General features: G+C 31.1%; 30 protein-coding genes across 30 annotated transcripts; 18 read left to right on the top strand and 12 right to left on the bottom strand.

The window, feature by feature from the left end:
* Positions 1–442: 442 nt before the first annotated feature.
* Positions 443–1,610, top strand: OCT59_016232 (uncharacterized protein; the record flags this gene model as incomplete). The annotated part of the gene is made up of 4 exons (XM_066132339.1): positions 443–995; positions 1,063–1,134; positions 1,222–1,380; positions 1,597–1,610. 4 exons carry the CDS (start codon positions 443–445, stop codon positions 1,608–1,610), a joined length of 798 nt encoding a protein of 265 aa, XP_066003334.1.
* Positions 1,611–12,729: 11,119 nt separating this feature from the next.
* On the top strand, positions 12,730–13,957 carry OCT59_016231 (uncharacterized protein; the record flags this gene model as incomplete). Its single annotated transcript, XM_066132338.1, has 4 exons — positions 12,730–12,759; positions 12,837–13,106; positions 13,176–13,406; positions 13,514–13,957. 4 exons carry the CDS (start codon positions 12,730–12,732, stop codon positions 13,955–13,957), a joined length of 975 nt encoding a protein of 324 aa, XP_066003333.1.
* A 1,814-nt stretch (positions 13,958–15,771) lies between these two features.
* On the bottom strand, positions 15,772–17,936 carry OCT59_016230 (uncharacterized protein; the record flags this gene model as incomplete). Its single annotated transcript, XM_066132337.1, has 6 exons — positions 15,772–16,224; positions 16,332–16,562; positions 16,632–16,901; positions 16,979–17,181; positions 17,269–17,340; positions 17,408–17,936. The coding sequence occupies 6 exons, from the start codon at positions 17,934–17,936 to the stop codon at positions 15,772–15,774; spliced, it is 1,758 nt and encodes a 585-aa protein (XP_066003332.1).
* Positions 17,937–20,015: 2,079 nt separating this feature from the next.
* Positions 20,016–20,875, top strand: OCT59_016229 (uncharacterized protein; the record flags this gene model as incomplete). The annotated part of the gene is made up of 2 exons (XM_066132336.1): positions 20,016–20,761; positions 20,824–20,875. 2 exons carry the CDS (start codon positions 20,016–20,018, stop codon positions 20,873–20,875), a joined length of 798 nt encoding a protein of 265 aa, XP_066003331.1.
* A 2,566-nt stretch (positions 20,876–23,441) lies between these two features.
* On the bottom strand, positions 23,442–25,827 carry OCT59_016228 (uncharacterized protein; the record flags this gene model as incomplete). The annotated part of the gene is made up of 9 exons (XM_066132335.1): positions 23,442–23,828; positions 23,891–23,957; positions 24,067–24,161; positions 24,260–24,529; positions 24,602–24,801; positions 24,887–24,934; positions 25,011–25,034; positions 25,115–25,454; positions 25,825–25,827. The coding sequence occupies 9 exons, from the start codon at positions 25,825–25,827 to the stop codon at positions 23,442–23,444; spliced, it is 1,434 nt and encodes a 477-aa protein (XP_066003330.1).
* A 6,548-nt stretch (positions 25,828–32,375) lies between these two features.
* Positions 32,376–32,768, bottom strand: OCT59_016227 (uncharacterized protein; the record flags this gene model as incomplete). Its single annotated transcript, XM_066132334.1, has 1 exon — positions 32,376–32,768. The coding sequence occupies one exon, from the start codon at positions 32,766–32,768 to the stop codon at positions 32,376–32,378; it is 393 nt and encodes a 130-aa protein (XP_066003329.1).
* A 109-nt stretch (positions 32,769–32,877) lies between these two features.
* On the bottom strand, positions 32,878–33,339 carry OCT59_016226 (uncharacterized protein; the record flags this gene model as incomplete). The annotated part of the gene is made up of 1 exon (XM_066132333.1): positions 32,878–33,339. The coding sequence occupies one exon, from the start codon at positions 33,337–33,339 to the stop codon at positions 32,878–32,880; it is 462 nt and encodes a 153-aa protein (XP_066003328.1).
* An 81-nt stretch (positions 33,340–33,420) lies between these two features.
* OCT59_016225 (uncharacterized protein) lies at positions 33,421–33,912 on the bottom strand (the record flags this gene model as incomplete). The annotated part of the gene is made up of 1 exon (XM_066132332.1): positions 33,421–33,912. The coding sequence occupies one exon, from the start codon at positions 33,910–33,912 to the stop codon at positions 33,421–33,423; it is 492 nt and encodes a 163-aa protein (XP_066003327.1).
* Positions 33,913–34,005: 93 nt separating this feature from the next.
* Positions 34,006–35,859, bottom strand: OCT59_016224 (uncharacterized protein; the record flags this gene model as incomplete). The annotated part of the gene is made up of 1 exon (XM_066132331.1): positions 34,006–35,859. One exon carries the CDS (start codon positions 35,857–35,859, stop codon positions 34,006–34,008), a length of 1,854 nt encoding a protein of 617 aa, XP_066003326.1.
* An 83-nt stretch (positions 35,860–35,942) lies between these two features.
* Positions 35,943–37,043, bottom strand: OCT59_016223 (uncharacterized protein; the record flags this gene model as incomplete). The annotated part of the gene is made up of 1 exon (XM_066132330.1): positions 35,943–37,043. The coding sequence occupies one exon, from the start codon at positions 37,041–37,043 to the stop codon at positions 35,943–35,945; it is 1,101 nt and encodes a 366-aa protein (XP_066003325.1).
* Positions 37,044–39,473: 2,430 nt separating this feature from the next.
* Positions 39,474–40,747, bottom strand: OCT59_016222 (uncharacterized protein; the record flags this gene model as incomplete). The annotated part of the gene is made up of 3 exons (XM_025328992.2): positions 39,474–39,765; positions 39,966–40,287; positions 40,462–40,747. The coding sequence occupies 3 exons, from the start codon at positions 40,745–40,747 to the stop codon at positions 39,474–39,476; spliced, it is 900 nt and encodes a 299-aa protein (XP_025164411.2).
* A 52-nt stretch (positions 40,748–40,799) lies between these two features.
* On the bottom strand, positions 40,800–41,399 carry OCT59_016221 (uncharacterized protein; the record flags this gene model as incomplete). The annotated part of the gene is made up of 1 exon (XM_066132329.1): positions 40,800–41,399. The coding sequence occupies one exon, from the start codon at positions 41,397–41,399 to the stop codon at positions 40,800–40,802; it is 600 nt and encodes a 199-aa protein (XP_066003324.1).
* A 4,071-nt stretch (positions 41,400–45,470) lies between these two features.
* On the top strand, positions 45,471–46,154 carry OCT59_016220 (uncharacterized protein; the record flags this gene model as incomplete). Its single annotated transcript, XM_066132328.1, has 1 exon — positions 45,471–46,154. One exon carries the CDS (start codon positions 45,471–45,473, stop codon positions 46,152–46,154), a length of 684 nt encoding a protein of 227 aa, XP_066003323.1.
* Positions 46,155–59,284: 13,130 nt separating this feature from the next.
* On the top strand, positions 59,285–59,807 carry OCT59_016219 (uncharacterized protein; the record flags this gene model as incomplete). Its single annotated transcript, XM_066132327.1, has 2 exons — positions 59,285–59,734; positions 59,799–59,807. 2 exons carry the CDS (start codon positions 59,285–59,287, stop codon positions 59,805–59,807), a joined length of 459 nt encoding a protein of 152 aa, XP_066003322.1.
* A 5,459-nt stretch (positions 59,808–65,266) lies between these two features.
* On the bottom strand, positions 65,267–66,841 carry OCT59_016218 (uncharacterized protein; the record flags this gene model as incomplete). The annotated part of the gene is made up of 6 exons (XM_066132326.1): positions 65,267–65,272; positions 65,341–65,614; positions 65,689–65,819; positions 66,295–66,566; positions 66,655–66,732; positions 66,802–66,841. 6 exons carry the CDS (start codon positions 66,839–66,841, stop codon positions 65,267–65,269), a joined length of 801 nt encoding a protein of 266 aa, XP_066003321.1.
* Positions 66,842–68,615: 1,774 nt separating this feature from the next.
* On the top strand, positions 68,616–68,858 carry OCT59_016217 (uncharacterized protein; the record flags this gene model as incomplete). Its single annotated transcript, XM_066132325.1, has 1 exon — positions 68,616–68,858. The coding sequence occupies one exon, from the start codon at positions 68,616–68,618 to the stop codon at positions 68,856–68,858; it is 243 nt and encodes an 80-aa protein (XP_066003320.1).
* An 888-nt stretch (positions 68,859–69,746) lies between these two features.
* OCT59_016216 (uncharacterized protein) lies at positions 69,747–70,289 on the top strand (the record flags this gene model as incomplete). The annotated part of the gene is made up of 1 exon (XM_066132324.1): positions 69,747–70,289. The coding sequence occupies one exon, from the start codon at positions 69,747–69,749 to the stop codon at positions 70,287–70,289; it is 543 nt and encodes a 180-aa protein (XP_066003319.1).
* Positions 70,290–86,627: 16,338 nt separating this feature from the next.
* OCT59_016215 (uncharacterized protein) lies at positions 86,628–87,988 on the top strand (the record flags this gene model as incomplete). The annotated part of the gene is made up of 4 exons (XM_066132323.1): positions 86,628–86,882; positions 86,959–87,070; positions 87,542–87,841; positions 87,921–87,988. 4 exons carry the CDS (start codon positions 86,628–86,630, stop codon positions 87,986–87,988), a joined length of 735 nt encoding a protein of 244 aa, XP_066003318.1.
* Positions 87,989–90,657: 2,669 nt separating this feature from the next.
* OCT59_016214 (uncharacterized protein) lies at positions 90,658–90,963 on the bottom strand (the record flags this gene model as incomplete). The annotated part of the gene is made up of 1 exon (XM_066132322.1): positions 90,658–90,963. The coding sequence occupies one exon, from the start codon at positions 90,961–90,963 to the stop codon at positions 90,658–90,660; it is 306 nt and encodes a 101-aa protein (XP_066003317.1).
* Positions 90,964–92,103: 1,140 nt separating this feature from the next.
* Positions 92,104–92,586, top strand: OCT59_016213 (uncharacterized protein; the record flags this gene model as incomplete). Its single annotated transcript, XM_025328981.2, has 1 exon — positions 92,104–92,586. The coding sequence occupies one exon, from the start codon at positions 92,104–92,106 to the stop codon at positions 92,584–92,586; it is 483 nt and encodes a 160-aa protein (XP_025164446.2).
* Positions 92,587–95,706: 3,120 nt separating this feature from the next.
* Positions 95,707–98,110, top strand: OCT59_016212 (uncharacterized protein; the record flags this gene model as incomplete). The annotated part of the gene is made up of 5 exons (XM_066132321.1): positions 95,707–95,731; positions 95,793–96,165; positions 96,269–96,731; positions 96,794–97,331; positions 97,413–98,110. 5 exons carry the CDS (start codon positions 95,707–95,709, stop codon positions 98,108–98,110), a joined length of 2,097 nt encoding a protein of 698 aa, XP_066003316.1.
* Positions 98,111–98,223: 113 nt separating this feature from the next.
* Positions 98,224–98,694, top strand: OCT59_016211 (uncharacterized protein; the record flags this gene model as incomplete). Its single annotated transcript, XM_066132320.1, has 1 exon — positions 98,224–98,694. One exon carries the CDS (start codon positions 98,224–98,226, stop codon positions 98,692–98,694), a length of 471 nt encoding a protein of 156 aa, XP_066003315.1.
* Positions 98,695–111,824: 13,130 nt separating this feature from the next.
* Positions 111,825–112,427, top strand: OCT59_016210 (uncharacterized protein; the record flags this gene model as incomplete). The annotated part of the gene is made up of 1 exon (XM_025328471.1): positions 111,825–112,427. One exon carries the CDS (start codon positions 111,825–111,827, stop codon positions 112,425–112,427), a length of 603 nt encoding a protein of 200 aa, XP_025166485.1.
* A 3,587-nt stretch (positions 112,428–116,014) lies between these two features.
* Positions 116,015–116,764, top strand: OCT59_016209 (uncharacterized protein; the record flags this gene model as incomplete). Its single annotated transcript, XM_066132319.1, has 1 exon — positions 116,015–116,764. One exon carries the CDS (start codon positions 116,015–116,017, stop codon positions 116,762–116,764), a length of 750 nt encoding a protein of 249 aa, XP_066003314.1.
* Positions 116,765–120,695: 3,931 nt separating this feature from the next.
* On the top strand, positions 120,696–122,123 carry OCT59_016208 (uncharacterized protein; the record flags this gene model as incomplete). Its single annotated transcript, XM_025328472.1, has 1 exon — positions 120,696–122,123. One exon carries the CDS (start codon positions 120,696–120,698, stop codon positions 122,121–122,123), a length of 1,428 nt encoding a protein of 475 aa, XP_025166486.1.
* Positions 122,124–123,411: 1,288 nt separating this feature from the next.
* OCT59_016207 (uncharacterized protein) lies at positions 123,412–124,007 on the bottom strand (the record flags this gene model as incomplete). Its single annotated transcript, XM_025311973.2, has 2 exons — positions 123,412–123,794; positions 123,887–124,007. The coding sequence occupies 2 exons, from the start codon at positions 124,005–124,007 to the stop codon at positions 123,412–123,414; spliced, it is 504 nt and encodes a 167-aa protein (XP_025166487.2).
* A 2,838-nt stretch (positions 124,008–126,845) lies between these two features.
* OCT59_016206 (uncharacterized protein) lies at positions 126,846–127,241 on the top strand (the record flags this gene model as incomplete). Its single annotated transcript, XM_066132317.1, has 1 exon — positions 126,846–127,241. One exon carries the CDS (start codon positions 126,846–126,848, stop codon positions 127,239–127,241), a length of 396 nt encoding a protein of 131 aa, XP_066003313.1.
* A 5,068-nt stretch (positions 127,242–132,309) lies between these two features.
* Positions 132,310–133,313, top strand: OCT59_016205 (uncharacterized protein; the record flags this gene model as incomplete). Its single annotated transcript, XM_066132316.1, has 5 exons — positions 132,310–132,370; positions 132,447–132,496; positions 132,562–132,599; positions 133,004–133,042; positions 133,106–133,313. The coding sequence occupies 5 exons, from the start codon at positions 132,310–132,312 to the stop codon at positions 133,311–133,313; spliced, it is 396 nt and encodes a 131-aa protein (XP_066003312.1).
* Positions 133,314–134,939: 1,626 nt separating this feature from the next.
* On the top strand, positions 134,940–137,509 carry OCT59_016204 (uncharacterized protein; the record flags this gene model as incomplete). Its single annotated transcript, XM_066132315.1, has 9 exons — positions 134,940–135,110; positions 135,207–135,896; positions 135,979–136,184; positions 136,252–136,325; positions 136,599–136,901; positions 136,981–137,029; positions 137,095–137,181; positions 137,270–137,367; positions 137,475–137,509. The coding sequence occupies 9 exons, from the start codon at positions 134,940–134,942 to the stop codon at positions 137,507–137,509; spliced, it is 1,713 nt and encodes a 570-aa protein (XP_066003311.1).
* Positions 137,510–139,692: 2,183 nt separating this feature from the next.
* OCT59_016203 (uncharacterized protein) lies at positions 139,693–140,187 on the top strand (the record flags this gene model as incomplete). The annotated part of the gene is made up of 3 exons (XM_066132314.1): positions 139,693–139,732; positions 139,813–139,818; positions 139,901–140,187. The coding sequence occupies 3 exons, from the start codon at positions 139,693–139,695 to the stop codon at positions 140,185–140,187; spliced, it is 333 nt and encodes a 110-aa protein (XP_066003310.1).
* Positions 140,188–144,179: the final 3,992 nt, after the last annotated feature.

Genomic DNA, 144,179 nt, shown 5'->3' with positions numbered 1-144,179 from the left:
TTTTGTTCACATCACAGTTCGAAAATATTTCCTCTCTCTTTTCGTTCACATCACAGTTTCGAAAATATTTTCTATCGCTTTTTGCGTTCACATCACGGTTTCAAAAATATTTCCTATTGCTTTTTCGTCACGTATCGCTATTTCGTCGCGTCACAGATTTCCTACCGGAAAAACAAACTTCCGTAAGTAATTAATTTAATTAAGTTTAATGATATTAATTGATTATTAATATATTTAATTGATGGATAGCGATGTAGTATAAATTTATTGATATGTGATAACGAAGTTAATAATTTATTTTATGTTTATTTTGATTAGGCAATTACGCGTTAAATGATAGGATGATTCAAAATATGTATATAAAGTGCCTTTTTATCTCTTGTCCGATCTTTAATAATAAATACCATAATGAAAAGATTTAAATTTTTACAAATTTCTCGGGATGCATAGGAACCTCAATACTAGATCTCAACAAAAAGAATCAGATTCCCGTTCTCACTCACATCGTTCTCATCAACGATCCCATTCACGTTGTTCCCATCGTCGTTCTCACTCACGTTGTTCTCATCAACGATCCCATTCACGTCGTTCCCATCGTCGTTCTCACTCACGTCGTTCTCATCAACGATCCCACTCACGTCGTTCTCACTCACGTCGTTCACATCGTCGTTCTCATTCACGTCGTTCCCATTATCGTTCCCAACCTCGTAGTCGTAGTCATTCCCAATCTCGTAGTCGTAGTTATTCCCAATCTCGTAGTCGTAGTCGTTCCCAATCTCGTAGTCACCGATTACGACAACAACATATCTCTCCATCCCATTCTAGTTCCCCTATCCGTTCACGTCGACATCATCGATCACATAAATCACAATCTAGATCCCACAGTTCTAACCATCATCGATCCTATTATGAAGTATCTGATTCTAATGATCAATTTACCACTCTCTCATCCAAAGATTCATCACCACAAAATAGAGGGAGATCATTAACAAAAAGTAATATTATTTAAATTAGTCTTAATTACATTTCAAAACATATACCGATTTAACATAATTATTATAGGAACACTTACAAATCAATCTTCGATATTGCAAAATCAACCTTCCTCTTCAATTACTCTGGCTCTAAATAGCGGTATTATTTCCCTCACGCTCCTATTCTGACTTACATGTAAAAAAAAAATTTTCAAAATGAATTATATTAAATACTGACTTATAATAGGTGGCGTTGAAAACCAAGAAATTCAAGAATTAAGAAATGTAATCTTAAATCTCACACAACGCTTAAATAACCTAACCGAAAAAAATGCTAGTCATGAAGAACCTTTAGTTAATCGTCCCAATAGAAGCTTATCGCCTATTCTTATTAGAGAACAGAAACGTGAGCTGCCACTGAGATCCCCCTATTCCCTCTGTCATCAATTTACAGAGTTGCCACGTCGAACGGGCATTCCCATGGTTGAACGAACGAATGAACGAACGAACGAACAATTGAACAAACGAACAAATTATCAACAACATAACTAACAATAACATAATCAACGAACAACATACAACAATATATAACGACAACATTCTTGGTTCACGACGTAAATAGCATTAGTAATATAAAACATCAAACGATATAAAATAAAATTAACTTCTCTAAATTTTCCCCAAATTATATCCACTTTACCTTTAATTTCAAACTTCGATAGCTCTCGCTACGAATCATTACTTTTCACAATGTATATTTAATTCTTCTTAAAATTTTCATTTTATTCAATTAAAATTAATTAAGCGAACATTAATTAAAGTTTAGGGCGAACCTATTACCTTTAATTAATATTAAACTTTACTAACGAATAATTAAATGAAACTTATATTTTTATTGAGTTCTGTGGATGAGAACTGTGGAATTACTTTGAATTCCGCTTTCTATATATACAATTTTTATGCTACTTTCTATTCTATCTATATACTATCTTTTATATTCTTTACATATTATCGTTGAACTATCTTTCTAATATACTTCTTTTATGTTCTTTTACATATTATCTTTGAACTATCTTTTTAATATACTATTTATATTCTAAATACGCTATCTTTTAATATGCTATCTTATATATTATTTTATATATTATCTTTTCTATTATTCGAATATTACATCGTAAAGAAATAATTTATAACCCATCTTTTATGGCTGTGCTATCTTTTCTTTAAAATAATCTTTCAAATATTATGTCGTAAAGATATAATCCATCTTTTGTGGCTGTGTTATCTTTTTATATATGTTCTTTTTTAATGTTATCTTTTATATTCCATCTTTATACTATCTCTTCATATTATCTTTTATATTATTTCGTGTTCTTTAATCTTTCCGACATTATTTTATATGTTCTTTTAATCCACTTTATGTGTTTTGCTTATAATTTATCTTCTGTGGCTTATAATTATTCTTTCTTATCGTTCTTATCGTTAAAGATCGCTAAGCCGCAAATGATCGACTCTATTTTTCCTATTGGTTCTTTGTCAATCATTTGATAAATATTACATTATGTAGATCATTACTCTTCCTAAATGTTTATCAACATTATAGATATCGCTTAGTTTATATATTACTAAAATATTGAGTTCATAAAAATTATGGGATTCCCATTACTCCTCCTAAATGTTTATCCTTTTCGGCTAATTATTTATCCATCTACACCAATCCATAATTAATTTGTTCGTTCTTAACATTTGGCAATTACGTTTGGTAGTTGAATTTTATCATCTTTTCATGCTTGATATTTGACCGTTTACATTATCCCCCTCTTCACTATTTGTGACCTCACAAATAATTTTAATAGAATCGAACTCGTGTCTTATCCATAATGGTTTTAATCGAATCGAACTCGGGTCTTATCGAATACCTCTTTTCCTTTAATTACTATTTTTGGTGTAAATCTCTCTCGATTATAAAATTTCTTTAACCATTCTCCATTTTGTGGTGTTTTTAGTATTCTTCCGTCCAATTCTTTGAGTTTATATGCTCCGTTTCCAAATTCTTCGTGAATTAAATATGGTCCTTTCCATTTGTTCTGTAATTTTCCAGACCATTGTTTTTCTCTCCACGCTTCGTATAATAATACTTTTTCTCCTATTTCAAATTTAGGTTTCCTAATTCCTCTTTTGTCATGTTGTTGTTTTTGTTTTTCTTGAGCTTCTTCCACGTTTTCTTTTATTTTCCTTCTTATTACCGGTAGCTCCTCAATTAATATTTTTACTCTATCAGCTAATGTTATTTTATTTTCGTCTTTATCTAATGGTAATTTCGCTCTCCTTCCGTACGTTGCATAAAAAGGTTTAATTCTTGTTGACGATTGCTTCTTTGTTCTGTATGCAAATAATACGGATGGTATATGTTTATCCCAGTTTTCTTCTCCTAATTTGGCTAATCCTTCGCATAAAGTTTTATTGAATCTTTCGACCAAACCATTTGTTTGTGGCCTATATGGTGTACTTAATCTATGATTTATCCCACATCTTTCTACTAATTCTTCCATCATTCTATTGTTAAAGTGAGTCCCTCTATCACTAATTATTTTCTTTGGACACCCATGTCTACAAATTATGTCCCTCCAAACAAATTCTACTACCTCTTTCGCTGTAGCTTCTTTTAGTGGTGCGGCCTCGGGCCATTTTGTAAAATAATCCATTGCTACTACAATATACTTATTTCCCTTTTCTGTCTCTTTTAACGGTCCAACTATATCTATTCCAATCATCTCGAACGGTTCATTTATCTTTATCGGCATTAATTCGTTCTTTCCTCTTGGTTTTCCTCTCATTTGACAATTCCAACACGTTTTTACATATTCTTCTACATCTTCTTTCATATTTTTCCACCAATAATTTTCTTTTATTCTATCTAATGTCGCTTCTACTCCAAAATGTCCTGATAATTCGTTATCATGCATCATGTACATCAATCCTTCGTATTCATAATCCCTGATTACTCTAAATTTGTTTTGTCCTTTCACTCTATATAGAATTCCTTCTTTCAATTCATATTTATTCTCCTTTTCGATATTGTCAATTATTCTCTTGTAATTATTTTCTTCCATAATACCTCTTTAATTGATTTCGCTTCTAAATTTGTTATTTTCGTTATGTGTTCTGTATTTTTAGTTCTGTGCTCTTCTCCATTTCTCCACCTCTTTAAATACTTTTCTCCAACTACTATTGTCATTTTTAACTTTTACTCGACTGTATCTTTTAGTATCTTTGTACACGCCCTGACTTTCTCCAAACATTCTAACCATGTCCAAATATTCATCCTTCTTTAATGTTGGATATGACGATTTTTCCGTTTTCTTTGTTTCTCTTCCAATGTAATTTTTCCAACATACATCACTATCCTTTTCTAAAAATATCACTATTGATTTGTCTATTGTTTCTTTCAGTCTGAATATTTCTTTTTCCATCTCATGATTTCCATGTGGAGTAATTAATCCTCTGTCAAAACTTTTCGTCTTTTGATAATAATATTCACAATATGGTGATTTGTCTAAAATTATTATATCTGTATCTTCGTCATATTCTAGCATTCTTCTGTTTATTTGTTCCACTACTTCTTTTCTGAATTTCCATTCTGTCTCCATCTTTGATTCATAAAATTCATCTTTATCTTTTCTTCTTCTCTTATAAGTGTTGAATCTTACTTTTAATCCTTGCTTTTCCCATTCTTCAATTAAATTTTGTACTATACTTGTCTTTCCTAATCCGTCTACTCCGTCGATTATTACTATTTCTGGTTGATCCTCTACTATCTTTAATAACCTACTTAATGCGTCAGCGTTCGTATTTTCTTTTCCTGATCTATGTATTACTTCAAAATTATATTGCTGTAATTCCATTACCCATCTTGCTCTTTTTCCTTTCGGTATCTTTGCATTCATTAATCCTTTTAATGCACTGTGATCTGTTATTACTTTAAATTTTCTATCGATCAAATATTTATGAAAATGTTGAACTCCCCAAACTATTCCTAAACATTCCAATTCTGTTATTGGATAATTCTCTTCTGCTGGTAATAAACTTCTACTTGCATATGCTATTACTACTTCTTTTCCTTTTTCATCTTTTTGACTTAATACTGCACCTAATCCTTTTCCTGATGCATCTGTTATTAATAAAAATTCTTTCTTCCAATCTGGATGTCGCAATATTGGATATTGTATTAACTTTTCTTTCAATTTTTCAAACGCTTCTTGTTGTTCTCTTCCCCAAATGAAAGGTATTCCCTTCTTTCTCAAATCACTTATTGGTCTTGCTATCTTTGAAAAATTCTTCACAAATTTTCTGTAATATGAACAAAGTCCTAAAAATGATCTTACTTCTTTCACTGTTGTTGGTGCCTTCATTTCTTTTATCTTTTCTATCTTTTTATCGTCTGGCCTTAATCCATCATTTCCTACTATATGTCCTAAAAATTCTATGTTTCTTTCCAAAAATCTGCATTTCTTTAATTTTATTATTAAATTATTCTCCTGTAACTTCTTCAATACTTTTTCCACATGTTCCATATGGTCTTTCAAATTTTCTGAATATATCATAATATCATCGATATATACTACTACAAAATCATTTATGTATTCTTCTAATATTTCATCCATTAATCTTTGAAATGTTGCTGGTGCGTTCGTTAAACCAAACGGCATTACATTATATTCAAACAACCCTTTCGAACATACAAATGCTGTTTTTTCTTTGTCTTCTTCTTTCATTTCTACCTGATTAAATCCTGCCGCTAAATCTATACTTGAAAACCATTTTGCTTTTCTGTATTTGTCTAATAATTCATCCATTCTTGGTAAAGGAAAACTATCCATTATAGTTATCTTATTTAACTTTCTGTAATCAATGCAAAATCTATATTTTCCTGTTTTCTTTCCTGCTAATGTAACAGGTGAACTCCATGGACTTTTTGATTTCCTTATCCTTCCCTGTCTTAACAATTTGTCTACTTCTTCGCTTATAAATTTTGCCTTTTCATCTGTTTCTTTATATCTTCTTTGCTTTATTGGTTCTACCCCATCTTTTATTTTTATCTCATGTTGCGCTGCTTTTGTTCTTCCTTCTATTTCCTCATCGTATTCCAAAATATCTTGATATTCTAATAGTAATTTTACCATATTTTCCCAAATTGGTTCTTCTACTTCCCCTATACTTAGTTTTTGCATAAATTTTTCACTTGGTTCGAGCATCTTTTCCGTCTCTCTCTCTTCAGAGCCAAGACTTTCTATTTAAAATTCTGGTGCATTTTGAATACCTCTCCTTCATCGTTGCTTTCATATTCTTCGTCATCCTCGCTCTCTTCACTTTCATATATTGCTTCCCTTTCATATCCTACTGGAATCGTTATTATTTCTCCTCGTTTTTCTATTCTTAAGGTATGATCTTCAAAATTTATTTTTGCATTATACAGCTTCCATATATCATTTCCCAAAATTAGATCCTCTTCTTCTGAATCGATTACCTCAACTTCTTTTAGTATTTCCAATTCATCTTTGTATCTCAAAGTTATATTTGCCTTTCCTAACGCTGCTATCTTTTGCCCATTTGCTATTGTACATCTAAATTTACTTTTTCCAAATATAGGTATATTCAATCTCCTCCTTAATTTGTCTGTTATCACACTTACTGCTGCTCCAGTATCTATTATTACATTCACTAATTGATCTTCAACTTCTAATTCTGTTCTCATTGCTGTAGTTCTTTTCTCTTCATTTTTCATAGTTCCCACCGAGTGTAGTCAATTTTTCTCATTTATGCTTCTTGGTCTATATGTTCCTTCTCTCAATTGTTTATGATACTTAGTATTCTCATTTATCATTTGTCCAATTGTTATATTCGCTCTACAATTTTTCACGTCTTCCACAATATCGTAAGGTGGTATTCCATCAGTTAATCTCAGTCCATATTCTCTGGGCTTTCCTGTCCCTGATGGCTTTGTTCTAACCCAATTTCCAAATTCATCTTGCCGCATTCCAGGGTAAAATGCTTTGCCTTCTTTTGTGAACATTGGTTTATAAAATCTTCCATCTTTTGTCATGGGTCGCCGACCATAATTATAATCTTCTGGTCCTATTGGATTATCCCAATTTTGACTATCTTTGTATACATTATTTTGTTCTATCCTTTCGGGCGTATATCTTGGTGTTGTTGTTCCACTTGGTATTTCTCTATCATCCATTCTATTTCCCGCTTCTCTTAATTCTTCTTGTAAATTTCCTTCTTCACCATTATTTTTATATCCCACTACTGGATTCGTCCTTCTTGTTTGTCTTCTTGTCTTTACTGCGTTATCTTTTGCGTATAATTCATTATGATAATTTAATTCCCTATCTTCATAATCATCGTAATAACCTTGTGTATAATACATTTCACCGTGTTGTGGTTCCTCATCTTCATATCCATTATAATCATATTCTTCTTGATCATAATACTCGTCCATCATATTCACTCCTACATTCCTTCTTTTCTCTGGACACTCTCCTGAATAATGACCAGCTCTACCACATGTATAGCATGTCGGTACTCTTTTTTGGAATGACTGATTTCTTTGAATTGGTTGATTTCTTTGCATTGGTTGATTTCTTTGTGGCAATCGCCTATAGCTCTGACTCGCTAAATTTCTTAATCTTTCATTCTCATCTTCTAACATCTTAATTTGTAACTTCGCAAAACTGTCTGCTAATTCATCTACACCTACCCCTTTATTATTCCTTACATTCCCTTGAACAATAGGTTCTTGTCTTCTTTGTTCATCATTAATTCCTTTTGGTTGTACTTTATCTGTTAATGCTTCTAAACCTCTTTCTACGTTTTTTGCTATCTGAAATGTTGCGTTTAGATCTGCTGGATTTCCCATTACTACATCTTTAGTAAAGTCCGGTTTTAATCCTCTAATAAAAATTCTCTTTTGCTGATTTGCTGCTACTGCTGCATCACCTCCCGCTCTCTTTAACATATACTTAAATCTCGTAAGGTATTGAGTTACATTCTCGTCTCCCTGTCTAATCTTTTCTAATTGTTCTAGCCATCTATCTTTAATTTCATCACTTGCATACTTTCCAATTATTCTTACTCTTAATCTTAAATTATGATCTCCATTAACATTCCAATCGACGATATTTACTCCTTCAGTCTTTAACCAATCTGCTGCTCCTCCCATTAATTTCGCTTTTGCTAATCTAAATCTCTGTGCATCATCATTCCCTAAACCATTTGCTGTAAATGTCTCCTCAAATTTATCTGCCCATTCTTCTGGATCTTCTCCACTGGTACCATAAAATGCTGGTATTTCTACAATAGCTCCTCTATTTGCGTTTAAATTTCCTATCGCATTGGTATTCGCTTGAACTTCTCCTTGTAATCCTGTCAATGTTATCGGTGGTACTGCTAAATTGTTCCAATCTGCCCCAATATCATGATTATACATAGTATTCATTAATGCTCTTAGATCTGCTCTGAGTTCATCTCTTGATGCTGCCATTGTTATCTTTGGTTTTATTGGTGGTACTGGTGTTATTGGTATTATAGGTACTTCCTTTGATTTTTTATTTTTCTCTTTACTTTTTGGTTTTTTACTTGAGCCAATTTCGGGTCCTTTTATATCCTCTTCCATTTCATCTTCATCATCTGTTGGATTTTCTTTTTCAATATCTTTTTCACATTCTATGCAGGTTTCTTTTCCAATTTCAAATTCTCTCTTTAATCTTTCAATTTCACATCTTCCGCATTCTTTTGTGTTTTCAACTCTCCATTGTAATATTTGTTCATCTAATTTTCCATCTTCAAGATTCCATATTGTTAAATATTTCTTCATAAATTCATATGTTGTTATTATCTTTGCGGTTACTCCAAATTTTCTTATTCTTTCAATTTCCGTTATTTCTACATCATATCCCATTCTTTTCAAATCCATTCTAATTATTTCTTCGAATACCTTTGTTGTTTCTGTTTCTTCAACATTATTAGATTCAATAGATTCGTCAGATTCCTCATCTGGCATTTCTTCATTTTTACTAATTGGTAAATTTTCTTCCTCCCCATCGTCTGTTTCTGTTATAGTATAACTTCTTGGTGTGTCATCACTATCTGTTTCATCTATATTTAATTGCTCAAACCCCCTAATCTTATCATAAACTCTTTCAATTACTACTTTCGAGATTCCTCCACCACGACCTTTTACGTACATTGTATTCAACATTGATCTAATCTTTTGTTTGAACGCTTCTATTTTTTCCGTTGACTCATCTTCTTTTAATTCCGCTTCCTCATACAATATATCTTTGTATTTTCTAATAACGCTATCTTTCCATTCTATAAACTCTGATATAGCCACTTTATGCCATTCATAAAATTCCCTAAATCTTATATTCACATCCCAATCTTCCAAAATATAACCATATCTTATTAATTCTTCATTCCCTATTAATCTGTCCATTGTTTCATCTTCTTTATCATTTTCTATACAATCCCTCACGATCACTATTATTATTATTTTTAATCCTTTCTCTCTTAATACTGGTTGTTTCAAGTATCTTATCGATTCGACTATTACATCTAATGCATCTCTAGTCCTTCCTTTTGTATAATTATTTCTTTCTTCACTATCTATACTTAATAAATTTAGTAACGCTCTTATAGTTTCTGCATTATAATCTTTTATCGTATATTCAAATTTTTGCAATATTTTCCAAAATTTCTTGAAAACTTCTGGTGTATCTCTTGTCGGATAACATATCTCACATGTTATATTTTCTCCCCTTAATTCATCTATATCTATATTTCCGATATTTTCATCATGTCTTAATTTGTGATTTTCGTAATCAACCCTCCAAGTTTCGTACCATTCCATCGTTGTAATCGTTCATCCAGAATCTTAACTAAAATTTCACCTCCTTTTATATATATATTTCACTCTTATCGTTTCTATTTTCAATCTTTTAAACATTCTTTTATCTTTAAATAGATTACTTCTTTCAATCTTTGAGTTCCATCTTTCAATTTTATATATTTACTACTCCATATTCTATTATTAATTTTTTGCTGCGCCTCAAAATTTCAAAAATTATTCTAAGTCCACGATCTCCTCAGACTGCGGAGGTTTTTACTGCGCCACAAAGTTTATCTTTTGTCACCGATATCCATAATTTCACATATCACATCTTTCTTATCATCCACATAAATCCTTCTTGCTCTATATATTCTATATTATATAAATTAATCTATAACGCACAAAATGTCGTTCTTTTCAGATAAATGTCCTTCTTTTCAAATAAATGTTCTTTTTCAAATAAATGTTCTTCTTTTTAATAAATGTCCTTCTTTTCGGATTTTACTCTATTATTAAATACTGCACGTAATGTTCATTATACGGCTCGTTAATGTGTAAATATCCTTCTATTTTATCTTCTTTTAACGGAATATTGTAATGAGAGCGTGAACTAGGACACTACACCAGGAACCTTCATCTGAAATGTAGCCTAGGACCTGTAACAATACAACGTATCCATTTTTCCTCCTTCGTTGGCCGACTTGTCTCTTAACGGGTGAATCTAACCTTCCAAAATCCGGTTTCAAAAGTCATCAGCTATCCATAAAACTCATCTAAACCAACTTATCTTTCCTCAAATTAGTGGACCTATACTGGGCTTATCTCTATCTCTTTCCCATTGGGTAAAAGCATGATAGTTTACAGGTTTGTCCTATTTTATCCATTCAATGTTTCTTGATAGTAGGTGTCTTTACAATTTTCATTCCCCGTCCCCAAAGCAATTTGCGCATTATTGAGCTGGGTATCCAGATTTGACGTAACCCATACGTTATAATCTTTAATGTCGAAGAATAAAAATTTTCCAATCTCGAGCATTTATCCAAAATTCAAGCTCAGAGGTAACCCATACCACACAGATGAACCCCAGATAATGCATTGGTGTTCTCCCATTATTAATCTTTATTCCAAAATTCATCTTTCACTTCCACATCTCCTTATGAAATTTCTCAGGTACTTTATTCCCGAAAGAAATATTCTTGTGCTTTCTATCGATTAAGTGATTACTTGCACAACTTCAAACTTCAATCTTTCACCTTTCCAAGTTTTTAACTCGATTAAATCCTTGTTGATTTATTGGTTCCTTTTGAACTCGTTAAAACCTGAAATCTAAAAATAAATTCTAAAATAAAATATTGATTAATAATACCTATCAGTGACTTACTAACGAAATTAAATTTTCATATTCATTATTGTAATAATAATCATGTGATGATGATCATTTCCTTTCTCGGAGCATGCACCATATGAGATCCCCCTATTCCCTCTGTCATCAATTTACAGAGTTGCCACGTCGAACGGGCATTCCCATGGTTGAACGAACGAATGAACGAACGAACGAACAATTGAACAAACGAACAAATTATCAACAACATAACTAACAATAACATAATCAACGAACAACATACAACAATATATAACGACAACATTCTTGGTTCACGACGTAAATAGCATTAGTAATATAAAACATCAAACGATATAAAATAAAATTAACTTCTCTAAATTTTCCCCAAATTATATCCACTTTACCTTTAATTTCAAACTTCGATAGCTCTCGCTACGAATCATTACTTTTCACAATGTATATTTAATTCTTCTTAAAATTTTCATTTTATTCAATTAAAATTAATTAAGCGAACATTAATTAAAGTTTAGGGCGAACCTATTACCTTTAATTAATATTAAACTTTACTAACGAATAATTAAATGAAACTTATATTTTTATTGAGTTCTGTGGATGAGAACTGTGGAATTACTTTGAATTCCGCTTTCTATATATACAATTTTTATGCTACTTTCTATTCTATCTATATACTATCTTTTATATTCTTTACATATTATCGTTGAACTATCTTTCTAATATACTTCTTTTATGTTCTTTTACATATTATCTTTGAACTATCTTTTTAATATACTATTTATATTCTAAATACGCTATCTTTTAATATGCTATCTTATATATTATTTTATATATTATCTTTTCTATTATTCGAATATTACATCGTAAAGAAATAATTTATAACCCATCTTTTATGGCTGTGCTATCTTTTCTTTAAAATAATCTTTCAAATATTATGTCGTAAAGATATAATCCATCTTTTGTGGCTGTGTTATCTTTTTATATATGTTCTTTTTTAATGTTATCTTTTATATTCCATCTTTATACTATCTCTTCATATTATCTTTTATATTATTTCGTGTTCTTTAATCTTTCCGACATTATTTTATATGTTCTTTTAATCCACTTTATGTGTTTTGCTTATAATTTATCTTCTGTGGCTTATAATTATTCTTTCTTATCGTTCTTATCGTTAAAGATCGCTAAGCCGCAAATGATCGACTCTATTTTTCCTATTGGTTCTTTGTCAATCATTTGATAAATATTACATTATGTAGATCATTACTCTTCCTAAATGTTTATCAACATTATAGATATCGCTTAGTTTATATATTACTAAAATATTGAGTTCATAAAAATTATGGGATTCCCATTACTCCTCCTAAATGTTTATCCTTTTCGGCTAATTATTTATCCATCTACACCAATCCATAATTAATTTGTTCGTTCTTAACATTTGGCAATTACGTTTGGTAGTTGAATTTTATCATCTTTTCATGCTTGATATTTGACCGTTTACACCACTCATGTCAAGTAATTATAAGAAGACACTTCACGTAAATATACATTTTTATTAAAATTTATCTTTATTAAATTAAATATTTGATCATTTAATGACTGTTTTATTAAATAGGATGAAGTAGTCCATATTCTCAATAATCTTAATCAGTCGCTTCAATTCGACCTATCAAAGACGTACAGTGAACAAAAAAAAACAATAGAAAGAAAACTTTTGCCAGCAGTAAAATCGGCCATGAATCCTTCTATTGTAGCATATGATATAGAGATAGTAAGAATCATAAAACAATTGCATAAATCTCGCCGAGAGATTTGGAAACTGCAAAAAGAGGGTAAAATGCCGGAACATACCAAAAGACAACACATGATATCCAGAAGGGATCAGGTATAAAATTCATTATTTAATAATAAAAACATATACAATTAATTAATTTTTTAATTTACTCTTCAATAGAAGATGTCCCGGCGCAGAAGAGGATTGCAGCACATGATATCGACACGAGACAAACTTTTGACTGAATGCCAACCTCGTAACTTAAAATGGGAAGAATTTATCAAAGATTGTATAAAGGCGACTAATACTTCAGACATACACTCGGACGAATGGTCCACAGAAGACGAGGAATTAGCAAACAAAGAACGCAGTAAAAATACAAGATCAGGTCGATTAATTAACAATAATTCAGTAATAAAGATTTACGACAAGAAGTGGCGGTCGTCGGGAGTATGCGAAGTCGTGATGTTATTAATGAATATAACATTTATGCTTAATAAATTATAAATTTTTATTAGATTCAAAAAATTCTACATCGATCGGAAGAAATTGGTATTAGCATCGGATCTGGTTTAAGTCGTCCACGTTACCGCTCAGATGAAAATTTTGACAAAAAAAGCAAACCAAAGGAGAACATTCCCAGTTGGTGGATTTCGTCAAGCTGGGTTGCACAAGAATCCGACGAAGATGGTGATGAAGAGGATAATAGTGACGACGATAACAATGACGATAACAATGACGACAATAACGACAAAGATAAAAACAATGCTAGTAACGATAAAAACGACAATAACGTTAACGATGATAATAACGATAAGAATGATGACGATAAGAAAACCGATAATAATGATTATATTTTTATCGATGACAGCGATGAAAAGGATGATCCATTTCGACTAGTGGTTCCAAAAGAAATTATTAGGAGATCAACTACTAAAAAACGTTCTCTTTTAAAAAAGTGAAAGAAAATAGTAAGATGATTATAGCACATAGTAATAATAAATATAGCAAGAATATAATAATAAATATATCATAAACTGCAAAATAAAAAAACGTATATTACAATGTGTTCATATAAAATAAAATCGGTCAATAATAGAAAAAAACGGGTAATGATGAATTACGAAAAAATCAAAAATAGAAAGATTCTGGCTTACTCGAAATAAAAACAGGCATAGATTATTTTAAGTATTGCTCTTACTGATCTATGAATCGGCATTTCTATTTAAAACTATTTGTGATCGAAATAAAAACAGGCATATGTTATTTTAAGTATTGTTCTTACTGATCTATATATCGGCATTTCTATTTGTGAGAATGGCATGATTATCGCAGTCCGATTTTGGATGATTACTGCATGAATCTGCATGGTAGTATAAGTCTGTTGTGCCAATTTATAAATCGGCACTTATTTTTTGAAAAATTATTATACGAATCGGTACAATAGGCAGTCCGATTTGGGAGATTATTGAAGAATCGGCAGGTAATATAAAATGTTTGTTGTTCTGATTTAAAAATCGGCACTTCTATATGTTATGAATCAGCATGTTTATTTTCATGCCGGCAGTCTGATTGTGATGATATTTTGTAAATTTATTTACAAGTCGGCAGTCCGATTATTGTTTGAATCGGCATGATGGTTTAAAATGCGGCATTCCTATTTTTTGTCATTAAAAAGAGGAATTTCTATTTTTAGCAATTCGCGCCATAAAATCGGCTGAATAAAGCCACGAATCGGACAAATACAGCCAAAAATCGGCAGTCCGATATTTGACTGATTTTTACTTATTTGACGTGTGAAGTGGAGAAACAATAAACAGCCCATTGGGTCGTAAAACGGGCGATGGCATCGGCATGATCATAAACGATGCGGGCTTGTTGCATTTTGGCACCTTTCCGTGAATAGAGATGAAGGGATAGCAAGTTGCCGAATTTCTTGAAATAGGATTCACACGTCAAATAAGTAAAAATCAGTCAAATATCGGACTGCCGATTTTTGGCTGTATTTGTCCGATTCGTGGCTTTATTCAGCCGATTTTATGGCGCGAATTGCTAAAAATAGAAATTCCTCTTTTTAATGACAAAAAATAGGAATGCCGCATTTTAAACCATCATGCCGATTCAAACAATAATCGGACTGCCGACTTGTAAATAAATTTACAAAATATCATCACAATCAGACTGCCGGCATGAAAATAAACATGCTGATTCATAACATATAGAAGTGCCGATTTTTAAATCAGAACAACAAACATTTTATATTACCTGCCGATTCTTCAATAATCTCCCAAATCGGACTGCCTATTGTACCGATTCGTATAATAATTTTTCAAAAAATAAGTGCCGATTTATAAATTGGCACAACAGACTTATACTACCATGCAGATTCATGCAGTAATCATCCAAAATCGGACTGCGATAATCATGCCATTCTCACAAATAGAAATGCCGATATATAGATCAGTAAGAACAATACTTAAAATAACATATGCCTGTTTTTATTTCGATCACAAATAGTTTTAAATAGAAATGCCGATTCATAGATCAGTAAGAGCAATACTTAAAATAATCTATGCCTGTTTTTATTTCGAGTAAGCCAGAATCTTTCTATTTTTGATTTTTTCGTAATTCATTATTACCCGTTTTTTTCTATTATTGACCGATTTTATTTTATATGAACACATTGTAATATACGTTTTTTTATTTTGCAGTTTATGATATATTTATTATTATATTCTTGCTATATTTATTATTACTATGTGCTATAATCATCTTACTATTTTCTTTCACTTTTTAAAAGAGAACGTTTTTTAGTAGTTGATCTCCTAATAATTTCTTTTGGAACCACTAGTCGAAATGGATCATCCTTTTCATCGCTGTCATCGATAAAAATATAATCATTATTATCGGTTTTCTTATCGTCATCATTCTTATCGTTATTATCATCGTTAACGTTATTGTCGTTTTTATCGTTACTAGCATTGTTTTTATCTTTGTCGTTATTGTCGTCATTGTTATCGTCATTGTTATCGTCGTCACTATTATCCTCTTCATCACCATCTTCGTCGGATTCTTGTGCAACCCAGCTTGACGAAATCCACCAACTGGGAATGTTCTCCTTTGGTTTGCTTTTTTTGTCAAAATTTTCATCTGAGCGGTAACGTGGACGACTTAAACCAGATCCGATGCTAATACCAATTTCTTCCGATCGATGTAGAATTTTTTGAATCTAATAAAAATTTATAATTTATTAAGCATAAATGTTATATTCATTAATAACATCACGACTTCGCATACTCCCGACGACCGCCACTTCTTGTCGTAAATCTTTATTACTGAATTATTGTTAATTAATCGACCTGATCTTGTATTTTTACTGCGTTCTTTGTTTGCTAATTCCTCGTCTTCTGTGGACCATTCGTCCGAGTGTATGTCTGAAGTATTAGTCGCCTTTATACAATCTTTGATAAATTCTTCCCATTTTAAGTTACGAGGTTGGCATTCAGTCAAAAGTTTGTCTCGTGTCGATATCATGTGCTGCAATCCTCTTCTGCGCCGGGACATCTTCTATTGAAGAGTAAATTAAAAAATTAATTAATTGTATATGTTTTTATTATTAAATAATGAATTTTATACCTGATCCCTTCTGGATATCATGTGTTGTCTTTTGGTATGTTCCGGCATTTTACCCTCTTTTTGCAGTTTCCAAATCTCTCGGCGAGATTTATGCAATTGTTTTATGATTCTTACTATCTCTATATCATATGCTACAATAGAAGGATTCATGGCCGATTTTACTGCTGGCAAAAGTTTTCTTTCTATTGTTTTTTTTTGTTCACTGTACGTCTTTGATAGGTCGAATTGAAGCGACTGATTAAGATTATTGAGAATATGGACTACTTCATCCTATTTAATAAAACAGTCATTAAATGATCAAATATTTAATTTAATAAAGATAAATTTTAATAAAAATGTATATTTACGTGAAGTGTCTTCTTATAATTACTTGACATGAGTGGCAGCTCACGTTTCTGTTCTCTAATAAGAATAGGCGATAAGCTTCTATTGGGACGATTAACTAAAGGTTCTTCATGACTAGCATTTTTTTCGGTTAGGTTATTTAAGCGTTGTGTGAGATTTAAGATTACATTTCTTAATTCTTGAATTTCTTGGTTTTCAACGCCACCTATTATAAGTCAGTATTTAATATAATTCATTTTGAAAATTTTTTTTTTACATGTAAGTCAGAATAGGAGCGTGAGGGAAATAATACCGCTATTTAGAGCCAGAGTAATTGAAGAGGAAGGTTGATTTTGCAATATCGAAGATTGATTTGTAAGTGTTCCTATAATAATTATGTTAAATCGGTATATGTTTTGAAATGTAATTAAGACTAATTTAAATAATATTACTTTTTGTTAATGATCTCCCTCTATTTTGTGGTGATGAATCTTTGGATGAGAGAGTGGTAAATTGATCATTAGAATCAGATACTTCATAATAGGATCGATGATGGTTAGAACTGTGGGATCTAGATTGTGATTTATGTGATCGATGATGTCGACGTGAACGGATAGGGGAACTAGAATGGGATGGAGAGATATGTTGTTGTCGTAATCGGTGACTACGAGATTGGGAACGACTACGACTACGAGATTGGGAATAACTACGACTACGAGGTTGGGAACGATAATGGGAACGACGTGAATGAGAACGACGATGTGAACGACGTGAGTGAGAACGACGTGAGTGGGATCGTTGATGAGAACGACGTGAGTGAGAACGACGATGGGAACGACGTGAATGGGATCGTTGATGAGAACGACGTGAGTGAGAACGACGATGGGAACAACGTGAATGGGATCGTTGATGAGAACGATGTGAGTGAGAACGGGAATCTGATTCTTTTTGTTGAGATCTAGTATTGAGGTTCCTATGCATCCCGAGAAATTTGTAAAAATTTAAATCTTTTCATTATGGTATTTATTATTAAAGATCGGACAAGAGATAAAAAGGCACTTTATATACATATTTTGAATCATCCTATCATTTAACGCGTAATTGCCTAATCAAAATAAACATAAAATAAATTATTAACTTCGTTATCACATATCAATAAATTTATACTACATCGCTATCCATCAATTAAATATATTAATAATCAATTAATATCATTAAACTTAATTAAATTAATTACTTACGGAAGTTTGTTTTTCCGGTAGGAAATCTGTGACGCGACGAAATAGCGATACGTGACGAAAAAGCAATAGGAAATATTTTTGAAACCGTGATGTGAACGCAAAAAGCGATAGAAAATATTTTCGAAACTGTGATGTGAACGAAAAGAGAGAGGAAATATTTTCGAACTGTGATGTGAACGAAAAGAGAGAGGAAATATTTCGAACTGTGATGTGAACGAAAAAAAGCGATATAAATATCGTCGAAGAAAGCGTGGTAAACATACACAAATATATCATGATCGGCACCTCCGATTTTGTAGGATTTATGCATCTGGCGCGTGACACTTATGCGTCATCCAGTCACGTGTAGTAACAAACTGCGCCCAAGGCAGAAAATTAGTACTTATTGGGCAATAAAAGAATAACTTTTTATACTTTTATACGTGATTTTGATATTTTGATTAAAAATAACTCAATCAATTAATTTTTAATAAAAAATAATATAAAATCTTTCAACTAGATAACATACAAAATCGCCAAAATTTTTTTTTTCATTCTTTATGAAACTTGATTAAAAAAACAGCGCATAAATTTAACCACTAATAACATCGTTGATGTAATAAAGTTCTGAGTTCCATTCTGCCTGCGTACATGAATAACATCTACAGGGAGATGTTCCCCATGTCGATAGGGAGGATGATCCCCATACTAGACTGATTTTTTGTTTAAATTATAGTTCATATGTATTACTACTAAAATGATAGATGCAAGTTTATCACGATCATTCGGCGCTGATGGACAAATCGTTCGTTGAGATACTTGTTACATGCAGTATGATGATTAATTACTATTAGATTTATACAAAATTTATGACATTTTAAATCGATTTTAAAGGTATTAATATTATCTTATCTTATATTATGAAAAAGAAGCTGGTTTAATAGCCAAAAAAAAACATCATATTTACAAAATATAAAGGAATTTTCAAATTAAAAAATGAAAAAATGAAATATAATTGATTAATCATGACTTGTGAAATTTGAAGTATTCTGATAAGCTGCTAAATGTAGGTGATTGCGATTGTTGTTGCGATTGTTGTTGCGATTGTTGTTGCGATTGTTGTTGCGGCTGCGTTTGTTGATGTTGTTGCGAAAAATATAATCGTAAATTTAAATCATAAATTTCTTTTTCATAGTCTTTTATTTTTTCGTCGTATATTTTTAACCACTCCACCAAATTATTGTTTTCACGGGAACTTTTCTCCAACTTATTAAGTAATTTCTCTCCCGAATCGTACACAACTTTTTTAAAGTCCAGCAACTGGACTTGCAAATCGGCAACTTCCTTATCCTACCCCTTTAATTCCTTTAGCATTCGCTCTCTTCTATTTTTTTTTGCGATTTCGCGAGGATTTGCGAGAATTCAACGATGGTTTGCCCATTTTTGCGAAAATAATCTTTCTGGCTAATCTCGGAATTTATAATTCGATGAATAAAGCATGTATTATTGCTAAAAATGGCTAATAACATTCATTATGCTATATTTTAGGGGGTGGGAGAGGCGCAAAAGTGCCTGTCAGGTGGTATTTTCCAATCATATATATATAAATTGGTTAAAATCCCGAAAGATTTTGAGTAAATATTTGTAATATTATAATTAATACAAATTAAAAAAATGTGGCTGATTGTTTCACTTTAATAAGTATCTAGCGGCTTTTTGTGAATCAGAAATTAACCTTTAATATTAATTCAGGATCTCAAAAAATTTCCTAGATAAAAAAATTTTTCAAAAAAATTTCCTATATAAAAAAAAATTTTCAAAAAATTTTCTAGATAAAAAAATGTCTAACCCTCGAGCTGTTGCCAAATCTAATAGAACAAGAATAAGAACTAAAGTATACTGCTTTTGTAAAGAATGTAATGGCAAGTTAGTGGACCCAAGAACGAAAACTAAACATGGGTTAAAATATAATATATCTTATGCGAATAATAATTTTAGTAACAATTATCAAGAAGCTGAGCCTTCTAATGCTAATCCATCTAATAATTTTGGTGATGATTATCAAGAGGCTGGGCCTTCTGATGTTGGACAATATACTGACGATAATAATGCAATGGAATGCGAACCTTTACTCGAGATGATACCTATACATGAATCGGCAAAACATAAATTCACAAAGAAAGGGAAAATATCTGATCACGTTCTTGAAAATTTATTACCGGATAATGGAAGAGATATGAATGATGATCAAGATAGAGATTTTGAAGACTATGACGACGAAAATAGAGATTCTGAAAGTTTTGAAGATGATGACGAAGATGGTGTTTCTAGCGATTTTGAAGATGATGACGAAGACAGTAATTTTGGAGATTTTGAAAGCGATGAAGAATATAGAGACTCTGAAGATTTTGAAGATGATGATGAGGAAGAAGTCAATTTTGCGTCAAAAGATTTTGACGATGGTGAACCAAAACTTCCTAATATCAACAATGATAATTATACCTGGATTATCTTATGGATATTACAATATCAACAAAGATATAAGCTTCCTAATGTTTCAATAGATTCTTTATTTAAATTTCTAAGGTTTTTTCTTTTAACGGTAGATGAAAATAAATTTTCATCTTTTCCTTCCTCCCTGTACGTAGCCAAAAAAATATTGGGAATATCAACGAATATTATCAAATATGCCGCATGTAATAAATGTCACAAATTGTATGACATAAATGAAATATCAAACACAACCGAAGTACCAACATGTAGTTTTATAAACTACCCGAATCATAGCATAGAAAGATTTCGACAAAAATGTAATAACCCTCTAGTCAAAAAAATAGACAGTAATAAAGATGGTGGAAATAATCCAATTATCCGTCCGATAATGACATTTCCATTAGTTAACATTAGGCGCCAACTAACCCTATTTTTCGGTCGCAAAGATTTTGAGGTGACATGTCGAAAGTGGGCAGAAAGGGAAAACGAAACTGAAGCCTTATTTTACATTTATGATGGGAGGATTTGGATGAGTTTTGAAGATGGCAAAGGAGAACCATTCTTCAAAAAAGAATACGCCAAAACTCATATCAGATTAATGCTAAACATGGATTGGTTTCAACCCTATATAAATTCCCAATATTCTGTCGGTGTAATATATGCCGTTATTTGTAACTTACCCCGAAGCGAACGTTTCAAGCCCTACAATATTCTCACACTAGCAGTTATACCCGGTCCTAAAGAGCCAAAGAAACATGAAATCAACAATTACTTATACCCCATCATAAATCAGCTGAATCGGTTATGGGAAGGGTATCATATAAAAACCTACGAATATAACAACGGTCGTTTTATCCGTGGCGCGATAATAGGTTGTGCTAGTGACGTTCCTGCGACTCGAAAATTATGTGGTTTTATATCAGCTCGAATCGCATGTTATCGATGCTATAAATCAGCAAACTTGGTAAATAATCAACCCAATTTTGGTGGGTTTGAAGACATTGACGACTGGTTTGTTGAGAGAGATATTAATTTAATAAGGGAGAAAGCACGTGAATGGAAGAAATGTGCAACCGAAGAATCGCGTAAGGCTCATGTCTCACAGTATCATGTTCGTTGGTCGGAAGTATACCAATTACCTTATTTTAATTCTGTGCGCTTTTGCGTAGTTGATCCCATGCACTGCCTCTTTCTCGGGGTAGCAAAGTGGATTGTAATGAAGCTCTGGATCGACGAAGGTATATTAAATAATGAAAAGCTCAAAATAATGCAAGAGCGAGCCGACTTGATAAAATTTCCAAGTGACCTCGGTCGCCATCCCGTTAGAATAGCCACTGGCGACGGCTTTTCAAATTTTACGGCGGACATGTGGAAGACGTTTGTTCTAATTTTTGCAATACCTATCACATGGAATCTCTTGGGAGAGATCGATCGAAAAATTCTTGCTTATTTCGTACGTTCCTGTAAAATTTTAACAAATCGGGAACTACAAAAAAGTGATCTAAACGAAGCATTTACAAAACTACTCGAAATGAATAAATTAATTGAAAAAAAATACGGACAAAAAAAAATAAGCCCAAATCTTCATTTATGCCTTCACATATGTGAATGCGCTTTAGATTATGGACCTTTATCCTCATTTTGGTGTTTTAGCTTCGAACGAATGAACGGAATTCTAGGTATGATATATTAATTTCGCCGATTTGAAAATCGTATTGTTTTTTTTAATTTATACAGATTGACCAATTTATTTCTTAAGAACATAGGATCGTATAAAAATAGCAAACGTAACATTGAACCAGAGCTATTAAAAATAATGGTTGAAAGTTCCTTTTTAAACTATTACCTCACAAATTGCGATAGCAATATATTAAACACCACTTTGGACATTATAAAGCCTAGAAAATCTGCAGGAAGCTTGGCTGCACTTGACGATTTTACAAGTGATGAGTATCAAAATTTTCTGAGGCTTTCACTTATCGAAAATGAATCGGCTTATGGAACAGAACGTTTTCCCGGGTTGTTAATGAAACCGCGCCAAGAAACATGTCTCCCAAACCGCGTCTTGGACTTACTGGTTGAGTTTTATAATAGTTTGTATGAAGAACATTTCGTCCCCATTTATTCTATAACGGGTCCAAATAACGATATTGTTGTAATTTCCAAAATTATACAATACGGTAGAATAAGAATTGGGCGGATATATTTGGTTCCATTCAGGCAGCTCGTCATGAGAAATCATCATACATATTAGCTCGTTTTGAGCAGGAAGATGGAACTATAGACACATACCCCGGTCAAGTTCAATTTTATTTTGAACATACTATTTATTTAAAAAATTCATCATCATTAACTCATTCGCTAGCACTAGTTAAATGGTACAGGCCGGCCCAAGATCATAGGACAAGATATTTTTGTCAAGTAGACGATGACATAAAATCATGTAATATAGAATTATGGACAAATGGGTTTTATGATATGAGTCGAGATAGTATTATACTGGTACATCATATATTAGGAAAATTTATAAAATGTGATTTTAATATTGGAACGAGAAAGATAAAAGAATATATGGCCGTGATTCCTTTAAATAAAAAAATTTCGTTTTAAAAAACAAATGAATCTTATATAAAATTGTTTATATGTAAATCGGAATGACGAATTTGAATTATATAACATTTGTATTTGATTAAATTATAACTAATTTTTTTTATTAAAGGATATATCATATTTTTATTATATTATTATTATATTATTGTTACATATATTATATTTATAAAACTACTAAAGGGTTATTATCGTTGTTGTTGTTGTTGTTGTCATCGAATTCGTTGTTATTATTATTGCCACTATTGTTATTATTGTCATCCTCATCATTATTGTCATCATTATTATTATTGTCATCATTATTATTATTGTCATCATTATTATTATTGTCATCATTATTATCGCCACCTTCATTATGACTTTCATTGCTGTCTTCGCTGTCTTCGCTGTCTTCGCTAACTGGCGCCCAGGTGGAAGAAATCCACCAGTCTGGCATTATTTCTGTCGGTCTACTTTTATTATCGATGACATTATCTAAACGATGACGCATACGGATTAGACCAGTTCCAATACTCTCCCCGATTTCATCCGCCCTACTTAGAATTCTCCTAATCTAATTAAAAAAAAAAATATTATTTATAAATGTTATATTGATAAAGAAATAACTTTACATACTCTCGTAGATTTCCATTTTTTTTCATGTATTTTGATTACAGAATTCGATTTATCTAAACGTTCTGGTCTTTTCTCTAGATTTTTTTTCATTGTTGGCAAGATTTTCATCTTCCGATGACCACTCATCGGAATGAAGTTCCGAGATCACTACAATTTTTTCACAATCTTTCATGTACTCGTCCCAGGTAATTTCTTGAGGTTTGCAGTCATTTAAAACCTTGTCTTTTGTGTTAATCATGTGTTGTAAACCGCGTTTACGTCGCGTCATTTTCTGTTAAAAAGTTAATTAATAGTTAATTAATAATGTTAATTGATTGCATAGACAATTAGAAATAATTGACAAATTTTGCATTTTATTAAATTTCGTACTTGGTCTCGCCGAGAAGTCATATGTTGACGTCTACTGTGCGTATCTAATTTGCCATCCTGGGTTATTTTCCAGATATCTCGGCGAGACTTATGAAGCTGTTTGATTACATTAACAATCTCGGTATCGTATACTTCAATCGATGGATTCATTGCCGCTTTTACCGCTGGTAAAAGTTTTTTGTTTATTGATTTCTTCTGGTCACTAAACGTTTGCGAAACATCAAACGAAATTCTGGAACCTAAATTATTAATGATTTGAACAACTTCATCCTATTTAAAATAATAATGAATATGATTAAAGATTATAAAAGATAAATATTTTATAATAGAGGTGTAACTTACACGAAGTGTTTTTTTAAAGCCTGGAGTCATTGGTGATAGTTTTTTTCCTTTATTTCTGCTTATTACGGGTGATAGACTTCGATTAACACTTGTTGTTATACTCGCGATCGTCTTATCACTGGAATGGCTGGAGTTACTGCCTGTCAAAGCCTCCAGTCGACTAGACAATTGTGATACCGCGCTTTTTAGTTCTTGAATTTCTTGATTTAATAATTTTATAATAGGAAAAACAGTTATGCAAAGAAGCGCGAAGTTGATGAAGCGATGATATGAATGGGTCCTCACCTAAAGATTGCGAAGATTGCTCTTCTTGATGATGTTGCTGTTGTCCACCTATCAGAAGTTAATAAAATATTATAAATTTATTATATTTTTAATTGATTTGATAATAATATATATATATAACCACCTTCCGATAAATCCGGCAAATTTCCTATTATTTTACAAGTAATTAGTACAGGTCATATTAAATATAATTTCAATAAAAATATAAATAATAATACTTTTTGTTACGATCTCCCCCTAGAGGGGAGAGAGGATTGTTGAGAATGAGAATTGGAAGAATGAGAATGATAATGATGTCGACGTCGACGAGAGTGAGAGGAGGGAGGGAGGAGGAGAGAGAATGATAATGGTGTCGAGAACGAGAATGATGTCGACGTCGACGTCGACGAGAGTGAGAGGAGGGAGAGGAGGAGAGAGAATCATAATGGTGTCGAGAACGAGAATGATGTCGACGTCGACGTCGACGAGAGTGAGAGGAGGGAGAGGGGGAGAGAGAACGAGAATGATGTCGACGTCGACGTCGATGGGAGTGAGAGGAAGGAGATTGATGATATTGCTGAGAGCGACCCTGAGAAGGAGAACGAGGATGTGATTCGCTACGTGAAATAGGAATAAGCGTCAATTTATTTTTTTTTTCATTTTAATAATGTAAAGAAACAAGATTGAAACGAAAAGAAAGGTGAAAAGTCACCTATTTAACCATTACTTATATCATTAAAATAATATCATAATCGTTATCTCTTAATTAAAAATTAATATCATCGATATCACTTAATTAAATTAATATCATCGATATCACTAAATTAATTATCATGTGTATATCACTATTAAAATTAAACTAAAAATTGATACCATCGATATCACTTAATTAATTATCATGTATATATCACTATTAAAAATCGTAAAATGAAATTTACTTAGCAAAACAATCAATCAACCATCGTTCTAAAATTCGATAAAGGGATGGAGAAAGGTTTATATAAATAATTATTGATTTGTTTGTTCACGTGAAATATTAACAAATAATTATACTACGATTATTGCCGTTTTCGACAATTGGAATGTCGAACAATATAAGGCGATTTTATAGTAACCAATCAATTGACAAAAGTATTTTTTTTAATCATGATTGTTGCAATTGGGCGTATGTATCAGTTTGGAAACGGCTAAACTATCACTCGTAAATACTAACCATTGTGGGTCCAGAGTGAAAATTCATGTGATTTGCAAATTTTTAGACATTCCGGACCTATAGACCTTAAGGGACAGGTCTATTTAAATAATTACTTGCACTAGTTAAATGGTATAAACCGATTCATGATTCTCAAGATAAGATTTTATTGTCAAGTATATAACGACATAAAATCATGTAATATAGAATTATGGATAGAGATAGTATAATACCAATATATAATGTATTATTACATGTAATTTAATGTTGAAGTGAGAAAGATAAAAAATTATATGGCAGTTATTCCTTTAAATAAAAAAATAACATTTTAATAAAATGAATTTTCTATAAATTTGAATAACGTTATTAAAAATCGGCTCAAATCTCAAAATAATATATTACTAATTTAAAGTTGCTATTCTCCTTATTCTAAAAATAATTATTCTAAAATTCACGTGTATTTTCATCAGCTTGTTCGCGTTTTTCAGGACGCGTATTTTTATTATATAAAGTCTACCTTTCATCATTCCATGCCCTTTACTTTCGCTCAATAATTTTTGTCTTTTCATCAATTATATTTTATTAACGCCATTATGGGTTCTCGCCGTTCCACAACCTCGCAGAAAAAATCTAAGGAGCGTTTTAAGACGCTCAAAGCGAAGCGTATGACGACCGTAAAATTTTTGAAAAGTGGGTATCGTACGCAAGGTTCATGGTTGTATTTCTCTAATGGAGTCGCCTGTAGACGGAGTTTTATACTCCCAGAGCTGTCCGGTTCTTAGATGGGTCACCTGAAGAGACGAGGTCTTGTACCTCCAGGGCAGTCTCGGTTCTTAAATGGAACAATCCTGAAGAATGCTTCCAAGGACTATCGACTTATTCACTTAGCTTTTGCTAACCACCCATTATTTTTATATATATGTATTTTTTTTTATTGCTCAGTAAATGCTCACCAAAGGACTATTAATGCACTCTGGGACGCAGAAGATAGGGTTGAGGAGCTGGAGAACCATGAAGTAGAATCAATTTCTACTCTTCACCGGCAAATACGCAAATTACGATGTAAGTATCTTCCTTATTACTTAAAAATATCTTTGTCCTATTATTTCATATTATTTCATTAACATATCTTTTGTTAATTTCAGCGGAAAATCAAGCTCTAAAAAATCCGAGAAACTTATTACGTTCGCGCTCCAACTTACCTGATAATAATAATAATAATAAAAAAAAAATCAAAATAATTTTTTTTTAAATAATTATGTTCTCTTTTTCTTATATGGTATAAGTATATTTCCATTTGTTAAGTTAAGAAGCACTTAACTAATTTTCCACCTAAGGTCCTAAGTTTATTATCTTTAAGTATATCGTGAAGGTTTAATTCACTTATTTTCCAATGCTTCCTTTTTTTCTTCTCTATCCGAATTTTCATTGTTATGAAGTCGGTACATTAGTGTATATATATATATATTAAAATTATTAAGTCTGCAGTATTACCGCGACAGTATTATACTTTAAATCGGCAAAGATATGCTGTAATCGGCATGGCTATATTTAAAGGAGCGAATTCCGATTTGTACATCAGACCTGCAATATGAAAAGCGAACAATACTATATAATAATAACAACATCCGAATTTAATATCGGTTTTATTTAACAAAGATCGGTCATTAAAAATTGATATTTCCGACTGAATTATCGGATTTCATCGAAAGCTATACTGAAATTGGCATGGCTATATTTAAAGGAGCGAATTCCGATTTGTACATCAGACCTGCGATATGAAAAGCGAACAATACTATATAATAATAACAACATCCGAATTTAATATCGGTTTTATTTAACAAAGATCGGTCATTAAAAATTGATATTTCCGACTGAATTATCGGATTTCATCGAAAGCTATACTGAAATTGGCATGGCTATATTTAAAGGAGCGAATTCCGATTTGTATATCAAACCTCCGATGTGAAAAGCGGACAATACTATATAATAATAACAACATCCGAATTTAATATTAACAAAGATCGGCCATTAAAAATTGGTATTTCCGACTGATGTATCGGATTTTATTAAAAATCGGCATAAATGGGCAAATCTATACATAAATACGCGAAAATCGGCATGTATATGCTAATATCGGCAAAACTATTTTAAAAGGGTCAAAATCCGATTTTTTTTCATTCGACCTGTGCACTGGAGATAATCTTTAAGGAATCTAATAAAAATTTAAAATCGTCTTGCCTACATGTAGATAAAGAAGCAGGTAAAATAGGGGGAGAAGGAATAACCTTCTTATAAAGATGAAGAATTTTGTGAAGTCGAACGAAATGAGTGGACCAAATAAGTTCACATCTATTATAATATGTAGAAGGATATTTTCGCAATAAGCGTATCGAATGCAAAAGACGGCTAAGGAAATGGTAATGTTGAGTTAAGGCTTCCAAATCTTTAGGCACCGTAGGAGTATATTGATTACCAACCGTAACAAAAGGGAGGGAGGCATTAGCAGCTTTCACTATACGAGAATGTAAATATTCGCATTGTTGGTTGATATGCCATGTTGAGAAGGTTGAAGGAGGAACATCGCATAAAGAATCAGTATGAGTAGAAAAGGATTCCCATTGTTGAACAGTGACTGAATCAAATTTAAATATGCGGCGAGTCCGACGTTGAAGTTGTTTGGCACGAGCAACCTTGATAGATGCTGATAAGAGTGAGTCATCAAAATACGTGATGACAGGATTATGGTCAGAGGAGCAAGTATCTTGAGCATCGAAAATGTAGGAAGTGAGAGCAAAGCTCTTAAGCATTGGGCAAGACCAAACATAGTCTATGCGGGTAATCTGATCATCGCGATGGAAGGTGCCTAGGGAATCAGAAGCATTAACAGGAATGGTTTCTTCATAACCATGAGATAAAAGATGATATAACAAACGATGAGCTCGTTGAGAAGCAACAGAAGGACGGTTGAAATAAATAGGGTAATAAGTATCTAAGTGCATATTAAAATCGCCACAAATGGCGTGATAAAAATTTTGTTGTTTAGTTTGCACCAATAATTGTAAAAGAAGGTCAATAGTTTCAGATCTTAATTTAGAATCCGAAAAAGGAGGGATATATACAACAAGAATACGCAATTTAGTGTTGCCTTTAAAATAGAGGTCAACTGATAAAATGCGTGAGGAATGTGAAACAAAATCTTGTACATGAGAAGCAAGAGATTTTTCAATAAAAAGGAAAACGCCACCAGTAGAATTGACATGTTTAATTTTATCTATGTCAGAGGAAAAGACAGTATAATTAGGGAGGCGTTTAGATAGAAAATGAATCTGTTTAGGGGATAGATGGGTATCTACGATACCACCAAAAGAAATATGTTTGAGATTAAAAAAGTTTGAAATTTGTTCAAATTTAACTTGACTATTATGGCGAAGACCATTAACATTGAAGGATGAAATATTAAAAGAATTGGGGATTGGGGAAGAGTTTAAAGAAGAAAATAAAGATTCATGTTCCGAAAAATTATAATTATCTTCAGGGTTGGGTGGGTTTCGAACAAATGTGTCATAATTAAAGTTGTCTGACATTAGAGCACAATGATAATTAGGGACGGGGAAAGCAGACGAGAAAACAGTTATTGCGAAGGAGCTGAAGCTCTATCAGAGGGAGAACCACCAAGAGAAGCAATAAAACCTTGAATGGAACCAGTGAGCGACTGTAAAGTATCTTTAATCGCTTTTTGATCTTGAATAACCGAGTTCAATTCATCTTGCGGGGAAGGGTTAGAAGTGGATGCAGGAGCAGAGTGCGGAGTGTTGTTGGATGTGGATTTAAGGGAAGAGGAGTGTTTTGCACCTGATGATAAGGGAGCATTAGGATGTGGGATTAAGGTGCCAGTGGTTTCAGGAGGGTCTTCTTCCATCCTATCAGGTTCAGAATTGATAACAGGAGCGGAGGGAGGATTGATGCCTAAATGAGCTTCAATAGCAGATAGCCGTTGGTTGTTAAGTTCAAGATTTGAGATACGGGATTCCACACGAGCAACATCGTGTTGAAGATCTTTTAAGACATTAAGAATTTTAAGGGCAGCCTCTAGAGCATTAGGAGAAGTCGGGTCCGGAAGTGGAGAGCGAGCATTGGATGAAAAAGAAACAGATCTATCTTTGCCTTTCTGATTCTTGGAAGGTGTACGTCCATGAGTAGTGGAGGAGGAGTTGATTGAACCAGAGGAGGAAGGGTTAGTATCGTCATTGTTATTATTATTATTATTAAAGTTATTAGATTTGGGGTTGGAACGTTGTGCAGAGGCAGAGCGATCGCGAGATTTAGATCGAGATCGAGACCTAGAATTATTTCGTGGAGTTCTTTGTTGAGCAGGTCGTTGGCCAATGTTGAAACGGTCTTTGAGAGCAGCAACAGGGTCACGTGTACGTGAACGTCCGCGGCGTTGGTTGAGCGGGCAGGAGGTAGGAGCACAACCGAGTTTACCACATCTGTGGCAGAGGGCTTTTGAATCGTTGGAAGTACCCCACCGAAGAGTACGACCTTGGAATCCAATTGTTTGTTCCATAGCGGCATCCATTGTCGCCTGTGAATTAAAAGTAACATAAGCCCATGGTTTAGGCTTATAGGAGTTCAGAGAAAGAGGAATGTTGATAGCTTTAGCTCCATGTTCTTTAACTAACGGAGCGAGATGGATATCTTTAGTGTTGGCTGGGAGTCCAGAGAGGACGGCAACAAATTCACGATGAGCAGCTTTTTGGTCCACTGAATAGTGACATGGAGTAACGCGTAAACAAGTGGAGAAACAATAAACAGCCCATTGGGTCGTAAAATGGGCGATGGCATCGGCATGATCGTAAACGATGCGGGCTTGTTGCATTTTGGCACCTTTCCGTGAATAGAGATGAAGGGATAACAAGTTGCCGAATTTCTTGAAATAGGATTGTAGTTGGGATTTGGTAATAAAGAAAGGTATGTCCGTGACTTGAATTGCACGGAGGTCTTCATCGGACTGGAGCTGTTTGGGATCGTACAGGTGGAATTGTAGGTCCGGAAAATCGGAATGTGTGGCACCTATACACGAGTCACGAGCCTCCGCAGTATGGAAGTGAATAATGAGACGTTTAGCGTCCCCTGAACCAGTCATACGAGCCCGACCGGTATATGATTCATATGTTTCTAAAAACATATTATTAACGGCATCAATGATTGCCTTATTAGTTTTGAGTTTCTCTAGAGTTTGGGGAGCGGAGTTGGGCGCAGCTGCAGCCAGGAAATCTTGACGATTAATGGTAATGGTGGGGGAGGGATCAACAGCCTGATCGGGCGATGTACCATCATATCCATCCATATTAGGGGACGCGTTAAGGGATGAGTTATTTTCTTTGTTCTGAGGTGCATGAATAGGCGCGTCAGCTCCAGAGGACGCGTCTGGGCCAGGCGCAGTAGGCGCAGCAGAATTATTCGGGGTAGAAGCTTGAGTATTTTCTTGAGAAGTGCTGCGGGAATTATTTTGTTGAGGAATAGCGGTCGAAGTTGAACCAACTAAACCATCGTCAGCCGGCGCGTCGGCAACGAAATCTTCATCCATGGTGTTGTCAGTGATAATGCGGGAACGTTTTTGAGTAGTGCTATCACTATCAGAGCCAGAGTTATCAGAGAGTTGTTTTTTATTATTTTTCTTTTCTTGACGAGCAGCCTTATTACTGTTAGGGTTATAGCTGCCGCCACCTCTTCTAGCAAGGTTTCTAGACATGTTAGAAGGTATGAGTTGGGTAAAATATAAGAGTTGTTAGTACGAAGATATATAAATTTTCTTTCCGAAAATTTTTTGGTCAATAGATCAGCGGTAAGAGATCTATCAGTCCTTGTCATCAGTCCTTGTCAAAAAATACGAGGATGCCTGATGACGAGGTTACATGGTCATCAGTCCTTGTCGCGAAACACGAGGATACCTGATGAATAAGTTATTGGATTATTGGCCTAAAAAGCATTCATGGAAAAACCGTGGAATTTTTTACAGTACAGTGTATAAAAAAAGTGCTAAACTTTGAGATCGGGACACGATGTCTCGATCTAATAATTTCGATGTCATGTGACTTCATGCGGGTACGTAGATCATTTCCTTTTTGGGCGATACCCGTTCCACAAAAAATCGATTTTGGTAAAAATGCGTTTGTAATCTTGTGTAACATAAATTTCCTTTTTCGGTAATTCGGGATTACGCGGTAATGCCGGCCGGATCTAAAAAATATGACTCTGCAGGGTAATTCCTACGAAAGTCAAGTACAAAATGCTTACTTCTGTTGAGTCCATTCATACCACTCCCAGTCCCCAAGGATCGCCTCCCCATCTATGTTCACTTAATGCATGCTCTATGGTTTCCCTCTCTTGGGGGTCCACGACCATCCCATTCCTAAGCATTTTCTCCATAATATAAAGCTGATCCTCGGTGAGGTGGTCTATCCATCTTTTATAGAAGTCGTTTACATCTTCAAATGTTATCCAGTCAACATTCCCTTTTTCGAATGGCTTTCCAAGAGCTCGGACATACCCGATCGTAGTGGCATAATTTTTCCACCTCTTATATGCCTCTTGACGAACTTCCTGCCACCACACTCTATCTACCTTACTCACTGCAATAAGGTCAGTATCCGGGATCTTTGTGACAATGCGTTTGACTATTTCTACTGGTAATCGGTCCAACATGATATTATGTTACTTATACTATAGCTATCTTCAATTACTGTATGCGTATTACACATGGATAAAAAATATAGACTAAATTCGTACAGGATCGTAGGACCACAGGAGCCGCTTATGCAAGAAGTTCTGTTAAAGTTTTCTCAGCCTCGTTTTTAGTAATAGCTCGCTTTGGGGGACCGGTTGATGAGTCCTTAGTCGCATTATAATACAATTCGAAGAGGGCCTCAAGCTTATTTAGGAGAGCTTGTTTATTTTTGTATGATTCGCGGATTTTTGCTATCTTAGCAATATATGCTGCATTATCTGGGAAGAGTTTTCTGGCCACGAACTTCACATATGATACAGGAGAATTTGCCATCTGGATTCGCTTGATATACTTCACGTGGTCCTGGACGAGGTAACTGGTTTTGCTAAACCCAGATACTAATGCGACTACTATAGTATCTTTTAATACGCGGATAATCTTGGGGACAGTTTCGTCAGAGACAATATTAGGCTGAATGCGCGATGCCTCGTAAATAACCTCCTCACTAGTGCTGTTAACAATGCTTGCGAATTCGGTATATGTTGACATGATTCTTTGTACTTTGTAATAAATATGAATCTTCAGTTACCTGTTCATTAAAACGAGAAAAATAAATATGAACCTCGGGGTTTACACTTGGGATACTGCAAGGCGGTAGAAGCGTTGCTCGGCCTTTTGCATCAATGGAGAGCCTGGTCTATACAACCAGGGGATAGCGACTTTCTGGATAATCCTAGCCGCTTTATTGTTCCTTCTTTCTATATATCTCCTAAAGGCATTCTGGATCATTTCAGCATGATGAGTATAATAGTCGAAATTAAAATGCTTTGGGCAACTATATAAATGTAGTCGTACCGCTTGATCCATAGAAGCGTCGGCTCCCCATCCGCGATCAATAAAATATTTACAGTAGGTACAGTACCACCTTTTTGGTAGTCGTGATACTATTCTCCTAATGTGCACAATATAAGCATATACAGCTTGACGAGACCTTGGATAAGGTGGCCGCTTATAACCTATTCTACTACAAGTATCATAATATTGCACAGCATTCTGAATGCGCCTAGCCCACGTGTAGAAACTTTCATCGTCTTGTCTACCTAATCCGTCAGTGTTTTGCATTTGGGTATCTCGTAAGATTACATATCCCATAGGTTTATTCAATTATGCCATCACGGTATGTCAGTAAAAAATACACATACCGGTCCCTAGCAATCATATCCAGATAACCTTGTTCGCATTTTTCACATGGCAGTATCCCGCGATTTCAAACTTGAAAGTCTTTAGAGTCGTATCTGCATTCTCTGAACAAGTGAAAAGCGCGGGGCTATCTGGCTGTTCTTCTAAAATAAATCCGTCTGTATGGATACGTCGTACTTTATCCTTGTATGGTTGAATTGCCTCAGATGTGATTTTGCGTCCACGTGCTAATAAGAATGGGGCGATCCTGGGATACTCACCTTTGAAGGGATTACCCGGGTTTGTAAACTGGAATCGCCACTGGTCGGATCCTACTGGTATGATAGAGTCGAGTGTATGGCCCTCTGGAAATGTAAATGGGTCTGTTTGATCTGTGGTGAGTGTCTTGTAATTACGCTTCCTCTGGCATAATGCTCCCCATAATGTGTTGAGGACTCGCTTTGCCATGCGGCCAGCTACACCACCCTGGTTTTTAATTTTGAAGAGGAAGTGTACATACTCACCGAATATTACAGTTCCAGGAATTCTCGCTTCTCTATCATATATCAATGCATTTGGCTTCCCATCCTGTATTAACTGTATATTGAGACCAAGTTTTTTTGCTTGTTGTAAGTCGATGAATGTATAGATTCCCCTTTTATTCTGTCGGAAGAGAATATTATTCCCACTTACCTTGGCACGGAATAATCCATACAAGGCATAACCCCTGTGGTTAACAAAGTTATTAAGTATCTGGAATTTACCCCGTCTGATTGGAAAGTTCACGTTCGATTGTTGGATACTCGGGTATAAACTTGTTGCGTCGTACTGTCTTCCATAGCCCTTCCACTCGTTATCTGCCCAGATTAATCCTCCCATCATTACATCACTTAACCACTCTGCTTCTATTGGGTCAAGAGGATCATTGGCTGGAATCCCTACACTTAATCGTTCGAATAACCAGAGAGTCGTTCTTTTGTAAGACCAGTTATGGTATGATAAGTCGATTCCTAAACCGAACTTCTTTGTAGTCTGTAAGAAGACATCCCGCTCCTCGTGGATTCTCTGATATGCTTCTTCAAGAGTTTCATATATTCCCGTTTTACGGTTTTTCTCAACAGAGATAAAGGAACTCTTGGAATTCTTAGTTTTTTGAAACTGCGCAATTGTGCAAGACTTAACTGTTTTGCCGTTGTATATTGTGACTACATTGTTTACTCCATCTTCATGATACACAATGGGCAGATTACGCTTCCTATCTAATTTACTGGGTTGGAGTCTTCCGGGATTTAACGCGAGGGAGTAATGACCCTCAGACAGGATGAGAGTCGCACGTCTATCGGACTTACTCTTAGAGATTCGGGTAATGTCTCCCACAATATTAATTGCGAGACTTCCTGCGAGTTGTTCAACCTTGTCCATGTATGAAACTGGGATAGGAGCATCGCGATTGAGACCTAATGCCTTTTTGATATATTCAGGCTTTTCGATTGACTTTGGCATTTTAGAGAATGTGCCATAGATATATTTCAGGCATTCATACAGGCAATCATTTAGCTCTCCGTTGCAACCTCCTGCGGCCGGTGGACTATCTCTCGCATAAATTATGAATTGTTCAAAATAATCGGGGTCTGCGTCATCCGGTAGTTGTGCTTCATCATAATGGTCTAATAGTGAAAAGAGGCTGGCTGGTTGGTTTTCTGATGTCCATCCACCGGGTTTCCAGTTTTCATAGGGAAGTAGGATCTGGAACTTTCTATCTGGAAATCGCGCCTGGAGAGTCTGACCGAGTCTGGTGATAGCTCCTCTGGAAAAGCGGGCACCAGAATATTGAAGTTCCTTGATGTCAGATCGTGTTGGTAAAGTGTGGGCGATTCTTGAGTATTGCATTTTTATGTATATGATTTGTCTTCAAATATAAATAATAACTTTCTATATATACGAAAAAAAAAAGAAATAATCTCAAATAGCGCTTACAATATGTCGTTGATAGCGCCCTCAGTATCCTCTTCGTTCCAGTCATCGATGATTCCATTGGCGGCCTCCCATTCACGTTCCATATCAGTTTTTGGACGTTCCTCGGGGATCTCTCGCGCTTTTCCCTTATCTGCCCTCATAGTTTCATAACCAGAAGGGGTGGGAATAATCTCGGCATCACGATTATCCTTGTATACTCTTATTAAATCCGCGAGTTCTTTACGGCTAGGTGTTTTAGGTAAGTATCCATTATATTCGATCCAGTCCTTGAAGCGGTCTACTACTTCCATAAGGTAATACTGGTACTCGTCCTCAATACGCGTTGTGGGACATTCCTCTATTTCAAACGTGAGTATTTCCCAGTCGTATTCATCTGACGCGTCTTGGTACTTGGCCCATAATTCCTTACCTGTATTGTAGAGATCATTGAAGACCTGGTCCTTTGAATTTTTAACCCACGGTTTGCGATCCCATCGGTGTCTTTCATGCCAAGCCCAGTGCGCTCGAGTGCCTTCTTTTGGTTCAGGATCCCGGTCGACTTCTGGTTCTGTGTCGGGTTCTGGGATAAATTGCTCTTCGGGAGCCGGTTCTGGGTCAGGCTTAGTGACAGATGCAGAATATTCTGCGGGAGACTCGGGTTGTTGTTCAGGAGTTGGGTCCATGGTTGTAGAATTTGAGTCTGATAATAAGTCGTCTAAGATGTCATAGTTATCTGGCTCGGGGGCAGACAGTTTTTCAGGAACTGGGTTTGCGGTTGTAGAATCCGAGTCTGATAACAAGTCGTCTAAGACGTCATAGTCATCTAGCTCGGGGGCAGACAGTTTTTCTTCCCTTAACTCTTGTAGACGTTCTTTTAAGTGGTCAGGCTTAGGTGGAAGCGGTGGAGGAGTCTTGCGAATTATAGGTGCGGGTTTTTCCTCAGCGGGTTTCTCAGCAACTAACTCTACTTCCTCTACTGGTGCTTCCTGTACGTCTTGTACATCTTGGATTACTTTACTAAAATTCTCCGCAATTTTTGCTTTATTTAGCATGTAATAGTTTATTCGGGCATCTGAACATCTTGGGCGGGTTTTAGGAATAAATTGTTTAATCTCCATGCCAAACTTATTATCACTAAGTGTTTTGTTTTCGCCCTTCTCACTGCACCAATTCTGGTAAGTGCTATAGAAATTTGTACACGGGATTTCAAGTGTGTCGCAATTGTCGAGCTACATCATTTCAAAGTAATATTGTATAAAACGCTGGGGATTCGGGATACTTGCTTCGATTAACTCCCGTTTCATTTGAGTATCAGGAATAGATCGGGGATTGAAGCTAGTTAAGTCTTGGCTAAGTAGGTAGGACATGAAGGAACTGGCTGTATCCGGATTTTCTAATACTTTTACGAGAGAACCAAAGTATTCTCTATTGCCCTTATATTTGGCTGAGACGTTGAGAGCTACAAATCTTTCATCTCCCATTTCTATGCGGATTGGCATAGCATGATTACTGAAGATCATGTAGCCAGCAAAGTCATCAATAACCTTCACATCTATCCCCTTTTCCTCAATAGAAATGTAAGGCTCGGTGATTAAACTCTTGAGTCGGTTGTTTGCCCCGTGCCATTCTTTGCCTGACATATCGCATTCATTGAGGATGATAAGTTTTTTGGCACGAACAGCCGCATTGAACCTTCCCATTACATCTTCAAGACGGGTAGTAGAGAGGAAATTTTCACAGCCGAGAATACGTTTTCCGATAAAATCGGTTAAGATATTCTTACCACATCTGGGGGGACTGCGCATGATAATTGCTGTACCGGGTTTTTTGTCTGGATTTTGAATTAGAAATGCGAGCCAGTTGAGGATGTATATGGTTAATTGCTTGTCTTCTGCACACCATACCTCATGAACGTGTCGGATGATTGGATTAACTAGGTTTGGTTTGATGCGCTCAGCGGGTTGGGCCCTGAAACCTAGGAAGAGATTGAAGAATTCAGGATTATACTTTGGCGCATTTGGGGGATAAGGCATGAAGTTTACATCTGTATAACAGATCTTTGCGATTGAGGCTTGGAGAAGAAGATCCTTTAATTTGGTGGATGTGGTCGCATCACTGTCTTCTCCGGTATCTGACCGAATAATTACCTTGTGCTTAGTAGAAATCCCCTTGAGATCTGCGGTGAACTTGAAGTATATGCTTCCATTGTAAGCCTTCTTTTTTCTAATCCACATGCCGGATTTTGTGGTGATGAAAGCCACAGAAGCCAAGATTGCTGAATTGACGCTTTCTTTCGTATGTGTACCTACACATTTTTTAAGAAGGTCATCGTAGAAGAAACGGTTGTTGGGGTTAAAGATCGCTAGAACTTGAGCGGCCATTTTTTGTTCTATCAAATCGAGTACTAATTTATAGTTACCTAATCTTCAATTGCCGAATGTATTTTTTCTGACGGGGGCAAGTGGTCATAGTTCGGTGGTCATAGTTCAGTGGTCATAGTTCGGTGGTCATAGTTCGGGACAAGTGGTCATAGTTCGGTGGTCATAGTTCGGGATAAGTGGTCATAGTTTAGGGCAAGTGGCCATAGTTCAGTGGTCATAGTTCGGTGGCATAGTTCAGTGTCCCAGGTAAGTAGATAAAGGGTAATCATAGCATGAATCAGGTTTTGGAGCCTGAGGAGTTTACTAAGGTGGACATAGTTCGGTGGTCATAGTTCGGCGGTCATAGTTCAGTGGTCATAGTATTATCATATATTTTTCGAACTATGGCCAGTACTATGACCGGATATTCTGTCTGATTTCAGCTTTATTCGTGTTTTTATCCACTTTTTAGTAGTCTGGTCATAGTGGTCATAGTGGTCATAGTAGTTTTAATATATAAGAAAAAATGGATAAAAAAAAGAAGTTGGAAAGTACTGTGACCAGCCATGGCCACTGTGGCCATGGCGTTAGTATATATGGGGAATTCTCTACCCCACGAAGGGGGGATGTAGGTACTGCGAGGCCACGAGGCCGAGGTGGGATGAGCGTAGCGAGGCACACTACCAGCCCGATGACAAGGATCTAATAATTATACATATAAGCACATAGAGCAAAGAAAGTTCAAAGACTTACTAAACCCTATAACTGAGTTTTATCTATCTAAATTCTAATTTAAAATCTAACTAATATATTGTGTATGATTTCAAATTAATATTGTTTTATACTACGTTACTATTTAAATTTTTCTATATTTTTGGATTTTTGATATTTTTTATGTTTTGAGGCTTTACATTTTTCTTAAAAATTTCTAAACTGATTGTGAAGAAAAAAAAAATAATAAAAAAAAACTGTCTACTGTATCTACTGTAGCAAAAAAAAAAAATGTTCTAAATAAAGCAAAAATTTAATAATAAAAATTTTAAAAGGAAACTAAAATACTCTATCGTGGAAAATATCCAAGTAATCGTAACAAAACTCTCCGTTGTTAATAAAGACTTCGATCAAATTCCAGTATCGTCATTTCTGTAAAATTTTTAATTTTGTTAAAAATTTTGGGATATAATTTGTTTATTCGTTATCCGAATTGTCCCTTTCTCCCTGCTTTTGTACTATGCGTTTTTTGTTTATATTAGTTTTTTCTTCAACATCATCATCCAAAGTATCCACAACTTTCTTTTTCCCTTTGGTAATAGACATGCTTGGTTTTTTATCTTTATCCAATTCTTCTAAGCGTTCTTTAAAATTTTCGTTTAAAACATCTAATTCTTCATGCTCGTCTTGAGTTCGTGGAATTGTTGAAATTAAATCAGATTTTGCGTCAACAAATTTATCCTTCTTTGTTTGTTGAGGGACTTTAAATCTGTTAATACCAAAACGTTTTTTATACGTTCCATTCTCACTGATTAATTCATCCTGACTTTTTATTTAAGCCCTTCTCCTATATTATCCTCCATATTTGATTTATATATTGCGTTTAACGCATCATTTTCGTTGTTAAAATATATCAAAATATATTTGATTTTGTTAATTTTAATTATTTTTGAAAAATGACCGCCAAACTTCAAATTGAACGCTTTTGTAACTACAAAATCATTTTTATCTAAATATACTTTTGGAATTCTTTTGTATGCTTGCCATTCGTATCTTTTCTTTATATCGGTGGCACTCATTTTTGCATCGAACATCCTAAAATAATAAAACTGATCGTTATTTTTCTTGATTGCTATATTAGATCCTCCTTTCATGAAAATGTCTTTCATTTCCTTTGTTAATCTAATTCTAGCTCGAACAGTCCTATATTTATAGTTCCATTTGACTTCTAATCTTTCTATGTATCCTACTTGTTTTAAAGATTCATAAATTTCATTATCTTTCCAATAAGCTGGAAAATCGTAAAATTTCAAGTCACGTGATTATTTGGCAAAATGTTTAGTCAGATAATCATTATCGGAGGTTGTTTGAACTGGAATTTCGGTGATCTTCCCCTTTTTGATTTCTTGTATCGATGATTTCTTTTTTTTGGATTTTCTGCGTCGATCGTGACTTTTTGTCTTACTTATCGGCTTACTAGATGTGGAAATCTCACTCATTGGTTTATTCTTCTCTAATTCCTTCAATATTATCACATCATTTTCTAAACTTTTTATTCGTTCTTCTGCCATTTTTTTTTCCTTTTCTAAAATGTCTATCTTTTCTTTATCCTCATTGTATTTGGCTCTCACAGAATTTAATTTGTCCTTTGTCTTTTGTAATTCTTCTAATGTGGCCTTCTTTGCTGTGGAATGTTTCAGAAGTAATGCATGCACTAATTCCAAAATTTTTTTGGTAGTATCGCCAGCCATTTTCATTGTAAAGGCAGCGAAATCCATTAAATTGTCTTTATTGAATGTATCGTCACCCTTTTGTTTTTTTTCCGTCTCTGATGCCTAGTCCCAATTTTCCTGGTAATAATATTAAGTCTCTATCCATATACTTTAATTCGTAATCTGCTAAATTAACTCTTTTTTTTAATCTTATAGCATTTGCAAAATCGTCTACGTGATGTTCTTCAAATCCTATGAAGTCCTTATAAAAAAGTAATAGATAATGTTTTAAAAATTTTCCTAAATCTTCTTGTTCCATCATAACTGCGTCTTCTTTATTTGCTGTTTCTGTGCCTTGCGATGTTGTGCCCGCTTGAGAATTTTCCAGGAGAATTGTTTCAAAGATTCTTTTAACATTTTCGCCGCCCATTTTCATTGTGAAGACTGCGATATCCATTAAAATATTTTTATATATATTACTCTCTTTTGTTGTTCTTGCGTCTCGAACACCTATTTTTATGTCGCCTGGTGGAAATAACATATCTTTATCTAAGTGTGAAATCTCATATTCTGCTAAATTAAAATTTTTGTATTCTTTTAAACATTTTGTAAAGTCTTCTAAATGTTCTATCTCAAAACCTGTAAAGCCTCTATAATACTCGTTCATGTATTGTTTTAGAGTCTCTTCCATTTTTGTTATTTAATATTATATTTTATTAAAAGTTTTGTCAATAAAATAAAAATTTTCTTTCGTAAAATTTTTGGTCTGAAAGATTGTCAGGAAGAGTCCCCTGTGATTGTCGTATTGATGCATCAATATCTTCGTTATCTGATTTCGTTAAATGGTACAAAGTAAATGTTAATATTGTCATCAAATTAATAAATATTAAAAATTTGTGAAATTCAGTCAAAAATAATTATTTAAAAGTAAAAAAATAATGATTTACCTGTTTTCATAAATAAAATTACATCAAATTTTTATATTTTTGTATTTTAGTTAATTATAGATCAACCAAGTTACAATTTATATAATTCAACAACACAGTATGCGTTGTCAATTTTAAATAAGAAATAACGGTTTATTAGATTTTACAAATTATTTTCAATTATGATAAGAATTTGAGTTATATTATATCATTTCAAGTATATTTAGTATATTAAATTCCAATTAAATAACGTTCAAAGATCAAAGATAAATTTATTAGATAAGTTTTCATAAAAACAACCATATACTGTATATGAATTAGAATACTGTAATAGTCTATTAAAATTATATTCTTCTTATTTCTAATTCTATAACTATCAAATGTATAAAATTTAATTATTGTAATGTAACTCAAACATGATATCATATTTACTCATTGTAACAAACTGAAAATTTCTGAATTTATTCTTACAAATACGTACTGTATTATTATTTACGAAAAATGTAACTTATTTATTAATATTTTTTATAATAAACTAGAATTAGAATATTCTCCGATCTAATAGAATGAATCTTTATAATGGAATAAATAATTTATATTAAAATTTTAATTAGTATTACATTAAATTTGCCAATGAAAAATTTCTTGTAAAATAATTCTTGGTAAAATTTTTCGGTAAATAATTTTCAGAAAATCGGTAAAATTTCAGTTAAATTTCGACGAATGTTACACATTACATTCGTAATAGTATACTTTTAATGTGATAGTTATTGTTTTTTTTTTTTTAAATAGTAACGCATTTTATTAATTATTTAAATTTGATACAAATTGTATAATTAATTGGTAAAATACTTAGAGCTTCAATAATTATAAATAATTATTAAATCCCTATAACTAAGTAAAATCTAATCCTAAATCTATATTAAAATACCTATTTAGTCTATATAATTTGCTATTTTAACTGTCATATCCCATATATTATCTATATTGATCCTGTCTACTATTTTACCTTTAAGCTTCGTAAGCGTTGCTAATTTAATATTTTTTTCTAATTTATTTTTATTTGTTTTTTCTATATTATCTTCTGTTTTTGTTTTTTTCAATTTTCTTTTTCCCTTGTTCTTATCCAAATTATCTTTTTGATCGATTTTCCTTTTTCTTAAATCAGTCTTTTTAATATTCTCTTTTTCTTCTAGTCTTTTAATTTCATCGCATCTCGGAATCCATATTTGATTTTTGATTTCGTTGTATGTAAATCTCCATAAACGTTTTATTAAATTTGTTTCTTCTTTTTTCTTGAATAGATTGTTGAATTGATTATTATATATACCTCTAATCAATTTCCAAATTCTGCTTTTGCCTCTTAAGATAACTGAAGGACTTTCTAAGATATTTAAAAATTCGATGTTAAAATTCCTTATGATCTTTATATTTTCTTCTTGATTCAGATTTTTTAATTGTTGCTCGAATAAATTAATCAACTCATATATAATTTCATTTAAATTTGATTCGTTATCTTGGCAGATCCATATATATCTATTTCACCAGTTCTGCACCTAATGCATTTATGTCCTCGATTAGGTTAGTGTTTCATTGATATAATACTTTGTAAGTTAGTTGTTCTTTTAAAAGGTTCTTAATCCTATATGATCTTTCATGTGTATCTTTATCTCCACACTGCCTTTTAGAGAATTCTATTCTGTTACTTATAAATTCCAAGGTAGTTTTCCAGTTGAATTCTTTCTTGAAATTATACATGAATAAATCGTCTAATCTATTACTGTTTAGCATCTCGTTCTTCCATATTGCGTTTGTAACTTTTTTCCTCCAACTTCTGTATCCTCCAGTAATCAATCTTTGATTCCAATATAAATTAAATTCATTGATTAAGAGGGCCTCGTTATTTATCTCAAAGTTATATTCTAACGTATTATTTTCTTCTTTTAGAATTTCTCTTGCTTTGACTCCCAAACTCTTTGTTATTCTGTGATCATAATCATTTATCTTCGCAATTTTTATTTTGTTGTCTTCTAGAAAGTTTTCAATAAATAGTAATTCCAAATAATAATCGCTATCTATTTTCCTTCTGTTACTGATATTATTTGTAAAGTCGAAAATTAATTTTTAGACGTTCTCATTTATTCCTAATACTATCTCACTATTATTTTCTATTATTAAAAGACCCATTACTAAACTTCTTAGAATTATTTTGTATTCATTATCGCTATTACCCTCATGTTTCGCTAATAAGAATGTTTCTGAATTTTCTTCTAATATCCTATTCTTCTCTTTAATAATTTTCCAGATAGTCTTAAAACCATAAATCTTTTTTCCTCTCTCGTCAATTTTTAATTTGGTCTTTATCGTATCTATAATTAAAAAAAACTTAGATTTTTCATTAATTTCTTTTTCATCTTTTTCATAGATATAATGTTAATAAATTCCTTTTCTGATTGAATTATATTATCTATTTTTTCTATTTTTTCGCTGTAATTTTCATCTCTATTTTCTATTTCTATAACTTTTTTGACGCAATTGTTTTTATTGATTATATTGTTTAAGATTTCATACAGTTTTATATAATTATTTTCTTTTCTTTTTTCTATTAATCTGCTAGCTTCTTCTTCTATATATATAAGACATTCTTTGTTTTCTCTATTCTTTTTTCTGATATTTCTAAAGCACCCTTCGCATTTTCGTAGAAAAGGTGAATTATTTATATCTATTTTGTCATTAATAAGTTCTAAGTGCAAACCTATCTTCTTATGTTTTTTACTTTGAGATTTTTTCTTATCCTCACAAAAAATAGGAAAATCTCCTTCTTCATTCCATGTAATAATCTTATTTTTAATTTTTTTCTTGTTCTCATTGAAAAGATTAATATGAATATTACTTTTTACAACTTGTCCTATATATTCTTTTTTAATTTTCCTAATTATTCTATTTTCGTCTTCTAAAATTTTTCCTTCTATATCTATGAACCATTTTGGAGTCTTCTCTTTCGTGTTTAATCCTTTCTCCTTACACAAATGTTTCCATTTTAACATGTTAATACCATCTGCTTCGAGTAGGTCTTCTAAGAACATTACGTCTTTGTTTCTTCTTGAGGTGGCGCTGCTTCTTATGAATTTTTTATCCAAAATTTCTAATATATCTAATCTTCCTCCTTTTATTCTATGATCTTCATTTATGTTTTTAACTTCATGATTATATAAGGTTATATCCTCTTCATTCAGGGCTTTAATTGCAGCTAATATCTAATTATGATGGCATTTATTTTCAATTTTCGTTTCTCCCAGACATTTTGATATCCATAAATTTTTTTGTTCTTGCAAAATTTTGATTAAAAATAATTTTTTTAATTTGTCATTGCCATTTGCTTGATATAATAAGTTTTTACAAAGCATCTCTAATTGTAAAAGTAGTATAGAAATGCCAATTCTGGCTCACCTACTTATCTTATAATCTAAACCGTTTATTAATATTTTCACCTACTTATATGCTACATATTTTATAACCTAAATCACCTTTTTTATATTTTTACCTACTTATATCCTACTTATCTCATAATCTAAACCGTTTATTAATATTTTCACCTACTTATATCCTACTTATTTCATAATCTAAATCATTTATTAATATTTTCACCTACTTACCCCCAACCGAATAAGAAATAGGATTTCAAAGCCAACAGAGCCAAAAAAGGTAAGGAAATATTAACCCATCCAGGAAACCAGCCATGGAGTCAATAGAGTGGAATAGCAAGACAAGCAATTACCCTTATACCGAGAAAAAATGTAATTGAATAAAAGATTCATATATAAAAGGTTTACAAGATGTCACAATACAGACCATCACTAAGACGTATACTAGGCCAGTTTGAACTCAACATAGAAGAATGGGTAAAGGAAATAATGTGGTATTTAGATATAGCATATTTAAAAGCTTTAGATTCTGAATTTAGCAAAGAAAGTATGTTAGTATCTGGATTAGAAGAGCTAGTAGAAATATTTGATGAGATGTTAGAAGGTGATGATATATGGATACATCTATCACTTTTATCACGAATAAGATATTCTATTCTACCAGATGAGATGGCAATATATGAAAGATTTTCAGATATCATTAAGAACTTTTCAGAGGATAAAGAATTAGCATATGCATTATTAGACTTAGTAGAAATATTATCAAAAAAGAAACCTACAACATTCAACATTATAGATTACAATATACAAAGAATATTCACAAATCCTAATGATGAATATAGAAATGAATTCAGCATCTACCATATTAAAGGAGATGAAGATATGGACGAAGACACAGATGAAGACACAGATGAAGACATAGATGAAGTAGAGCAGAATGAATTCAATGAATACTATCAGAATCTTGCACCGACCACCGAGAGTCAGCTGGATAGACTAAAAAATGAGTTGGCTATAACTCTATGTGACGAATGTCTTATGCCAATAAGAAGCCAGGAATGTGATTGCTGGATTTTACAAATAGAGGGTTTCTAGTTCCCAGTGAAACCATTTTTTACCTCTCACAATCTGGAATAGGTACATCACAAATAAAATCCCCAAAATCATTCGGATTAGAAAACAACTTCTGTAAGAACTTATAAATCATATCAGCAGCCAATTCAGTCTTAGTGCCAAATATATTAACCTTACCAGATTTAGGTCAGATATGTACCCGAATTTTTGATGTGAAGACTATAACAATTTTAGAATGAATATCACCTGCATCATTCTTAATATACTTTATCGGAAAGGGAAGAATCTCATGAATACCATCTACAGATTCTAAAGCATATGCTAAGGTAGAAAGATGAATAAACTTATTACTCTCGATATTAATCACAAATTTGTAATTACACAGGAGAGTCTTATTTCCACCCACAAGTTCTACAGAAGAAAACTCAGGTAGGGAACATTCAGAAAGGTAACGTAAGAAGATAGTAACAGGATCAAAAGACCCGAAAACTTGTATACCACCAGATCTAGGAAAATAACGAATGATATGTACAGAATCAGCTAAAATGATAACAAACTCAATGCAAGCATTAAAAGTGCTATCATCCCCAGTACGTCATCGTCTATTTAATGGATTGTCAGGTGTACTTCTTCTGCATCGTCTCTCACCTTTTGGTTTAGACAAGTACTGTTCATAACCCTCAAAAGCTTTATGAATAAAGTTGCTATTAATGGCAATAACATCCTTAGTAGGTTCAAGCTTATGACCAAGCATGGTGTAATCAAGCCCTTCAACATTGATCTTAAATTCAGTAACAGTAAGAGATGGAGTAAGTTCACTAAAAGTAAGCATGTCTGGTTTTTTCTATTGATAGAAAAGAAATGTTCAAATTATTTTATCCTAAGAAAAAATCTAATTAAATAAAACTTCTTCATCAATATCTCATATGAGATACCATGACAAACAATAGCTTACCTTTCGAACTTTTAGAAAAGATATTCAAAACTTTATATGAAGGTACTTACTCTTGTTGGCATTATCTTTGCAATTATGCATTAGTGTGTTGAAAATGGGCTGTAGTAGCAAACTCTCTCCTATGGGGTGAAACAGACCTTTATAACCGCTATAATATTAAGGAGTTCCAAATGTACAAACATCTCACAAAACCAGGGACAGTATGTGGAAAATATATCAGAAAGCTTAATATGGATGGAGTATTCTTATGGCCTATCTGTATTGTAAAAATGCTACAAGCTTGCCCCAATATCCAGGAACTTAGCATAATAGATTATCAATACTATGGTGGAAAAGGTGACGTTAGAGATTTGCTAAGTGAAATTCTGCATATATTACCAAACCTTTGAATGATAGATATCAGATATAGTCGATATTTTAAAAATAGAAATGCCATTGAAAAACTCATAGAAACCCGTAAAGACCTAGAAATCAGAGTAACATGGCAAATGTAATATTTGTAAAGGCTAATCACTGCCAAAAAATTTGGGCACTGCCCTGTTACTGCCCGTCACTTCCAAAAAAATTTGGGCACTGCCCTGTTACTGCTCGTCACTGCTGAAAAAATTTGGGCACTGTCCTGTCACTGCCCGCCACTGCCCATCATTGCTGCAGAAGTTTGGGAAACACATGGATTTTTCCTAGTAAGATGACGCTTTAACTTAGAGGGAAAGTCAAAACTTGCTCCACATAGATGACAGGTTAATCTTTCTCGAGAGTGTGAATTTTTTTTAAGTTGATAGTATCCATCTGCAAGGAAGTCACGTTAGTTTTCCGTTTATGTAGAGAAATTGGAATGGTAATTTTTTTACGTGATGATAGAGGAATGTTCAGTTGCTGATTTTGGAAATCTAGAATGACATTAGCACGATCAATCCAAGGTACACCCAGTAATAAAAAGTCCTTATCACTCTTAACAACCATGAAGTCATCTTCAATTTTTTTAGAGTTCTCTCCATCATATACAAGGATACCAAGACCATATACTGTCCCAATAGTATCAGATTTTGTCGCAACACCACTAAGGTCAGGAGCATTACTTCTATCGACATCAAGATTTAGGCGCTTCACGATATTGTTAGATATTAGAGAACTATCAGAACCAGTATCAAAAATTGTTGTAGGAATAACTAAAGATTTTTCACTCTCAGGTGCGACTACTTTAGTCTTAATAGTGACTACATCACTAGCAGACTTGCGGTTAACAATTCCAATACCTGCTATAGAAGACCATAAGTCATTATTACATATAACATCATCATTTTTACGGATTAAATTTGCAGCCATACTATTAGTTACAACCGAAATCATAGGATGAAGGATAGATGTGAAAAGGTCCTTAACATTATCCCAAACTTTTTCACGTGTTTTTATCAAGGGTTCTCCTTTAAGCTGACTGAGTACTGGTTCTTTATAATTAATGAATTCAGCATTCAGAGCATAATAAGCAGATATAACAGTCTCTTTTGGTACAGCATTAACGAAGGATTGAACCAGAAGCTTTAAGAGTTGTATAAAAACCTCAAAGATAATATGCTGCCTTTCAAGTTGTGATTTTTTCTTATCAGTAGGCTTTTTATCTACACGTTTCCTTTCTGTAGGCTTTTTTTTTTAATCCATAGCAGGCATGTCCAGAGTCTGAATCACTATCAGAGGAGTCAGAGGAGTCAGAGGCATCAGAAGAGTTAGAGGAATCAGAGGAGTCATGTGCATAATTTGTTTTCCTCTTTCCCTTCTTAGATTTTGGACAGGAACTCTTAGTATGACCAGATTTTCCACAACTTGAGCATTTCTTTGCTAATTTCTTTGGTTTACGTGTACCTGAACTTATACCAAATACCTGATTACCACGGTAAATATGGTCAGATGGTAAATTTTTATTAAGTTCTGTATCAATAAATATTTCAAGATCACTAAGGGTTACTTTACTTATATCGATATCTCTTGGAAGACCTAATTTATATGCTAAAGCAAGTAATCTCTGAAATGATGTATCATTTTGAGGACTTGAAAATGGACTAGAAGATGGTACTGGTACTGCAGATGATCTAGCCATAGTCATAGGAATTTTAGAATTTATAAGATTCTCAATATCTGCTAAAGTTGGACCCTGATATGTAACTATAGGAGTAGGTGGCATATCTGTCCTGTATTTCTCAACTTCTTCCAATTTATTTAGAATAGATGCAACTGAATTTTCTAAACCAATACGTCGCGCATCCAACTTATTTTCACTGGAAAGACCATTTAAGAACTGTTGCCGTACTAATTCATTCTGATTTACCTCTGGAAGAGTTGAATATGCAAGTCTAACCATTCTTCGTAATTTAGAATAGAATCGGCTTACAGTATCACTACCCTGAACAATAGCATTAAATGCAAGCTTAGACTTTTCAGATGTTATAGTAGGGAAGTAATGCTTAAAACGATATATTAATTGTCCAATACGTATTCCAGGAGCCACAATTGTACCTCCATTGTTAGCATTAGGATTATTAACAGCTATATCAGTAGGACGACCCTCGGCTATTGACCAATCTTCATCCCATACAATATGATCAGGTATAAAATTAGCACCAGTAATAGTATTAACTGCAGCTGCTTGTCCATGTAATACACCAGCCCCTCCACGAAATTGATTCGCCGCTACAGCCTGTATAGCGCCATTATTCAAAGCATTAAAAGCAGCAAGATTGGCCACACCAGTATTATCCAGAAGATTTACACATTCCCAATTTTTTCCTTTGATATGTGTTTCATACCAATCTCTAGCATCATCTTCAAGTAAAGTTTCAAAGATCCCATGAATCCTAACACGAGTCCTAGCATTAGCAGCAGGATCAAGTCCAGCAGACTCACACCATTGCCTGAATTCTTGAAGCCAAAGTTCTGGATCTTCACCAGATGCTCCTCTAAATTTTTTAGGTGCATATCCTGCCATTATAGGTTGTTGTATTACCGGAGGGTTATTTTGTAATGCTAGAATCTGTTGATTCAAATTATTGACCTGATTTTGCAAATTTTGACCATGATTGCGACAGTTTAAAAATTGCCCTCTCCATGCTCGAGCTTGCTGAATGATACCATTAGCCCGCCTTCTACTTCGCTCTGTTTCAGTATTATAGCGCTGTAATAATCTATGAGCATTTCTTCTACTCTCATCACGTTCTCTCTGGACATTAGCTAGTTGGATTTGACTGTTAGCAAATTGAGCCTGGATGTTAGCCAATTGGATCTGAGTATTTTGTGTAAGGGCTTCCCAATGTTGGCGATGACGCACTTCATTTGCATATGCATCCTCATAAGTACGTCTTGTTCTCAGTATAGTAGCACGTGTATTATTAAGTTCTTGTCTAAGATATTCTTCACGGTTATGTGCATCATCTAACAAACCTTCAAGTCTATCCTCCATATTATCTTGATCTTCTATAATATTTCACAACTCATTAGCATATCGGATAATGGCATCAAGACTATCATTTGCAGTGTTAAATAAATGATTTATATGAGGGTGTGCTGCAATAGTTATACGATCAAGGTGAATACGAATACCAGCTACACTATTTGCTATAGTTGTCCGATTATTTAAGATTTCTGTAATAGGGTCAGGAGGAATTGCTGCCATGTTTTTCCGTTGTCTATTAGCAAGTTCTTTTATTCGATCTTTAAGTTGAATATTTAGAGTATCAACTTCAATCAGCTGACGTTCTAATGCTTGAAGCCCTTCCTCCTTTAGTGATGCCGTTTCTAATGCTTTCTTAAGCTTTGCACGCAACTCAGCATTTTTTTGCCTAAGTTCTTCTATCTCAGATTCATGACCCTCGATTACACCATACAGGTATTTTATATATTGCTCTTGTGATTGCAATGTATGTGCAAACTTTGTAATCTGTGTCTTTAACGATGTATCTTCCATTGCCAGTTCCACAGATTTTTATAGACCCTACATTTAATAAACAAATCGAACAAAATTATATCCTTCAACAAATCTATTACCATCCATGTGGATATTATCGTACTCCTGAAAAACTTTGGGCTAAAGTGCAAGCTAAGGGCCATGATTTTAACATATCTGATATTACAGAGTGGTTGCATAAACAGGCTATATGGCAAATACACTCACCTATACCCAAGTATGTTCCACAGATTTCTTTTAATAAGATTACTCGACCAAATATGTATCATCAAGCAGATATCTTATATATGCCCTATGATACTGTAGATAGAAAGCTGTATAAATACTGTCTGAATATTGTAGATGTTGCTAGCCGATATAAAGCTTCAGTACCTCTAGAAGATCGCAGCTCTGCACGTGTTGCTAAGGCATTTAAAAAGATTTATAGCAAAGCAGACTGCCCGCTTATTTGGCCAAGAGTTTTACAAGTAGATGGGGGATCAGAATTTAAGGATGAAGTTATCCGATTAATGGATGAAAAAGGTGTACGTATTCGGGTGGGTACTACTCATAAGAGTCAGGCTATTGTTGAACGGTATAATCGAACTTTAGCAGAGAGACTTTTCAAAATACAGGATGCAAAGGAACTCCTTACAGAAGGTGTGAATACTGCCTGGGTTAAGAACCTTTCTGATATTGTGAATGAGCTAAATAATTCTAATACTCGTCTGCTAGGTATGTCTCCAGTTGAGGCAATCCAGAAAGATCAAGTGTATGCACTACCTTCAAAAATTCGGAAGGATAGACCTGTAGGTGCAGAAGAAATACGTTTATCAGCTGGTTCTCTTGTGAGATACTTACTTGATAACTCAGATTACCGAGGTAGGAGACGTGCAACTGATCCAATATGGTCTACTAAAGTTTATACAATTGAATCTTCCACAGTTGTTGATGGGCAGCCGGTTATATATAGGTTATCTGATGGACCTAAAAAAATATTTACTCGAGAAGAATTATTAGTTGTGCCATCTGATACTATGCTGCCTCCTACTCATATATTATATTAATTTTCAAGTTGTGGTATCCTATAGTCTCCATGTGCATACATTGTGATATTATCTTGTGCAATCCATTTTTTATCATCCATAGGGGATAACCCCACCTTCGACATTTTTATAACATTTATGGCATGTCTATCAGATCGGATTGCTCTAAAGGTGACTGTATCATTATGTTTAGGATCAAAGAGTGCCTTATTATACCGCTCATGGTGGAACTCTTTTTTAACTACCTTTGAGGGGACACCTTTAGCTTTACGGATACCATGTTTTGGATTGGTGGTCTCATCCCCTACCTTGAGAATGGAGTACATTTTGGGGCGAAGGCCAATAAATTCTGCTATAACTGCTCCATTACATTCATCCTTAAATTTCCCTGGGATTTTCATGTTTATGTCAGCCTTGTCACCTAATGCTTCTCGTACAGGGTGATCCTTAGGATAATCACTAAAGTCGAATTGGTCTGCCATATCTATAAGGTCTGCATTAATATCCTCAGTTTGGATTTGTACGAGGAGTGAGTCTGTGTCTGTATAACATAACTGGATTTTTTCACCATAACGTACCTTAAGAGTATCATAGTAGAATTGATACATGCAGAGCTTTGAGAGGTCAAGTACATTCATACCCACATATGTTGGACGGTTAAGCATTACCTCCACTTTTCGTCGGTGGATTGCAACAAGATTTTCTGAGAATATTTTACGACCTTTGAATGCAGGATCTGAGGTAAGCTTTTTATATTTCTTGGGATGGGTTTGGGGTTGTACTACTGAGACACGTACACGTTTCCTGAGATTTTCCATAGTTTTACCAAATACACTATTATTCATGAGTTTATAGAAGTCCTTCTCAAAATCGTTTTTAGCCTTAGCACGTTCGGCAGTGTTAAATTCTATGTATGGTTTCATCCATGGAGCCTGCTCGAATTTTATAGCTTCATAGACCTTCTTGATTACTAAGCCTTGGCTAACATAATACTGGAGATTTCTGTAATGAACTACATATTCATCCTTATCGAATAGGTTGGGAATGAGCTTATCCGTGGGTGTGTATCGTTGTCCTGAGTGTGCTATTATTTCCTGCTGCTTTTCACTAAGCCATTCCTTTTTAACCTTCATTCGTTCTGGTGCAAGGGGGTAATCTGTGTGTTGTGAATGGAGGGCTTGAGGGTACTCCAGTTTGACTTTAAGGATATATCCCTCAGAAGAATCATCTGGTATTTCATTACTTTCTATTTGCCTTTGAATGTTAGATAACTCGTTTTCCTCCTTTACCCAGTGGAAGTTACCTGTAGGTAAGTATTGCAACATGGCCCATCCATATAGGTTATTTGCATCTAAGTATAGGATAGATGACTTGGGCTTTTCTGCGGTCCATTTACCTTCTCCCATATCTGGGTTATTTGCACGAGCATATCGTTTACTTACCATAGAGATTCCACCACGTAATTTTTGTTCTACCATCATGTACATATCCTGATCAGTTATAAGATCTAATCTTTGCCCTGTCATGAAGAATAGTGCATCCCATGCAAAGCCTGGTGTTGAGTAATACCAGAGAGGATCTAACCCATATTTTTTCAAGGCCATTTCTCGGAAATTCTGAAATATATCGGCTAGTAGGAGGACATCAGTTTTGAGATAAATGTCATGATAATCTTGCATTGTTTTACATCCTACTTTTTTCCATACATACTGTGCATATTCGTATTCTTTATCACTAATGTGGGTTTCATTAAGTTTGCTATAGAATGCTCCTTTAGGTGGTAAACTAGTTTTCTCGAACTTTTTCCAGTCATCCATGTATTTATACGGGTAAACACCTTTCTTAAGATAAATTTCGAGTAATTCAGGTGGTATTTGACTTCGTGTTATCTTAAAGTTTTCAGGATGTGCAAAGCATCTACCTGCATCAATTCGCCATAAGTGTTGTGGATTACTACATTCTTGTGCTCTACATTTTTCTGCGCCTAGGTTGGATGCTAATTTGTCGAGACTTGATTTCATGAATTGTAAGCTGTCTATAAATCGGAGGGAACCTAACTTGAATGTCATATACTTTTCCATGTTATAAGGGATAGGATCAATATCATCCTCACATTCCATTGCACCAATTCCTTGCATAATTATGTGTCCATCATATCCTGATAAATTGTGAAAGATTACTGGAATATGTATTTCACGAGGTTTTATGGATAAGTCAAGATTACATCCTCTATGTGCTGCACCTCGATACCTTCCTGTAATATGGCAGTGGTCTCTTACTTTATTTCCATCTAAGAGGTTACGACATATCCAGCAGTTTATTGCATTATCATAACTTGCTTGCTCTTGGGTTGTTAACGGCATCATTTCTATTGGGTTTCTGAATTCATTACGGATTGCTTCAGCCTCATTTAGCATTTCGATTACAAATTTTTGTGCTGCATTTTTTCCTGTAAATATCTTCTGTGATTCACTTACACCATCATATCTTACCTTAATATACGAGTATGAGCAGGGGATTTGCTCTTGCACTTTCTTGGTTTTTTTATCTTTGTCTTCATCTGTAGGTGGTATGTCCATTACTAGGGCTTCAAAGTCTGCAACAAAGTAATATGGGACTTGCATGCGGCGTTTCCAGTTCTTGAATTCATATATATTATTTCCTTTCTTTACTGATGGCATTCGGTCTGCTTGTGGGGTTTTCTTTAATCCTCAACATATTGCTACATGTTTGTCATGAATTTCTTGTTGATGTGTGAAGTGGGAGATACACCATCGGCAGACAAATATTGCATGTCCATTTTTTGTACGTTTATTTACTAAACGGCTCATATTCTTAATCCAGCAATAGTGCTGCTTTTCCCTGTTACTGATAAGTACTAAATCTATTATTTTACGACCCTCTGCATCATCCCTATCGGTAACATATATTGGACATAGGTGGTGGTCACGCCATTCACAGATGCAGAGGGCAATAGTTGGGTTCTGTCGCTCAAATCTTCTTGGAATTACCTCATCAGCTTGTACTGGAAATTCGATACCTTCAAAGTTTAACTCATTTACATACTCCTTATACTTGGAAATTCTTTCTGCATTCTTTTCTACTGGATGTAATGCTGCTAGGATTGCCCACTGGAAGCATTTGTCATCATCATTAGCTGGATTTACTACTCCCTTTTTCGTGGCAAGATCTTTTGGGAGTGGTATATGTCCTGCTCCTGTGGGTGGTTGGAATTGTGAGATTTCTATGAATATTTTTTCTACACGATAGAATTCCCAACCTGATCCGTAATTTACATAGTCTTCTACTTTTTGCATGATTCTTGCTAATGCAAAGTTAAATGTACCATTAATATCTGTTGATGGTAGAATTGGCATATTGCGAGTTTTAAATGGTATATTATATCTGTAGATATACTCTACTCCATCATCTTCACTAAAGTTACCATCTCCGAATAATCCCTCAAGGTAAGAATCTAAACGTCTTATTGTGGCAAATATTCCAATTCTTACCTTTATTGATCCTAATCGATTTCTTTCATCCCGAAGAATATTCTGGATTGTTTGACTGTGTGCTGTAAGAAATGAAGCATAGTCATGCTCTCCAGATGTTCCTATAGCAATATCAGCTGTAAAGTTTGAGTCTGTTAACTCCTTTCCTATACGTACCTGATCATGATGTTCAAATACTACCTCATAATGTGGGTCTGGGTCGATTTGCATCATGCAGGTTATCTCTTCATTGGTTACCACCGCTTGTGCTTCACGGATTTGGTGGATCTCATCCTCATATTCCTGCAATTTTGCATTTGAGCGGGGATATGGGATGGACTTGACAGGTACCTGCTTGAGTTCAGCTAAAACTGATCGGACGACTTGTCTGTGTTGGGCACTTCTTGCTTGATATGTTGACATCTTGTAAACTTTTTATACTCCTCTTTTATTCAATTAGATTTTTTCTGAAAATAAAATTAATTGTCTGCCTACCCTATGAGGGTAAAAAAAGAGGGAGACAGATTAGTACTGTCTTCCTAAACTATTCCTCACCATCTGAGTCATCGTCATCTGAGTCACTGAACACATCCTCATCCTGATGTATTCTCTATCCTTAAGTAACTTATAGTTGTAAGTTACAACGGCGAATAGCTTCTTTTACTATAATATGCTCTACTGCGGCATTTGTTCTCTCTTTACAAGCCTTTTGATATGCCTCTCATTCAAGTTTACGGAGGATACCCTCCTCCTCCAATGATTGGCCAAGAGCATCCCCCGCTTTTTCCTTCTTTTCTACTGCCCTGTCGTATGCCTCCTCGGCTTTTTTATGCCGCTTCCAGAGTACTCGTTCAGCTTCAGCTCTCCAGATTGGGCTGACTTCTAGAAGATGTGTCCTGAAATTTCTACTTGGAATGTATTCCAGGATATGGCCCACAAGTTTGGGGATTACTGATACTGTGTACGGGGTTTGGTGGCTTTTTAGGATCTCCCTATTGATAGCCATAAGATCGGAGACTGTGCAGCCGAAGATTGTTGCTAACTTTTCTGCGGTATATACCATGTTATATACTATTTATCTGTATAGTTACTTGGTACCTACCTTTTATTCAATTACATTTTTTCTCAGTATAAGGGTAATTGCTTGCCTTGCTATTCTGCTCTATTGACTCCATGGCTGGTTTCCTGGATGGGTTAATATTTCCTTACCTTTTTTGGCTCTGTTGGCTTTGAAATCCTATTTCTTGTTCAGTTGGGGGTAAGTAGGTGAAAATATTAATAAATGATTTAGATTATGAAATAAGTAGGATATAAGTAGGTGAAAATATTAATAAACGGTTTAGATTATGAGATAAGTAGGATATAAGTAGGTAAAAATATAAAAAGATGACCAGGATTGGACCCACAGCCGGTGGGAGAGCAACGGGAATAGTAAAAAAAGGTTGTCAGGATTGGACTCACAGCCGGTGGAGAAGCAACAAGGGGATAGCAAGATAAAGGTAACCAGGATTGGACTCCGAGGAAAGTGAGCCAGAACTGGCATTTATATACTACTTTGTAAATCGTATATATGTTTGAAGCCCAGTATCTCTTTCTCATATAGTATAAAATTTGGTGTGGATTTCACCAGCTTCGCTCTTCTTTTAATTATACTATTTAATTTTGACATCAAAATTTCGCATTCTCTTTTCGTTAAAACAATAGCTGCTAGCTGGTATTCGATTCTGGGTACCATTACCACATTCCAAACGGTAATAATTTGTTTCTTGTTTAAACTTTTCCAATTGAATATTTTGCAAGCTCCATTCACTATTGAAGTTATTTTTTCTTTATAAATTTTCCTCTTATTGTCGTGTTTAAAATATATTCCTAGATATCTATTGCTATCATTGCTGTTAACTCTAGTGATTTTTTCATTTTCGATTATTAATTCTTTTTTCTCTTTGTTATTTATTTTGATTAGCTTGTATTTCAAGATATTTGCTTTAATATCGTTTATTCTGAAAAACTGATGACATATATCAATCATTTCTATTAATTGTTTCCTATTTTTGCTAATCAAAGTCGTGTCATCCATAAAGGCTGTAGCATTAATCAATATTTCTAAAACTTTTGTCTTACCATTTTCTCTATTTATTAATTTTTCTTTATAGAAATTATATCCTATTTCTTCTTTTAGCTCGTTTAGTCTCATTAAAAGGGTATCATAAAAAATTCTCCACAATATCGGTGACCATACTTCGCCTTAGTCTATACCATCTTCTATATAATATTCCTCTGTTAAATCATTATTTACCAAAACTCTATTGTATCTATTCTGATTTACATCCATTACAAAGTTAATAAAATTTTTTGGTAATTTGATCCTTTCCATACATTTCTTTAACATTAATGAGCTGACTGAATCGTATGCTTTGAATATGTCTATTAACAATATCCAAGCTTCTTTTTTGTATTTGTTGGCATCTTCTATCACTGATTGTACAATTTTTAAGGGTTCTAAGGTGCTTTCATTTCTTAGCGCTGCATAGTTAGTATTTGTTAAGACTTGTTCTTTTGTTAGTATGTTACTTAGTCTATTTACCAGTATTTTAAACCATATTTTCCTTACTGTTTCTAGAAGTACTATAGGTCTTATCAATTTTAGGTCATAATTCCAATGAGATCTTGTTGTTTTATTTATCGGATAAATAATTCCTTTTTTCCATTTTTCTGTTGTATTTTCCATATAGACTAATCGGACTCATTTCACTAAGTAATGATCAGGTGATAAAATTGAGGAATATATATGGAATTTGTGTAATAAAACAATTAATATTGATAATTGCCAAATAGGAAAGCGAAGAAAACACTCTCTCTCAATAAAACAATATAGGGGGAATTGTCAGGGAATCATCATTTTATTGGTTATTTGTTCTTATATTATATAAATTGGTTTTATATTACAATATACAAATTTTTAAAATATATAATTAGAAATATATGAATAATACCATAAGTTTTCTTCATTTCAAGTTAACGTTAATGAATATCTGCTTTAAAAAAATATTTTATAAATTTCTCTTGCTAATACGTTTCAATTCAGTAAATTTTAAAGTATTTAACTAGTTACTATGGGCAGTATGGAACAAGTATATAAAAAAAAATTATTTATTATATCTACTTTTTTTTGTTTAATTTATTTTACTTATCGGGTTTATTTCTTTATTGTTAGAATTCAAATTGTACTTTTATTCATGATTATTCAAATAGCAATATAATTACTACCATCTATTATGAAAGTAGTGGCAAATCTTATTCAAGAAAGTACATTATTCATTTATTAGGTATTTATCCTTCCAATGTAAAAAAAACAAAGAAGACATCAAAAAATTGCCCTGAATAAAGTTGAAACAACTTTGAAAGGATATAGCATTATTTGCGAAATAAATTATTTATCTAATGGAACGGTAAAGTTCGTACTTAATTAGACAGATTCACAAGGTATTGATCAATATATCATAAATAATAATTCTGCATCAAGTGTTACCAAACACTTTTTAATGGCAATTTTTTTATCATTTAATCATTTTTTTTTCATTATTTATATTGGATTTATGTGTTAATTTTGTTTATTTATTTAAAAAAAAATAATTTAGCTATTAAATAAAAAAACTCATATTTCTGGGACTATTCTATTTGGTTTTGATATTTCTTGTTTGATTGAAGCACGAAAAACTATATTAATGCCTATCAATCGTAAGAATTCTTTCACTACCCTTACATCACGTTCGCAACAAAACAAACGTATAAAATTACTAGCTAAAGATATTGAAAAGGAATCAAAAATAATTTTAAAACAACAAAATTTTGATAACACAAAAATTCGGTATATTGAGCTTGAAATTGGTGATGAAATAGTTGGAATTGATCTATCAGAAGTGAATTTAGATTTTACTAGAGTTCGTCAGAATGCAGTTGTTTGTGCATGTGATGAAGCGTTAATATTAAGAGATGGTTATAGACATCTGGCAGCTATTAGTCCAAATCTTAAAAGAGAATATCAGATTAGTAATAGGCGAAATGAAATTTCTAAATATATGGAAACAATCATTCCAATTTATGATTGTAAAATAGAATTAGATAATATACAAAATAATTCTAATAATTCTTCTAATTCTTCTAATAATAATTCTGTAAATCCTAATTTTTCTTTAACTAATGATCAAAATGGATTTTTTTCTTATCGTTCTATTAAAGATTTATTAAATACTTTGATACCAATTTGGAAAAAAAAATCAATTTTAAATATTGGTGATAATATTAAATTAAAATTTGGTGGTGATGGTCATATAATTACAAATAAATATGCTCACGTTATGTTTACAATGTGCTTACTTAATGAAGGAGACGAAGTATTAAAACCTGAAAAGCAATATTGGTAAAATCTGCTTTTATTAAATCAATATGATTTATTTTATTGCGTTCTAAACTTCTAATTTCAAATTTTATCAAGTATCCTGCTATACATAGGGAAAAAACAATATGAAAGACTTTCTATTGCAGTCTCAAAATTCAGAAATGAATTAGATTCTTTAAAGGATTTATTGACCAAGATAATATTACATGGAATGTCGAATTTTACTTTAGTGGATATTGGAAATTTATGGCTCTTGTTAAAGGATTAAAAGCAGCAAATTCAAAATATTTTTGTTTATTTTGTGAATGTCTAAAAGATTCACGTGGAAATTTAAATTTACGATGGAATATTTCAGAAAATAAGAAAGGTATTTATTTAATAATTTTATTTATATAAAAACTGAGTTGATAAAGAGAGGGCAGCAATAATTCTACTATCACTAATACAGTAAGAAGTTGAATTTATTTAGGTGTTGAACATCCAAGTCTTTTTCCAATAATCAAACTTGATCATTGGATACCAGACGAACTACACATCATGTTGAGAATAACTGATATTTTAATGGGTTGTCTATTCGGAGATTTAATGATAGATTTAAATGAATTTAAAAAAGTCATCAAAATTTTAATTGAAAAGGAAATGCAGAGAATTGGGTTGACACATTTCCAGTTTTTTGAATCAAAATCTAAAGGAAAATCTTGGGATTGGACATCTTTAACTGGACCTGATAAATTGATAATGTTACAACATTTTGACGTAACAAAATTTATTACTGGTGATCGTGGAAAAAAAATATCACTTTTATGGAAAGAATTCTTTAATTTATATCAATTTTTACGCAAAGATTCATTTTCTGATGATTCTGAAATTAATTCTTTTGAGATTAATGCAAAAAATTGGATCAAATTATTTTGCGAACTCACTATCGGAAAATCAAATTCTATTAATCAAAGGAGATGTATATTTAATCCTACTGATATAACTCCATATATGCATATTTTTGTATTTCATATTCCAGAATTTTTAAGAAAATTACAACATAAAGGATTAAATATGAGACAGTTTTCTACTTCAAGTATTGAAAAAAAGAATCATTTACACGTAAAATTATAATTTAATTGTAACTAATTGCTTAGCGTTAAATTACTAATTATTTATTTTATTTTTTTTAGGTAAAATTATTTTTGGAAGGACAACTATGGGAGGAGGAAATAATAGTAACAATAACTCAGTTTTGCATGATATTTTGTCTTTTGAAAATAGACAATTATATTACTTAATGAATGATACATCCTGATGTATTAAACAAAGAATCATCTGTCCAAATCCTTGATTTTTTATAATACAACTAATATAATATGCCTTTTATTATGAAAAATATGAATCATTATCGAAAATTTTATTCCTATTTTTAGTTTCTATAAATGATGTTTTAATATTTTTAATATCTGATACATAAGAAATTTTTTTATAATCATGTAAAAGAAAAATATATATGTACATAAAAAATACGCTTAAATTTAAATGTTAATTTCTAGATAAAAATTCAGTTCTATAATTTTTTAGAAAAAGGTGAATTAATTTTAATAAAATAAATTATTATTAATTTTAATTAAAAAAATGTACCATTATTTGAGTTATCATCCTTAATACATTCTTCGCATTCCTTAAAAATGTTTGCTGTTGTATCATCCTCTTGACTTTGAATAAAATAACCGGTAGAAATTGTAAAAAAAACCACTAATTTTGGACTATACAAAATTAAAGGTTCTTTGCCATCATGGATTCTTGTTACTACAAAATCAGACCAAATAAAAGTTACATCCTTTTTCCGCTCCTCATTTTCCATAAACACATAAGCCTTTGTTCCACTATTATGATTTTTTTCACCCCAATCTTTACAATCAAATAAGTATCCTAATCAGTTATATCCTGCTTCTCCTGTAAATGCGCATTTATATTTTTTTAAATAAGGTATATAGGTAAAGCTTTCCTCATTAGAAAAAATTTTGACAAATAATTCTTCATTAAATGGTTCACATATTAATTGCCTAACCCCACTTTTGGAACGGTGGTATGAGAGTTTTTTTTCAATTCTAACTAGTAAAGAACTCCAATAACTTCAGACTTGAATATCTGAAATACTGTCAAGTACAGATTGCTGTATATGCAGAACAATGCGATTATTTGGATGTAATTGTCTTTGATGTAAAGAAAGTTTATTTTTCGTATATAGGATGGTCAAATTGTCAGTAAATTGACACAAAGAACATGTAGTTTTCTTAAGTGAGCTTTTTTTATTCTTGGCGTTCATTGTATTTTTTTTTATCAGAATAAAACTTAGACTTGTTTCACAAATCATGGTAATTTTGATATTTCATAATTAGCCAATCATATCCAAATTCTAGATCACCCTATTTTGTCACATTGTTTTGCCATGTGACATTTGGTTGATGCGTCAGTTTAGCCCATATACTTTATTTAGACTTTCGTTAAATATTTCTAAAGTATTGTTCTTGTCAATTCTTTGCTTTTCTTCTAGAAATCATAAGTTATACCACTAGGACCCTGAAAAATACATATAAAGGTCACATGTAAGTTTGCTTAACCATATTAGTAAAATTTCCAAAAGTCATAAAATTTTATTTGCATAGATTTTGAGATTTTTTAAAAGGTTATATATATAGTTTGCGTAATAACAATCATTTTTATATATGTCATATATTTTAATTTGCGTAGTTAACGGTATTTTTTAATAAAATATATATACTTTACAGAAACCTTAAATTTTTGAACAATACCGAATTGATATAGTAATGATGTTAAATATATATCGTAATGATATCAATTTGCAAATGATATCATTATGATATCACAATGATATCATTTCAATATTAATTCAATATATCGACATGATGTCGTAAAGATATTTGTTTTGAAAAAATATCAGATCGATATCATTTCGATATTGTTATAACAACAATGAATTTTTTGAAAAATGGGAATATTAATATGATATCGTTCTAACATTAATTCAATATCAATATGATATCGTAAAGATATCACTTTATAATTATCTAATCGACATCATAACGATATTGACGAAACATCAAATTGATATCATTTCGATATTGTTATAACAATAATGAAAAATAGAAAGTAAATACAATATTAATATGATATCATTCTAACATTAATTCAATATCAATATGATATCGTAAAGATATCACTTTATAATTATCTAATCGACATTATAACGATATTGACGAAACATCAAATCGATATTATTTCGATATTGTTATAACAACAATGAAAAATAGAAAGTAAATACAATATTAATATGATATCGTTCTAACATTAATTCAATATCAATATGATATCGTAAAGATATCACTTTATAATTATCTAATCGATATTGACAAATAACGAAACGATATCATTTTGATATTGTTATAACAATAATGATTTTTTTTTAATAAATGCAATATCAATATAATATTATTTTAATATTAATTCAGTATCAAAATAATATTAAAATGATATTATCTATAAAAATATCAAATCAATCAAATATCGTTAAATTCAATTTTATAATATTTTAATAATTTGTAATCTAATTTAAAAGTTAATTTCAATAGATTTAAGTTACCGGTTATTTATTACAATAACAATTTTAATTACAGATAAAGTATACATTAGTTTAAATATTATATAACAGATAAAAAAAATATCAATAAATCTATAATAAACTAATTCAATAAATTAGAATTATGAGTTAAATTGGTGATGTAAGTCAAAACATTATGCCTTAATACTCCAGAATCATAACTCATCAACCCAAAGTTAAGGATTAACCGGGTACCTTGCTTTAGATTCAGCTACACTGCCCAAGTTGGATGGGGTGTCACAGGTACGCTTTAAGAAGACTCGCTACGACTCTATTGCAAAAAGGATAAGTATATTCGAAAACACCAGACATAAATTCACCTCAGAAGTTTGGCGGGAAACCCCTATAAACAACTGCAGTTTCATCATTACCAAAATCATTGAACTTAGGGATACAATGAAAAAGTTCATGAGAATGACAGCTTTAAAAAAAAAAATACAAATATATTCTCAACTTTGACAATGCACCCTTATTCTTTGGCCTGGAATTCTCATATGACTAAATTATTGTTGTTTGTAATTTGATCCATTGAATCCACTATAAATTGCCAGGCAAAGCGAACTTTTATTAGATAACCATAGCTTCATCAACAAACATTGCAATGTGTTTGGACGGATGACATCCTGTTTAATAAATTTTAAATGGGCAAACGTGGACCTAAAACCCATTAGAAGATAGGCTGCAAGAAGTGCAAAGCAACCTACCTAACCCACGAGTGGGTCTAAGGGTTAGGGAATAAATTAACGCTTAAACACACACAAGTTGGTATGGAGTTAAAGTCTTACAAACTAAAAATTATTTTTGCCACTTAATTCTCCAATAATCAATGTTATAAAAAAGTTACTTACGACTTAAGCCTACTTAATTATATATAAAATGACACTTCGAACAGACAGAGCTCATAATATATGAGAATATCCCATCATGCCTATTTTAACCCTTGATTAAAGGATTTTCATTGCGTTATCAAACTGATTATATAAGTTTTACGCCTATATAACATAAGCTTATGCCCATATAATCAATCAAACAAGTCCGCCTTTTCCTATAACACACTATGCATGACGGCAAATGGTATAGGAGGAAGACTCTACTTTTCAGAAAGAAAGTTTTTTTTTTCAAAAAAAAAATGTACAAATAAATAGCGGTTAAATAAAATGGTGGTTAAATTGACTTTTTAGGAATTAATAGGTCTTATATGTGATCATTTAATATACGCGATCATTTAATTACGCGATCATTTAATCAGACAATTTTATAAATTTGGTATTATACGAACTTGATCAACCAATAATTGTTTAGGTAATGCACAGATGAGTTCTTTATAGATGGATATTATTAAAATAGAGCCAAATTAACTTTACACAGTTTATATAGATAATTGATTATTTAATGGTAATAACACAACAAGTTAAAGAAATTCAAATATGATTGAATCTCAACAGATATTCAAAACTTTTAAAACTTTTTGTGATTTTTCGATTGAAGCTAATTATTATTAAAATCTATACCATTAAAAGAATATAATTAAATAAACTAAAAAGAAATACTCAATAAAACTCAATTTTATTTTTTTATTAAAATTTTATAAAATCATTTATTAATGATTCTTCTTCGTCATATAATTTTATAAGAACGCACCTAAATCTATAATTTAATTTTATTAATATATTATTATCAAAGGCGTGATGTGCAAAATAAATAAAATAACTTACTTGTTTTAGGGTATTTACTATATCACTTCCACTTCGGGAAGGGATAATTATATTTTTAGTCATGGTATCCAACTCCTTTATACCAGGTAAGTTTTTACCGTCCCAAGAAACGCGGACGGCTTCCTTAACAAACTCAACTAACATATCCATGCCTCCATTATTTGTCAATTCCAAAATATTGACAGCTGCGAGTTGATGGTTTAAAAGTTTCTGCACCACGTTTTCGTCAATGTAATCTTTAATTTCTTTTTGAGAAAGATTTCCAGTCGTACCCCTATAATTAATTAATTAATAATTATACAAATAGCACTATTTTGTTGACTATAAAACAATAAAATAAACAAATACCTGCTCTTTCTGATTTCTTTGTATTCCCTCACTAAATTTAGAATATTTTGGTTGAATTTATTCCTGAAGTCTGTTAAAGACTTATGAGTTTTATCTAGATATCCTCTAGCTTCGCTAGTGTAAATTTTAAACTGAAAAATTTTCACAACCAAATTGTCGAGTGCTTCACTACTCAGATTCCTCACTCATAAAAATAAGCACTTTACCGACTCATCCCATAGTCATATTTTATCCTAAAATATTGAGATACGTTATTTGAGATTTAGACATAATAAATATAGGACCCCAGATATCTCCAAAACAGGTCATAAGTCACACTTTTGGCAGATTGGCCCATTTTTCAGGAGCTCAAAAAATTGTTTTTTGTAAATATCTCGGCATCCAGTGGTCCAATTTTGATGAACTTTTTTTAAATTGTAGAGCTAAATGAGGGCTACAAAATAAAAAAAAGTTCATTAAAATTGAATTACTGGATGTTGAGATATTTACAAAAAACGATTTTTTGAGTTTCAGCAAAAAGGGGTGTTTTTGGCCAAAAGTCCATTATGACCTTTATATTAGATATCCAGGGTCCTATAAATATTATCATATTGTATTAATACTAACTTCAGTATTCTTTGAACTAACAATATAAGATGATTCGTTCATCTCATTCGCTAATCGTAAGATTTCTGGATTTTTTACAAGCCAGTTACATATGTCTAATTTGGTACAAAACTGAAACAGATTCGGAATTGTTTTAGCCGCGCCTAACTTGTCATTATCATCATCATCTTCTTCTTTTTCTTCCTTCTCTTCTTCTTCACTTTTATCCCTTACATCCTCTTCTACTATTACTTCCTTTTCACTTTCGTTATGTTTTTGCCTGGTATTCATATCTGTATGTAATATATTATTTCAATTATTTCAATTAAAAATTAATAGAATAATATTAAAGAGCTAAAGCCTATATAAATTAATATTTACCTAATAATAATTGATTAGTTTCTTCAATATTTATTTCTCTCCTCTTTCTCGGTAAGGTCTTTTGATTTTTTTTCAATCCTATTATACATATTTCAGTTATTATTCTTACATATAAGCAAAACTTTTACAGAAGAGTTACATATATACCTGTTTCGATTTCTATTTCTTTATTATTATGTTTAGTCATAATATCGTAATGAGAGAACAAGAGAAAATGAGAGAATGAGAAAAAAAGTGAAGTAAACTTCTCGCAAGATTGTCATGATATAAATGAGATCTTCTTGATCAAAAGAGTGAGATTGTCGATATAACCCCTTGATCAAATATGGGATATAAAACGAGGTTATCACGATATAAATGAGATCTTGGTTACTGTAATTTTAATTATAGAACGTAATTGGAAAGTATGCAGGATCTCAATATCGTTGTGTACCGTATAAATTGAGGGGAATGCGGGATCAGTTGAAAATGTTGAAAGATGGAAAAAAACTATGATTTCTAGAGGATCAGAAATTAAATTTAGTTTATATAAATAAATTATTACAATATCGAATTTCATTCAGTGACATTTTTTTTTATATGGAAGATTACCTCAAATCGATTTTACGGTTCCAAATTTTATTATATTTTCAGGCTATACGTGGAATGAGAAGAAAAATAATGGAAAGGGGTAAGAAGAAAAATGATCGGTAGAAGAAAAAGGAGTGAGAAGAAATTAATGGAATATTACGTTTTGAATTTCCATTTTTATGTGTAATACGATGACATGCAATAAAAATTAAATTTTTAAATAATTATACTCTTGACGATAAAATATAAAATATGATCAGAAAAAAACCAATCAATAAAAAAGATCGATTATTTTTAAACTGAACCATGTGATGATCCTATCTAACTAAGCCATATCTAAGCCTTATTTAGTGTAAGCCCCTGGATTGATTACATAAAAAAATTTTTTAAATAGATAGATGGGATCTACAGTAGTTAACTTACAACGATATTTGAAAAATACCAATATATTAATATTTTATACTGTAGGAAAGAGTTTTAATACATATTGGTGTAATCAAATATCGGTATATAAAGTATCAACTATACAAATAATGCAAGTCATGTGCAACTAATCATTTGTCTAATTGTTCGGTAATATTCTAAAACGGAGTAAATTAAGATCGAATTAAGTTCCTTACGGTGTAGATTAAGGTTAGCTTAAAATTCAGTATAATTGTAATATATCATCGCAGTGTAATATGAAATATAATCAAGGAAGGACATGCGTGGTTTAAAATATTACATTTTCTTTTACCTTAAATATAATTTGCAGATTACTTTCGTCTTCTTTATTGCTTTTTTTAATGTATAATTATAAATAACATTTTTAACTCACTTTTTATTAATAGAATTTGTTTATTTATTTTTATTTATATATATTAATTAACGCCGTGATGCAGTATTACTGTAACTATATTTTTAAAATAAATTAATAAATCAAAAAATTATGTGTGTATTCAATGTTAAATAAATTAATTAAAGATGATTGCATTAGAACTAAAAAATTTAGACAAGATCATAAAAATAAACTCAAAGAAATCAAAAAAAATATGTGTGTATTCAATGTTAAATAAATTAATTAAAGATGATTGCATTAGAACTAGACAAGATCGTAAAAATAAACTCAAAGAAATCAAAAAAAAATTATGTGTGTATTCAATGTTAAATAAATTAATTAAGGATGATTGCATTAGAACTAAAAAATTTAGACAAGATCGTAAAAATAAACTCAAAGAAATCAAAAAAAATTATGTGTGTATTCAATGTTAAATAAATTAATTAAGGATTGCATTAGAACTAAAAAATTTAGACAAGATCGTAAAAATAAACTCAAAGAAATCATAATAAATTTATTATAAATATAGAGCCTTTTCTTGACATTTTCCCCATCAAATTAATAATATTTAATAATGGCAGCATTAAACTTAAACGCAAATCTTTCAGTATACATTCAATGGCCTGATGACGCTGCTTTGACCTTAATTCAGCGTCGTCGGGCCTATCAGCCCTTATTCACCAAAATGAGGTTACATGACCAAAAACAATTATGGCGTGGAATTGCTCATGATATACGAAACAACTACACATTCAGGCCAACTAGAAAACAATGCAGAGAGAAGTGGAATGCACTAAAGGCAGGTACGAGAATCTAGAGAGGCTAATCAATAGAAATCCTGATGATTATCCTACTCATACCCCATCTTTGCACGACGAGAGGTTCCACCAAGAACTCTCAGACGAATTCTGGAGAGTTGAGCGTAAGTATTTATTATTTAACTGATTTTTTCATTAATTCATTGCATTTATATTAATAATTGCATTGTTTTAAGCATTAGTCTGGTCCTCCCGGAGAAATAGGGTGGATCGTAGGACATATGAGTATAGAGAGTGCAGGCGCTCTAGGCGCTCTTGCTCCCGATCCCCCTACCACCACCGAGAGCGTGGGCGCTCTCGTTCTTGATCTCCCTACTACCGAGAGTGCGAGCGCTCTCATTCTCGATCTCATCGTCACCGACGTCATTAATATTTTTATTTCATTTTATTTTTTATTTTATTTTATTATATGTTTTATTTTATTTTATTATTATGTTTTATTTTATTTTATTATTATGTTTTATTTTATTTTATTATTATGTTTTATTTTATTTTATTATTATGTTTTATTTTATTTTATTATTATGTTTTATTTTATTTTATTATTATGTTTTATTTTATTTTATTATTATGTTTTATTTTATTTTATTATTATGTTATATTTTATTTTATTATTATATACTTATTATTTTATACAATAAATGACATTATTCGATAATATTATTTGTCATACCAATTGTCATTAACCATATACAGTATAATTGACCCTAAATTTTGTGTATCCATTAATAGCCAAATCGGCATTAATTTAACTGAAGTGATTACTTAATTGGCAATTGCATTTTTTTTTTTTTTTTTGCCGACACGCTTAATAAATTTAAAGTTCTAATTGAATTAATAAAATTCTAGTTAAATTTAAATTAATTTAAATTGTAATTGTTATAAAGATGAGGAGACGATATAGTCATGCCAAACCAATAAAACCAATTCGAATTCGAAATCGGTTTTCTTACAGCAATCTTGGTGAGACAACTACTTCCGGTGAGAGACGTTCACCTGTACGTTCACCTGCTAATGATGACGATAACATGGACTTTCAGTATAATCATGAAGATAATGATTTAAGTTTTCAGGACATTAATGATGATGATAATGAATATGGACCAATTGGTCCTCAGTATTACAATGATGAGATGGAAGATGATGATCAATCATTTGATAATGAAGAGGAAGAAGAAACTGACAATGAATACAATAGTGAAGAGGAAGAGGAAAATGACAATGAATACAATAGGGATGAGGAGAAAGATGATGATAATGGAGACAATAATGAAGAGGAGGAAAAGGAAGGTAATAATGAAGAGGAAGAGGAACATAACAATGACGAAGAGGAACGTAATGACAATGAAGAGAAAGAAATACATCAAATTGCTGAAGCTTTGGATGAAGACAAGATACCGTCCTGCAATGGTGAATTTGCACCATACTAGAGCTCCGAACAGGTCAGCCAAATTCAGGTAACCTGACCTGACCTGACCTGAAATTCAGGTCAGGTATGAGATTTTTAAAAAAAATTCAGGTCAGGTATGAAGATTGACCTGACCTGATTGATCTGTTGACCTGAAACTATTGATTCTACTATATAATAAAAGTGAGTTGCAGTATTGCGATTCACTTTTTTATATTAATTTTATATAATAAAAGTGAGTTGCAGTATTGCGATTCACTTTTTTATATAGATTTTATATAATAAAAGTGAGTTGCGATATTGCGATTCACTTTTTTTATATAGAATCAATATAAAAAAGTGAATCGCAATACCGCAACTCACTTTTTTTATATAGAATCAATATAAAAAAGTGAATCGCAATACCGCAACTCACTTTTTTTATATAGAATCAATATAAAAAAGTGAATCGCAATACCGCAACTCACTTTTTTTATATAGAATCAATATAAAAAAGTGAATCGCAATACCGCAACTCACTTTTTTTATATAGAATCAATATAAAAAAGTGAATCGCAATACCGCAACTCACTTTTTTTATATAGAATCAATATAAAAAAGTGAATCGCAATACCGCAACTCACTTTTTTTATATAGAATCTATATAAAAAAGTGAATCGCAATACCGCGACTCACTTTTTTTATACAAAATCAATATAAAAAAGTGAATTGCAGTATTGGGATTCACTTTTTTATATGATTTTAATATAAAAATGTTGAATCGCAATATTTCGAGAAAAAACGTTGCAAAAACGTTTTTTCATAATATTATATTAAAAAATGTTTCGTAACGTTTTTTTTTTTGATATTTCAATAATAACGTTGCGAAAACATTTTTTTCATAATGTTATATTAAAAAAACCGTTTTGCAATATTTTTTTCAATATTTTAATAAAAAACATTGCAAAAACGTTTTTTTTCATAATATTATATTAAAAAAAAAAAGTTTTGTACTGTTTTTTTTCAATACTTTAATAAAAATAGTCCTGAAATTTTTCAGGTTTCAGGTCAGGTCAGGTCAAACAGACAACCTGATATAACCTGACCTGACCTGACTTGAAAAAAAATTTCAGGTCAGGTTTATCAATTAACCTGACCTGACCTGACCCATTCGGAGCTCTAGATCTTGGTGAAATTGAGAAAATTTATACACGAGGTGCTGGTCTTTACCAAGTTGCTTTCATTATGTATAAAGATGCGAATTCTATTGATTATTTCAATGAACAATGGAGCTATCATATTAATAAAGACATAGTTAGAGTTTTACCCCTGTTATTGAGCAAGGAGGAACGCGAGAAAAGGAAGCAATTCTCGTTAAGATTATCAGGTTTACATTATCAAACTAGTGGTTATGATCTTAAGGAAGTTATGACACAATGTAAAGGGAAAACTTGTTTCATCCCAGCTGTTATGATTCAAGGTAAATATCAAAGATGTCGCTACGCTTACATTCATTTTTCTTCACAAGATGATTTAGTGGCAGCCAGACAAATGAAAATTGAATTCAAAAAGGGTAACGCAGGTACTCGACAATTATACTGGAGTAAAGAGGAAGATCGCATTTGTAATATTTGCGGTAATCCCACTCATATGGCCAAAGACTGTACCAACAAAGATATTAACAAATCTCAATCTAAACGTTTTGTTAGTGGCGCTGATAATTGGAAAAATTTGAAAAAGTCATATGCGGATGTGACTAAATCTAAACAAAAGCCCAGAAATAGTTCTAAATCTAATAATAATATTCCATCTGGATCACGTGATTAAGGAAAAGCTCGCAGCAATCATGACAATGATGATGACGATAGTGAAGATTTCAATAATCATCCGATGTTTTTAAAATTCAAGGAACAAATTATTAGCACTATAAGAAAGGTGGAAGACAAAATGCTTAAAATGGAATCACTCATTGGTGACACTGGCAAGCAAATTAGTGAAGTTGTTACTGCACAACAAGTGCTTAAATGTGATAAAGCGCATCCGGTCCCAACTAGTACGAAAAAGAAAAATCAACAATCTGTATCTGATGCAGAAGTTAAAGCAGCGAAAAAACGCTGTAAAAGTGACTCTGAATCAAGTGAAGATGAAGATGAACTAGCAAATAAATCCGTTCTTCAATCACAACAATTTCAGAAATCTGATCAAAATATCCAAAGTATTGTTGCCCAACAAAAACAAATACAAGAAAACCACAAGGAAACTAAATCCTTACTTTCATCACTTTACAACATGTTAGCTGGCGGCCCTTCAGCTTCATCATTATTGGGGGATAATGATGAAGTTTTTGATGATTCTGTCGTATAATTATTTTTAATGATGAACAATAATATAATATCTCCCTCTAGTTCGACTTCTCAACAACAAAAAAATTTCCCCCAAATAGAAAATAATAATCCATTAATTACAAAAAATTCTTTAAAAAATTCTTCAATAACGAAAATAGCTACTACGAATATTCGTACTCTTAGTAAAGACAAATTAATTTTTACGTTAGATGCGATGAAAAATAATGATATTGACATATATGGATTAGCCGAGACTAATCTTTCTTATAGACAATCGAAAATTTGGCAACAACAATTTGGTTTCCATGGTTATTTTGATTACTCACAACAAGGGGGTAAAGGTCAAGGCGTAGGAATTATCGTTAGCGATAAATATGATATATTTGTTTATAAAGCGGTTGGTCATAAAGGCCGTGTTATATATTTAGACTTAAATTTTAGTCAAAAGAAAAATGTTAGGTTAATTCAGGTGTACATTAACGCCTACAAAAAAGAAAGAACACAAATTGAGGAATTATATCAATATATTGAAAATATTACCGATGATGCGAAAAACAAAAATATGGAATTAATCATTATGGGTGATTTCAACATTAATTATAGAAAATATTTGATGTCATTTGTTAATAATAGATGGTATTTCAAATTGTTCAAAACGCTAGAAAATAGACACCTTTTAGATACAATTCCGATATTTAACGAAGATGATGAAAATATATTTACTTATATTCCGCCTAATGATTCTAACGAAAAATCAAGAATAGATTATATTTGGGCTTCATTACCAATACTTGGCCAAAGTTTGAATAGTACTGTAATAGAAAATGATCATTTTACAACGGATCATAATACTGTCACTTTATCGCTTGATACACAATTATTTATAGGAAAAACTTTACCTAAGATTAATAAAAGTAAAAAGAAAATAACTCGTACTGTCTTTTTATATGATGAAATGGATCAGGATGATGATGAATTCACATGGGATAATTTCCGTGATGGTTTGGATCAGGAAATCGATAGACTCAAACTCAAGGATCGATCGATCACAAAAAGAAAACATGTTGATCATGTGTGGGATTCTCTTAGACAACTTATCATGAAATCTGCTAATGAAAATATAAAAAACAAAAAAGTTATAAAACAGAAAATCAAATGTGCTCCTGAGAAAAAGTTGTCAGTTTACTTTGATTTAAGATATATCATTAATCGTATTCAAGAAATCCGCTCATGTATCACAGGATTAAGAAACTATCCAAATCAGGAAATGATTGACAAATGGATTAATTATCAAAGCGCGATAATTAAATTGAAAGACAAATATGAGCTAGTTACTTCTGATAATACTTTTAACTTTTTAGATAAAGATCAGTTCCATAGTTATCTTGACGAACTTAATGAAATTAGGAAACAATTGAGAATTGTTTTTAAACTTGAACTTAATATTATGGAACAAGAGCAAATCATCTCTAATATCAAGAAGCGATGTGATAATTATAAAGAAGATCAAGGAAGAATGATTCAATCTATTACAGAAAAAGAAATGGTTTCCATTTCTATTGAAAAAATTTATAAAAAAGATCATAATGGTAATGAAGTTTTAATTACAGATGAGAATCAGGTGATGAAAGAAACAAATTGTCATTTTCAAACAGTGGCGGGCTCAGTTAATAGAAAGAAACCAATACAAGGCAGATGGAAAGAACAATATAAACCACAGCCTCATATTAATGAAAATATATATTCTAGCATTATGGACGCTCCATCTTATAATGAATGGTTAGATATTATTCGACAACTATCTAATGGAAAAGCGACAGGACCTTCAGGCGTGTTGAATGAAATGTTGAAACACTTAAGTGATGATTGTAATCATATTTTATATTATTTAATTTGTAAGATTATAGAATTAGGATATTTACCAAAACAATGGAAAGAAGCGACGGTCTTTCCTATTGCTAAACCTAAACCCTTTAATTGTGAATTATCAAACTCTCGCCCCATTACTCTTTTAGAAACCACTCGAAAAGCACTCATTTCTTTGCTAAATCGTCGTTTAGCAATTATTTTGAAAGATAATAATGTATTAAAGGCAAACCAATTCGCTGGTCTGCCTAAACAATCAACATTTGAACCGATAAAGATTATGAACGAAGTTATTCAAGATTCAATCGATAATAATAATGAATTATGGATACTCTCTCAGGATATGGGAAAGGCTTATGATCGTGTGAACATCTTTCAACTCAAAAAAGCGATGGATAGAATTAAAATTCCTAACGATTTTTCATACCTCATTTTAGAACTTTTTAAAGATAGAAAAAATCAAGTAATCACTGCATATGGAAAAACTGCACCTTATGATGTTCTTACAGGAATTGATCAAGGAGAAGTAATTTCACCGTTGCTTTGATGTATTTATTACGATCCTCTTTTAGCAGAAATTGATAAACAACAATTAGGATATAATATTTCTTGTATATCAAAATCAGTTGTTCAAGAAGAAGGTGTTCTTAATCAACAAAATGTTTCCATTATGGCGTATATGGATGATACTCAATGGATTACTGATGAAAAATCAAAATTGGAAAAGATGTTATACATCGCTGATACATTTTATCGTCTTAACGATATTCAAATCAACAAAGAAAAGTCTGAGCTTATGATGAGGACTACAACTGAGAAGCGTAAATATTCTCATAATTATAATGACAAAATTTTAATCAAGTTTAGTCGTGAAGAAATTAATATTAAAGCCAAACATCCACACGAACCTATGCGTATCCTGGGAGTATATTTCAATATAGAACATGATGGAAATTATTTGATGTTCAAAATCAAGAATGAAATAGACCATTTAGTTAATCTTATGTATAAAAAGAAGATTACTGATAAACATATTTTATATATATTTAATAGAATTATCGTTCCTCGAGTTGAATACTGGTCACAAGTTATGGCTTTATCGAAAACACAAACAGAATCTTTAATTATTCCTTTTAGAAGGATGTTTAAAAACAAATTAAAATTCGCTCGTTCTGCGCCTAACGCTATACTCGATAATCCTTATATATATGGATATAGAGATTTTTACGACAATCAACTTCAAGCCAAAATTACTGATTTTTGTATTCAACTTAACGATAATGGTCTATTGGGAAAAATTACTGAAATTCGTTTAAAATCCTTACAGGATCAATTATGGACATCGCGCCCATTGATAGAAAAACTTCCTTATAATCGTGTTCCGCATACACGAAAAAATAATTATATTCTTAATATGCTTTTATTATGCTATGATAATAATATTTCGTTAGAATATTTAGATGATAATATTTTTCCATCAATTAAAGGAGGTAAAATTCCTTTAGAAGACGTGGTAGATAATGCATATTATTCTAAACATAGGAAGAGACTTCGTGAAAAGAATATCTTATTTTTAGATCAAATTATTTCAGGTGATAAATTTCGTTTATTGTTATGGAAAGAAATACTTATTAAGGCTTATATTCCTATTTTTTCACAATGGAAAGAAACTAAATGGTATTCAGATATTAGAAATTTAATTACTTCAGATGGTGTTCATTTGAATCATAATATAACACAATTATTTGGCGCTCGTGTTGATAATGTGGAAGAGACTCGATCATATGATATTACTAAAAAAAATAGATCTTTAGTTGCATGTTATAATTCACAATTTAACTCTGTAGTCATTGGAAAGATTCAAGGAATAGATGAAACAAAATGACCTGTTATTAAACATTTTCATATTGATATGTCTCGATGTACCGATACACATACTTATATATATCAATGTATGGAATATGGATGTGCTGCTAATGCATCATTATCAACTCGATCACCTTGTACGTTTTCTGCTGACTGGGAATGTTTAGTACCATTATTAACAGATTCTCAATTTGCGCCTAGTCAACTTACAAACTTAATAGAATTTAATATTTTTGACATTTTTGATTTTGCAAAAAAGAAATATGATATTATAAATCAAGCGTTAACACAAAATCACGTGATTTCTCATTCTTCACAATTACAAGATAATATAATTTTAGATTTATTAGAGTCTTCAATTTCAAGAAATGACTTGTTAACTATACAACGAACATTAGCTCCTTTTGACAATAACAATTATTATATTTTTGAATTTTACACTGATGGATCTTTAATCGAATTAGGTACTGAGCAGTGTAGCATCAGTTGCACCTTCGCTCAGATTAGTGATTTGTTTGATATACCTCATGTCGAATTTTATTCTACTATTGATAAATGGCCTTCTGCATATAGAGGAGAATTGTTAGCTGTTCTTTTAGCATTAAGCGTTGTTCCAAAAAATAGTAAAGTTAGAATTAACACAGACTCGCTTAATGTGATTACTCAATTTGAAAAATTGAAGAAGTCAAGATTTTCTCAAACCTCACGTGAATATTTTAAGGCTAATAATAATTTCTTATGGGCTATTTTATGTAGAATCATATTAACATTGAACTTGCATGTGGAAATGTTTAAGGTTGTTGCTCATGGTGATGATATGGGTAATAATTATGTAGATAATTTGGCGAAAATTGCACATACTGATCAAGATCGCTATATAGTTTTACGACAGAATGCTTGTATGATGAAAGTTCTTCCTTGTTGGAATGGGATTATTATTGAGAATAAGCTGCGCTCATTTTTGAAAAATATATGCAACTACAAAGGATTGGAAAAATTTATTAATTTAAACAGAAATTCTAAATATCGCACGTTAGAAGTTGACTGGACATCCACATTTAGTTGTTTAAATTGTGATATAAATAACAATGAAACTTCTGTTTCTTCTTCTAAAACGAAAGCTCAAAAACCCTATAAAAAATATGTATACAGTTTTTACACTGTATATACGTATTTTTGATACAGTTCGCATTTTTACATACGGCATATCAGTATAATGTATACTGTTTGCAAAATGTGTTTAGTAAAAAATACAATAAAGTATACGGTAAACATACTGTGTGATACAGTATATTAAATTCATACGTCTATAACGTATACCATTTCTACTGTATATCAGTATTTTGTATACGGTTCACAAAAATATTGTAAATGAAGGATACGGTATACGTATTATTCTACAGTATATTAAAATTCATACGTTTATAACGTATTTTCTACAGATATACACAGGTCAAATAAATAAAAATCAGATTTTTGCCCTTTTTAATATAGCTATCTGATTTTTTGGCAATTTTAATATAATATTTCCGATTTTAATAAATATTTTTGATTTTAATATAATATTTCTGATTTTTAACATGAAATTGCCGATTTTTGGCTATTTGTAGTAGGATTTTTCGATTTTAATATAAAATTTCTAATTTTAATATATAACATGTGATTATGTATTACGGTTTAATATTTATTTATTAACTTAGATTTTTTTTTTATTTCAGTTATAATTATTTTTTTGCCTCAAAAACTTTACTAAAATACTTTTTAAATACTTTATAAAATAGAATTAAAATATTTTTTTTCTTAAATATAAACACATTTAAATTAAATAACTCATAATTTAAAATATAAACAAATATTATATTTTTTTTACACATATTTCAAAGTATGGTTTGAGCATTTTGGTTAAAGTAAATCTTATTCTTTTAATTAAAAGTAGTTCAGTAAGTTTAAAACTGTTAAGATATTAATCTTCATAAAAGTACAGTTAATATTTTTGGAATTATTTACATTTTTTATATAATACAGTAGTATTAAGTTACAAATTTTTTTACCTTCAGAACGTATTTTGAGATCTTTATCCAAAGTAAATCAACTTCTTATATTAATTGTAAGTTGTTTAGCATGTCAAAATCTACTTGAATATTAATTTTCACGAAGGTACAGTTAATACTTGATGAGTTATTCACGATTTTCACAACGGTACTCATTCACGAATTTTATTTTTTTCCGGTTTGTCACTTCAGAGCGTATTTTGAGCACTTTATCCAAAGTAAACTAATTTTTTATATTAATAGAATGTTGTTCAGCATGTCAAAATCTACTTGAATATTAATTTTCACGAAGGTACAGTTAATACTTGATGAGTTATTCACGATTTTCACAATAGTACTCATTCACGAATTTTATTTTTTTCCGTTTTGTCACTTCAGAGCGTATTTTGAGCACTTTAGCCAAAGTAAATCGACTTCTTATATTAATTGAAAGTTGTTCATCATGTCAAAATCTACTTGGATATTAATTTTTACGAAGGTACAGTTAATACTTGATGAGTTATTCACGATTTTCACAACGGTACTCATTCACGAGTTTTATTTTTTTCCATTTTGTCACTTCAGAGCGTATTTTGAGCACTTTAGCCAAAGCAAATCGACTTCATTTATTAATTGAAAATTGTTCAGCAGCTTAGAATCTACTTGAATATTTATTTTAATGAAGGTACAGTTAATATTTGTGGAATTATTAATTTTTATAATTGTGCATATTACATTGAATTACAAGTAAATTTATATTCTTAAATGTATTTTGTTTAAAATTTAATTATTTAAGATTAGTTTTTTATTTAATATTGCTTAATAAAATATTTTTTAAAATTTAATTCAATATTACAATATAATTTTTTATAAAAATATATATTTCATAATGTACAGTATATACAATTTTTTTGTATAGTGAAAAAACTGAAAAATGTAGTTAAGAATTGGTAATACGGCTGTAAAAAGTCATAAATCAGACAAATATAGCTAAAATCAGCAATCCGATTTGAATATGCAATTTAAAAATTGGCATATCCAATTTTTGTCAATTCGTACTAAAAAATCAGCTACAATAAGTTACAAATCGGACAAATATAGCCAAAAATTGGCTATCTGATTTTTTTGCCAGTTTTTATTTATTTGACGTAAGTTTTTCTACACTTTAAAGCATCAAACAATACTAGTATCCACTAATATATACTACCCAAAAACTCACTGATGTAAAATCACAATTATTAAAAATTCGCAAGAATTTTTGTTAATACTGTTTAATTTTTAAGTTCAAAGTCTGATTGATAATACTAAATTCAAAACTCAATTATAAATCATTTTTATAAATTAGTATTAAGATTTTAATTTAAAAATTAAGCAGTATCAAGGAAAATTCTTGCGAATTTTTTTTAATACTGCTTAATTCTAATTTAACTAATTTAGTATTAAAGCTTTAATTTAAAAATTAAGCAGTATCAAGGAAAATTCTTGCGAATTTTTCTTAATACTGCTTAATTCTAATTTAACTAATTTAGTATTAAGGCTTTAATTTAAAAATTAAGCAGTATCAAGGAAAATTCTTGCGAATTTTTCTTAATACTGCTTAATTCTAATTTAACTAATTTAGTAGTATTAAGGCTTTAGTTTAAAAATTAAGCAGTATCAAGGAAAATTCTTGCGAATTTTTCTTAATACTGCTTATATTCGCCAATTTGTGGAATTAGCCAAAATTAAGATTTTCATAAAGATTTGCACATTTTAACAAGAATTATGTTTCACAAGCTTAAATTATATGTGTTACATAATCAGATGATCTAAATCTATCAAAAAATAAAAAAAAATTTTTTAATGTTTATTCAAAAATAACAATGGCAACTACTTTCTTTTTTAATCACTTTTCAATCACTTTTCAATCACTTTTCAATCAGATTTTTGTTAGGTGACTTAGAAAAGTTTATAGGCATATATAGCAGGTTTTTTTTAATTAATAATTAAGAAAACAAATATTAATAATTTATATTAATAAGAAAAATCTTTTTTCATTTATTTTTAACCTTAGTTCCTTCTTTTTTTTAGTAAAAATATACAAAATAAAAATGTGAGTTATGCTTTAGAGTTTTTGAGATGTTTTTTTTTGTTTTTTACTATACTGATTTTATTCTACTTGTTAATTACTTTTTAAAATTGATTTTATTAATTTATTCAATTTAAAACAGAAATAGCAAATAAAACCTTATTAAGTAAAGTAAAAAGAGCTCAATAATACCTGTAAAGATCATCTTTTGGTAAGAATTATAATTTTAAAAATTTTTGTATCAGAGTTTTATTCAATTAACAAAATCGTTAATATATCAGCGTAAATACATGCTAAACACATATATTTATATTCATATGAAAGGCCAGAACCTAAACTACCTGAACGAAAAAAGATCATTTAAATTGAATTACTAGATGTGAAGATATTAACGATCAAAGTCAAAAGTTAAAAACAAATACATTGAACGTAATTATTCAGCAACTTGTGATTTAATTCATGCGATATTTGGTTTATAGATAGCTCTTGATTACCTCTTTCTAATGAATATAAATTCATTCATCTAGCACAGATACACATTAAGTTATTCAATATTTTGTCATGACAATTATATTTAAATTTTTTAATTTTAATGATATTATTAAAAAAAATCAAAAAATAATATAATCAAATCAATTTTATTTATATCAGCTGGTGTGAATCTATCATTTTCATGTAACTTGTATTTGCATTTGCTTAATAAAGTTAGTTTTTTGAATATAAAAACTTAATTCCATAAATCAGCCCATATGTTAAGGGGAGTTACACATATCACGTAATATTCATTTTATTATAAACCTTACCCCCCCCCCCCTGTTAGATTTCATAACCAATCAAATTATAATATTTATAAATCATATGATTTAAATAAGTGTAACGTAAAATTTTAACTACCCCCTCCCCCCCTATAATAATTACATAATATGTGTAAGCTCCCTAATTCTAATTTAACTATTAAGCAGTATTAAGGAAAATTCTTGCAAATTTTTCTTAATACTGCTTAATTCTAATTTAACTAATTTAATATTAAGGCTTTAATTTAAAAATTAAGCAGTATCAAAGAAAATTCTTACAAATTTTTCTTAATTCTAATTTAACTAATTTAGTATTAAGGCTTTAATTTAAAAATTAAGCAGTATTAAAAAAAAGAACTTTTAAATTACTAATTGAACTTTAAAAACAATCTGTATGATTTAAATTTTAAAAAAATACTTCTGCTTTTTAATTTTCGCATTTCTATATTTAACCAATTAAAATTCAGCTGATCGCTGATCACATGCATTAATAACACGTTATTGTTTATTTTTTGTTTATTTTTTCAAAAATATTCTTTTCTCTTCTTTTTTTTTAGAAAAAAAAAGACAATAAAAATGAATACCAAAACTATTTTAACATATAATAATAAAAAACTTATTTTGATAATATACAATATATATATTTGTACTAAACTACTAATTATACAAAAAGTGATACGCACGTATATCAATTAACAATTACTTTCGCTAATATCTCTCTGGAATTGTAATGGTGAATTTTAACAATATTAATTAAACAACTATATGTACACCTTTTTATGTTTTTATTTTTATATTAATATTATATGTTAACATATATTAATTATATTTTTTTTTACTTTTATGTATTTTATTTAATTTTTTTAATATATTACTAACATTACTACTATCATTTTATTACTTTTTTATATCTAACTAATATATTAATAATATTACTAACTTTTTATTATTTCTTTTTTATATTTAAAATAATGATAATATTACTAATTAAGTTTCTTTTTTTTTACTAACCTTTTATTATTCCTTTTTTATATTTAAAATAATAATAATATTACTAATTAAATTTCTTTTTTTTTTGTTTATATTTTGCTAATATTATTTTTTTTACAAATAGTATATTATTTTATACTAGTTTTTTATTTATATTATTTATAAAAAATATTTGTATATTTAATATTATTTAATAAAAATTTTATTGATTATAAATGCATTTTAAATTCTGTTTGCAAATATAAAATATACGATTTAATTGAATAATATATACTATTTATCAGTACAAAATATGCAGTTTAAACTGGAAAAAAGTACTGTTTATCAGTATAAAATATACGGTTTATCCTGGAAAAGTATACTGTTCGCAATATAAAATATAAAACAATATACTGTTTATAAGTATAAAACATACGGTTTTTCTACTGTTTACAAGTATAAAACATACGGGTAAAACTGGAAAAATATACTGTACGCAAACCGTATATATGATACGGTGTGCAGAATACCAAATATATACAGTATGTGAAAATACTGTAATCATACGGTAATAATACTATAAATATACTGTTCGCAAAATACGAAAATACAGTATACTAACCGTATATATATTTTTTATAGGGAAAGTTCACTTGTTAATTGAAGAAATTCCCACTATTGAACAGATGAAGAAATCATTACTTGATTTATATGACGGGTGGATGTGCCCTATATGTGGTCTACATGACGAAACTTTTAATCACATATGGACGTGTAGTGGTCATTATGATATTATTAATAATATTAGAGATAAAACAATTAATCATCTTTTGACTTGGATATTAGAATATAATGATAATATACAAGATTTCAATGCTTTCATGGCGCTTGATATATGGGATATATCTTATGATCCTAACGTATTTACTTTCATCGATCTTATTAAAGGAATTATACCTATGTCACTTTCAGAATTGTTGAATTCTTGGACTACAAAGAAAAATGTTGTTGATGTTTTAATTCAAATGAGGCAGTTTATTTTTGATGAGATATTTGAACAAGTTTGGATTCCAAGGTGTTCACATTTGAAGGAATTTGAACGTTCCATGGGGTTAACAAAAAAGAAAAAATTAGAATTCAAAAGCGTTCGTTCATTACCTAATAATAATTTTAGTAATAATCATATTATTTATTATGATTCTTTAGATAGTGTTAGGAATTACATTTATTTTGGTAAAAATATAATAGAGTTTTATACTAATCTTACTTCGTAGCGCCATCGTAGATTTTAGTAGTCTGATTTATATAATTTTATAGGGTCAATTTTACTTTCTTCTGCAGGGCGGGCTTCAACTTACCAAGTTTCGGCTAGTGTATGGGAGGTAGTGGGTTAATTAAAGAAATGGTTTTTAGGTGTAGTTGGTTATATCTTTAATAGTTTTGTATTTAATTACCCCACCGTCGAAGTAGATTCTTCTGATAGTTTAGTTCATTTTTTTATTTTACTTCTTCATTTTTGATATGTTTATAAAATTTGTATTCGCTATCTATTACTGTTAAATAAAAATAAAAATAAAAATGAATGATAATCATTTCATTGGTGCCTAAGATGAAATGATTAACCAGTTACTGCAATTTTGTAATAATTGATCTACATTCTGATTTGTTTGTCATATACGCAATGATGCAATGCTTGTACTTGTGATCACCGTTTTTGCACATAATGTATTTTACATAAATATTGTTACCATATTTATTTATACTAATAATAAAGGCGCTCAATAATAAAAAAAAAAAGAAAAAAAGATATTTACTTTATCTTTTCCAATTAGGGAGAATTTTGATATAGCAATGGACCAACGTATTAAAGGTATATCAAACAAGCTGAAATATTAAGTTTTTATTTATAAACAATTCATGTTTAATATTTTATATAATTCAACTAATTATATTCTTAATTTAAATAACTAGATTGTAAGTAATATATATATAATTACAATAATTACTTTTATATCTAACTAATTAATAATTAATAATACTACAGGGTGTAAGTTATATGATATCTATATTTATATTATTTGTACAATTAAATCCAACTAATTTCTTTATTTGTTTGAAAAATTATTTCATAGATAGTAAGTTATTTATTTAATTCTATTATTACTTATTGTTATAATATTTACATATAATTTAAACTATCTAATTTCTTTATTTATTCAATAGTTGGTAAGTTATTTATTTAATTCTATTATTACTTATTGTTATAATATTTACATATAATTTAAACTATCTAATTTCTTTATTTAGGGCGTAAGTTATTTATTTAATTCTATTATTACTTATTGTTATAATATTTACATATAATTTAAACTATCTAATTTTTTTATTTGAAAAATTATTAAGCGGGTAAGTTATTTATTTAATTCTATTATTACTTATTGTTATAATATTTACATATAATTTAAACTATCTAATTTCTTTATTTAGGGCGTAAGTTATTTATTTAATTCTATTATTACTTATTGTTATAATATTTACATATAATTTAAACTATCTAATTTCTTTATTTAGGGTGTAAGTTATTTATTTAATTCTATTATTACTTATTGTTATAATATTTACATATAATTTAAACTATCTAATTTTTTTATTTGAAAAATTATTAAGCGGGTAAGTTATTTATTTAATTCTATTATTACTTATTGTTATAATATTTACATATAATTTAAACTATCTAATTTCTTTATTTAGGGCGTAAGTTATTTATTTAATTCTATTATTACTTATTGCTATAATATTTACATATAATTTAAACTATCTAATTTCTTTATTTAGGGTGTAAGTTATTTATTTAATTCTATTATTACTTATTGTTATAATATTTACATATAATTTAAACTATCTAATTTCTTTATTTATTTAATAGATCGTAAGTTATAAGTTATTTATTTAATTCTATTATTACTTATTGCTATAATATTTACATATAATTTAAACTATCTAATTTCTTTATTTAGGGTGTAAGTTATTTATTTAATTCTATTATTACTTATTGTTATAATATTTACATATAATTTAAACTATCTAATTTCTTTATTTATTCAATAGTTGGTAAGTTATTTATTTAATTCTATTATTACTTATTGTTATAATATTTACATATAATTTAAACTATCTAATTTCTTTATTTAGGGTGTAAGTTATTTATTTAATTCTATTATTACTTATTGTTATAATATTTACATATAATTTAAACTATCTAATTTCTTAATTTATTTAATAGTTGGTAAGTTATTTATTTAATTCTATTATTACTTATTGTTATAATATTTACATATAATTTAAACTATCTAATTTCTTTATTTAGGGTGTAAGTTATTTATTTAGTTCTATTATTACTTATTGTTATAATATTTACATATAATTTAAACTATCTAATTTCTTTATTTATTCAATAGTTGGTAAGTTATTTATTTAATTCTATTATTACTTATTGTTATAATATTTACATATAATTTAAACTATCTAATTTCTTTATTTAGGGTGTAAGTTATTTATTTAATTCTATTATTACTTATTGTTATAATATTTACATATAATTTAAACTATCTAATTTCTTAATTTATTTAATAGTTGGTAAGTTATTTATTTAATTCTATTATTACTTATTGTTATAATATTTACATATAATTTAAACTATCTAATTTCTTTATTTATTCAATAGTTGGTAAGTTATTTATTTAATTCTATTATTACTTATTGTTATAATATTTACATATAATTTAAACTATCTAATTTCTTTATTTAGGGTGTAAGTTATTTATTTAATTCTATTATTACTTATTGCTATAATATTTACATATAATTTAAACTATCTAATTTCTTTAATAGATTGTAAGTTATTTATTTAATTCTATTATTACTTATTGTTATAATATTTACATATAATTTAAACTATCTAATTTTTTTATTTGAAAAATTATTAAGCGGGTAAGTTATTTATTTAATTCTATTATTACTTATTGTTATAATATTTACATATAATTTAAACTATCTAATTTCTTTATTTAGGGCGTAAGTTATTTATTTAATTCTATTATTACTTATTGCTATAATATTTACATATAATTTAAACTATCTAATTTTTTTATTTAAAAAATTATTTATGATCTAGCTTGTAAGTATCTCTATTGTTATATATTTTATATAATATTTATTTTTTAATTTAATTCTTTCATTTAAAATATCTGTTACTTTAGTTGGTAAGTTGTAAATTATAGATTATTATATGTATTTATCCAAAAGCTAAGACTTATATTACATTAAATTCCTATTTAAATTTTAGAGTAAGTAATAATTTATTTTAATGTAAAAAATAATACAATCTATAATATAATTTTAATTATTTAAATTTATAGATTTGGGAAAAGTGGAAATGAAATTATGGATGATTTTATTCTTAAAAATAGATTAAGATGGATTCCTTATAACAAATTTAAAAATGTTGAATATTTTAATGAAGGAGGATTTGGTACTATATACAGAGCTATTTGGTTAAAGAATAATGGAGATAAAGAAGATGAAGAGGTTGAAGAAAATGAAGAGGATGAGGATGATGAGGATGATGAAGAAGGTGAAGTAGTAATTCTTAAATGTCCCAAGAATTTAAATGAAAATTTAAATGAATTTTTAGAAGAAGTATGATAGTATATTATTTTCTATTTTAATTTAAATTAAAATTTATTTATATTAATAATAATTATTATTTTTATAGTGGGAATATCATGCAAGTGTTTTAGCTTCAAGTGATATTATAGAATTTTATGGATTCACAAAAAATCCAAATACTTCAAAATATATGGTAGTAATGGATTATGCAAATAAAGGTAATTTAAGAGAAAATTTAACAACAATAGTCGAAAATAATTGGAAAAAAAAATTATATATGTTGTATGAAATTATTTCTGGACTTAGTAATATACATGAAAAAAATCTTATTCATTGTGATTTTCATGATGGTAATATTTTAAATCATAATAATAAGAATGAGGATAAAATCTATATTAGTGATTTAGGATTATGTCAACCTGTAAAATCGTTTTTGAAAAAGCATGATATTTATGGTGTTATATCATTTATGGCTCCTGAAGTTTTAAGAGGCAAATCTTATACTCCAGCTAGTGATATGTATAGTTTTTCTATGATTATGTGGGAACTTACATCCGGGGTATCACCATTTAATGATAGAGCACATGATCTTCAACTTAGTTTAAGTATTTGTAAAGGTGAACGTCCTGAAATTATTGAAAATACTCCACAATGCTATGTAAATTTAATGAAAAAATGTTGGAATGAAGATCCATTAAACAGGCCATCTGCATCAGAAGTGAAAGTTGTTATTGAGAATTGGATTTACTATCCTGGTAGTAATAAATTCAGTGAAGAATTAAAAAGCAACATTATGGAATTTATAAATGCACCAATTGGGCATAACAATCTTGCTACTAAATCTCATCCTAAAGCATATTTTACAAGTCGCTTACTTGATTTTACTAGTAAAGATTTAAATGAAATTCTTAAAAGTGAAAATTCACAAGCATATCGTGCAAGTCATTCAGATTTGAATGATTGTGTGATTAATGATTTGAGGTCATTAGGTATATACTTTAATATATAAAAATTAATCTTGCAAATTATTTATATGAAATTAATTAATTCATTTAATTATTAAAACAGATAAGAAAACTAGTAAAAAGTTGAATGAAAGTCTTGAAAGTGAAGATTCACAAGTTACTAGTGTATAAGCAAATGAAGTGCTAGTAAGTGAAGATATGAGTGATTATATAATTAAGGATTTGGGGTCATTGGGTATGTACTATGATATATAAAAGGAATTAATCTTGCAAATTATTTGTGAAATTAATTTTATTTAATATTTAATTATTTAGATATTAAAACAAATGAAAATTAACTAATCATTGTTTGTTCTTAAAAAAAATTTATAGTTTTTTTTAAGTGATATGTGATATTATGCATTCAAAAGAAATTGTTCTTTATATTATTCTTTTAGATTTATTTAAACACTAAGGCTAGAGTAGTAAAATATTTTACAAATTTCTTAGTTTGTAATTTAAATAATTCCTTTTTTTTTTTAGCTTTTCACTTTTTTTATTATACTTAGAATTATTTAAACACTAAGACTAGAGTAGTAAATATTTTACAAGTTTCTTAGTTTGTAATTTAAATAAATCTTTTTTTTTATAATTTTTCTAATTATGAGATATAAATTGTCAAAATAATAAATATAAGACTATTATTATTTGGCGACCCTGTCACTATTGCGACCCACCGCATATTATGTGATTATTAATTTTTCTGATACTTTATTTTTTCAATATTTACTTTTTTAATTAGCATTCTTAATACTTTTTTTTTTACGTGTAAAAAATTGAATAAATAAATAAATGAGCAAACAATAAACGAATAATAAATGTATGAATAAAGGCATGACTATAACAAACAAAACTATTAAAATATAAATGACCACAATTTGTATACATTTTATTGAAAATTTAACGTGTATATACTATAATTGATGCTCATATATTGTATGAAATAACATATGGCTCATTTCACTAAGTAATGATTAGGTGATGAAATTGAGGGATAATCAGGAAATATCTTACTAATATCACGTGATTCAATCGTTTTAGCTAAGAATATCATGTGAAATAAAAAAATTTGTCTAGTTTTCTAAACAATACAAGCATTTTTATTCATTATCAAGGAAAAAAAAAAATCAAAATTAATTTGATGTTTATACTTCGGGAGAAAATTTCTTGGCATAATTTTTCAGTATAATTTTTCAGTTATGAATCAATTTTCTTGATATACAGAAGCGGGTTTTTCTTGTAAATTTTATTTCATCAAATTTTTTAACTTATTATTAAAGTTTATACAAAAATGCATTCACAAAAGAAATGTGGAATGAACAGTTATCATTTAACTAGAAATCTAGAATGCATGTCTCACTTTAATTGTTGTTTAACAAAATTTAAAAAACAGAAATTTATGGAAATTCAGGAAAGTGTTCATTCATGATATTGTAATTCGAGATATTGGGATTCAGAATATTGGCGGGAAATTGAATTCAAAAGATTTGGGAAATAAGAATTCGGGAAACTGGATGTTTCAGGAAAATGTCCAGTTCGATGTGACCCGTACAACTGTAATAAGTAATAATGAGACTAATGAAATACAACTAATATGTAAGTACATATAGTATTATTTGTAGAGCTCCGAATGGGTCAGGTCAGGTCAGGTTAATTGATAAACCTGACCTGAAATTTTTTTTCAGGTCAGGTCAGGTCAGGTTATATCAGGTTGTCCGTTTGACCTGACCTGACCTGAAACCTGAAAAATTTCAGGACTATTTTTATTAAAGTATTGAAAAAAAATGGTACAAAACTTTTTTTTTAATATAATATTATGAAAAAAAACGTTTTTGCAACGTTTTTTATTAAAATATTGAAAAAAAAATATTGCAAAACGTTTTTATAACATTATGAAAAAAATGTTTTCGCAACGTTATTATTGAAATATCAAAAAAAAAAAACGTTACGAAACATTTTTTTAATATAATATTATGAAAAAACGTTTTCGCAATGTTTTTTCTCGAAATATTGCGATTCAACATTTTTATATTAAAATCATATAAAAAAGTGAATCCCAATACTGCAATTCACTTTTTTATATAGATTTTATATAAAAAAAGTGAGTTGCGGTATTGCGATTCACTTTTTTATATTGATTTTATATAATAAAAGTGAGTTGCGGTATTGCGATTCACTTTTTTATATAGATTCTATATAATAAAAGTGAGTCGCGGTATTGCGATTCACTTTTTTATATAGATTCTATATAATAAAAGTGAGTCGCGGTATTGCGATTCACTTTTTTATATAGATTCTATATAATAAAAGTGAGTCGCGGTATTGCAATTCACTTTTTTTATATAGAATTAATATAAAAAAGTGAATCGCAATATCGCAACTCACTTTTATTATATAAAATCAATATAAAAAAGTGAATCGCAATACCGCAACTCACTTTTTTTATATAGAATCTATATAAAAAAGTGAATCGCAATACCGCAACTCACTTTTTTTATATAGAATCTATATAAAAAAGTGAATCGCAATACTGCAACTCACTTTTATTATATAAAATCAATATAAACTCACTTTTATTATATAGTAGAATCAATAGTTTCAGGTCAACAGGTCAATCAGGTCAGGTCAATCTTCATACCTGACCTGAATTTTTTTTAAAAATCTCAAACCTGACCTGAATTTCAGGTCAGGTCAGGTCAGGTTACCTGAATTTGGCTGACCTGTTCGGAGCTCTAATTATTTGCAACTTGCAATAGTTGTATAATATCATTATATAGTAAATTATTTTGGTTATTCTTCGTTTAAAATAATAATAAAGAAGGCTGCTGTGCAGAGCTTTGTATAAGTTGGCTAAATGTGTTAAAATGGGCTGCAGCTGCCAAAGTTGAAGTGCTATTGATTGGTAATTCTTCTTTAGCTTGTGTTACGAACTTGATATATGTATATGCAAATGTAGACATTAGTTCGTCTTTTAATCCACCTTGAACGAACATCCAGAACACGCCATCTTTGCTGACATAAACTTCAACCTGATGCAGATAGAACTTCCCAGTAGTGAGCTGTTCAAAAATACCATCAAAAGTTTTTGAGTTAATAACAACTTTCATTATTCTTGAACTTATCAAAATTTTTTGTGTTTCTTCTACAATAATCTACATGTACTACAAATTGTGGCATTTTCTTATTGAATTTGAAAATAAAAGGTCATGAACTCGAAAATTTATAAGGGAAGTAGATCTAAAAATATCCAAAAAATATTTCATGTAAAAGGTCATTATTAGGTGGTATTTATGTAATGGTTATTTTAATTTACATAATATAGATGGTAGGTATTATTCTTCGTTTACATAATAGGCAAACAATAACATTTTTAATAAAAAGACTCATTATCCAAATAGTGGTTATCACATGACTTCATAATACTAAATGATGTTAAACTACCCTGTTCGGATTAAATAGGAGGTGAGAAAAAAAAAAACTCTTCCCCCTTTCCGTCAGATTTCATAGAAATCTGCAGTATACACAAATTTTTTAAAAAAATAAACTTTTAACCCTTTACGTTGGTATAGAAGGAGTGAGGACCACTTGGTGGCCTTGACAGAAAGTACTCCTTATTCACCCTGTTGCTTTTGGAAAGAGTTTTTTCACTATAGTATACCAAAATTTTTGAAGTTATGTCATCTTTAAAGTCTTTAAACATTTTACCTTCCCTTGAGAAAAAATATCCCCTTGACGTTTCTTTTTCCAAATTTCACATGACTCGTCCTAATCGAGCTGGTTACAACAAGATTTATGAAATCAGAAGATCAAAAAGTTTCTTTTTTGAGCTTGTTGATCAGACCACAAACACCAATGAAACTTATCTTAAGATCCATACAAATGATTATCACATGAAAACTACCCCGATTAGTTATCCCAACACAAGTAAACTTCCCAATGACAAATACCAGATTAGTGTTATGCTCACGCACTTTTTTTCTTTACAAAGAGTTTTACCCAGACGTATACAACAAAAATTTTTTAATTTTATCTGAGATAAATTAATTGAACGCAAGGTGATCATTATGTCACGTGCTTGTAAAATAGACTCACATAATACTAGCACTAAAACTTTTTTTAATTTCACCTACAAAAGATATCGCTTTCACTTTGGAATTTATACTCCTTGTTCTCATAATCATATAACCCCTGGATTCTCTGACTATACTTCTGCTAAAAGTATTTGTAAAGTACCAGCGCTGTTCTTGATGTCCGACTTTAGAAGAGCTTGCGTCTTACATCAACCAGCATTCTTTAAAAATGATGTGTTTACACATATTAAAAACCCTAAAAAAGAATTAAATATTGACATCACAGACCCTTCAATAACCCCAAAGGTTTATCATGCTAACCTTTTATACACTCACTGGAATACACACAGAACAAAAAGAATTTACTCTCGAAGATCTGGAATTTCTTACGAAAAAACGATTCACGCTCATGATCGTTATTCAATTAATCACCTTAATAATAAACATATATACAGAAAGAGACTTAGTAATTTTTCCTTTCGAAGAAGTCATAACCCTCGTGTGAGCAAGGCTCAAGAGATTCGTTTTGAGTCGTCGGGCTGGATGTGGGAGGTGCAAGCACCACCCACCTCCGGGTTTACGACCCGTCGCAGTACCTATATGACCCCTACGGGGCTCAGGAATCCCAATATATCCGCCACAATCTGGGACAACATCTGAAACAAATATATATACCAAATAACTAGAAAACAATAGAAAAGGAAGCAATAATGGATATAATGAGAGGGTTGTCCCAGATGTGGCAGATGTGGCAGATGTTTCAGAAAAATTATGAGAGGACATCCCCCCAGAAAAAGTTTTATTTTTACCCCCCCAGATCTGCCACATTCAGAACATCTGGAACAAGTCAGGATTCCATCTAATAATCTGTTGGAAGCAGTGAGGTAGCAAACCAGGTAAGTTAGCAGGTAAGCCCCTAGAAGGTCTATAGAGCCAGTAAGACCAACCCCGTCCCGCCCCTGTCAGAAAAAATAAGTAATTGAACAATGGGTATACCATAAGTAACATACAATGATAAACTTACATGCAGCCACTTCTGTTGCCAAAGATCTTGGTCTTGATCTTGTAGACATCTATGGAATCCATAAATGGATCCAAATGCAGGCATCACCCCTCAATGACCTGGACATAGTGAGAGAGATGGTCAGAAACCTCCTGGTTAAAGAATTCGAAAAACATCTCAAAATTAACAGACTCTGGTACAACTGTTGTAAAGCCGAGTTGTGGAAGCGGCATAAAGAAGCCGAGGATGCATATGACAGGGCAGTAAAAAAGAAGGAAAAAGCGGGGATGATTTTGGTCAGTCATTTGAGGAGGAGGGTATTGGAAATCGTGAACTTCATGAGCTTAATTGGAAGGCATATCAAAAGGCTTGTAAAGAGTTATCGGAAGCTAGAAAAGAGCATTGTATGGTAAGGTGGGCTGTTGAGCGGTGTGGATTTCACTAGATATATGTGGATTGAAAAAGGGGAAGGGAAGATTTAGAGCAGTCGTAAAGGTTCGTGGTTTATAGTTTTTTTTTACCCCTAAAAGATAACCAGATATAACCGGAGGACCGCAGAATCGCAGGACCACAGGATTACAGAAGGGTAACCTGGTAGGAGTGCAGATCTTTGGAAAAAATATTCGGCAATTGAAGATTAGGTAACTATAAATTAGTACTCGATTTGATAGAACAAAAAATGACTGCCCAAACTAGCAATCAAGCTCAAGTTATCTCCAAGTTCGGTGAACAGAAGAAGGCTTTTAGTATTAATGAGCTTAAACAGCTCATTAACGCTGCAAAGAATATGAAAGATCTCAATCAAGCTAAAGGTTATCTTTGCAGTTACTTTATCCCCTACTCCAACCCGCATGAAGTCTTCATGTGGCGGTCAGAAATCAAAAACCTCGAGCACATCCCTGATAAAAATATTAATAAACTTATCCGTCCAATTACCAAAGTCTTTTACACACAATCTGAACAGGGTCCTTCACAAAAGGTTGAATTTAATATTAACAAATGGTTTATGATCGAATATAGTACTGTATGTGTAGCTACCTGTGACCCTCAAAAATCCCGTATCTTTAAACTAGGTGGCCAACTTTATCTCAATATCTTTCCAGGATTCCTCCATATCCTGCGTCCGATATCCACTTTTGAATCTACAACCCACCTCGTGGTTAAATTTATCTTCTCTCACATTCAGGATATCTGGTGTTCAGGCGATTGGAATCTTACTGAGTATATCATAAAGTGGTTGGCCGGTGTGACAGCTGGAAGGAAAATGTATTCGATTCTCTACCTGAAATCTGGACAGGGTTGGGGTAAGAGTATTATAACAGATTTCATTCAACGTAGTGTCTTAGGTACTCAACTTGTTTATAAGACCAGCGATCCTCAAACGATTCTTGGAAGTTTCAATGGGCAATTACAAGGTAAGGTTCTTCTCCTCCTTGAGGAAATGCCTACAGAAAAAAGCCAGTGGAATAATCTGTATCGATCATTGAAGGATAAGGTAACAGGCGACATAATGGAAATCCATGAAAAATACAAGATGCCAACACATTACAAAAACTTTATATCCACCATTGTACTCACTAATGAAAATGCTCTCAGAGTGGAGAATGATGATAGGCGCACAGTGTTCTTGGATGTGTCACCATTCCGCAAGGAAGACCTCAACTACTTTAAGAAACTCAGTGACGCTATGAAATACCCAGGCGCCAGTGAGGCATTCTATGCTTACTTGAGAGCCATTGCAGATGCTTACCCAGACTTCAATGGGAATCCACCACCTATGACAACATCTAAGCAGGATCACATCATATCGACTCTTCCACCCCTATTTCAATTCATAAAGGACACTTACCTCATAGTAAAAAATTATATAACCGACCTACCTGTTCAAGAATTTTATAGAGTATATACTTCATACTGTGAAACTCATTGCATTACACCCTTATCAAAGATAAACGCTTCTAGAATCCTATCAAATGAGTTGGGTATAAATAGCAGAAAAATACGTATAGGTAAGGCAATACCACGAGTTTACAGCATATCCAGGGAGGACCTTTACAAGAAGTTTCTCACCAAAAAATGGATTCACGAAACAGATGAAATCAATATAGAAGGAATAGATGTAGAAACTCCTGAGAAGCCCGCATCTGATCCAAATGCCTTGGTGAAGTTCTTAGCAAATATATATAATCCAGCTAGTAAATCGCAAGTAGATCAAGAGGAAGTGGAGCTAGTTGTTGAGAAACCTGTTGAAGAAAAACCTACTGAAGAGCAACCAGTTGCCAAAAAGGCTCCTCCACCAGTACCACCTAAACCTGATTGCTTGAAGGTAAAACCTGTACCTGTCATCAAAGAGGATCCTATTCCTGAGGAATCTCCAGCTTCCATAGAGTCAGATACTGATGAAATTATAGACAGTTTCTCAGACTGTTATCTATCTGATGAGGAACCTGATCAAGAAAATGAGCCGCCTGCTGAGGAACCTGCATTTGAAGCTGATGATGATTACGACGTTTTAGATGACTTGTTATCTGACTCAGATCCTACAACTGCAGACCAAGTTCCTGAGCAACAACCTGAGTCTCCTGCAGAATCTTCTGCTAAATCCGAATCTCTCGCAGATTCCAAATCTTCTACAGAACCTGAGTAGAACTGACTCTCAAAGAGCAACCTATCCCAGAACCCGACACAGAACTAGAAGTTGAATGGGACCCTGAACCAAAGGAAGGTACTCGAGCACACTGGGCTTGGCATGAAAGGCACTGATGGGATCATAAGCCATGGGTCAAGAATTCAAAGGACCAGGTCTTCAATGATCTCTACAATACAGGTAAGGATTTATGGGCTAAGTACCAAAACGCGTCAGACGAGTATGACTGGGAAATACTCGCATTTGAAGTAGAGGAATGTCCCACAACACGTATTGAGGACGAGTACCAGTACTACTTTAGGGAGGTAGTAGACCACTTCAAGGACTGGATCGAATATAATGGGAACTCACCTAAAACACCTAGCCGTAAAGAACTCGCAAATCTAATAAGAGTATACAAGGAGGATCATGATGCCGAGATTATCCCTACTACCTCTGGTTATGAAACTATGAAGATGAATAAAGGTAAGGCACGAGAAATCCCAGAGGAACGTCCAAAAACTGATATGGAACGTGAATGGGAGGCCGCCAATGGAATCATTGATGACTGGGACGAAGAGGATACTGAGGGAGCTATCAACGACATATTGTAAGCGCTATTTGAGATTATTTCTTTTTTTTTTCGTATATATATAGAAAGATATTATTTATAGTTGAAGACAAATCATATACATAAAAATGCAATACTCAAGAATCGCCCGCACTTTACCAACACGACCTGATATCAAGGAACTTCAGTATTCCGGTGCCCGCTTTTCCAGAGGAGCTATCACCAGACTCGGTCAGACTCTCCAGGCGCGATTTCCAGATAGAAAGTTCCAGATCCTACTTCCCTATGAAAACTGGAAACCCGGTGGATGGACATCAGGAAACCAACCAGCCAGCCTCTTCTCACTCTTGGACCACTATGATGAAGCACAACTACTGGATGATGCAGATCCTGATTACTTTGAACGATTCATAATTTATGTGAGAGATGCTCCACCGGTTGCAGGGGGATGCAATGGGGAGCTAAATGATTGCCTGTATGAATGCCTGAAGCATATCTATGGTATATTCTCTAAAATACCTGAGACTATAAAAAAGCCTGAATATATCAAAAAGGCATTAGGTCTCAATCGTGATGCTCCAGTTCCAGTCTCATATATGGATAAGGTTGAACAACTTGCAGGAAGCCTTGCACTTAATATTGTAGGAATTCCACTCGAATTTCCAAGAGCAAATCTGACAGACGTGCAACCCTCATCCTGTCTGAAGGCCACTACTCTCTTGCACTGAATCCTGAAAGACTTCACCCTAGTAAATTAGATAGAAAACAAAAGTCTCCCTTTGTTTATCGTGAAGATGGGGTTAATAATGTAGTAACAATATACAATGGTAAGACAGTTAAGTCTCTTACAGTTGGACAGTTTCAGAAAGGTAAGAACTCTGATAGTTACTCCTTCATCCCTATTGAGAAGAATCGTAAAACTGGAATATATGAAACACTTGAGGAAACATACCAGAGGATCCATGAAGAGCGGGATTCCTTTCTACAGGCTACAAAGAAGTTCAGTCTAGGAATCGACTTATCTTACCACAACTGGTCGTACAAGGGAACTGCTCTCTGGCTTTTTGAACAGTTTAGTGTAGGAGTTCCAGCTAATGATCCTCTTGATCCAGTCGAAGCAGAGTGGATAAGTGATGCAATGATGGGAGGTCTTATCTGGGCAGATAATGAATGGAAGGGCTATGGAAGACAATACGACGTGACAAGTTAGTATCCAAGTATTCAGCAATCGAATGCTAACTTTCCAATCCAACAAGGTAAGTTTCAAATACTCAAAGACTTTGTAGACCACAGAGGTTATGCCTTGTATGGATTATTTCGTGCTAAGGTAAGTGGTAATGACATTCTCTTCCGACAGAATAAGAAGGGAGTCTATACATTCATTGACTTACAACGAGCAAAGAAACTTGGTGTTGATATACAGTTAATCCAGGATGGAAAGCCAAATGCCTTGATATATGACAGAGAAGCAAGAATTCCTGGGACTGTAATATTTGGTGAGTATGTTCACTTTCTCTTTAATATAAAGAACCAGGGTGGCGTGGCTGGTCGTGTTGCAAAGAGAGTTTTCAATACATTATGGGGAGCACTCTGCCAGAGGAAACGCAATTACAAGACACTCACCACAGATCAAACAGATCCATTCAAGTTTCTGGAAGGCCACACACTTGACTCCATCATACCAGGAGGATCTGACCAGTGGCGATTCCAATTCACAAACCCAGGTAGTCCCTTCAAGGGTGAGTATTCTAGGATTGCTCCATTCTTATTAGCACATGGACGGAAGATGACTTCAGAGTTATTAGAACCATATAAGAATAAAGTACGATGCATCCATACAGATGGATTTATTCTAGAGGAACAGCCGAGTAGTCCTACACTTATCACTTGTCCAGAAAATGCATCCAAAGCATTGAAAGCTCTCAAGTTTGAAACCGCAGGATACTGCCATGTGAAAAATGCAAACAAGGTTATCTGGACATGATTGCCAAGAATGCAGTTGGATTTACAGTAGGTATATATATTTTTTCTTGCTTGAATGTAAAGTCAATTTGAAGATTCTTATTTATTACAAAGTACAAAAAAGTATAAGGAATTATGTCAACATATACTGAATTAGCAAGCATTATTAACCGCACTGACAGCATTAGTGATGAAGTTATTTATGATGTATCATGCAATCAGTTCACCATTGTCTCTGATGAAACTGTCCTCAAGATTATCCGTGCATTAAAAGGCACTATAGTAGTCGCATTAGTATCTGGGTTTAGCAAAACCAGCTACCTTGTCCAGGATCATGTGAAGTATATCAAGAGAATCCAGACAGCAAAGTCTCCTGTATCATATGTGAAGTTCGTGGCCAGAAAACTCTTCCCAGATAATGCAGCATATACTGCTAAGATAGCAAAGATTCGTGAATCATACAAGAATAAACAAGCTCTTTTAGACAAACTTGAGGCCCTCTTCGAGTTGTATTATAATGTAACTAAGGACTCATTAACAGATCCCCCAAAGCGAGCTGTCACTATGAATGAGGCTGAGAAAACCTTAGCAGAACTTCTTGCATAAGCGGCTCCTGTACGAATTTAGTTTATATTTTTTATCCATTTGTAATGGGCATACAGTAATTGAAGATGGCTATAGTATAAGTAACATAACATCATGTTGGACTGATTACCAGTAGAAATAGTCGAACGCATTGTTGCAAAGATCCCAGATACTGACCTTATTGCAGCGAGTAAAGTAGATAGTGTGTGGTGGCAGGAGGTTCGTCAAGAAGCATATAAGTAAGGTTGCTTGCCGAAACCTAGGGGTTTAGGCAAGATGGCGTTTCGCCGAAAAGCGAAATTCTGCCGAAACTATATTAAAGTTATATTAAAAAACTGGCGAAACTTTGGAGAAAGGTGAAACTGCTGAAACTTATTATAAATGCTGAAACTGCTGAAACTCTGCCGAAACTATAATAAATCTATAGTAAAATTTTGACGAAACTAATCGTAGGATTTTGAAGAGGTTTAGACAAGCAACCTTACATATAAGAGATGGAAAAATTACGCTACTACAATTGGGCATGTCCAAGCTCTTGGAAAGCCGTTTGAAAAAGGGAATATTGACTGGATATCATTTGAAGATGTAAACAACTTCTATAAAAGATGGATAGACCGCCTCACCGAGAATCAGCTTTATATTATGGAGAAAATGCTTAGGAATGGGATGGTTGTGGACCCCCAGGAAAGGGAAACCATAGAGCATGCATTAAGTGAACATAGATGGGGAGGCGATCCTTGGAGATTGGACTGGAAGTGGAATGATTGGACTCAACAGGAGTAAGCATTTTGTACTTGACTTTCGTAGGAATTACCCTGCAGAGTCATATTTTTTAGATCCGGCCGGCATTACCGCGTAATCCCGAATTACCGAAAAAGGAAATTTATGTTACACAAGGTTCCAAACGCATTCTTACCAAATCGATTTTTTGTGGAACGGGTATCGCCCAAAAAGGAAATGATCTACGTACCGCATGAAATCACGTGACACTCTACACATTTGTTCAGGGTATCACGTGACATGAACTCCGTTCACATTTTCTGTAATATAATCCATAGTTTTTCCATGAATGCATTCTAGGCCAATAACCCAGTAACTTATTTATCAGGTAACCTTGCATTTTTTCGACAAGGATTGATGACCATGTAACCTTATCATCAGGTATCCTTGCATTTTTGATAAGGACTGATAACCATGTAACCTCATCATCAGGTATTCTTGTATTTTTTGATAAGGACTGATGGGGGGAGTAGCCGTAGTTATTTATATAGAGAGGGTGGGGTTTATAATCTTAGCTTTTCTTATTTGTAATTTCGGAAGATTATTTGTTCTTTGTTTTTCTATTAGTTCTGCACTTGTTGCGGTACTTTTTAGATTACTTTGTTTTCTCTAAAGTTACTTCGGCATTAATTAATAAAATTCAAGCTCAAGCTATGTTTACCTTGATAAGGACTGATGACCATGTCACTTGGTTATTATAAATTGAAGGAAACTATTAGGTATGTAGACACATACAGAAAAAAAGACATGTCTTATCCTTATATAGCTAACCCTATAACTGGACGTCCAATTATTATCGGTGGAGATACCTTTAATCAAATAGTTATGGAATCCCATGATTATATTGATGGAAGGCTTGTCCGTAGACAAACTGCACCTCCACCTGAAGAGCAACCTGTATATTTAAATACAGATACAGGACGTTATGTTTGATGTGATACTAGAACATATCATAGACTGATTGAGAGTGACTATGAGGTAGTTGAGGATTACTACCTTGTCCATTATGAAGAAGAAGCGCTTATAGAGGAAATCATCAATGAAACACGCTATAATGAGGAAAATCTTGATGGGCAGTGGTTAACTTTCAATGATATACAACAAATCAGGGCCGCTATTCAGGCTGACCAAGATGAATATGATGATTTTATCTTACAGCAAGATACGACTAATGGGACACCTTCCTCTGGTCCTTCCGGTCATCCACGAACTTTGGAGGACCATACCCCGAGACTTGCAGAGCTTAATATTGAGTTGTGTAGGGAATGTAAGCCCAAGTGACTTAACAGACAAGTTGTGTAAGGACTGCTCCGAATAGTTACTTAATTTTGAATAATTCTTTTTTACATAAAGAAAGATAGCCATGCCAACATCAATTAGAGCTTTCCTTGAACGGATAAAATCCTAGGATTTATCCGGATTATCCTATTATCCAAATTTGTATCCGGTTAATTTTAACCGGATATCCGGATTTAAGAATTTACAAATGAATAAAATTTTAGATTATCCGGATTATCCGGATTATCCTATAATGATTAACATTTATGTCGCACATATAACTATTTAGTATTAGTGTACTACTTTAAAAAACGTGTTTTTATTTTAAGACAAAGAAAAAAAAATTAACAAAGAAACACTTCGAAGTTTAGCATTATTTCTAAATATGTCAACCGAAAGAACTATAGAAATACGTTTACAATCTGAAGATAACTATATTGATATAATTGATATAGAAAATCTTACACCACCAGAAAATCTTTTACCACCTTTAGAAGATACTAATAGTATAGAAGAGTATACAAAAAATGCGTTTGATAAACTTCTTGATAAAGAAGAACATAATTTAAATTTTCAAACTAAAAGTAAAGGAGGATCAAAACTTCGAAGTTGGATATATAATTGGGGAGAACGAAAAAATCATCCAACCAATTCAAATAAGTATATTTTTGAGTGTAATCAAAAATTAGATAATGGCAAAAATTGTGCTGCACAGATCGAAACTTCAGGTCCAACTGGTAATATTATTAGTCATCTTAATCGAAAACACAAAATATATGAACATTCTAAACCTTTATCAACTATTACGCCATCCTTAAAACAGGTAAAAATTGATCGTTATGCTATTTCGTCAGATTCACATTCACAAATGACAGAAGATCAACAAAAATATTTGAAAACTCTTCTTTTTGAATGGCTTATTCTAGATTTTCAACCTCTTCATCTTTTAAAATCTCCTTCTTTTCGTCGATTTATTAATGCATTAAATGAAAATTTTGAACTTCCAACTGATAGAGAATTTCGAAAAAGAATATTTGAAGCATATGGATTTTCAAAAAATAAACTTAAGCAGTATATTCATGAAAATGCAGTTTCAGTTTCACTTACTTGTGATCTCTGGACTTCTCGTAGTAAGCAAGGTTTTCTTGGTGTTACCTGTCATTTTATTACACCTGATTTTGAAATAAAAGAAATCACTTTAGCTATTCAATATTTGGAATATCCACATACCGGAGATGCTATTCAACAAGCGTTGGAAAAAATAATTACTCAGTGGGAATTGCAACATAAAGTTTTTTTCTGTACTACCGATAATGCATCTAACATGAAAAAATGTCTTACCCAAATTGTTTGGTTGCATAGATTATCATGTACGGCACATACAATCCAATTAGTAGTTGGAAAAGGGTTGCTTACTGCCGAAATTCTAATTGCACGTGCAAAAAGACTAATTAATTTTTTTACTTCACCAAAGCAAAATGAGCGTCTTTTAAATGCACAAAAAAAAAATTCAGAAGAACCAGAAGAGGAAAGTGACTTGCATAGAATTTTTTATAGAGCAATTACTGATGTTGAAACACGGTGGTCAAGTACATATATAGCATGGGAAAGGTTAATAGCTTTAAAACCTTATATTGATATTGTAATTTCATCCTTAAATGTAAGTAAGGATAATAATGCTAAAGAGGATGCAAAAAGGTTAAACAAAATTAACCTTACTAATAATGAATGGGATATTATAAGGGATTTACTTGAAATTTTGGGTCCCTTTGCTGAATTAACAGAAATATTAGAAGGTACGAAATATGCAACCATGAGTTACATATATCCAGGTATCATTAAACTCAAAAGTATGTTTAGTCCAACAATAAACTCTAACTTAGATTTGGAGACAAATGATGATGCATTTGAAAATCATCAATTTGAAGAAGTTGATGAAGATGATGAACCTGATGCCAGGCGAAAAATCAAAATAAATACTCCTATTAATACTTTCGGACTTTTGGATAATATTAAATCAAATCTTTATAAAGCACTTGAAAATTATTTTGAGGTAATTGAAAAAGAGGCACTTATTGCCGCACTTTTGGATCCACGTAAGAAAAAAACAATGTTTGCAAACAATGATCAAAAGGAATTAGCAAAAGCTAATCTTCGTGAAGTTTATGAATTAGCAAAGAATGACACTAACATTCACTTAGAGAAATGTGAGCCAAAACCGAAAAAAAGAAAAACTTCAACACGAGTTTATAAAAGAAGCTTGTTCTCAGATGATGAATCTCATGATCTTCAGACTGAAGATAATGAAGTTGAACGATATTTAGTAATGGCGCAAATCAAAAATGATCAAGACCCTTTAAAATGGTGGGACGTAAATAAGAGTCAATTTCCGATCTTAGCCCAATTAGCACGAAAGTATCTATGTATTCAAGCAACGTCGGGGGCAAGTGAAAGGGTCTTTAGCGATGCTGGGTTGATAATGTCCTCAAAAAGGACAAGTATGAAGGAGGATTTATTTGAAGCTTTAATTTTTTTGAAAAGGAATGGCAATTTAGTTGGAGTGGGCGAAATGTTTAGTCAATAATTATGTTTATTCATATATGTATTAGAATTGAGATTTGTTCTTGAACGTGATATATCATTTTACATATTCGAATTATTTTACTAAATAAAATTCTCTTTTATAAATGAAGAATAAATTTATTACAATTATTATTATCTATTGTTACAATGATTAAAGCAACTCAAAAATAAATTACAAGTTTCGGATGCAGACCGTATACATGACATTTCTATATTAATTTATTTACATGATTATTTTTTCTCAAAATACTCTTGAACCCGTTGCTTCTTCATCGCTGGTTCCTTATCTACATCTACCCTATCCTTCAATAAACCAACAACAACTTCTATCACTCGCTTCACATTTCTAAACAACTCCTTTTCTTCTTCCGAACCCTCTTTCAAAGCAGACTCGGTAAATCGGATACTAAGATATTCCGTCTGAAGCGTATAGGATGAAATACCAATCCGTAGCTGTTGTAACGATTCCATAAATATAGTCAAAATCCTCCCCGAAAGCAGTATCTGCCTTACGTTTCTTATTAACCTGCAACGCACTTTCGCATTGGACCAGATTCTGAGCAAAGCCCATGACCACTTGATATAATCTCCCTTCCGTGATGCAAATAAGTTCCTCAAGGGCCTTGACCGCATAATCGACGCGACCGGTATTTTCCTCACCGACAACTTCTAACTGGGGAGCCAAAGTGATCTCCTTTTCTGTTATTCTCTTGACAATATATAGCGAAGCGTGAAGGATGGCTGAAATATATTCACACCGCATGGCTTCGTTGCTATCAGCAAGCAATGTCCCCATATTTCCCAACCTGCGCTTTATTTCCTTTACACATTGTATCAATTCCTCATCATTGTCTTCGAGTGTATATGTTTCTAGAAAGAAGAACGATAAAATTAGCCCGCTCACTAGCATAATAATTCATGAAATAATAATTAATAAGCTGGGAAGACTCACTTGGTGGAAATTGACGGATTGCACCTATCCCATTACCATCAATTCCATATTTTGCTAATACCTCTTTTAAGTCTTTCAGAGTCTTATACGAGGAAAACGAGCGCTTCTTCCTCTCCTTACACTCTTTGGCAAAGTCCGCAAGCCTCGATGCAGGTCCCATTTTCATTCCATGTCGTTCAAGCTTTTCTTCGGTTAACTTGAGAAAGTCACGGCCATTAACTTTTTCTTTGCGAATAATTTCCAAGTCATCGTCGTCAAGCTCCAAGTCCTCTTCTTTCTGTAAAAATTCAATAAGAACATGTCTTATATTTTTTAATTTCGTCCGCTAACGTGAATGACTCGTTTCCAGTTGCGGTGGCACTTGAACGGGTGTACTAGCTTCAGACATAACGAACTTTTGATCGGTCGGTTTAGTCAGATGAGCATACTGTATTATTATGTACCGTCGTCCGTCGGGTCACGGGTCACTACTCACTATTTGCGTATATATTATCCTGGGATAATTCGGATTAGTCTAGGTTGATTATTCGGATTACCCGTTATCCTATTTGATAGGATATCCGGATCTTAAAATTTCCTAGTGGGTTATCCTAAATTATTCATAGGATAATCCGGTGAAAAGCTCTAACATCAATTGTAATAAACCAGTACCAAAACTGTGGAGTAATCACTCCAAAAACAGCACATAGAGGATTATCCAGTGTATTATACAGACAGATTATAAAGAAGATTAGTGATGAGAATGACCCTCTACAAGCCTTGGGACTTGCTAGGAATAAGTTAGTTCAGATCATTCGTCGGGCAAGTAATGTGGACTTTACACAATTGTTTACACAAAGACTGGATATGAAAATTATGGATGGAGAGCCATATGAAGATATTAGGAAGTGGCTTCTCAAACAGCTTATAGCCATAGGTTGTGATAGTGGAGAAATTGCCTTATATCAATTTCTAAGGGATACATATCCAGATGGTATCGATGAGCCTTTCAATACATTCTATGAGAACTATGTAAATCATATAAATAATTCAATGACTAAGAACTTTGCTTCTCGTGCCTTAGGAGCAATAGGGTTGAAGGCTAAGATGTTAAGGATTGACTTTGAAGGCCGTAAAAAAAGTGCTATGATTCTTAGAGCTTCTGCAGACGAATTACTTGATATTCTCACAAGATACTATTAATCTCTACTTGTAATGCTCGACGGTCTATATGGCTCTTAGAAAAGATCTGTAGAAGGACTTCAATACCTTCTATTATTTTTTTATTATCCAGAGGGCGACTAGACTTCAGGGCTTCATATCGGGAGAATAACTCCTTCACATTCTCAGTTTTCAGAGTTTCAGTCTTTGCAGTCCTACCCTGTACTTTTGCTAAAAAGTCCTGAAAGTCAGCTCCTAGGGTCTTACCAGAGAGTCCATAAGCTTCCCGAAAGACAAATTTAATCCAGGTATCTGTATTCTTGGCTAAGACACCAGGTACAAGTAAATGTTGACGCTCTTTAGGGGATGGAAATACCCGAGCAAATTCAATCAAGTGTCCACCTTTTTTTTGCTTCAGATACAGCTTTCTGACCATAGGGACTAAACTTGGATCGAACTGTGATTGAACTGGGTTCAGACTGAGATCGAACTGGGTTCAAACTTGGATCAAACTGAGATTGAACTGAGATTGAACTAGGATTGAACTGAGATTGCTCTGTGATCGAACTGAGACTAGTATCCCATCTTACTCGAATGGACAGTGGATCACTTTTAGACCGTCTAAGATCAAACACTACAAATTTACGTTGCAAAGTAAGATCATCAATTACTGGTGCTAATGACTCTGATTCTTCTGTATATAGGCGAATGATTCTCTTAGTATCTGTAAGGCTCCCATGACCTCCATGCAGTGAGATGTAGTTAACATTTTCTCGAATAGCCTTAGGAATGGCAAAGAATCTTTGAGCTACATAAATATATGAAATATTTTTGTGTCGTCCATGTGTAAAGTAACCAGTAATGAGATCCTGGATTTTTTTAGGTGCATCCATCAGATCCTCGAAGATTACCACAGTAGCTTGAGTAGGGTTGAAGGAGTCAATCTCTGGAATCTCACTATGGGTTACTGCAGTGAATGGGATCTTCTCCTCTTCGAAAAAATCATGTACAACTGCCCACTTCAGCTCGTCAAGATATCTGCCAACTAAAAGTACTGCATCACATAGTACATACCGATTACCATCTTCCTTTGCCTTCTTGTCACCCATTAACAAGTTAATGATCATAGTTGTCTTACCTGAGTCTGAGCTACCTGCTACGGCTAATCGAAAGGGCCATGATGGAGCAAACTTATTGCCTTGTCTTGAGTCAGTCGTGTACTCGTCCAAATTGTATACATAAAGATCCATTTGAATTTTATTCTTACTTAGTTTAAATACTATGTCGACATCAACACCAATTCCAGTTTATACTCCTTCAGAACCTACTGGACCGCCTCCTACACACTTGGCTAATGAAGAAGACGATGATGAATTAGTTAGAATACTTAAGGCTCATGCAAATTTATTGACTACCAGGGGTCGTTTAACTGTTGATTCAGAGATACAGGAGGCAAATAATCAAATCAAACATATTATTAATATATTAATGTATCACTGTAAAGCAAAACATGAAGAATTTGGTATTACAAAAGATTTGTTAGTTTTTGCACAAGGTAAGATAAATGCATTTGATAAAACGTTTACTAATTTAGAACGTCAATTAGTTATTATATGTGCTGCCAATGATAATTTCATAGAAGAAAACCATAACCTGCAAAGAGATTATGATACTATGGTAGAGCTTCATCGACGGGCTATAGGTGAACGTAATCAGGCACGACATGAACGTAATGTATTACAAGCAGATTATACTCAAGCAGTAATGGATCGTAATGAGGCTCAAAATGCTGTGAATCGTGGTAATATCCTTCTAAATCATTGGCGGCTGAGGGCTACTCGAACTGGAGGACAACTTGTATTGGCTAATGCGCAACTTGGACAGGTTAATGCACAGCTAGCACATGCTAATAATAGGGTGCGTTTTGGGATTCAGACATTAGGGAGACTTAGGAATAGACTTTTCCAACAGATAGCTGCTCTTAGAATTCAGGTACAATGGTTTCGAATTAGACAATTGAACCCTCCTCCACCTCTTTTAAACAATCCACTAGAGACGATATGGCTACCACTGCGATAGGATTGCCAATTTTTGAGGTAAAGCTACTGATGATATTGATACATTTGTTAGGCTTTATATGGGTTATCTTGATACTATTAATCTTAACCCATATGCTGCTGGAGGGCCACCAGAGTCTTGGAAAAGAGCTATGGGTATACTTAGAAGCTGCATGGCTGGTGAAGCAGCTGAATGGTTTGATCGAGAAATTACAGGAAAAAATTGGGAACTTTCTGGTATCACTTCAGCTGGTGGAGCTAATTTAGCTGCTTTTGTAGCATTAGTGATACCAGAAGGTGCAGGAGGACCGAATGTAGGTACTTATGTAAATGGGTCTGAAGCACAAATCTATTCAAGAGATCCAGTTAATGCATTAGTAACTATTAGAGCAGCATTTATTCCTACTCATGATTTAATGGCTGGAGATGAAGCTTGGAAAAGAGCTGGTGCTCGTCCCACAGATAGAGCTGCTCCAGCTACTGCAGATGCTGGTGTTGCTGTTAATAATAATCATCCTATAGTTTTTCCAGGTATTAAACCTAATCAGGCGCTTTATTGGCTTAGAACACAATTTCCAACTGTTTTAGATGAAAAGAAACGTATCCGTTTTAACAGTCTTTACCAGGAAAATGAGCCAGTTGATGCATTTTATAAAACTGTAAAGAGGGCTGGAAAATTACTAAGACTAACTGATGATCTTATTATTGACCAGTTCTTTAGAGGTCTTTCGGCTGATAATATTTTTGAAGCAGAAAGGTTTCACAATCTTAATCCTGATGACTTGGTTAAACATCTGAGAAATTTAGAATGGAGAAGGACTGAAATGCGCTTGGGGTTACAAGATAGAAATCGGCGACTTCGAGCAGATTACAGTGATGTAACTCAACCTCCATTAGGAAAACAGGAACCTGTCGTACTGACATCAAAGTCATCTGGGGTTACTCAAGAACAATTACAAGAGTTGCTTAAGGCTCAGGCTGAAGAACTTACCAAGAATTTTCAGGTGCAATTTAAACAATTATAGGCTCAGCCAGTTCGTAATCCACCAGTCTATAGACAGCAGATTAAACCTGTTCGACCAAAACCACAGAGACGTGTTATTCAGGATCATCAGGATCCTGATTGGGATGATGGTTATGTAGAACCTGATGTTGGTGATGACCCTGATGCTCCTGAGTGGACTTTGGATGATCATCAAAATGCTATTGATCTTATTATGGGATATAAACGTGGGACGTCTAAAATACTTACAAATCAACTTCAGAAGGCTAAAGATAGACGTGATGATCTGGATTTGGCCTGAGCAATGAGAAACCTTGATCTTAACGATGATGCTATGGACATTGATACTGTGAGTTTTGGTGAAAAGGTAGAATTGAGAGAAAAAGATGGTGATGTCTATATGGTTCGTGTTGGGTCAAAAAAAAAGTAGGTTCGAGTATCTCAAAACTTCTTAAGTCGTCCCCAAATAAGACAGCAGTTAGTTCTTCTAGTGTACCCTTGAAAGGCAAAGCAACCCCTGTTAAGATTCCTGTGAAAGTTACTGGTAGTAAGTCTACACCTGCAAAAGCTGTTACTAAAAATGACTTATTAAGCCTATTAAGGTCTGCAGACTTTAGGAAATTACTCCGTGAGATTCTTCAGGAGGAGATGATGTCTGCTAGAAAAGTCATAGAGATTTCAGATGACTTAGCTGAGGAGGAACAAGAAGAGGATATCAGGGAATATGATCCTATGGATATTGATATAGCTCGTTTGGAGAATACTAAAGATCTTTTAGCACTGGATGGGGAGGTTAATGGGATAGCAATTCAGTGTTTAGCAGACACTTGTGCTAATGCGTCTTTTATTCAGAGAGAAGCTGCTGAGGAATTAGGGTTGGATATCGACAAGAGTATTACATATAACATATCTGGTACTCCAGGAACAGGTAGGACATTCGGCATGGTAAAGGGAGTGTCAATCAAACTTACCCCTGATTATGCTATCACTGAGGATCTTGCAGTTTTAGATGGATACAAGCATAGGGAAATTGGATTGAGCTGGACGTGTCTGAAACGTTACAATTATGATGTCCATGAATCACGTGAACATATAGCCTTTACCTGTGATGGAAAGAATGTTTTTATCCTGATAGTTCCTGATGCTAATCGAGGGGATAAAAAATAAGACCCTTTAATTCTTCTATTTTTTTTTTTATTCCCAAAATTTGCGAATTAAGTCAGGGACATCCTCCTTTAACCGGTCAGCAGGTTCCCAAGTAGCCTCAGTGTCTGGATAGCGCTCCCACTTAACCAAATACTGGTCTTGACCTTTTCTAATGCGATGCTGAAGTATCTGCTCAGGAACAAATCTTTCAGGTTGCCCTCTTATCACAGAGTCAGGTGGAGGCTTTTCATTAATAGGAACTACTTGCAATTCCTTTCGGGTATATGCACATCTGGATACACCTAATCGACCATGTGGTCCATTAAGGAGATATGTAGGAGGCTGTTCAGGTGAGAGTATCATTTTTTTGATTACACGAATATTTGGATTCCATCTTATGTCTCCTGTACGGAATTTTCTGTAAAGTTTGTTACCAAGTACAGAAATAGGTTCATCTAACTTGACTCTGACACGTGTTCCTTCAGAGAGGAGGTCTGTCTTTTTTGACACTTTGGGTGACCCTGTCGGAATGTCTGGGGGATTTCTCTGCCAGAGTTCATTTACTTTACTTACTATATTATGGAAATCTTCTGACCATTCCACAGATGTCACCCCAGTTTTCAACTCCTGTGCTACCATTCGTTTAAGAAGGGGTTCTTGGATGGCTTGGATAGCTCTTTCAGCATAAGATTGCTGTTTATGCCTTCCTGGTTCACCGAACCTCATCATTACTCCTAGGCTGTTCAGGAAAAAATCACGCACCTGGTCGTTAGTGAATTCTGATCCAAAGTCTGTCTCCAGTCGGTGTGTTGGAGGCTTGATACGATTTCTTCTGTAGATTTTGACAAATCCATTGAGAACCCTATTTGCTGTCTTATCCTTTAGGGGTTCTGCATCGACTTTTTTTCCTGCAACTTCCACCACTATGAGAAAATAGTGGAATCCTTTGGGGTCAACTGGCATCTCTGCAAGATCTGCCTGATGTGTTGCATTTGGTTTCCATACAATTACCTTTGGGCGTTCTGTTGACTTTTCCTTTAGGGGCTTTTTGTATAGGTTGTAATGCTCTTCACCTTTTAAAATTCGGGCTGGTACTCTGGATAGACTGTAGTACTTGTAGTAATTCTCTAATTGTGATATATTACGACAAATTAAAGAAAAGATTTCAGACTTCAAATCTTAAGATGACACGTTTTTACTGTCTAAAGTGCAAGAAGGAAACTGAGACTGCTAGTGAAATACAAGATATGACTACAAATGGGCGTTATCGGCTGCATGGTGACTGCACAATTTGTAGTATGCATAAGAATACTTTTACTGGAATAGACTGGGTGATCAAGAAGAAGACTAAGGAGAAAAGGAAAGAAACCGCTGCTAAGAGACAGCAGACAGCTTACAATCGGCAATGCAAAAAACTTGGACAGAAAATCTTAGATTCTGATGATGCGTGTAAACAGTGTATTGATAAATGCCTTAAGGAGGCAAAAAAGAGGAAGACAGATTAGTACTGTCTTCTAAACTTATCTGGATATGCTCTATTCTCAATACCTATTGTTCAATTACTTATTTTTTCTGACAGGGGTGGGACGGGGTTGGTCTTACTGGCTCTATAGACCTTCTAGGGGCTTACCTGCTAACTTACCTGGTTTGCTACCTCACTGCTTCCAACAGATTATTAGACGGAATCCTGACTTGTTCCAGATGTTCTGAATGTGGCAGATCTGGAGGGGGTAAAAATAAAACTTTTTCTGGGGGGATGTCCTCTCATAATTTTTCTGAAACATCTGCCACATCTGCCACATCCGGGACAACCCTCTCATTATATCCGTTATTGCTTCCTTTTCTATTGTTTTCTAGTTATTTGGTATATATATTTGTTCCAGATGTTGTCCCAGATTGTGGCGGATATATGGGGATTCCTGAGCCCCGTAGGGGCCATATAGGTACTGCGACGGGTCATAAACCCAGCTTGCATCTCTCACATCCAGCCCGATGACTTTGATCGGGCTAAACGACGCATTTTTCATATGAAAAAACACAATCCTCTCGATCATCAGCAACATCGATTTGCTACAGTGCAATGATATCAGTTTATGTTTACCGAATACAATTTGTTCTTAAACCCATCAAACATCTACTTTACAACCAAAGTCTTCATCATAGAAATTACAAATTTTGGACGCCTTTTTTTGGACGTCCTGGTAGAAAAATTATGACTAATATCGTTGAGGACACTCCATCACTTAATATAGTTTGTATGGTAGCCCCGTACAATCCTATCCCTAATATGTTTATTCCTCACAAATATCGTAATATAATTCCTAAGGATCCTCTTTACACCGCTGATGGTGCATATATTATTCCTGGTTCTAAAGAATGGTTCACCTATATGTATAATTTACACATCAACTTGCCTCCACCACTTACAAAAGCACAACGTCGTGCCTTATTACGACTAGAGAATGAGTGTATTGAGAATATCAGAATAATTAAAGAAGATGCAATTCTTCAGGGGACTTCATGTAATCATGTCAATAGTCGAAAACATTTGGCATTTACGTTAACCAGAATTAGTGAGCATGTTCACTATGAAATGACAGATTATACAAATGAATACTTGGTATCTGAGGATGAAAAGATCAAATCAGACATTTATAAGAAAATGAGTAATTTTACCACATTAATGATTGATGCATCTAAAGAGCGTATTAGTGACTCCAAACGGGTTTGCAGACGGACTAACATCCTTCCTCCAGGAGCGACATCAGACACTTCCAACAATGCTAAAGAACTTGAACTTAGACCTAAAAAATGAAGAATTTCTTCGCATACTAACCTTTACCCATTGATTGACAACACAGACCGATTTAAACGTAGACGTTTCTCTCCTGCCGTTATGGATGACTCAACAGGAGCAGAGCTTTATTGATATTAAACATTTATATTTGATTTTGAGTCAAAATTTTTTCTACTTACCAGTAGTTTATTTCTACATCTTATTTACTTTTTTATAATTAACACCCAATTTGAGTAACCAAAAAATAATTTAGAATAGTGTGAACTATTCCAACTATGACAGTATTTACAGTTGGCGCCCTTTTAGGCGAAAGAAAAATACGGGACTTCTCACCCCTTATAGAAGTTCATTTTTATACATTTAGAAGCTAATGATATTATTAATTATAATTCTCCTTCATCTACAGACATTTGTTTATTTTATAATGTATAGTTTTGCCACACTTAATTTTTATATATAAGATATTTTATTTACATGATAATTTACCATATTAATGTAGTTATTAGATAGACGTTCATTATTTTTTGGTTTTCTAGTTCTCTGTTTCCTTTTACCTGCTCCTTCATTGGTCGTGTTGTTGGAGCAGTCTATTATATATAATAATTAGGTAGGATCTGCCCCTTGGGATAGATGATGGACTAAATGTTGGGCACACTCCTTAGGATAAATGCTCTCTTAGAATAGTTCTTCTGACTTTACATAAAATAAAATAAATAAATAAAATAAATAAATTAAATAGGAGATGAGGTTATGTTAAACAGAGTATCCACTTGGTCTGTCCTAACCTAACCCCTAACTCTAATAAATATTACAATTTTAGATACACAAAATGTATGGTAAATGTCCCATCATTTTGAAAATATGTACATAGAATGTAATTATATAATGTTTATTAATACATTAATTGAACAATCTTGATATGGAATAAACTAATAAAAATTATTTATATGAAATTCATTCTCTAAGTTAAAATGTTCAGTGTTTTCAAATTTGAAGTATTGTTTAGTAATTATTTTTAAAAAATGAAGTTACTTAGGCTTAGCTTACTTAACTTTTAAAGAAACTTTATTAAATAATAATTTATACTTAATTGAAATATATGAATAACTCTTTGAAGTTTATTTATTAATAATTTTATAGAAGAAATAACATTATGTGCTTTTTTATAATTAGACTGTATCTTAGTACTTGTAAAAAATTATTATTAAATATTATATAAAATTATGGACACGAGACGGTAAGACGCGTGATACACGTGATAGCTACAAACGGCAAAAACAGCAAAAAGATCAGCTAAGTTTTTTAAACTTCGAATGTCTATTTTTTTCAATGAAATATTAGGCAAAATGTTTCATTTTTTATCTTTTTTGATAAAGATTTCAGAACATGTAATTTTAAAAAATTCTTGCCTATCAAAATCTCAAGTTCAAATTCCAGAGATCCGAAAGAGTTACATAAAAAAAGAAAAAGAAATGAATTATTAGTAAAGATTGTTAAAATAAAATATTAAAAACATTTTTACTTATCAAAATAAATCCAAGTTCAAACTCTAAAGACCCGCAGGAATCGTCTAAAAAAAATAGAAATATGAACTATAAGTTATCATTAATTAACATAATTGTGAATTTTTTTTTTTAATTACTATAACAAATGATACTGTACCAGGTAGCCATATATATTTCATTTAAACCTTCTTTAGTTATTATAATTATAACGCTACTAATATGGATGTTCTGATTTTAATTGGAACTTTTATTAGTTTCATATCCACATCAGTAAATTTTTGACGTTCTCCCCTCTTATAATAAATTACTATGTGTTTATTGAAAAAAAAGGATATGTATATATTTTGATTTGAATTTTTTTAAATATTTATTTTAATGAAGCAGTCACTAATGTTTGTCATATTTAGACATGTGGGATTTGATTAGTTGGTTACTTTTAAGCTTAATTTTTAACAAACTTCTGTTATTAACTTTATTCTTCTGTAGGTAATTCTTCATCTCTAGGACGAATATATTTTGATAAAGAGAACTGGAAATAAAAATGACGAATTTATAATGAGAAACAGGTAACAATCAATAATTACAGATGATCTTAGGAAAATAATTCTCAGAATTCAAAATGATATATCGATTGTGATTATCAAATTGATAGGTTTGTTCATTATCTAAATCAAAAATATGATATGTACTGTCATAAATCTTTTACATTTATTGAGAATAATTTGGATCATGTTTATATCATTTATGGTGAATATTTGTTTATTTCAATAATACCCTAAGCTATTTTTATGGTACGTTACTATACATACTTTTTTCAGTAATATTTGGACTTCATTAAAAAAAATAAAATAAAAATTTTAAATATTCATTTTTTTCTATAGATTTCTGAAAGTAAATATTTTCATTTTTTTGAACCAAAATTTTTGTTAATCATTTTTTTTTTGTAGGACTGTGGCTTACAACTTAGATACTGGGCTTTGATTAGTTTTTCAAAAACTATCTAGGAGATTATTTTTTTAATGATTTAATCTATCTTTTTTATTATATTTCTAGCAATTCCTACTGCCTCTTAAAACATTCAATGATAAAAACTTCTTGATATTACCATCAGCAGAGGCGAATTTTATGCAGTGTACTATTTTTCAGGAAAGTTTTATTATACAAATTTATATGACAATCACTGTAATGTTGCCCAGCACTATAATTTTGGCCTACATTTAATGTTTAAAATCATGTGATAAGATGTCAACCAATCAAAACCAAATGACTGAAATGACTAAACGAGTACTAAGAATAAAAAAAAAATTCTCTTCCCTTTCCTTTTTTTTATTAAAAATCCGCAGTAGATAAACATTTACCTAGTTCTTTCACCGCTTAAGCGGCAGAGAAGAGGACCGTAATGGTCTGACAATAGAAAGCCCTTCTCATTTCACTCTGACCTAAGGACCGTAGTTTTTTTACACTTTACTTAACCTTTGACTACAACATGTCATTTTTAAAATACTCACACTTTCCAGTCGAGAACTTCGACTTTAAAATTTCTTTTAATAAATTTCACGTGACCCATCCCAATCGGGCAGGGCACAACAAGATTTACAATTTCAGGAGGTCGAAAAGTTTCTTTTTTGAGCTTGCTGATCCTCAACAACGCACCAATAATGTTCATCTTAAAATACACACAAATGATTATCACATGAAATCATCCCCAATTCGTTATAAATCCACGAGCCGTACGCCCAACACAAAGTTTCAAATTAGTATGATGTTACGCCATTTTTTTTACACCAGTGTGTAATCCCTCATCGTATTTAACAAAAATACTTCAACCTTATTCGATTGAAATTATTAGATAGAATCAATCTAATTAAATCACGTGGCAATTCACAAATACGCCGCAATACCTCGACTAAAACTTTTTTTAATTTTAGTTACAAATGTTACCATTTTTATTTTGGTATATTTTTACTATGCTCACATCCTCACTCTAATACAGAGAATAACACCGTCACAAATATTTGTGATGTCCCTTGTCCTTATGTTATGTCACATTATCGACGAGCCTGTATTGACCATCACTTAGGCACATATTTAAAGCTTTTCATGAACGTGAAAAAACCTATTAAACTGGACTCACTTCCGACTTCTACAACATCCAAAGGTCGTCATGCCTCACACCTTTTCAACAAATCTTCAATGAGAACAACAAAACACATTTTTTCCAAACGTCAAGGAACTTCTTATGACGTTAACTATAATCACTACACACAAAAATTAATCGAGCGCACAGATACAAGAACTATGTATTACAAACAACTTTCGAACTTCAGACATACTACCCCGATCAAGTCTACCGTTTTTAGTAAACAACATGAAAGATTTGAACGACATTGTAGAAAAACTTTCAACCAGAACAAATCACATGTAGCGGAAGCCTCTGAAATCAACGATCGCCTAGCTGCTGCTACTCGACAAAGATTTCTATTTTTTCACCCTCAACATATCAATTTACCCATTACACATTTGAAATACAAAGAATGTAATCCTCGTAGAGAAAATTACTCTTTCCCTATACCTATTCATAGTACTAAGAACATCCAATTGGATGATCCTTCGAGTCAGAAGGTTAACCCTTCTTCACCGTTAGTCAAACACAAAGGCAGATACATACCACATCCATCTACGTATTATCATGATGAACCTTCAACTACGCCTAACAATCGACGGGACTACAAGACTATAGGAATGCTCAATAAATATTGTGAGCATAATAGCTTCATGTATAAATTTGAAGCCCAGCGCCAATATAACCTCACACGCCAAACATACCTCGCATCCCTTTCGCAAAAATGAGCACAATGTTTCTCTGATGCTGACATTTCTTCAATTGCAAGTTATGATTTAGCACAAACTCACCAGTCCAATATGAGTTTGGAGACTCCTGTCCCCTCTCCCCCAGCAGTTGCTGGGCCTTCCAACTATAATCATTCACCTCCTATTTTGCCTTTACCTGTTACAATATTATCGGAGCCCTTCAATTTGAACGACTCCTTTGGTAACATGATCATGACTAGAGCTCCGAATTTGACCCGATGGATCGGGTGACCCGATGGGTTGACCTGAAAAATTCAGGTCGGGTAGCAGATTTAATGACCCGACTTATTGACCTGACATATTTCGGTCAAAAATAAGATGTTTCAGCATTTTATATATATAAAAAAATGCCAAACTGACCTGAATCCGACGTTTTTTCATTAAAAATAATTACAAAAACATCTTTTTTATTAAAAACATCGGGTTCGATTAAAGAAACAAAAAAAAATGTTTTTTTATTAAAAAACGTCGAACCTGACGTTTTTTATTAAAAGAAACAAAAAATCATTTCTTTAATTAAAAAACGTCTAACCTGACTTTTTTTATTAAAAGAAACAAAAAAAAAATGTTTCTTTAATTAAAAAACATCGGGTTTGACGTTTTTTCATTAAAAGAAACAAAAAAAATGTTTCTTTAATTAAAAAACGTCGGGTTTGACATTTTTTTCATTAAAAGAAATAAAAAAAAATGTTTCTTTAATTAAAAAATGTCGGGTTTGACATTTTTTCATTAAAAGAAACAAAAAAAAATGTTTCTTTAATTAAAAAACGTCGGGTTTGACGTTTTTTCATTAAAAGAAACAAAAAAAAATGTTTCTTTAATTAAAAAATGTCAGGTTTGACGTTTTTTCATTAAAAGAAACAAAAAAAAGTTTCTTTAATTAAAAAACGTCGGGTTTGACGTTTTTTCATTAAAAGAAACAAAAAAAATGTTTCTTTATTAAAAAACGTCGGGTTTGACGTTTTTTCATTAAAAGAAACAAAAAAAAATGTTTCTTTAATTAAACAACGTCGGGTTTGACGTTTTTTCATTAAAAGAAACAAAAAAAAATGTTTCTTTATTAAAAACGTCAGGTTTGACGTTTTTTCATTAAAAGAAACAAAAAAAAAGTTTCTTTAATTAAAAAACATCAAACCTGACATTTTTTATTAAAAGAAACAAAAGAAAACGTTTCTTTAATTAAAAAACCTCGAACCTAATGTTTTTTATTAAAAGAAACAAAAAAAAATTGTTTCTTTAATTTAAAAATGTCGGGTCCAACATTTTTCATTAGAAGAAACAAAAAAAAAGGACGTTTTGGCGTAATAAAATGTTTTTTTGACCCAAAATATATCAGGTCAATGGGTCGGGTCGGGTATCTGAACTGACCCGTGATATTCAGGTCAGGTCACCAAATTCATGACTTGCCTTGGGTCAGGTCAAGTCAATTACCTGACCCGACCTGACCCATTCGGAGCTCTAATCATGACGTCAACTCCACCACCTACACAAATAGAGATAAGGGAATTTGATTTTTTTAAGTCAGAACCTTCTTCTCCTTCTACCATATGAGATTTATTCCCACCACCTCAGAGTCATACTGAGGCACCTTCATCATCTGATGATTACTTAGCAGCTGATTCAGACAGTAAAGATTCAGCAGAGCTTATTAATTCACCATCTCCTCCTTTAAGGATTGTACAATTAGATATTTTTAACAAGATAAGTTCCACCCCGCATATGATCCGCGTGGGCGGCAGAAACCTTATGGTTTCGGATAGACAATTCTTTATTTTTAGGAACTATAGACCTCCTTTTTAGGATTTTAAATTTTTTTGTTTTTTTTACTAGTTTTTTTTTTCGATTCGCTAGTAATTTAGGTCTTCAAATTAATGTATGGAATCGAGTTTACTTTTATTTTGACCGTATTTAGCAACATAGATGCATTACAAGACTTCCTTTTTTACAATTTAAAATAGTGTGAACCATTCTACCTATGACAGTATTTACAGATAGCCACTCTTCTAGTGGAAAGAAAAATACGGATCATATAATTTCTTTTTTTTTTGTGTGATTGTCGATAGTACTTTCTAGACTTCCGGTTATACCTGATTGTTCTATTGAATAACAGGCAAGACGACCCCTTCGAGCTTCTCTCGAGAGGTTGGGTCTATCATTAGCTTAGAATTTATTGTTCTTTTAGATCATGTTTATTCTTATTTAGCGTTCGACCCCAGTCGAGTCTATATTTTAAAAATAAAAATAAAAAAAACTAAACGAGTACTAAATGACAAATGGTTATGAATAATGGCAAAGACCAGTCATTTATCATTTGTCGTACACTGTAACAATAAATAATGCAGTTTAATGCATCATAGAAATATTTTAAGTATTAGGCGTACGGTAATTATTAAGCATTTCATTGAAGATTATAAATGAAACACAAATTAAGTAAGAATCTACTTGAACAACGAAAATTCGAATAAAATGAATAAAATAATTTTTTTACGATATGTAAACTATAAGATTAAAAATAATCTTGTACTACAGATTGGGCGTGATCGGGCGTGCATAATGTTACATTTCATTAAAAAAAAAATTAAATAGAATTATCTTAAACGAAAAAATTTATTTATCTGTTATTATAAAAAAAAAAGCACCAAATAAAAAATAAACTTATTTATCGGCAAAAAATTATTATTTAAAAAAAAGAAAAATAATAATAATAAATATCATCAATAGTACTATTAAATATTATCTATTGTTAAAAAAAAAAATAATAAATAGAAATAAGAAAATTGATTTTTTAAAATGAATATTATTAGCATTAAAGTTTGTACGGAAAATAAAGAAAAGTTCTTTGTATTATCCAATAAAAAGTAATAATGTAAAGTAAAAGATAAGATATAATAAGTGTATTTTAATTTTCGGGATCATGAATCATGATTTATCGTCAGGTTTGTATTACCGTATAACGGGATTGGAATTTCATAGTAAATCCATTTTTAGTTAATACAGCCAGATATTATCATTTACTCGAACTCGGTTTCATGTTGGGTATACAAAATTGTATTATGTTAAAATGTATCATATTTATTGAATGTGACTATCAATGATCTATCTCTACGATAATTTTGACTAATATTATAATTTGGCGATAGTTAACGAAAAGTTTTGTAATATTAACTTAACGGTATTAAATTATTAATACCGGTCACAATTTGTGACTAGTACATCAATGAAATTTTGTATTTGGTTAATGGGCCAGTTACCAAGCTTAAATCCATTGGGAATCCCGAAAAGTACTTTTTGCTCATTTGTTATTGTTAGTATGGACACTGTATATATAATAAGCAAGGGACAATAATTTATTAAAAATGATATTCTACAAAGTTAATAATTGTTGAATTTTTTAAAAATAATAACTTTTGAAGTCGATGTCATAAGAAATAAATTAAAAAAAAAAAACATTTACGAATTTTTGAATAATGTAATATTTGAAATCCATATTACATGTGAAGGATGACTTATTTTAAGATGACTTGTCACTTATAATGAATATTATTGGTTAAAAAGGAAGAACGACGATTTTACTAAATAATCAATCAATCAACCATTTAATATGGACATTAAATACTGGTTTAGCCCATTGATAACCATTACTATAAGAATGTTAAACAAATTTTTGAACCTTATTTTAATATTAGTGGTTATCTGATATGGCGCATTCACATAAGGGAATGTTAATGGACAAACATTACGTCATACATTTGCCAATTACGTGCTACGACTGTCTACGTGTAGGTCCTATATATTGTATCACATTCCACGAACTATAAACAAATAATCAACATTTATGTGACAATTAATTACTAATAAATTATTGACAACTATTTTGTTTGACCCCAGAATTTTTTTTCTAAAAAAAAAAATGTCGAAATTATATGTAGATGTACTTCATCTAATATTCGAAAAATTTCAAGGTGATAAGGATGATAAAAAATCTCTTATTTCATGTCTTTCAGTTAATATAACTTGGTGTGAATTAATTGTTCCAATTTTATGGAAAAATCCTTGGGAATATTTAAAAATCGGGAAAGAAAAAATATTATTAAAAGTAATTATTTCCCATTTTTCGGATGAATTAAGAAATAATTTAAGTCAAGATAATGAATTTTTAATAGATTCATATAAGAGACCATTATTTAATTATATTAGTTTTTGGAGACATCTAAATTTAGAAAGAATCGAAAGAATGTTTAATGCTCATATTCATTTTAAAGAAATTAAAAATGATTTACTTAACCTTTTCATCAATAATAATACTAAATTTACACATCTTTATATATATCAACAATTTAATCGTCAAATCCATCTCATTCCTGAATCAAAACAATGTTTTTCAGATATCAAATTTCTTAGTTGTAATGCTAGTATAGATGATTATGTTTTAATTGGATTAATTGAAATGTGTGAATCAATTAAAGAATTGGAAATTTTTATTGAAAAAGGGAATAAAAATTATGGAATTATTAAATTAATTAAATCTTCAAAAAAATTATTTAATATTAGTTTAATAAGAACTGAATTTTCATTTTCAAAATATTCAAGAAATGATGAATCAATGGAATCATTTTGTAATATTCTAGAAAATTCATTAATTAATCATTCAAATACTATAAAATATTTTAAGTTAACTAAACAACCTATTACAAAAATTCTTTCTCATCTTATAAATTTAAAAATATTAGAATTGGATGGTAGTTTTCAAGATATGGCTTGGGATCGTATAGAAAATTTATCTTTACCTTATTTACAAATATTAAAAGCTAAAAGTATTCCTATCAAATATTTAACAAATTTAATTGAAAACACAAATGGTTACCTTATTGAAATAAAAATTGATTATATAGGTCATGATGAGATTAATAATAAAAGGATTATTAAAGCTATTTATCAAAATTGTCCAAATCTTCAATATCTTAATTTAATGTTTAGAAAGAGTAATATTTTAGAATTAGAAAAATTATTAATTAAATGTCAATATTTGAATGGTTTATTTTTTATTATTGATAGTGATGATACTATTAATTGGGATAAATTATTCGAAATTTTAACTAAATTTTCACCAAATAATTTATTTAATTTTAAATTTTATTCCGTTAATCAAATTAAATTGAATTCATTAAAATTATTTTTTGATAATTGGAAAGTTGAATATAAACATCCTATGTTATTAAAATTCTTTAGAATGAAAATTGTAAGTGAATATGTTGATTTAGTGGAAAGATATAAAATAGAAGGTGTAGTTAAAAAATTCGATCATGATTTATATGGAGAAGATTTTGAATGGATCTAAAAAGTGTAAAGTGTATAAATTTTTAATAATAGATTTGTTTTTTAATGTACTTTTTTTTTGTATTTGTTTTTTTTTTATTGTATTTATTTTTGTGGATAAATAAAAATTTGAACATATAACATACTCACAGACATACTGTAAAATTATTATTTTATTGGATGGGTAGGATAATATGGTTACAGTACGAATTCCCAAATGCCTTTTTAAGTCAAGTTTCCGAGTGCCCACTTCCCAAACTGCACAATTTCCCAAATTCCAATTTATGGGAATCACATGAGACATCCAATTTTCCAAGTTCTTTTATCCGAATTATTTTATCTTGAATAATCCCAATATCCTGAATTCCAATATTATGAATTCTGTTATCCCAAATGTACAATTAATAATGTAAACAACTTTGCTAAATAATCGATTTTGTGCTAAGTAACAATATTTTGTATACATAATTATTACATAAACTTTATTTTTTTTTTGTACGTGTATATAACGTAATATAAAATAATAAATTTGGTATTATGACATAATAATTCTTTATCCTTTTACATTTATTACAGAGCTTATAAATCATATAAAATAAAGAGATTACAGTACTGTATACTATTATATATTGAAATTATCCATCCGGGATATTAAAATTCGGAATATTGAGTTTAGGGATATTAGATTTCAGCCTTTCAGGATTTGGGAAATTGATCATAAGAAAATTGGGATTTGGGAAATACGGATTCGGGAAATTGTATATTTCAGGAAAAGGTCCTATTCGAAAAGTTGTTACTTCGGGAAAAGGTATATTCGGAAAAGTGGCATTCAGAAAATGCTCCGACAAGGGAATAATATATAATATTATTTATTACAAAGGTACAATGAATACAAACCGAAACATCCTTCATAAGTGTTATCGTTCGGTCATTGGGGACACCGCAGCGACAAATAGGAACTCATTACAATATTAACTATAATCAAACCATGAATTTTGTACAGCAGTATGTTATCCTTAATTTACACACTACCTATCACTTTTAATTAAGAAATTTTTATGATAATAAATAAAACTTTATTCACATTCAAACTTTACCCGAATTTTTTACTCATTAATTAAAAGTTTAAAACTCCTGATGGAAAACCATTTCACTCATATACTTGCTTTTATCAAGTAAACGAGAAAATATTTTTATTTCATTGTTTAATATCCTAAGACGACGTGTTATGATAGCATATAAAAATTGTTTTTAAAGAACATTATATTAAATAAAAACTTATTAATAAAATCAATTAAAATTGAAAATAATTATTGATTTACATATATATTTTTAAATACATTTTTATGACAACATTGTACTTTTTTAGGAATATGACCATCAAATCGATTACATCTCCAATATATTGCAAGCCAAATTCTAACCCATGTTCCTGGTGCAGGTCTTAAACTTTCATCATGTGGCCAGTATGAAACGTATGGATTTTTTTCATCAGGACTTGTATAAGTACAATGATGGTCATTAACAAATATAGGCTTTTTAAGAAATCTATATTTAACTTGGTCATTGCCAAAGGTAAAGTGGCCAAATGCTTCTGGATAATTTGGTCCATTACCACCATCAGGGACATAAGTCGTGATGTTGAGTATTGGCGCACCTGGTACCCAACTAGCATCTATAATATTAGCACCATCTATGTAAAGCAAAAAAGTACATTAATTTTTCACTCGTAGAATTGTTTAGAAATAAGAACAATAATAAGTCAAAAAGTTGTTATTAACGTACCCCATTCTTTATCACAATCTTTTCTTACTCCAATAGGATAACAACTGCCATGAGTTTTATCAACATGTATAAGGAAAAATATAAGTAAAGTAAGTAAAATAATAAAGCGTTTCTGATTCATGATGAAATTATTGATTGTAGATGATAATTGTTATATACCATTATGCCGTGTACTTATTTAAATTTTTCGTTAAAGAAAATCTCTACATGTGATAAAGTTTTATAAAAGCCATAGAAATTTATCAATATCAATTTAACTTGAAATTAGAGATATTCGTCCTTTTAAATTGTATTCAAAATGGGATAATAAATGGTTAATATTTTATATTGAATGCGCTTATTAACGAAATGATCCTTATGAAATTTGTTAAATTTGTTTTATATTTGTGCTTCATGCGTTATTAATGTCTAAAAAAGCACCATTTTGTTTAATTTTTGTTTTTTTGTAATCAGATATAAATCGGACAAAATGGTGCTTTTTCAGACGTTTTTTTACACATGAGCACAAATATAAAACGAATTTAACACATTTCGATATTCCTATTTTGTTTCATTCTATCTAAAATGTCTGAAATCTGTCACAATGTAAGGAAAAGATAGTTATTAGTTCGGAGGGACTATATATGAATTAAATACCGAAAATATTCATTAACGTTATTTCTTTATTCTGACGTTTACAATCCTGAACAAATCATAATCCCGAAAGTTCAAAATCCCGACACTCATTATCCTGACACTAACATTATTACGTAATAATTTTGTAACAAATTATATTTTTATTGGTATATAATAATTTTAAATGTTTCGCTAGAATTAATTAATATTTTTAATATAAAAATTAAATATTCTTTATTATTATGTCGTAAAATTAAGTGACAATTAAATTTTTTATTTAATACTAGAGTCTTTAAAATATTTCACAAAATTAATAATTCAATAAGTCTAATAATAATTTTTTTGTATATAAATATATTTTTTAACATATTGATTGAATATTACAATATAGTGTAGTACAATGTCGATCGTATAAAAAAATTACCACGATTAATTTTCTAATCCATCAAAGTAAAATACTTTCTTTTCGTGTTTTCTTATGATCTCTTAAGATTATTTATAATAATAGGAACAATATATCGATATTATACCTCGTTTCTTTTATTCAAAGTTTATGATTTCTACGATTTTTGGACCTAGAATACAAAATAGCGTATACTTTTAGTGAAGATTCAAAATGGAGAATTATTTTCTTTCGTCATAATGGCTATATGTAGAGAAAAATTGCTGAATTATTGTGTATTAGTAGAGGTGTTGTAGGTAAAGTTTGGCAAATATATGTACGATGGGGAACAGTAGTGGATCCCTGACGAAAACGCCAGGACGTCACAAAAACGTTAAACCGAAATGAAATGAAGGTATTTGACAATCAAAATCATATTTTAAATTGATGCTAATTGTTACTAATTCAAATATTGCAAGAACTAGTCAAAGAGAAGGTGGATTGATATTTGCATGAATTAACATGAGAACTTGATCTACAAACAGATAAACTAGTTTCTATCCCGACTCTTTGGCGATCTTCAGTTTACTGTGGAATTAGCAAGAAAAAAAGTAAATTCGAAGATTTTTTTAGTTTATATTGTGTTATGATATTTACTATTAATTTTATTTCACCAGTTACATCAAGGCATCCTATGAGCGAAACGAACTTCCCAGACATTTATTGCGAAGATTAGATATGAATATAACCTGATCAACTTATTTTATAGATGAAGCTGCAAAAAATGAACGTAATTTATCTTGTGGGTATGAAAATACCTTTGCAATAAAAAAAAATGTATTTATACGTGGAGTATGATATACAATTTTAGCTGCTTTATTATTTATTACATCTGATACATCAAAATCATTGTCGAATAACTAAAATTTGAGTGGTTCAGCTTGTAAGTTATGAAACTCGAGTAAACGCGACCTTTACTTTGTCATTACTTGACTTGATACATGTCACAAGATCATGCGCTTTTTCTTGTACTAAGTTCGATTTCACTTTTCACAACCAAGACAAGTAACGAGTGACAATGAGGCGTTAACATCTTTTTCTTTGTTGTTAAAATATAAAGTAATTTATTGAAAGCGTATATTATTGATTAGTATATCGATCATTCTTATAATCAATCATAATGGGTAATCAAAATTCATACATGCATGATAGTACAAGTGTCGGGATAATGAGCGTCGGGATTTTGAATTTCCGGGGTGATTTGTCAGGTTTGTGAACGTCAGGTTTGTAATATAACGGAATAACGTTAATGAATTTTTCGGTATTTAATACAAGATCTGTATTAAGGAGTAAATTAGGTGCATGTGCGGGGACAGACCGTATATAGTCCTTCCGGACTAATAATTATCCTTTCCCTCTTTTTATTTTATTTTTTCTTTTTTAACAGTGCAATGGACTTTTGATGGTTTCCGTTTCCCTAGTTAGGAAATTCCTACGTCACCTACATAATAATCAACGTTGATAGCATATGATAACATTTTCCAGACATTTTTAGAACGAAACAAAATGGAAAGATTATATTACTTCTTTAATAAGCACATTCAATATTACGTGTAAACATTAATCAGTCATTATTCCATTATGGATAATAATTTAAAAGGAAGCAAATTGAATTGACATAGATAAAATTTTCACAGTCACGTGGATATGTTCTTAGAAAAATAAATAAGTACACGGTATAATGGCATATTATAATTATTCTCATACAATTAAGATATCATCATGAATCAGAAACGCTTTATTATTTTATTTACTTTACTTATATTTTCATTATACATGTTGATGGTAGCTTAGATTGCTATCCTACTGGAAAGAGAAAAAAAGGTTGTGATAAAGAATGGGTACGTTAATAACAATTTTTGACTTATTATTATTGCTAAACAATTCTACAAATGAAAATTAATGTACTTTTTTGCTTTACATAGATGGTGTCAATATTTTAGAAGCCATTGGTTATCATATGCGCCAATACTCAACATCACGACTTATGTCCCTGATGGCGATAATGGACCAAATTATCCAGAAGCATTTGGCCACTTTACCTTTGGAAATGATCAAGTCAAACATAGATTTCTTAGAAATCCTATATTTGTTAATGACCATTATTGTACTTATAAAAGTCCTAATGAAACAAATCCATACGTTTCATACTGGAAATATAATGAAGATGTAAGACCTAAACCAGGAACGTGGGTTGGAATCTGGCTTGCAATATATTGGGGTTGCTATTACGATCATTATTTTGAAATAAGCTGTTGTCATAAAAATGTATTCTTAAATTCATATGTAGATGGATAATATAGTGTATTATATTTATTATATTTGTATTACTGATGCACTCCGTCAAAAAACTAGTTTATGAACTGATAACTATTGATTATTTTTTTATTTGAAATAAAGTCTTTATACTGTAGTAATTAATTAATTTCAATTTTAAATTTTAACAACATTTTAACAACTTTAGTTGAAAGTAAATTACTAGTTGATTTTGCAGATAATATCATCGTTATTGAGTATCGATATATATCTCCGATGTTGTATAGTATGGCGTAAAAACTATACTGTATAAATAAAAACTATACTATAGATAAAAACTATACTGTATAAAAAAACTATACTGTGTAGATTTTTCGTCAACTATACTATACAACATCGGAGGTATATACTGTATATTCATACTCAATATCGTTTATGATGAAATTCAGCGAAAAATTGCTGATCGACGTTCATTATACTCTTTCTTAACGGGATTCGTACCAAACCCTTTGTTAACAATATTCACTCATTTTACCGACACCTGTTATACAAACTATACCAACATAAAATTTACTGATCTCACTTTGCTGACTTGCCGTTTCACTGACATCACTGGTTCTCGAAATCACCACCATTTTTGCTGATAGCGAATCAACATACTGTTTGATCATGAAATTTTGCAAGTTTTTTTTTTTTTTGAAATTAACTTCCTATTTATTTTAATTTTTTTATTTTTATTATGTGTAATTAAACAAAAATTATTATATTTTGTATTTATCGTTTTCTAAAAAGTAAAAGGGTTCTTCACTGAAATAATTAATTATTTATTATATGAAATAAACCAGATTACTAAATTTAAAAAATTTTAGAAATTGGAAGTTATTTATTTAATAAATTTAATTTATATTGCAATTTAAAAAGTAAACAAGTCTATATAATTTTTTAAAAGTAATAAAATATTGAAATTAAACCGCAGTAAGGAGCGTGGCACAGTTAACCTATGAATTTATTTAAATAATTTTCGGTGAAATGGCAAGTCGGGTGATTTTCATGTTAGAAAAATTGCATTTCAGTGAAATGAAGTTGGGTATTTTTTTCATGTCAGTAACATGGAAGTCAGCAAAATGCCCTATAAAAAGGAATGTTCAGAAAACATATATACTATTAAAATGAATGTAAAATATATATTATACATAAAATGTCTATAGAACATCCGTAAAACATATATATAGAAAATAAGTATTATTTATTTCATGGGGAGTTGGAAATAAATGGGTAATCCCCTGGAGCGTGTCACTCATTAAATATTAACTATTTTAACTATTTTAAACTAAAATTAGTAATTTCCCGGCTATCTATATGAGGCCGGGAAATAACTAAACGAAGATTCCCGGTCATTTATAAACTCAGCTAATCACTCGCAATTTTTAAAAATTAGTATGAAGGTGATCATGAGTGACACTTAGTGCGACGGGGGATTAAAAAATATATATGAGCCTTTTTGCATGTATTTTATGGACATTCTGTAGTCGTTTATGTGTATTGTACATTTCTCCATATAATCTATGTGTTTCTGAGCAGTATCAATATATATATAATGAACATAGTTTACTATTATGTTTGCTTTCTTTTCAATATTAAAAGCTTATTTTTATTTTCACGTTTATTTTATTTAATTTATCCTGTCTAATTTAATAAAACTTTAAAAATTATAAGGTACCAGTATCGGTTGATAAAATTTGATATTAATGATTATAAATTTTTTATTTAATCTTATACTGAAATGCTAACAGTTATATTGTTCAAGAAACAACATCGTTAGACATCCTATTATAGGATTAGGAGTACAAATTTTAATAAAAAAAAATAATGCGCAAAACAAATGCAATAATCATATACATCATCATCCGATAATTATAGTCTAGGTGTAGTTATGGCTGAATTAATATTATCAGGAAAGCCGCCTTTACAATAAAAAACATGATTTAAACTTAGCATTAGCTGGACTTAGGCCAGAATTTGGTTAATAAACATATTATATAAATAGGCAAGGATGAATAGATTATTTAGTGAAAAAAGGAATAGGGATTATGTGCTGTAAATAATTATTTTTTTATCTCATGCTTACTAATTGGTCGCCAGTGATTTTTTTGATTATATTTCATGCCTGTAATTTTTCTGATGAATATTTTCATGCTCACGTGTTTTTATAGTTTATTTATACCTTTCCGGCTTTCCCATCACTGGACATTAGTCATAGTTATTTCACGTGTCGGCATAAATATCATGATTTTCACGGCGCAGCCGTGAAAATCATGAAATAACTATTTTAAAATTATTTTACAATATGAATTTTTTTTTTATTATCTTTCTTTATATTGAACGCTTGTATTGTAGTACATTTATAGCTAGTAGCAAGCCAAACAGTCTTTGATGTGTATTCATTTATTTTGAAGATAGATTTGATTTTGCTTTTGAAAGCAGTATCAGAAATATTTCGTGATTGTCTAACCAAAAGTCGAATCTTTGGTTACGAAGATGTTCTGCACATGCACCAAGTGATTGTGTACATTGTTTAATTTTAGTTGCCATTTTATCATTTGTTTCTTGTAATGAAGTGACCGAAATTTGATTGTTAAGATTTTGTGATAAATATTTATGAACTTCATTTTAAAGATAGGGAGAGATAAGTTTTTCTTCATTCTTCAAATTTCTCCGCGGTGCAGCAAATATGATTGGATCATTTTCTATTAAAAAGCTGCTATACTTTGATCAACACATGCATTTAAGTAGTTAAAAATAGTCATTCTAAAACTTGTAATTCATGTTTGATTAAACAACTAAAAAAGTATAAATCCAAACGAACCACTAAATGATATATATAACCGCAAAATCCATCATATTGTTGATGAAGAAAGTATTACTAGAGGAACGTTTGAGATACATTTAAATCAACTTGCACAATTTGTGCATAATCATTCATTAAGACTCATAAAATATCCTTTGAATTTTGACTTATCAAAACTTGATCATTCTATATGGATGCGAAATAATAATGAAAATAAAGCTGGTCACAATAAACTTCATCGATTTGAACTAATATTATTTTGTAATATGCAAAGGAATGGAACTAATGAAAGCTTATGAAATTATTTAAATCAGACGACAAGACTTGTTCATATTCTTAAAAAGGTTCAATAACAATAAAAATTGAATATTTGAATTAGACCAAATTCTATAATAAATGAATAATTCTATGATAATAAATTTTTTTCTTTAAGGCAAAACGATAAAACAATATGATAATAAGACAAAATTAAATATGCTTATATTGGATTTGATTTTAATTTATTTATTTGTTTTTAATAAATCTTCACAGGTTCAAATAACAATTAATAATACTACATGGAAATTCTAATTTAGACTAAAAATAAACTCTTAATTTACGCTTCCGAATTACGAAAATTTTTGAGCTACTACGATTATGTTTCAATTTTGATATATTTATATAAATAATGAGACATTATACACAATTTTTTTAATTCAGACACTAAATACAGTTCATATTAGAAATCACCTTTAAATAAGATGGATGGGATAGTTTTTTTTTGATAGGAACCATTTGATATTTTTCTAAACTCAGACTATTTCTTTACACTTAAACAATTATTAATATTGTTTCTACTTTTTGATGGTCGTATTTTTTTTGAAAAAATTAAATATTATAACCTTGATTGAAATATCGGGAATTTTAAAGAAATTAATTTTTTGAGATAAAAATTTTTTTTTTCTTACAAAAAGAGAAAATGATCAAAATAGGGAAGTGGTTTGAATTTTGAGCCATCTGTTTTTATTATGAAAAGTGAAAAGGACAAGTTAAAAATGGTAAGTAGTTTCATTTTCTAACAAAAAAAAAAAAATTTAGACGTTAATACTAAAAGTAGCCGAGAATTTTTCGTCCAATGGGTTTTATTAAATAATTTAATCATTTTCAAGATATGATCATCGATATAATTTCCATTACGTAACTTACATCGAATGATGACTATAAATTTGAAATTTAAAATAAACACTCACCAATCGTAAAAAAAAGATTAGTTTTTTATTTATCTTATATATGATGTTTACCATCAGGTATTTTTAGAATATTTTGCTACGCATGACGATCAATGACTAAATTAGTAAGGTGCATTTATGATTTCCTATAAATACCTTTATTCGCTTCATTTGTTTTTTTTCCTTTCAAATTCATTGAAATTTTAATCAAATAATTTAAAATATAACGGAAAAGATGGAAAAAACAGAAAAAGGAATTTACGTCTTGAAACTCTTCAATTGAACGCAGGTCACACACTCAATATTATTGCTACACGTGCAAGAGCTGTCCAGTTTATGTAGTAAAAAATTTTATCCATAATTTTTATAAAAATTCCGCGAATATGATACATTTACGGAATAATATGGAATAAAAAAAAAACACGGAATAAATTTTTTATAGGGCTTCGTTTACATTTTAAAAGTGCTGAATATGCCGCAAATATTTTTGATGGTAAAGAAATAGCTCACGTTTATACGAGGTACTAAAAATTTTATACATCTGATTTTGATTTATGATTTTTTTTATTAAAAATAGTAATTAATCAATTTTTTCTTTTAAAAAAAAAGGATAGATAATTCAACAACACGTAAATAAATGTTTAAACTTATTTTACTTTTATTCTTTGTTGTATTTGAACAGAGGATGGCTGCACTTGAAGGTGAAACTAACGTTGTTTCTACATCATCTGGACGGACTGTACAATTTGTTGCCATATCAACGATTTGCCTTAGTGGGTGATAATATCATTTCAACAAGTTGCTTATATAATTTTTGTAAATTAACATTTTTTTTAAAGTTAACATCGTGTGTGAATTATTATTATTTTTTTTTTTTAAACGAATAGGTTATACTTCCAAAATTGAGGATCAATGTCAAATTCGTTCAAGGAGATGATCCAGAAGAATTCGCTAAATTAATCAATGATAAACCGAAAGCTATATATCTCTAATCTATGAGAAATCCGAAATTTAATATCCCAGACTTTTGAAGCAATTTGTAAGATTGCACATGATGTGGGAATACCAGTTATCGCTGAAAATACATGTTATCGTTAATAATACCTTTGGTACTGGTAAGTATAAGATGAGATTTTTTTACTTTTATTTACTGTACATTATTGATATCTAATTGATTGATTATACATATAGGTGAATATTTATTAAACCAATTGAACATGGTGCAAATGTTGTTGTTCACAGTAGGTTTATGATCAAAGCGTCATTTGGCAATATCCATTTGCTAATCTTTATGTTTATTCGTTAGGTGCAACGAAATGGATTGGAGGTCATGGAACAACAGAGGTGTAGTAATTGATGAAGGTAAATTTCCATGGAATAATGGAAGATTCACAATTTTTACTAATCCAAGTCCTGATTACCATGGGTTAATTTATTAGGATACACTTGAGTATAATGCCTTTACTATGAAAGCACGTTCAAAAATTATGCGTAACATTGGTCCCATGTCAAATCCTTTTGGATCATTTTTATTAATACAAGGCCTTAAAACTTTATTATTAAGAGTTCATTGACATGCCGAAAATGCTTTAGAATTAGCAAGATGGTTGGAATCTAGAGATGATATCCTATGGGTCTCATATCCGGGACTTGAACTTTACCCTCATCATGAAAATATCAAAAAATATATGCGGAATAGATTTGGACGTATTTGACTTCTTGTGTTAAAGGTGATGCTAATGTTGGAGGCTTGGAACCGCATTCATTGATGCTTTACTACTTGCAAGGTAAGGTTAGTCCAATTTAATTTATTTTTTTCTTATTCACATTAAAATTATTAACTTCTTTAGTCATTTGACATATGTGGAAGACGCAAAAATTCTCGTGATACATTCTTCTTCAACGACACATCAACAATTAATGGACGAAGAACAATTATCTGCAGGAGTAAATAAAAAGATGATACGACTGACACGTGTCTCTGTTGGCTATGAACATATCGATGATATTAAAGAAGATTTTACAATTGCGTTTGAAAAAATTAAAGAAACCAATTAACATTCTTAGCTTTTGTTCACGTAATTTTATTTTCACGTTCAGATAATAATAATATTATTTATCTTATATCTAGATTAAAAGAACACTATTATTATTGTATTTTTTTTAAAAAAAAAATGAGAATGAGAGTCAAAAATATGAATTCATCATTTATAATAGACTTGAAACAAATTTAATGAAAATAAAGATAATTTTTGATTATAATCATTATACACTGATACACATCTATACAAAATGATTTTCTTTACGATGTAATACCTATACCAATAACGTCATAGAACGTTAGAACATGCAAATATTATTCGTAATATCTGCTCTTGCATAATTTATATCATTTTTGGAATATTATTAATATGCAAATATAAATTTTTCAGAATAGTTTTACAATTAAACTGCATGTAAGAACATAAAAATATTTGAACGACAATAAAAAATTGTGATACTACCATTCGCATACATCGATTAGAGTAAACTCCTGTCATACCAAAGCCCTTGTTATCCTTCCCCCCCCTACGAACAAAGTTACTGACCCTCACCTTTAGTCAGCTATTAAAATATCTAACAGTATTTCCCCTTTGTACTGTTGAACCCAAAATTTAAACACAAAATAAATTTTGCTAGTGAAATTTATCATCGTGGTACTACATGTACATTTTTTGTTTTTTGTAATACTAACTACGAAATTTAGCAAAAAACCACATACACGAAAATATTTATGTAAAAAAAAATACTACGCTAATATCACGATAATACTACCTCTTTTCTCTTTTCTTCTACCTTCTTGAATTTATTCGGTCTTGTCCGTTCCGTCTCTACGCTCACCCTCTTCGTTTTATCTTCTTTCGCAAGACGTTCTTTCATCTTCTTGTTATTATCCTCATATTCTTCGTACGTCTTCTTTGATGGAATAAGATGAATTATAGGATGTATATTTTTTTAAAAAAAAATTTTTAATATTTAGTGTTCATTGTAATGAACTTTATTTAGGATGATTATACTACAAAGTAATTTTACATACCAATTTGTCGTACGTAATTAATTTTTTGACCCTACTTTATATGCAAATTTTCTATTATTTTCCACTTTTGTAACTTTTATTCTCGTTAATTGTATTTTCCATCATTATCTTCTATGCTGATATAACATATCACGCGCGTACCATACAGATTTACATTGTTTATTACCAAATAAGGAAAGGCCTATACTGATGACCGAACCACGTATGGGCACGTGACTTGTTTATATGTGATGTTTAACCATACACTACATACATAGAAACCATACACTGCATGTTTACTATATACTCTGATAAAGTTAATCCGATAAATGCTAAATTTTTTAAACGGACTTTTCCGTGGTACTATGGTAAATTCTTAAGATTCCATGAGAAAATCTAGAAATACTTTCCGTATCACCAACAAAAGGTTCAAACTCCGATAATTTAGATATAAATAAAATGATACGTACTTTCAAATTTTTCAAATTCATTATCTATCAATACTTTGTTTATAGCATATATTAATTAACTTAATAAAATGAAAATTGTAAATACAAATGATGAAAATTCTTTTGATCCAAGATTAAAATCTAGTCCTATACCAATTAAATTTATTTCTTTTAATGAGTATGATAATTATTGTATTTATTGTGGAAAAATGTTTATCACGTTATATTAACGATATAACTGATAATGATATATATTTGGATGTATACTATACAATGGACTTAGAATGTAGTGAACATGAAATAAGTAGTACAAAAGTACCACAAAGTATTCAAGAATGCTGTGGAAATTGTGTGAGAATTTTATGTTTTAAACAAATAGTTAACATATAAAATAATAACATTAGTTATAATGGAACTGATAAAAATATTTCCACTTTATACAATAAGGTGATTGAAAGTGAAAAAAATTGTAAATTATGTGGAAAGTCATTATATCAAGGAAATGAAATGATTATGAAGCAATTTAAATTATGTTCAGATTGTTATCTAATTTCTTCTGAATTGATAGAATCAACCTTGGTTAAAAAACAAATTTCAATTTTTTACTTATCATGGTGGGATAACAAATCTTGGTGTGATATTTGTGATTCAGGGTTAACATTTACATCAGACTGTCAAAAGTATTGTGCAAAATGCTTTATATTTTATGTTGGATGCAGATATTGTTTAACAACAAACATTCTTTTTGGACCTATGGATCAATCTCAATGTAAAAAATGCAAAAGAATATCGCCCATAAATAGTGGTCTTGATGATTTTCTTTTTAATAATAATCTTGTAGTATGCAATGGGTTAGATTATTTGAAGTTAGCTGAATTTGAAAATATTGTAAAAAACATTAATAAGTATTTTATACAACGGGAAATATTAGAGTCTATATTTAAAGAAAAAAAACAAGCAAAACAAAATAAGTGGATACCATATTCTCAATTTAAAGATGTAAAAGAAATGACAAAGGGGGGATATGGTATTATATATAAAGCAACTTGGTCAAATAATAAAAAAAACAAAAATGAAACTGTCATTTTAAAAAGATTTGAAAATTCTAAAAATATTGGCAAATATTTCTTAAATGAGGTAAAATATTTAAATATTTCTTATATAATTTATTTTAAATAAACTAAATTTTTAATTTAATTTAATCTTTAAATTTAAATAGTTAAAATCATGTGATCATTGTTTTAAGGACAAAGGGTGTCATATCATTGAAACTTATGGCTTTACAAAAGATCCGGAATTAGAGGATTACATATTAGTTATGGAATATGCAACAGGAGGGGATTTACATAAGCACTTACAGAAGGATTTTGCAAGTATTACATGGAATAAAGAAAAATTACGTATTTTACATCAAATTTCAATAGGGTATTTATATTTTATACATTTATTAATTTTCTTTAAATTTAAGTTATTAATTTTTTTATATTTTTAGACTTAAAACTATTCATAATAAAAAGTTTATACATCGAGACTTCCATAGTGGAAACATATTGTTTGATCCAAAAGGTAATAGAGTGTTTAATGATGATTGGGAAATTGGAGATCTAGGATTATCACAAGCTGTAAATAGTAAATCATCAAATAATGAAGTATATGGAGTAATACCTTATATTGCACCGGAAATATTTAGAGGATCCGAATTTTCTAAAGAAGCTGATATTTATAGTTTTGGTATGGTTATGTGGGAACTTACAACGGGTTGTAAACCTTTTGATAATGTTAAACATGATCATCATCTTATTTATAAAATTCTTGATGGAGAACGACCTAAAATTACAGAAGATACACCAGAATGTTATGCTAATTTAATGAAAAGTTGTTGGGATGCTGATCCAAAAAAAAGACCTTCTATAAAAGACATTCGGTTGACTTTTGGTAGGTGGACATTTAAAAAGGTAAATGAAGAAGAATTTGAACAAGCTGAAGCAAAAAGAATGAAACTGATAGGATCGAAGATGATTGGACCGGAATTTGCCGAAAAACGTCACCCGGAGGCCATTTATACAAGTAGGCCATTAAGTGCATTAATTTCTAAATGTTCATCCATCTATTCATCTTCAACGATTTCATTTGATAAGCAAGGTATTACAAAAAAAAAATATTAATTGTAATTTAAAAATATTACTCAATTTATTAATAAATATGTTATTATACTCTTTAGATTCTAATTACATCTCAGAAGAATTAGAGCTTGATATAGACATTAAAAGGTATTTCAAAAAAAATATTTTTAAATGATACAACTAATTGTTGAATTTATTAATTTTTTAATTAGTTTATCTCAAAATTTAAGTTCTACAATTCAAAACTTAGATTCTAGCTATATCTCAACAGAATTAGAGCTTGATATAAACACTGAAAGGTATTAAAAATAATGATAAAAAAAATGATTTAAATAACACAACTAATTAGTATTTAAATTTACCATATAATTTTTTGCTTGGTTTCAGATCACAAAATTTAAGTTCTGCAATTCAAAATTTTTCAACCTCTTTAGAAAAAAGAAGAAATGTAGAATTTTTAAACGTAGAACCTCATGATAATAGTGGTAAATATTCATTTGGTTCGATGTTATTTTATTTTACTTTCGTTTTAATCAATTACATTAATATTTAATTTTTTTCATTTAAATCAAATATAAAATATTATTTATAGGAAAACGTATTAAAACTAATCTTAATTATCCATAGCTAAAACTACAGAAGTAAAATATTTCGTTATTCTGCCGATACAGAATATATAGAAATATTTAATAATTTTTTTAAAGAAATTAGAATTCAGATACGACATTTATTTAAGACTTGAATTTGTAATTTACTACTAGAGATTACGAATAAATTGTTTATTTATATTTAAAGTAACTGTCTAATATGAATAAATAAATGAGTACTAATACTTGTTTTTTGGAAGTCACCAATTTTGTAGCTTAAACCCTACTAGTGTACATCATTATTTGAGCGATGGTCGTACGTTGTCAATGAATTTACCAACGCGTTTACTGTAAGATTTATATAATTTAAGAATTTTAATAATGTGTAAAATAAGTTGTTTAGATTACAAATAACTACACATAGAAACAAGTAGACATAAAAAAAATTTTTTAAGTCACCAGAAAGACTTTAGATCACATATTTACTGTATTATGGAAAGCCACCAGCTAGGGAGATTGAATCACGTGATATTGGTAATTTCTTTATGGGTGATCCGATCCTTAACGTGTACCCGGGGTATAGTGATTGGCCAAAATTGTTTTATGATATCAAATTTATTACTTTTTATGTAAAAAAAAGAATATTTTTTTTTTGTGAACAATGCACATTCTTTATTACTTCTGGACGAAACCAATATACAATCATAGATTAGAATATAGTCTATTTAGGTTTTACGCTAACAAGAAAAATAAAAGAATTTAAGAATTTAAAATTTTAATTTTGAATTATTTATTAACTTGATATTATGATAAATCTCGTAAGACAATCAATGATATAGTACGTAACTACAAAGATTAAATTTATTTGTTTTTTGTTTCTGTGTGGTGAATTTCACAAAAATAAGTTGCGGTTGGTATTAATTTTCGATCATTAAAATTAGTGATCCGATCCTATTTTAAAACGTCATCCAAATCTGCTCAGGCTGGCAATCCGGATCTGATAATTGATAATTTACGGATTGATCCTTAATTTACCTAATTTGCCGTTAAATTAGGATCTATCCGGATCAATCCTAATCCAAATTTTAATGGATCATCCGTTTATTAATTAATTAAAATTCTTAAAAGTTTTGTATTAAGGGTTTAGTATTACCCTTTTAAGATTTTGTTTGATCATTTCATCATCATCATCATCTTAAATATTATTAGTAATTATCTATAAATTTTGTAAAAATGACAATTCTCAACGAAAAAAAAATTGGTTTAATAAAATTGATAAATTATTTTTCTCATGACAATTGAATAAAGAAGGAAATAAAAAAGGGGTATATAACTGTATAAGTGTAGTCATTATCAAAATGGAAAACTGAGAAAAAAAACTTTATATTCGTCCGGATGTTCATCCGGATATCGTTATCTGGATTTATCAATGTTAAAAATTATAGTCCAAATTCAATCCGGATTACGGATATATCCGGATTGAAATCCCTGATCAACTGATGAGTTAGATAAATCTGTGCGACAATCGGTTTCATATATATATATATATATCCTTCCGCAAAAAAAATCCATTTTTTTTTCAAACCACTTGTGAAACTAATTTTACGCAAAAATCATAAATAGCTATATCATGTCACTTGATAATATTGTTGCTACTATTCAAAGTCTCTAATAAATTAGGTGAGAATGGGAAGACGTATATCTTTCTGACAAGGATATTAAATTAGCTGATGTAGAAAAATTACTTAATCTCTGCAAGACAAATAACGCTAAGCTCGTATACTTGAAAGGACTATCAAAGAAGTCTGATGCGTGCTTATGATTTACCAGTCTGTCATATTTGTCAATAATACCGAATATTTAATTATTCTTGTGCTTTTCTTTCCTGCTTCTTATCGTCAAACCCACTCAAAAAACACATTCAGAGCAACCCGTTGCTGGTAAGTGAATCGTAACAATATGGTTAACACAACCTGAATTGATTTTTTTTAGCCATTGTTTCATTTTACCTTCATTGTATCATATTAAACGCTTTCTTTATCTGCAGGAAAGAAGAAGTTGTTTAAAATGCTCAAATTTTTAAAGTCCATTGGAAAAAAAGTCAACGAACGATTTCATTTTCAATAATGATACAACTTCCATCCCACCTAAGGCACTAAATTTAACTATGACTGAAATCTCCAATCCACCTGAGACAGTTGAGTCTCTTCACAAATACGAAACATGATCAGGACAAGCGCAGAACTAGCGCAGAAGTTTCTGGGTAAGGCTGAAAATTTCTCTGATGTACAAGTAATATATGTTGTAGTGCTTTGATATTGTTTCTAACTAATGCCTTTGTAGAATCATGTGGGCCAGAACTTCAGGTGGCCTGCCTCAATGGACGATGCCAACAGAAGCACAGCTTTCTTTTACTTGGCTGACGAATCAGCCCTAGAATATGATGACGAATCAGCGCTCAATCCTATCTACTTCTATAACAATATCGATAAAGGAACATTTGATGAGCATAAGGATGACTACGTGTTGGTGTATAAACAAGAAGTGAAGAAATACGGGACATCAGAATATACGAGCAAGGAATTAGAGGACCTCGAAGACGAAATGCCTGACGCAATATATTTACCAGTTGATAAAAAACGTCGTGATAGTGCTGCAGAATCTCCACCAGCAAGAACAGTGTCTGCTCATCATGCTAATCAAGAACACATGGTCTGAAATATTGGTTATTATTACAAAACAGTGCCATCAGTACCATCAGTACCTACAATAAAGGTTAGAAGGTTAGAGTAATGGTTAGAAGATTAGGAACTACGACGACCATTAGCACTCGAGCTTAATTTTAATGATCCCGCCGAAGATGGTAAACTTTATAAGACTGTAATTGATTCAGGTGCACCAGAAACAACCCTTCCTTACCATGTCCGTAGTGTGCTTGGAAAAAAGGGATGACGAGTTTCAAAAGTCCAAGCAATCGGATATGGACACCCTGCTCACGTTTATTATGCATCTTCGACATTTGAAATTGCTCTCGGAGATAATAATGGGTGGAGTAAGTGGGTGAGTATAGATATACTCAGAGTTTGGGAGAAAAGTGCTGGTGACCAAGTAGACAGATCTCTTGTGGGAATTGATGTCCTAGATCAGTTTTCCTTCGTGCACGAACCAGCTCAGGGATTTAAATTTTAAGACAATCAGGCGAAGCTTCTCTAACAAATTTCATAAATAATCTTTTCGCCACATCATTTATTAAGCACGCCTTTACAATAACACACAATTATTATAACAGCTTTTAAAAATTTTCGTAATAATAAAGATATTTTAAAATCATTTTTCAAAAGGGTAAATAAAAATTTTAATAATAAAATCTGCTATTTACTCTATATTACTCAAGGCAATAATAGCAGGTAACCCACCGCTATTAACAAATAATAACGTGTAAAGTATGGCGGACTTATAACTGGAGCGGTTTGCCATAACGTATATGATTTGCGATATTTTAGATTTATTATATTTTAGTGTTCAGAGGAGATAAAAGGTATAAATCAGATCCAAATGTTGTTTATACTCTACAAAACTACTATTTATTAATATTCATTGCTTTAGATAAAAAAGTAAAATTTTGTCATTTTTTTTATAATTATAAATAAATGTAAAAATATGATCTAAGCCATTTAATTTTCGTGCCAGCATTTTTCATGACGGTTGATATCACTATATCGATTAGTTATTAATCCTGTTACAACACAACAGGTTTCAGCTAGTACCATAACAGATAATAAGAATCATATATTTCCTGCTACTTTTTATTGAATTGACTTTAATATGTCTACGATATTAATTTAGAATAGATTATAATGTATGAAAAATAAAAATTGATTAAAATTTTACTAAATAAATTATAATAATTAATAATAAAAAAGAACAATATTAAAATAGGTATTAATTAATTATAAAAAAAAAATTTAAAAAATTATTAATTTATTTTTTTATAAAATATATTAATAAATAAAAAAAAAAGGAAAATTAATGTTTATTACATCGCGGACTGGCTGATCAAAAAAAAAAAGGCAAAAGATTAAGAAAAAGAAAATATTAATAAAGAAAATAACCATTATTAAAATTGTTTAAAGAAAAAAAATCAGTTAGTCAAAAGAAAAAATTTCGTATTTAAAAAAAAACCCAAAAAAAAAGAAAAAAATTTTCGGTTTAAAAAATTAAATTGACATCCTGTTGCGGCTAATCGCATCATCTCAAGAGATTATATTCCGGATAGGCATTAATATTATATTATTATCCGAATATGGAACATAAGGAGTATCTAAATTTGGTCTTCAATGAATTTTTTTAAAAAAAATCGTACGGGCTTTTAATTTATCCGCATATGTGTAAATTGCTGCGTCAAGCCGTACAAGATTCACGTGATTTTTCGGAAAGGCAAGTCCTTTATATCATATATTATATAATAAATTAATTAATAACTAACACAACAATTGTTAAAAAAAAAATTATTTTTCTCTCTGAACTTCGTGAAACAAAATGTTTTTTTTTTTAGCAATTTATTTATAGTTCAATCTTATATGAATTTAAAAATTGTACATATCAGTTCTTCGTTAAACTAAAATGGATAAATATTTTTATAATAATTTCAATCATTAATTTATTTTAATAAAAGAGATGATTTTTTTGGATTAAAATACAAAAGAACAAGTACAACTTTATTCGTGCTATATATAAAAAACAATAAAAAGAAAGTGAATAAAACTTTGGACTAAATTTCAATAACAGTTAATACCATTGCAATTTTCAAAATTTTAAGGCAAAATTCATCCATGATCATGTGTAGTTGATCTAAATAAAGACAGAATGTGAGTACTGTACTATTGAACTAAAAATATGAATGATTTGGGTTGGCATGGTAACAGAACATTTTGCTTAATCTGAAATATATAAAGACACCCTTCAGAAAAACAAAAAGGTCAGCAATGTGCAACTGTTAGTTTTCATCAAGGTTTTGAACCAAGTTACAATCACTAATTTCTGTTATTCATGCAGCAAAAGCCTTGCACTCAAAGATTTGTAATAATCTGAATTCCTAAAAACAGAGAAGGACGTTTAAGTATCATGGTCAGATTTTCAAAAGTAATGCATTATTATTAGACTCGTGTTATTTTGACAATTCTAACGTCATTTTTCTTATTTTATAGAAAAGGCAAGCGCTGCAGTTTGGAAAAATGGCAAAAAAGAGTCATGTCAAAAAATCAAGAAAAAAAGGTTAGCAACGCCACCGAAAAGTTTGTCAGTTACACATCCCTAGTTACATGTGATTTTGGATAGTAGTCTCGTTTTAATCAATTACGTCAGATTAGATAACCACTTTCTCCTCACTATCATATAACTTCTATAACTTTTATAACGAAAGTGTATACAATTTGTTATCTTTATTAAATTATTGTGATACTTGAATGTATTGTGATTTATAATTACAAATACATCTTGAAAAATACGTCAGTTTCGTTGTTATGAAAAATTTATATTTATTAATTTCTTTATCATATTTTTAATTTTTCAAATTATAATAAAAAATATTATAATATAAACAAATAAAACACGATGTGTATCTTTGTTAGATTTATAAAATATGTAGTAAATAAAATAAAAATTTTTTTTTTTTTTACGTGAAAATGCGCACAACTAAATATAAAAAATAAAGTAAAACCTATCCCAAATTGTGATGACAAACATATCTCGGGTGCGGTCGGTTATTCCCAGTCCCTATAATATCGACAGTCTATAATCCCGACACCAAAATCCCGATAAATGCAGAATCCCGATGATCTAAATCTTGACAGCCAAAATCCTGGCTGAGATTCGATCAGATGAATTTGAGTTTAGTTAATTTTTTTGTTTCTAATTTTAGATGATAAGAAACAGTTTAGTAGTCTAGTAATATACTGTACATAATCCTTTTAACTAAGATAAAAAATTTTTTCTTTTAATTTCATTAATAATATAGTAACGTTAGTTAATTTGCATTAATATTAATAAAATTTGTAAACAATTTACATTGGTATTAATAAAATTTACAATGAATTAACCTCTTACTGCGTCATTTTAAAATTATATTTATAAAAAACCTTTTGGATTTTGATTGTCAAGATTTTTAACTGTCGGAATTTGTGACTATCGGGATTTTATTTCAACTCGGGATCTTGGTGTCGGGATTTTATGGTAAACCCATGTTCCTGCATCAGGTCTTTAGCTTCAATCAACTCAATGAATCTGTGCCGTCCATAATGGTATTTAAATTAAGACTTAGGTACACATTGCCTATAAATACACAATAAATAAGTTAAATATATGAAACGAGAAATTTCCTCAATCTACTAGCGAATGCAATAAAATAAATGTATGCGGATTACAGTTTATAAAGTTTATTTTTGAGCCGGAGATGATCATTGCGAAGTAACTAGCATCGATCAAAAAAAAAAAAGTATTAAAAAACAACAGATAAAGCCTGATCGGGAGAAATTTTATTTGTAATTTTTCATCGATATTATTTCGATTCCCAATAGGTACATAATAATAAAACGTCATCCGAACGTCGGAACCATTTTTGAGCAGCGCGAACGGAACGAATGGTTCCATGAGATTCGACTCTGAAAGTCGGTTTTGGCCAATTAGATCACGTGCCGCTGCATATTTCCAAA

The sequence above is a fragment of the Rhizophagus irregularis genome, chromosome 24 (assembly GCF_026210795.1).
Source record: "Rhizophagus irregularis chromosome 24, complete sequence".
Taxonomy (NCBI): domain Eukaryota; kingdom Fungi; phylum Glomeromycota; class Glomeromycetes; order Glomerales; family Glomeraceae; genus Rhizophagus; species Rhizophagus irregularis.
The sequence above is the reverse complement of the archived record's forward strand: the minus strand, read 5'-3'. Positions and strand labels throughout refer to the sequence as shown.